At 42.8% G+C, this 116,852-nt stretch overlaps 11 protein-coding genes across 16 annotated transcripts; 4 read left to right on the top strand and 7 right to left on the bottom strand.

Annotated features, from left to right (window-relative positions):
• Positions 1-8,766: 8,766 nt before the first annotated feature.
• LOC125712022 (olfactory receptor 1-like) lies at positions 8,767-11,184 on the bottom strand. Of its 2 annotated transcripts, XM_048981615.1 has the most exons (3): positions 11,109-11,184; positions 10,922-10,970; positions 8,767-10,350 (listed from the first exon to the last, which is right to left on the bottom strand). In XM_048981615.1, exon 3 carries the CDS (start codon positions 10,312-10,314, stop codon positions 9,316-9,318), a length of 999 nt encoding a protein of 332 aa, XP_048837572.1. In that variant the 5' UTR covers positions 10,315-10,350; positions 10,922-10,970; positions 11,109-11,184; the 3' UTR covers positions 8,767-9,315. The 2 variants fall into 2 exon arrangements, with proteins under 2 accessions (XP_048837572.1, XP_048837573.1); XM_048981616.1 differs by lacking the exon at positions 11,109-11,184 and having other exon boundaries at positions 10,922-11,068.
• Positions 11,185-16,093: 4,909 nt separating this feature from the next.
• or40a1 (odorant receptor, family 40, subfamily A, member 1) lies at positions 16,094-17,913 on the top strand. Its single transcript, XM_048981624.1, has 2 exons — positions 16,094-16,180; positions 16,546-17,913. The coding sequence occupies exon 2, from the start codon at positions 16,560-16,562 to the stop codon at positions 17,547-17,549; it is 990 nt and encodes a 329-aa protein (XP_048837581.1). The 5' UTR covers positions 16,094-16,180; positions 16,546-16,559; the 3' UTR covers positions 17,550-17,913.
• Positions 17,914-29,308: 11,395 nt separating this feature from the next.
• On the bottom strand, positions 29,309-32,353 carry LOC125712034 (olfactory receptor 1-like). The gene is made up of 3 exons (XM_048981660.1): positions 32,334-32,353; positions 32,109-32,162; positions 29,309-31,450 (listed from the first exon to the last, which is right to left on the bottom strand). The coding sequence occupies exon 3, from the start codon at positions 31,419-31,421 to the stop codon at positions 30,441-30,443; it is 981 nt and encodes a 326-aa protein (XP_048837617.1). The 5' UTR covers positions 31,422-31,450; positions 32,109-32,162; positions 32,334-32,353; the 3' UTR covers positions 29,309-30,440.
• Positions 32,354-34,818: 2,465 nt separating this feature from the next.
• On the bottom strand, positions 34,819-36,745 carry LOC125712058 (olfactory receptor 52E8-like). The gene is made up of 3 exons (XM_048981686.1): positions 36,638-36,745; positions 36,418-36,466; positions 34,819-35,847 (listed from the first exon to the last, which is right to left on the bottom strand). The coding sequence occupies exon 3, from the start codon at positions 35,797-35,799 to the stop codon at positions 34,819-34,821; it is 981 nt and encodes a 326-aa protein (XP_048837643.1). The 5' UTR covers positions 35,800-35,847; positions 36,418-36,466; positions 36,638-36,745.
• A 10,787-nt stretch (positions 36,746-47,532) lies between these two features.
• Positions 47,533-48,950, bottom strand: LOC125712033 (olfactory receptor 1-like). Its single transcript, XM_048981659.1, has one exon. The coding sequence runs from the start codon at positions 48,791-48,793 to the stop codon at positions 47,810-47,812; it is 984 nt and encodes a 327-aa protein (XP_048837616.1). The 5' UTR covers positions 48,794-48,950; the 3' UTR covers positions 47,533-47,809.
• Positions 48,951-60,937: 11,987 nt separating this feature from the next.
• On the bottom strand, positions 60,938-73,729 carry LOC125712031 (olfactory receptor 24-like). 3 transcript variants are annotated; one of them, XM_048981654.1, is made up of 3 exons: positions 73,684-73,729; positions 73,368-73,422; positions 71,616-72,937 (listed from the first exon to the last, which is right to left on the bottom strand). In XM_048981654.1, exon 3 carries the CDS (start codon positions 72,898-72,900, stop codon positions 71,917-71,919), a length of 984 nt encoding a protein of 327 aa, XP_048837611.1. In that variant the 5' UTR covers positions 72,901-72,937; positions 73,368-73,422; positions 73,684-73,729; the 3' UTR covers positions 71,616-71,916. The 3 variants fall into 3 exon arrangements, 2 of the variants coding, with proteins under 2 accessions (XP_048837611.1, XP_048837612.1); XR_007383181.1 differs by lacking the exons at positions 73,368-73,422; positions 73,684-73,729 and adding an exon at positions 60,938-60,965 and having other exon boundaries at positions 71,806-73,354; XM_048981655.1 differs by lacking the exon at positions 73,368-73,422.
• On the bottom strand, positions 60,957-73,729 carry LOC125712032 (olfactory receptor 1-like). 3 transcript variants are annotated; one of them, XM_048981656.1, is made up of 3 exons: positions 73,684-73,729; positions 73,368-73,422; positions 60,957-62,097 (listed from the first exon to the last, which is right to left on the bottom strand). In XM_048981656.1, exon 3 carries the CDS (start codon positions 62,058-62,060, stop codon positions 61,077-61,079), a length of 984 nt encoding a protein of 327 aa, XP_048837613.1. In that variant the 5' UTR covers positions 62,061-62,097; positions 73,368-73,422; positions 73,684-73,729; the 3' UTR covers positions 60,957-61,076. The 3 variants fall into 3 exon arrangements, with proteins under 3 accessions (XP_048837613.1, XP_048837614.1, XP_048837615.1); XM_048981657.1 differs by lacking the exon at positions 73,368-73,422; XM_048981658.1 differs by lacking the exons at positions 73,368-73,422; positions 73,684-73,729 and adding an exon at positions 63,329-63,385.
• A 3,145-nt stretch (positions 73,730-76,874) lies between these two features.
• On the bottom strand, positions 76,875-79,893 carry LOC125712037 (olfactory receptor 52E8-like). Its single transcript, XM_048981662.1, has 2 exons — positions 79,762-79,893; positions 76,875-79,381 (listed from the first exon to the last, which is right to left on the bottom strand). Exon 2 carries the CDS (start codon positions 79,344-79,346, stop codon positions 78,369-78,371), a length of 978 nt encoding a protein of 325 aa, XP_048837619.1. The 5' UTR covers positions 79,347-79,381; positions 79,762-79,893; the 3' UTR covers positions 76,875-78,368.
• A 12,481-nt stretch (positions 79,894-92,374) lies between these two features.
• LOC125712041 (olfactory receptor 2AT4-like) lies at positions 92,375-94,178 on the top strand. Its single transcript, XM_048981667.1, has 2 exons — positions 92,375-92,399; positions 92,560-94,178. The coding sequence occupies exon 2, from the start codon at positions 92,582-92,584 to the stop codon at positions 93,542-93,544; it is 963 nt and encodes a 320-aa protein (XP_048837624.1). The 5' UTR covers positions 92,375-92,399; positions 92,560-92,581; the 3' UTR covers positions 93,545-94,178.
• Positions 94,179-102,274: 8,096 nt separating this feature from the next.
• On the top strand, positions 102,275-104,244 carry LOC125712038 (olfactory receptor 2AT4-like). Its single transcript, XM_048981663.1, has 2 exons — positions 102,275-102,340; positions 102,952-104,244. Exon 2 carries the CDS (start codon positions 102,981-102,983, stop codon positions 103,947-103,949), a length of 969 nt encoding a protein of 322 aa, XP_048837620.1. The 5' UTR covers positions 102,275-102,340; positions 102,952-102,980; the 3' UTR covers positions 103,950-104,244.
• A 7,258-nt stretch (positions 104,245-111,502) lies between these two features.
• On the top strand, positions 111,503-114,179 carry LOC125712039 (olfactory receptor 2AT4-like). Its single transcript, XM_048981664.1, has 2 exons — positions 111,503-111,572; positions 112,197-114,179. The coding sequence occupies exon 2, from the start codon at positions 112,226-112,228 to the stop codon at positions 113,192-113,194; it is 969 nt and encodes a 322-aa protein (XP_048837621.1). The 5' UTR covers positions 111,503-111,572; positions 112,197-112,225; the 3' UTR covers positions 113,195-114,179.
• Positions 114,180-116,852: the final 2,673 nt, after the last annotated feature.

The following is a 116,852-nucleotide window of genomic DNA, read 5'->3' as shown; positions in this document are numbered from 1 at the left end:
ACTGATAACACGAGTTTCAATGGTCCTTTGCTAATGAGGACTGAAATGCTGTAATAATAATAATAATAATAGTAATAATACTAAGTGGTTAGCACTCTTGCCTCACACCTCTGGGACCAGGGTTTGAATTACCGCAGTGGCACCATTATCAGGTTTCCTCTGCGTAATTTGGTTTCCCACTTCCTACTGTAGTCCACAACATGCTGAGGTTAATGTACATTATTCATGATCTGTCCTGTCTCCTCCTGATTAGGCCAGCAGAGGTCACTGCTGGCCCTCTGTAACTCTCCTAATGGGGGACTGGTTCCAGCACACTCCAGAGGTGAGGACTCTAGCCTCTGTGCCTTTCTCTACTTCAAGGAGAATCTCTACTGAAGCTGGGAGAAGAGGCTGGAGGAGAGAGGCCAGACACCAGTGCCAGGCCAGTATTTGCCGCTGTGCACACTGCAAGAAGCCACTCTGCCTGCAGCAGTCCCACAGCACTTCACTACTCAGCCCACTGGAGTGCTTCTCACGTACAGTCTCGCCAGGGTGCTCCCCGCTAGGGTGCTCCCCACCTACAGTCGCACCAGCACCTCCTGATGTCTGACTGGTGCTCCTCTCATCTCCTGGTGTCCCACCGGCACCTCTTGATGTCCCAACCAAGGCCCAGCTTGCCTGCAGTCCCAACAATGGTTGCACTCTCAGGAACCCAACTCCTGTGGTCCCTGTTCCCTAATGTCTGTCCCATCTGCTTGTGGTTATTTGACACAGTGCATGCAAGTTATACAAGAAATATTTCACAAATGCAAGGGTGATGGGAGAGCCTGAGCAGGCAGTGCGCATGTCTGCAGGGTAATTGACTGACAGATTTTCTATGTTTATTTGGTAAACCTGCCGTTTTATTCCTGAGCGCGTAATTGCCCTGTGTTTGGATCAAACTACTGACAGCTGTCCAAAACACTTGTTTTTCCCAGAAGGCAATATGTTTATGATTTCTCTGGTGAATCGACCATGTTGTTTGTTATGTTCCAGCTTTTGTTACTGACTTGGAACCAGTTCTGTCTGACCCTATTTGACCCTGAAACCAGAACCCCTCTAATAAATATCTGGCTCACTGCCAATGTTCCTGTGTCCTGCTTGTCCTCAGAGTCACAGTAGATGGACAATCAAGAATGATTATCAGGGACTTAATAGCTTAAAGCATGAATATTTATGTATGTATGTTATTAAACAAAATGTTCTTTTATTGCCTGCGGTTAAGTCTATTAACCGCAGGCAATAAAAGCAGTCAGTGAGTTGCTGCTCTGGCTCACACGTCCTGCTGTGAACTGCCCTCTCAGAGCACTCTTCTCTTCTAGATTCATCCATCCATCCATCCATTTTCCAAACCACTACTGGGTTGTGGGGGGTCCGGAGCCTATCCCAGAAGCAATGGGCACAAGGCAGGAAACAACCCTGGATGGGGGGCCAGCCCATCGCAGGGCACACTCACACACCATTCACTCAGACATGCGGCAATTTAGCAACTCCAATTAGCCTCAGCATGTCTTTGGACTGTGGGGGGAAACCGAAGTACCCGGAGGAAACCCCACAATGACATGGGGAGAACATGTAAACTCCACACACATGTGACCCAGGTGGAGACTCGAACCCGGGTCCCAGAGGTGTAAGGCAACAGTGCTAACTACTGCACCACCATGCCGCCCCCTCTTCTAGATTCAGTTCAGTCAAATTTTATTTGTATTTTCAGAACAATACATGCGGAGATAATGTAAAAGTGCTTTACATTATCCCACCCAAAGCCCCCTGTGAGCAAGCCAGAGCCGACAGTAGCAAGGAAAATCTCCCTACAATGAAAAAACCTCAGGAGGAACTAGACTCAAAGGGGGAGCCCATCCTCCAGGGCCCGGCAGAGGAAGCCAAAGTCAAATGAGCAAAATAAAACAAGTCCCAATTCACACTGTCCCAATGTTAACGTTTGAGTTTCAAAGTGGGGGAGAGGTAGGATATGGCAGGCAGGTGCATGTACTGCTTCTGACTGCAGGATGGTACAGAACAGTGGTACTGCAGCAGGGCATACAGGAGAGACCTCACACGCAGAAGGGCGAGCAGGCCGGAAAGATGCCACAGGTAGTGAAGGCGTCACAGGGCAGCAGAGTACACAGAATATATTTATATTTTGGGGTCTCCAGGCAGTGGAAGACTATTCCACAGCTGGCTCTATGCTCAGTAGTCTGCATTAGGTCTTTCTAATATAGGTACTAATAGATATCCTGCTCCTTGAGATAAAAGCAAATGAGGAGGGTTGTAAGAAACCAGCAGATTTCTAAGGTATTCTGGTACAAGGCCATTCAGTGCTTTATAAGTTAATAGCAGTATTTTGTAGTTAATCCGAGATTTAACTTAAAGCCAATGAAGAGAGCATAGAACGGCTAATATAATACATTTTTTTAATGTTTGTAAAAAAGGCCCAGTACTGATCCCTGTGTGACACCACATTTGACTTGTGGGCTTGGAAAATTCATTGTTCACGTAGACAAAATGATAATGATCAGTTAAATAAAAGCAAAACCAAGAGAGAACTGTCCCCTTAATGCCAACCACAGATTCTAGCGAGTCCAAGAGTCTATTATGTTCCACGGTATTGAATGCTGCAGTTAGATCTAGTAGCACCAACAAAGATATAAAGCCAAGCTGAGAAACCATAAGTAGATCATTCATTACTTTCATTAAGGCAGTTTCTGTGCTATGGTTTGGTCTAAAGCCAGACTGAATAATTACCATTATATTATTACCATTATTTTTCTGTAGGAAAGAAGACAGCGGATGAACAACAACTTTTTCCAGGATCTTTGAAATGCAAGAAAGATTTGAGATAGGTCTATAATTTCCTAAATTACTAGATTCAAGATTTGGTTTCCTTTGAACAGGTCTAGTAACAGCCATTTTAAAAGGTTTTGGAACATATCCAATCCTAAGATACGAGTTTAACAAGTTTAACAGGGTAGTGCTAATCAGTGGTGCAATTTCCTTGAGGAGTTTCGTAGGGATTGGCAGGAGGAAATCAAGCTCAGAAGTTCTGACTGTTATAGGAAAGAGAGATTCAAAGTGTTACTATCAGTACGAATAGGACGAGCAGAAAGTGGGTAGTTGTATGTAGCTAGCGACATTCTCTGGATAGTCTGTCTAATCGTAGTTATTTTACCATTAAAAATGTAATAAATGTAAAAAACGTTCTCTTTCAGGCTGATCTGAAAACTTCTAGTTTAATTGAGTGATCTTTGAGCTCTAGCTTGCATGAAGCCTGTGTAAGTTCACAAGTATGATCAGAACACCAAGTTTTTTTTTTATCTCTATGCTTTATTTTCTTAAGTGGAGCTACAAGATTTAGAGTGCTGTGAAGGGATTTCCCCATGTTCACAGTTACCTGTTCAAGTTCATTTTTACTTGAGGTTTCAGATGGCTGAAGGACTGTGGAAGCTGGTTGAGATATGTTGTAGATGTCTGATACTGTACTTTGGAGCTGGGGTCAATACTGGGAAGCAATACTGTATTTCAAATGTTAACAAGTAATAATCTGAAAGTAGAGGATTCTGAGGGATAATTTATACTCGTTGGTTAATTTATACCCATGGCTAAGAATCCAGAGTACGATTACAGGCATGAGTAGGCCTCACTGCATTCTGACATACAGTACACCTACTATGTGGTGATTGAGGTCGGTTGACAACGGGTAGAGGCAGCACTTGAAATCCATGATCCAGGCACAGGTCAGGTGATCAGTGTCCGTCGGCAGTGGGCAGAGGCAGCACTCAAAATCCAGGATCCAGGCACAGGTTGGGCAATTGACTGGCACCCAGGAACACTCTTCTGGACTGTACCTCACCCAGTCCACCAGGTATTGAAGCCCTTGTCCCCTTCGAGTTCTATCTCAGAGATGGGAGTGTCAATGATGTGTTTCTTACCATACAGTATTTCTTCCACAGACCCCTGCTAGATTTGTACACCCCATCATACTGAGCAACCTCTTCACCAGGAGGAAAACTCACTCATCTCATTGCAGCTCCTCGTCCATGGCTTAGTTCAAGGCATCTCGCACTGTCATTTGCAGTGAGGCAGCTGATGTCTTGTGGAACTCTCTCCATTAGATAGCACCAACTGCATCCTTTTCTGATCGCAGAGCACATCTAAGCAGTGCCGTTTTGGCCTCTAACCATGTCAGGGAGTTGTTCCCTATCACAGCTACTGCATTGGGGGACGCAAAAGGAACTCTCTGTGAGGAACCACGAAAGGTAGACGCTAGTGCAGGTCAGTTACTGTAGGTAAGCATGATTTTTATTTCCAAATGTGTCACACCATCGGTATTACTGTTATCAAAGATTTCGAGGGAGGATAAAGGTGTTTCTTGGCGATCGAGGTTGGTCGACATTGTAAATAGGCAGCATTTGAAATCTGTGATCCAGGCACAGGTTGGTGTCGGTCGGCAGTGGGCAGAAGCAGTAATTGAAATCCAGGCACAGGTCAGGCGATCAGCGTCGGTTGACGGCAGACAGAGGCAGTACTCAAAATTCAGGATCAAGGCACAGGTCAGGCTATTAGTGTTGGTCAATGATGAGGGTCTAGGCAAGGATCAGAGGGGCCATCCCCAAATTGTTCCCACAAAGTTGGGAACATGAAATTATGCAAAATGGCTTTGAATGCTGCAGCATTAAGAATTCCTTTCACTGGATCTAAGCGGCCAAGCCCCACACCATAATCCCCCCTCCAGTATTTACCTTTTGCACAATGCAGTTAGGCAAGTAGTGTTTTCAAGGCATCTCGCACTGGCAACTGCCAAACCCAGACTCTTCCATTGGGTTGCCAGACAGAAAAGTGTGATTTGTTACTCCAGAGAACATATATCCTCCGCTCTAGAGTACAGGGGTGGCGTGCTTTGCAACACTGTATCTGTCGCTTTGTATTGCAATTGGTGATGTACGGTTTGGATGCAGCCGCTCGGCCATGGAAACCCCTTCCATTAAGTTCTCTACACACTGTTCTTGAGCTAATCTGAAGGCCACATGGAGTTTGGAGGTCTGTAGCTATTAACTCTGCAGACAGTTGGCAACTTCTGCACACTCTGCACCTCAGTATGGGTTGTTCCCGCTCTGTAATTTTACGAAGCCTACTACTTCGAGGTGCTGTTGCTCCCTACTGTTTCCACTTGTCTGTGGAATATTTAGTAGCATCGAAATTTCACGAATGGACTTATTGCACTTGCAGCATCCTATCATGGTACTATGCTTAAATTCACTGACCTCTTGAGAGTGAACCATTATTTTGCAAATGTTCGTAAAAGCAGTCTGCATGCCTAAGTGCTTGATCTTATACATCTGTAGCTATAGAAGTGATTGGATCATATGATTTTCAATGATTTGGAGGGATGTCCCAATATTTTTGCCAATATAGTATAGATATTATTAACCATCTAGCCAGACAATGTGCAACAAGTCCTAACAACTTCTGCAAGGTGTCCAGCCTTGAATGTAACCTGTTGCAATAAAGGCTGAATCTGAAGATCTACACGTACCCCTGTATCGATCTAAATGTAAAATTATAAAGTGGGTTTGAAGTGCTATGCTTCTGGTCTGCTGCATGTCTACAGCGCTCTTTGTGTACTGTGCTAATAACCGGGAGCATCAGTTGAACTAGCGTTTAATATGGTGATCTGTATAAGCAGTGCTCGAAGTGGAGAAATAAAAGTGTCGCTACTGTATTGTAGTGTTGTAGTCAAGACCGCTTAAACCGAGACCAAGACATTGCCGAGACAGGAGGGTATCAAGACCAAGACACTACCGAAACTTGAGGGTACCAAAATCAAGACCAAGACACACTAAGGCGAGACCAAGACCAAGTCTGGTTAAGACCAAGACCGAATACAGGCTAGTGCTAGAACTGACATCACATTACTCAGATCAACTGTAGAGAAAAAAGGCATTGCTGCAAAGTGTCTTTACTTGTTAAATCAAATTCATGTTATCTTTTTCAATTATATTGTTCATATGTCTCTCATTTAAAATCTCCCAGATTTGTCATGGTTACGAGACCTGATGGAAAATAATATTCTCAGCAATCCTCTCCTATAACCATTTTATCAGACCCCGTCAAGGGAAAGAGATGGAATGTACCAGAAAAATGTTCATATTAAGTCTCTTATACCAGGGACAGAGGCCTCGGGTAAGCTAAGAATATGGCTATGTAATGATTCCTTGCTTTGAATTGGAGAGAATGAACCTCCAGATTGACTTGCACCTCTAAGACCGTGCTTTCTAATGAATGTAAAATACCTAATTTATTTGAATTATAATTATGCTATAGACTTTGTTGTATCCATTAATAGATAAACTGGAATTCCATCCATCCATCCATTTTCCAAACCGCTTATCCTACTGGGTCGCGAGGGGTCCGGAGCCTATCCCAGAAGCAATGGGCATGAGGCAGGGAACAACCCAGGATGGGGATGCACACCTACGGGCAATTTAGGAACTCCAGTCAGCCTCAGCATAATTTTGGACTGTGGAGGGAAAATGGAGTACCCGGAGGAAACCCCATGACGACATGGGGAGAACATGCAAACTCCACACACATGTGACCCAGGCGGAGACTCGAACCTGAGTCCCAGAGGTGTGAGGCAACAGTGCTAACCACTGCACCACCATGCCGCCCCCTAAACTGGAATTCTCCCACTGTAATCTTTACACTTCGATATCAACGTCACTAAAATTACTTACCATTTAGCACAGAACGAATGCTTGCTCAACACAAAGCCCATAGACAGATGCTATATAAAATCAATGACGATTTATTATGTCAAATAACACCACTGTAATAATTAAAAAATACACCCACACAGCAGTCTCCGTCAAGGTGGTTTGACAAAATCGGCATAAAGCAGAATGTTTCTTTTTCTGGGACGTTTTGAAAATATACTCTTTGTGTTCTGTAAAGCCAAAGTTAATTACTGCCGACTTCGCGGTCATTTTTGGACATTTCTTTGCTGACTTCGCTATGATGCGATGTGTATAATGTGTGTGGACTGTGAAGTGCTGGCAGTATCTGTTGAGAAAATGTATACAATGTAACGTTTTTAAAATAGATGCATCTGACTGGTTGCATTTGAATTGAGGCACGTAATAAATAATGATATTGCGCTGTTTTCTCTTTTTTTCCCCATCCCATCGTGACCGCTATGTCCGAGACCAAGGCAAGACCGAGACCATTAGAGTCGAGACCAAGACAAGACTGAAACCACAAAAAATCGGTCTCGAGACCAGTATCGAGACCAAGACCAGTCTCGAGGACTACAGCAGTTGACCGTGAGAACTGCGGCGGGGGTGTTGGGAACAACAGACGCTTGTCTCTGAGTAGCAGAGTACTGGCAACTTGTGAGAAGTGGTGGTTGTCATGCCCGGCTCGTCCGCTCCTCGTGTGTGCCACGCCCCCTGATTACCCACGTGTATTTCCCTGATCGTCTCCAGCTTTGTCTAGTTACTTTGATTAGTCCTGTGTATTTAAGTCCTGGTCTCCCCGGTTTCCCTTGTCCGTCATTGATGTCAGTCGATGTTCGTGCCCTCGTCTTTGATGCCTGCCTGCCTGCCTGCCTGCCGGCCGGCCGTACACCCATGACACAATGACGGACCTCAAAAAGGGAAGGAGGAAGAAGCTCCCGGAAGAGCCAATCTATCTCGGCGCCTGCTCGCTCTCCAGCCCCTGACTCCCTCAAGAGGAGGAGGAGCTCGTCCTGGGTCCCGACCTGGGACCGTACGGTCTGGGACCCTGCTCCCTGGCGAGGCTCTGGGTTCCGAGCGAGGATGAAGAGGACGAGCCCTTTGTCTTCCCGGACCCAGAGCCCCTCCTTGCGGAACAGCTGCCGCCCCCCAAGCGGTGCGATAACCAGCCCGAGCGGCTGACAACCCGTGACAGTGGTATGATAAAGATTCAAATTTAGCAGTGCTGGTACTGCTTAATTTTTATTACGTATATGGTGACTGCGTATATGATCCCGCATTTGCGCTTGTGACACCCTGGCACACGCTTCCACTTTACCCTGACCTGCAGAATTGTCGTAACGTGGAAATGGGTTGCGTTGTGAGAAAAAGTCGATAAATTTTCCTCATGGACCTGGATTGTGAGTCTCAATAAATTGAAATTCAATTGTGAGAACTGAAATTGAATTTGGAGAAGTGAATTTGTAAATACAGAGTGGCACATGTTCCAGGTAGGATAAATGCAGCTTCAAGTTATTGGAATCAGATTCATTATTCAGATTCAGTTTTTTAATGCAACAACTGCAGATTAAAACATACATTATTCATATTCAGTTTCTAGTGGCACAAATATCAGCCCATACCTAATACCCTAAAAGGACAATAGCTGTTTCTTTAATAGAAAGAAATATATTTCAATGGGTAAAGTAATAAACATTACTAATATTAAAAAATATATAAATATACGAAGTGGCATATTTGCTTACAATCACATTTTAAATTTAAGTACCCTAAGTTTAATAGTTTCATACACGTTGGATGAAAATGAATTCAGCTAATTCTGAAACAATCACATTTATGTTGCAAAAAGTGCCAGATTAAGCTTTATAAAAATAAGAATAACTATAAGGATGAATGGATTGACTCCAAATTTGGTGTATGAACAGTTTGAACTGTCCTCTATCAATTGCCAAATTTCAAAAAAAGTTACCAATCAGTTCTATGGGTGCCATAGACTCCCATGACAGAAAGTATAATAGTAATAATAGTGAAATATATCAACGGTTGTAATAGGTGCCTATCACCTATGGTGCTTTGCCCCTAACTATGCATTCCTAAAATTAAGCACTGCTGAACTGAGCGCAGGTAATGTGATTTGTGCAGATGCTGTACAAAATAAAAACAGTTTTTATAGACTAATCACACTGTAAAGAACACACAAGAAAATTTGATACTCACTGCTTAAGTACATACATATACACACATATAGTATAAAACTGTTTACATTCAGATGTTCATGTTTCATAGATTTGCATGTAACCAACTAACCCAAGGTTCCCCAATTCAGGTCCAGAAAGCCCAAAATCCAATAGAGTTTGCAGATTTCCATATTCAAACACAGCTACTAAACCTGATAATTAGCTGATTAAGATGTGTTTCATCAAGGAAATCTGCATAGTATGTTGGATTCTGGCCTTCTAGGACCAGGGCTGAGAAACCCTAAACTAACCCATCTCATTGAAACTAAAACAACAAAAACAAACTACTCCAACACAGTGAACAGAATGAATCTCCGAATGGGGAAATTTTAGAGTAATGTCGAATGTCTATCTGATGTGGCTTCTTGAACTCTGTGCTTATTTCTTCTGATAATTTTTTTTATAAAATCCTTGATCTCAGCAGTGTTCAGAGAATACACAATGGGGTTTAACATGGCAGGAATGGCATAGGAGAGTGATATATTAATTATCCTTGCATTGCGGTGGACAGAGCCGGCCATTGCAGCTATGTAAATACCCAATATTGGAAAATAATATACAGACACTAATATTAGGTGGGAAAAGCAGGTCTTTAAGGCTTTCCAGTGTCCTTCCCATGATGCAATTTTAAACAATGATAGCAAAATACATGCATAAGATAAACCAATCACAATTAAGGGTAAAAATAAATATAAGATCATGTACACTATTCCTAATATATTATTTGGTAGATTGTCATTGCAGGCCAGTCTGTATAGCGGCCCATGGTCACAGAAGTAGCTATCAATAATTGTGGATTTACAGAAAGACAGTCTGGTGATCAAAGCAACGGCAAGACACAAAAGCATAAAATTAATTCCCCATGCCACAGTGAGAATAATGCCCATTGAAGTGTTTGTGACAATGCTGTGGTATCTCAGTGGGAAGCAAATTGCAACAAACCTGTCATATGCTAGAAGCAGAAGTGTGAATGACTGCATGGAGTTAAAGAAGAATACAAAAAACATGTTAGTCAAGCAGGCCTCATAGGTTATTTGCTGTATATTTAACAGACAGACGTTAATCACATTCGGAAAAATAGCTGTGCTCTCACCCAAGTCAGCTACTGCTAAGTTAAAAATAGCCATATATTTTGGGATGTGAAGAGAACGGTCTACATAAATAATGAGTGTGACAAAAGTGTTCGCCAGGACAGTGATTATATAGATGCAACATAAGAAAATAAAGTAGTATTTTGCATGTGGAATGTTAGAAAAACCAGTGATGAAAAAAATCTGAGGATGAATAAGAGAGTTTTGAGTTGAGTTTTGGTGAATTATGTCAGACATCTTTTGTCAGGGTTGTTGTTCTTTCTCTTCTTTGACCTGCAGAATTAAAAGTATAAAAAGTATAAAATTTTTCAAAGTTTTTCATTTTCAAATATCCAACATTTACCATTCATAAGCTACAAGTATAATATAAAACACACAGTCCCTACAGCTTTATTGAAAACATTGTATTAGAAATATTGTTCACCATGCTGTACTAATACAATGTAATGATTCCTTTAAGAATCCTGCTTTTAAAAATGTTTTTAAATCATCCAGTATGATACAATTAGAACAATTTCTTAAACAAGACTGATTCGTAATTCAGCAATATATTGACTGCATAATATTGATTTTGTAATAGTGAATAAGTTTGGTTTTTCCAAAAAAGTTACAGTATTTACACAAACATTATGTTGATACTTCAGCACAAATGTAAAATATAACTGAATTCCATATTATTTATATAAATGAATTAAGTTAAAATGATTGAAACTTGCATAAAATTGCATAAAGCATAATCTTCTGTTCTGTGTTAGTACTTAGATATTTTATATATTATGGTGTGTTCTTTAAGTTGGAAATTTATATATATGAATGTTTCCCAGCATTACTGAGTTTCTGATACCTGAGCTTCTATGACCCAACTTCAAGTGCGCTCTGCTGAGAATGGAGTCCTGGAAGAAAGCATTTCAAACAAACATTAATGTTATATACCCTGTATAATGAAGTTGACATGCAGTTATTTTTAAAATCCAGTGATACTTCCATACTGCAGAGTTAAATAATTTTATATAGGCATGCAAGATACACACTAATCTCATTTAGGGTGAAGATGGAAAGATCTCTATAATAGAAAATGTGACTCTCATCCTTTCAGTCCAGGCAGACAGAGAACCTATGAATTCTTTCTGCTTATAAATCCTCTTCTGTGTTGTTCCATGACCACCTACTGTAGTCACCTGACAAGTCTCTGGGGCCAGACACCGTCAGATGTGCTCAAAAGATTCTCATATGCTTTGTAAAGCTGAGTTTAATATTGTTACTGTTTTCCCTGCACAGTTAACGCCTGGAATGAATGATATCATCATATAAACAGTAACATAATGCCATGACCCTCAGGTTATTATTATTATTGTTGTTGTCACAGTAGATCCTTGGAACTCAATTGCCTCTTAACTTGACGAACCTGGACATTGAACGGGTCTGTTAAATTTTTTTTGACATGTACATTGACCGAAATCTTGAAACTCGACCGTTCCTGCTGAAACTTATATGGGTCGAGACACATTCAACTCTACCAAATTGGACCTCGAACTGGTTGGTTGAGAAAAATCAAAAACTCAGAACACAACAAAACAGACCTGTTAAATCTTGTATAGATTGATGGGGTGAAACAAAGGCAAAAGTGTCTTCTGGGATGCTGACGCTTATGAATCGCTCTCAGTCTTGTGGTACCACTCGACTGAGCTTGATGTGCAAAATCTGTATTCCTGTGTTTGGTGTGAATTTTTTGTGCTTTATCGACAGTTCAGAACAGTTCAGAAAGTGAGCAGTGATAGCAGCAAACCAAAAGGGGGACCAGCATTCACACAACAAGGGAGGCCAGCATTCACACAACAAGGGAGGCCAGCATTCATACAACAAGGGAGGCCAGCATTCCAGCTTTTAAGGCCCTGAGATTTAGGGACCTACGGACAACAGAATGTACCTCAAGGATAGGGGCCCCCCAACCTCCTTTACATCCTTGCTCTACAAACCACAGACTCACCCAAGGAAGAAATATTAAGGCAGACTGTTTGTCCTAAAGAAAGCACTCCTTTAAGTTTGGCCCATGTATACCCTGTATATGTGTTTACTTATTATGGCTAGTCTCAATATCCATATAAGTTATGTTTGTCTGTGTCCTCAGACAATCATAGTGTTCTGTGTGCCACCCTTATAACTGTGTTTGCACAGGGTATCACCAATCCTTCTCACTTGAACCATTCATTTTCTGAAACCACTAAATCCCAACTAAATCCCAGGAACAATGGGTGCAGCTGGAAACCAACAATGGCCAGTGACAACAGGGCCAATTTAGACACACCGATCAACCTATCCTGCATGCTGGACTGTGGGAGGAAACCGGACCCTCTGGCGAAAATCCATGCAAACACAGGGGAGAGCATATGAACTCCACACAGAAAGGACTGTACAGCAATGCAACACAGATATATATTTTCAGTAAAAAAAGATTGACACCAGGAAAAGCTTTCTAATAGAGCCAAATAAATCTGCACGATTGCGATATTGGTTGGTGTGAGCATTTTTATAAATCAGTGTTGGCTTTAGAGACATCAAACCATTTCCAGTCATTTCCATATGTTAGTTGTCACAAACGTCCCATTTGGATCTGTGAAATGAGTAGAAATGCACATTGTAACTGAAATAAGTTTGAACAATTTTTAGCAAGTTTGAGGTTAAACCTCAGTTAAAACAGGTCTGCAGCAGGATAAACTTAAAAGGTACAGCGTCCCATAGTGGCAATTAGGTTACATCCGAATGACACAGAAGCTGAATTTAGAACAAATCACAGGTGAAATCTATGAGGGCACGGAGATGGAGTTTAAGAGACCATGATCTTGTTCCAAACAACAAAGGTTAGGGTTAGGGTTAAGACAGTTAAGATGATGGAAGAGGGTTAATGGTTTAAGTTCAATATATATAAATTTAAATATATATATATATATATATATATATATATATATATATGTACTGTATATATATGTACTGTATATATATATATATATATATATAAAAATCTGCTCAGATGTGAGGTGTTTTATTCACATCCTCTATGCAATAGCACACATCACAGCTTAGATGAGATGATGCAAAAACAAAGCTAAGATAATAATTGCATTTTTGTTATTTTTTCATTTGATTATCAATAGAGAGGAAAATCAAGCAGGCAATCAAGACCAGCCCCTCCTGAGATGAGTAACGTTGAGGTCCTGCATCCACCATCTTATGATGATAATGACAATCATACTTGTTAGTAAACAACTAGGCATGGATCTAAAGATGAGTATGTAATACCTGTGTCAAATCAAGATGCAGGTCTTGATTTGCATATGAATAGATTATTTAATAAGATGAATCGGATTAACAATGACTAGAGTATAGAAAAAGTGCTCCTGCTCTGTTACAACAGGTCCCACATCCACCAGGCTTGAGACAGTTTAGCTCACAATGCTCACTATTTGCTCGAGGCAGATATAGGGCACAAGCAGAGTGGTTTATATCATTTCTAAGATGCTACAGAAATAACTTTCTCACAGATAGAACTTTCCCTTAAGCTCAGGCCTGGCATAGCACCTGGCCTGCAACACAGCATCTCCTCAGACCCACAGGAAGGGGAAGACGGTTAGTTAAAACCGGGAAGAAAAGTGGCCCATTATTCCTCAGGGCCACAGCTACAGGACAGCAGAAGAAGACACTACTGGGAAAGGCCTCTAGGACCACAACAGTGATGCATGCAAGCTGTGCTAATTTCTAGGCCTTCACAATGCTCATTAACAATTAGTATCCAGAAAGTAAAAGTTTATAAATTATCCCAGTTTACTAATATTAACCTACCATTAGTTTATCTGTCAGAGTTCTTACTTTTCTAACACATAAAATTTTGGTTGTAGTGCAAAAGAGAAATAGGTGGAATATAAATATGTAAATGGGAGGCACGGTGGTCCAGTGGCCCAGTGGTCGGCGCTGCGGCCTCACAGCCAGAAGGTCCTTGTATAAATCCCGAGGTTGAGATTAGGTCCTTTCTGTGTGGAGTTTGCACGCTCTCCCTGTGCTTGCGCGGGTTTCCACAGGGGGCTCTGGTTTCCTCCCACAGTCCAAAAGCATGCAGGGTAGGTTGATTGGCGAGTCTAAATTGGCCCTGTGATTCTGTGTGTGCGCCCTGTGGAGTGTTGGCATTTGCCCAGGGTTGGTTCCTACCTGCACCCATTGTTCCCAGGATAGGCTCCCCATGCCCCCCCAGTTGGGCTTAATTGGTTATGGTGATGGATAAATATGTAAACATAAAACATACACTACCAGTCGAAAGTTTTTGCCCATCTCAGGTTTTTACCACTTTTCCATTTATTTCATAAAACATATTCTTGTTAAGCATTCGAAAGTAAACAACTATAAATGAAAAAAGTCAAACAAAACAAGTTTACTTCACAATATGGAAAGAGAATATAACAGTGCATCTCTGACATCCTATTAACTGGTTGTGTGGTGATGGCATAATCAAATTCTAGGCTGTCCTTTCAATGCACTCGTTAAGTGCTTCATCCCAGAGCAGTATTTAATGTCCCTTGTAGAAAGAATGCTTAGAATTTTCCCTGCTGTTATAACTGCTAAAGGAGGTTACTTTGATAAAGTGACATTTTCGTGATAATAAATAGTACTCAAAAAAATGAACATACTGTAAATTTATTGGATAGCAAACAATATCGAGTGTATTTCTAGTAAATTTTAAGTCAGTATGTAACTGTAGAAAATCTCTGTGTGCAAACACTTTTGATTGGTAAGTTATTTTTCTACCACAGTGTATAAATTACACTTTCAGACATGGACATTAAAACACACACAAAAGAATATAAGTAACCATATAATTGGTGGGGAAACATTCTGCAAATTGCCGTCAACACTGAGATAAAATCCTGCAGGCGCCCATGAGTTACACAATTATATAATAAATATGGGCGGTAGTGCAATGTCTTGTTATAGGGAAACTGTTTTTCATTCTTCAACCATTAGCGTTCAACATACTAATGGCCATGTTTTGTGCATGCAAATGAGTTGCTATTGGTAGAAACTAAAAGCACACCTTCTCCTCTAGAGTCCTCTTACTACTCTGCCTTAGATGCTTAATGAACCCCATAAGGAAATTGTGCCCTGCTCATCCTGAAAATGAGTCAGTCACCAGAAAACATGCAGCAAGTAAACAGCTGGCAGAGCAGAAAGCTTTGAGGAGTTTGCCCTCTATACTGTAGCTGTGACTTCCTGTCATGGACCATTTAAGTCAGAATTGATTCTTGGCCTTAGTTGCTCTCCAAAGGTTCAGCAAGCAAGTTGGTTGTCACCAGTTCATTGTCACTGATCTCAAATGTTCTTGTTGCACAATCATAATGAGCTGTGCCATTATGCATATTGTTAGCTATTTTGCTAATTGCATTCTACAGTTGTTATTCACAGACTTTAACGGTACCTGTTATAGTTTAAGTTTTATACTTAGCATCTAATAAATTTGCATTTAGTCACATGATTTAATGATGTAAGAAAAGTAAATATAATGGAGCAGGAAGGAAAGCTCAAAGGTCATATTCTATGCTGCAATTTACTATATGTCATCGTTATGAAAATTAGGTGTTTAAGTTATATGGAATAAATGTAGTCATGTCATCATGATACGATTGGAAGCTCCCAGCATATCAACTTCATATATGCATATGGAGAATCTAAATAGGATTTTCCCTTTTTAATAATTACGCATGTAAGAACTCATTAGTGAAAAAAACACTATCCACGGGACTGAGAAACACTGTGCTGAACAGATTTGTTTTAGTTACGCATGTTGTTTTTGCACAGTAATCCACCAATTAACATCTAGCACTCAACAGTACCAATTTTCAGAGATGATTAGGTATCTATTTTTTGGCTCCAAAGATGATTTTGTCCATAATGAGGCCTACCTGGTACACTGTGTGTTATTTCCCTTATTATTTGCTAACTTTAATTATACCCAGACGGTTGCTTTTTCCCATCTCCTCCCTGTTAAAAACGGGCATTTTCACCATCATTGTCACATAGCTGTTGGCCAACCTGGAAGACTGGAGCCAAGAGTTCACCGGTAAGTACAGAATCTAGTTTAACAATTGTGCCTGGTAAAATAGAAAAATATACTGCATTTTTAACTTTTAAACCAACTGACAAATGAAAGCAGAGAAGATTGTTGGACTAGAGTAAAATATTTTTATGTACATGCTAAAATTGTTAACATTATTATTATTAGTCCATTAATAATTATTAAAATTATTAGATATGAAAAACACAACAACTATTATAACTGGTTGTGGGTATATTAAATAAAGCAAAACAAACCTCTTTCAAAGTAATTTTTTTCTACTATCTTGTTAATCTTATAATTTACATTAAACATTAAAGCAGCAGGACACATAATTGTTATTCACTGTATTTCTGTCTTATTTTATTTAGGATTACAACTTTAAATGAATTCATCGCTGGTTTCCTACAATGGCACAGGTGCTTCAGACAGTGGCTTTTATATCATTACATTCCAGACTTTACAGAACAAAAACTACTTGATTTTTGCTCTGTCAATCATTTTCTTTATTACACTCATGGTTAATCTCGTCCTGTTGGCTTTTGTGTACTCAAACCCGAGCTTGCACAATGCAAAGTATGTTGCGGTGTGCAACCTAGCGGTGGTCGATATCTCCCTTAGCAGTGTTATCATACCTCAAATGGTGCCAGTCTTTGTGCTAAACCTGAGCTACGTGTCATTTGAGTTGTGCTTTTCTCAGATGTTTTTCCTGCATTTCTTTGCTGACATGGAATCTTTTTCTTTGGCTGTTTTGGCATATGATCGCCTAGTTGCTATATGCCTCCCTCTACGATATCCAGTTATAAACACCATTCAAAGAATGTGCCTCATTCTGGCTGGTGTATGGTTTCTGGTTTTTCTCCTGGAAATTTATCCTGTGAGTCTGGCCTCTAGATTGTCCTACTGTGCTTCCAGGGTTGTGCGTAGCTGTTGCTGTGAGCATGGGCCTGTATACATACTGGCCTGCGGTGACATTTCATATAATAAGAGACTAGCAACAGCAAAGTCGATGGTCGTTCTACTGTGTCCTCTGGCTTTCATCATCATCACCTACCTTATAGTGGTCATCACAGTGCTGAAGATTGCTTCTGTGGAACAGTGCTGGAAAGCCTTCAACACCTGCTTCACACACTTGCTCCTGGTTCTGACTTATTACCTGCCTGTGATTCTAGCATATCTGTTAGGAAGTGTGCGTTTGATGTTGACTCCAGATCTGCTGACTGCAATTATAACTGTGACCTCCACTTTGCCTCCCATGCTGAACCCCATCATTTACAGCCTCAAGACAGAAGAACTGAGGGTAATAATAATAAAGGTGCTTGGATGGAAAAAGGTGGCCCCTGAATTAAGCAATAAACATTCAACAATCAACTAAAACTGTTCTATGTTTTAATTTCATTGATTAAAACTGGACATTTATTTTTTAGGAATTTACTTCCATTATTCATTATTCTGTTACGTATTATTGCAAATGTGTGTAATTTACCATGTTTTTGTACCCTATTAATTAATTTCTAATTTATTAATTTTGTTTACCCCGTTCATTTTTTGTGAAAATAATTGTATACTTATTGCATGTAAATGTACTATAAAAATATGTATATATTGGAAAATAAAAAGTGTATGTAATTTGTGACAAATAGAAAGTACCAGAAAATGGAGTTTTTAAATTTTCTTTTTGATCAAGGTGTTTTTGGTAATTAACGAAGTGCACTCTAACAATAACCTGACTCAAATTAAACAGGCAGTACTCAGAGAACCAGTAAAATCAGATATCAAATATTTAGATTAAATATAAGAAAATTTAAAATAAGCATATATATAACATAAATAGGGGCGGCATGGTGGTGCCCTGGTGTGCATGTGTGAGTGAATGCTCTGTGAGTGTGCCCTGCCGATGGGCTGGCCCCCCATCCTGGGTTGTTCCCTGCCTCGTGCCCATTGCTTCCGGAATAGGCTCCGGACCCCCCGCGACCCAGTAGGAAAAAGCGGTTTGGAAAATGGATGGATGGATAACATAAATATTAATAGAAAGAGATAGTGTTGAAGGAATTCACAGGAGTATTTATTATATTCTATAGCAAAATCCATTGATGCTCAAGTACTTCATATAACACTGAATACTTTTTGCATATTATCTACACACATCCTTCTATATCCTTTACATCATCTCTAGATTACTTGTGATACCTAATACATTGTAAATTCTGTGTAAATAGATGTTTTTAGGGAAGAATGACAAGAAAAAGTATGTACAGTACAATCATTGTACTATATCTTCACCGTAGAGCTTGACGCATGGAAAATTCAAATTTTGCTTTTTGGATCTTTCTGGGTTTTTTTTCGGAATATTTTTTATCTGTGCTGGTTGAGTCTGTGGATGTGGAGCCCGTGGATATAGAGGGCCAATTGTACACCACATAATGCTCCAAAGCAAGATGGCTCACTGAGCATCTCTACAACTTTGTTCAAGTGAAAATTGTCATAAAAACATGTGAGAGAATACCTCACCTCAACCTCAATAATTTCCTTAGAATGAGGATTATTGTTTAATATAGTGTTTAATAAATATAGTATTTTGGTGAACATGATAAGAAGCAGAACAGATGGAGGATATAAAACTACAAAGTTGCAAATATGAAAATAAATGTATATGAGGAATATTAAATCTCAAAACATAAAATTACATACATAAAATTAAAATTGATATACAAGTTGTCATGCCCGGCTCGTCCGCTCCTCCTGTGTGCCACGCCCCCTGATTACCCACGTGTTTTCTCCCGATTGTACCCAGCTGTATCTAGTTAATTTGCTCAGTCCTGTGTATTTCAGTCCGTGTCTTACCTGAGTCCATTGTCTGTCATTGATGTTAGTCGGCGTTTCATGTCTCCTGCTCCCTGTGGTACTCGATTAAACCCCCTGTTTTGCCCGTATATGCCTGTCCGCCTGCTCTTTGCCCGCCTGCCCGAGCGATCGCCCGCTTTTAAACAGCGCGATCGCAGCCGAGCGTGACAGAATGACAGACCAGAAAAAGAGGAAGCAAAGAAAATGGATTGTTCCAGAGGAGACGATCAGTTTAGGTGCCTGCTCGCTCTCAAGCCCTGGGCTCCCTAGTAAGGGTCGAGAGCGAGAGCCAGTCCTAACCCCGGAGGTCGAACAACTCCAGTCCGGAGCTTGTTTTTTGTCCAGGCTCTGGGATCCTAGCGACGATAAGGAGGAGGAGCTCGTGCTACTTCCGGACATTCAGGTGTCTACGGAGGACGAGCTGCCGCCCCATGCACAGCACCAGTACCGCCCCAAAGAACTGAGTACTCGGGGCGGTATCCGCGCTGGTGGAGATGCGATCCCGCGAGTGCCCCGTTTCTTAAAGGGGACAGCGATCGCGCCTTCGCTACCCAACTGGCCAGTCCCTCCTGTCGAGGCAAACCCCTTGCCTCGATCTGAGAAAGAACTGTTGGCGCATAAGTTCTTCGCCCTCCAGGGCTTGTTATGGAGGGTGATCGCGGACCCTGCAATTCACAAGGGTCCCACAGCGGCGCATCTCACGGCAAGACTCCAGCGAGGATTCGAGTTGTTCAACCCCAGGTCGGGACCGGACGATCTCGAGCGCCTCGCAGAGGATCTACAGGAGCTACTTAATCTAAGAGAGGCTCCTGATCCCCTGCCGACGCAGCCGCTTCCGCCAACTACGGAAACCCCTTCTCTGCAGCCTGCTGTCACTAAGCAGGTCCTTCCTCTACCCGCGGACCCGGCTCCCGCGCAGGCGCCACAACCAACGCCTGCGCGGCCGTCTCCGCTGATTACTGCGGCCCGTAAGCCCGGGCCTCTACCTGCGCTGCCATCTGCGCAGCCTGCGCAGCCCCCTCCGCCTGCAGCAGCTCCAGAGGCGCCCCCTCCGCCTGCAGCAGCTCCAGAGGCGCCCCCTCCGCCTGCAGCAGCTCCAGAGGCGCCCCCTCCGCCTGCAGCAGCTCCAGTCCCTTCTGTCCTAGTCCCCGAGGAGGTCCCAGAGGACTCCATCCTAGCTCCTCCCTCTCCGGAGGTGGAGGAGCTTGAATGGGACCCCTCGGGGACCTCACTTGTGACTCCTGCGCCCTCACCCTAGCGAACTCGACCCCAGAGGGGGGTCGTAATGTCTGTGTCCCGTAAGGGGAGGGGACACAGACGCAGGGCTGGGGTCCCGCTCACCCTCCCTCGCCTGCGCTAGGGCTCGGTTGGCGCCAGCGGGTCCTGGCCCTCCGGGTCGGCGGTCGCCTGCGGCTCCCCCTCGTCGCCCTGACTCGCTCCCTTCGCCGGGTCCTCGGCGGTCGCCTGCGGGTGCCCCTGAGGCGGCTCCTCGGTCGCTTGCTGGTCCCCCACCTCTTGCGCGTAGGAGGACGTCGCCGCCTACGGTGGCTCTCCCCCTCTCCTTGCCCTCGCCCAGGTCCCTTCCGGCTCCCTTGTCCCCTTCCCTGGTTCCCCCTCCGACTCCCTGCTTCGGTCCCTCGCCCTGTCTCCTCGGCCCTTCCGAGGTCCCCTCCGGCTCCAGCCTCCCGGCCGCCTGCGGCCCCTCCGGCTGCCTCCCGTCGCCCGCAGTGGCTCCCTCGGCCGACCCTTTGCTCCCCCTCCTTCTCGCCCGGTGCCCCTGCCTTTGTCCCTCCTGTCTTGGCCCCTCCGTTTTCTGCTTGCCATTTCGTTCCGCCCGTCTCTGTTCCTTGTTCCCCGGTGTACCCGCCTAGCACCCCTGGCCCCTTTGTTCCGCCCGTTCCTTTCTGTCTCCCTTCCTGGTCTGTCTCTCCGCTTTCCCGTTCGTCTGTCAGCTCCTGTCTTACGTTCTGTCTCTTGCCGTGTTTTGTGCTTCGGTCCTGTTCCCCGTCCCGCGTTGATTCTGTTCTTGTTTTTCAGGTCCTGTTTTGCCTCGTCCCGTCCGTCGCCCCCTTCCTTGGCACGCCTGGAGAAGCGCGCCTTTGGGGGGGGGGGGGTTCTGTCATGCCCGGCTCGTCCGCTCCTCCTGTGTGCCACGCCCCCTGATTACCCACGTGTTTTCTCCCGATTGTACCCAGCTGTATCTAGTTAATTTGCTCAGTCCTGTGTATTTCAGTCCGTGTCTTACCTGAGTCCATTGTCTGTCATTGATGTTAGTCGGCGTTTCATGTCTCCTGCTCCCTGTGGTACTCGATTAAACCCCCTGTTTTGCCCGTATATGCCTGTCCGCCTGCTCTTTGCCCACCTGCCCGAGCGATCGCCCGCTTTTAAACAGCGCGATCGCAGCCGAGCGTGACACAAGTCCTTTAGTGTATTAATTCCCTTTGGAACCAAGACTTTGAAGGCACTGTCCAAAACAGGGGGGGTAAAACTGTATTGAAAGGTCTCTGAAATGAAAGGTATGTAGAAATTGCAACAACATTTTTAGAGAATGTCTTGCAATCATGTAAAAGGAACATTTGGATACAGGTTCTGACAAGGGCAGTTGTGAGCAGAAGTGGATAGTTCAGGTCCAGAAAGTAAAAATCCAGATCAAGATTTTGCTTCAACCAACCAGTAGAGTATAATGAGTCGCAGTCACATAGTACCCAACTGGTTGCTTGAAACAAAATAATGATCTTTATTTTTACTTCCTGAACTTGAAGTATCCACCTCTGTGAGCACAGCAAGGCATGGGTACACAGGGTAGCAGGATGCATTCTATAACAATAACCATTCAGAGCTTAGATGGTCCTTTGTAGAGGTAAGTCAGTACAACAGTAATTGTATATTAGCAGCCCAGTAGTAATATTGAAAATTTGGTAGGCATAGTACAGTACAGCATGAGAACAGTGTAGTGAAGTCTTGCATATTCTGGCCCTGAAAGCCCAGAGCACATCAACATAACACAAAAACATTAACAAAACGCAAAAACATAGACACAATATAAAAACATCAGGACAAAAAATTAAGCAAATTTAATGTGTTAATATTAATATGTTGTCATTTCTTAATTTGTTGCAGTTTTCAAAACAGAAGTGCTCCGGGCCACAGAGGACAGTGTTCAACCTGCTGATCAAGGTTGTATTCAGCTAGAGAATACGAGACAGACCATGAGGACTGGGCACTATAGTCATATATTTTCAAAATGAGATACAGAATGACACAGTACTGTTTATATCAATTTATTATGCATTAAAATTAGTGTTCTATTAAAGATATTGGAAAAAAATACCAAAAAGAACTCTTTGCTGGTTCTAAGCAATGTAAACGCTTTGATTGTGATGTTGCACAAAATTCCAGAATCACAGCAACAATCAAACCAGAGTGTGTTTTCAGAAAGCCCCTGTTAGCAACTTACATAGTTGGACTTGCCAGTCAAGCCGGATTTCCTTTAACCATACATGCCTCATTATTGCAGGATAATTCCCCTTGGCAACATTAACTGGAAGCCTTGCAGTTTGGCTGTTGCAACTATGGTTCCACTATGTTAGCAACTATGCTTTTGGGAAAGCATTCACAATGGACATCAATAGCTTGTACACCAACATCTCTAGGACTAAAAGCAGTACAAAAAGCCTTTTCTAAGTATCCAGTGCCAAACAGACCCGATAAACAAATTTTAGAACTATTAGAAATCAACGTCACCAGAAATGACTTTGAATTCGATGGCCAGATGTATCTCCGGGTGCAGGGTACGGCAATCGGCAAAATGTGTGCCCCAGCCTACGCCAATATTTATATAAGAGACTGGGAGGAAACTAATGCTTTTGGAAAATGTACCCCAATTCAGTTAGCGACTAACAGGAAATGTGATGAAAGGGACAGGCAAGGAATCATAGTTATACCTCACATGTGGTGAGATATGTTTTCTGTTTGTTTTAATGAACTATGACTATGTTTACATGCGATAACTCAAATAAAAATATTTACTTGTATTTTTAATGGGCCGATTATAGAGATAGTCATGCAGATGCAATAATTGTGTTATTAAAAACACATTACATTAGGTTAGTAAGTCTCATGATTATGGCAACATTGCTTTACTCTTCAACAACAAAGCTGGTGAACTATAATAACAAAGGCAGGGAGGGACCATGGAAATAGCTACAAACACACAGAAAGTGAGTGAAGAGTAAAGCAAGGGTAGGCACTTAAATACGCAGGTAATCAATTTCAAAAGGAAACAGGTGGGAACAGTTAACAATCACTAGAGATCAAGGACCACACTGACAGGTGTGGGCAATCGGAGACTAAAGGGAGATGAGAACGCTAACTAAACATTACAGCAAAAAAAAACACCGCCACAGGATTAAACCTCGAACCAAAAACACCATAAAACCAAAATATTCAGAGGTTCTTAAATATGATGTAAATATGACAATATGACACATATGTGTATAATCCATATCCTAAATTTGACTGTAATGACTTTAAAGGGGAGGGAATGAAAAACAATGCAATCAGGCTCCGGGACCAACATAGAGGAAAACTGCCTCCCTGAAATCTGCCTCATGTGAGACAATCTGGGATTGGACACAACAGATGGAGTGCTGGTTCGAACATTACTCTGAGCTGTATTCCAGAGAGAATGCTGTCATTGAAGACAACCTGGATGCCATCGAGTGTCTGTCTGTGCTTTCTGTGAGGAGCCAAACTCTTGAAGTGCCGCAAAGGAGCCATTGCTGGTGAGAAGGGGCAGTGCCACAAGAAGAGGGACGCCATTGTATAAAAACAAAGGTGACCGGAGCAATTGCAATAACTGTCGCAGCATCTCACTCCTTAGTACCGCTGCTCTGTTAAAGTTGCCCTGAAGAGGTTCCAAGTACAATCAGAAAAAGTCTACTCAGACTCGCAGTGTGGATTCTGAACCAACTTACCTGCCTTCGACATTGTCTTTTCCCTCAGACAGCTTCAGGAAAATTCTAAAACATAATCAGGCAAAACAGAACAAATTTGTCAAGGTATTAAAAACAGAACAAACATGAGGTGAAGAAGTACAAAGGCATGGTTGGGTATTAAAAATGGGTCTACTCTATAAACAGCTATTAAAAATATGTCTCAAATAAATAATGGATAAAACACACATTTCCTGTGTGTTTGTGCTGTGGTGCGTATGGAGTGACTGCCATTTTTGTTCTGCGTGACAGGTTGCTTAATCGTTGGTTTGGCTAGGGAGCTAGGACTTAGTATTGTTTGTTTTGTTTTTCATGTAGGATTAGCTTAGATTTGGATTTGTTCGGTTGTGGTGTTTTGTGTGTTGTTTTGGCCATTGTCACTCCCAAAGTCTGTTACACCTGTTGTTTGTGAAAGTGTGTATAAAATATTTAAAAAACTATTAAAAAAAGATCCCTTTGTGTCCCTTGTTCCCTTTCCTCCGCCCCTGGTTGTCCTGTTTTTCTCTTTCCCTGTTCCATGTCCTTTCTGCTCCAACCCTAGACTGGACCGTAACATAATGCAATGTGTTCATTTTGGTTTTGTCTGCAATGTCACTGGAAATATGAAGCCCTGGCATCACAGTCTTCTTGTGGACCACAGCTTTTACGATGCTGCTAGTACAATTAAGTTCCAAGCTGCTCATCCTACTGGGTCACGGGGGGTCCGGAGCCTATCCTGGAAGCAATGGGCACGAGGCAGGGAACAACCCAGGATGGGCGGCCAGCCCATCGCAGGGCACACTGACACACCAGTCACTCACACATGCACACCTACGGGCAATTTAGCAACTCCAATTAGCCTCAGCATGTTTTTGGACTGTGGGAGGAAACCGGAGTTCCCGGAAAAAACCCCACAACAACATGGGGAGAACATGCAAACTCCACATACATGTGACCCAGGCGGAGACTCAAACCTGGGTCTCAGAGATGTGAGGCGACAGTGCACCACTATGCCGCCCCCAGCTGAAATGCCAAGAATGGGAAAAGACACATCTAAAGACTGATTTTTGTGGACAGATAAGTTGAAAGTGACTCTTGGAATGTAGGGATGAGCGAGTACAGCATTATCTGTATCTGTTAACCATATGAATTATCTGTATCTGTACTTGGACTGGGCGGGGCCTAACCCAGAAGTAGGCGGGGTTTAACCTGGAAGTGGGTCGGTTGTCTTGAAATGGGCGGGGCTTTAACTGGTATGTTATTTTAAGCATGCAATTGATATGGGCTGATCAGAAATTGTTATATTTACTGCTGATTAGAAAACTATTTATTTACTATCTGCCAGGTAGGCCTCCACATCACCTGATGGTAAATGTGTCCTCATTGGAATAGCCGATTTCTTTTTCTGCAGGAAAGACAAGACTGAAGTGCTGCTGGTGGCAGGTGTCTCTTCTGTGTTTCTTGCAGGTGTAGCCACAGGGTCACAGAGCTCCATCCTAAGGAGAAATGTCCTCTTCAGTGCCTCCACATCAACATTGTTTGGAAAACAGCTGGCCTTATATCTGGGGTTATGGAGAGTGGCAAGCAGAAATGTGGATTTTGCAAAAATTGGTTCGAAACGCCATTTTAGTTCTTTGCTCAGATTGGCTGCCAGTTTCCTTGCTGCTGTGCCTAACCTTTCCCTGGACTCAGCCGCAACATCTTGGCCCAGCCCCATTGTGGCATCCTGATCGTCATCACCAGCCATGAACTGATCAGATTCATCCTCAGATTCCTCACCAGCATGCAGTGACCTGATGATGGAGCACAGGCCATATAGGAGGGGGATGACCTCAGAGATGGAGGCGCTGTGTTTTGAGAGCGCCCGTGTGACCTCCTCAGAAGGACTAAGAACAGTGAGCATGTCTGATGCTAACCCCCACTCATTTGGATAGATGATTGTTGGAGCTTTACCCATGTTAGACTCCTGTGTCATAATCTGCACAACCCTGCGCTGCTCCACCAGCCACTGGAGCATGTAGAACGTATAGTTCCACCTTGTTTTTACATCTGTTATGAGCATGTGCTGGGGAAGGTTCAACTGTGTTTGCAGCTCATGTAGTCTGTTGCTGGCTTTGCTTGAGCGATGAACATGGCCAGATATGCTCCTGGCTTTGGAGAGAAGGGATGTCCCAACCCTGTCCTTCTCCAGTGCTTTGATCACCACCAAGTGAAGCATATGAGACACGCAACGGATGTGCCCATATTCAGTCAAAGCTTTCACCATGTTTGCTACATTATCTGAAACAACAAACCTTATTGTGACAGACTGACCAAACAGACACTTCCAACTCTCTCATCTTTTCCTTAAGGCAGCACAGAATGTTGTTTGATGCATGCTCAATGTCCAGCACACCAACATTTAGCAGCCCTGCTTTCCTCTGTACTGAAGCTTCCCCTACACGTTCACACCAGTGCCCAGTAAGACAGAGATATGCATGTGCGTTGTGATTGCTGGTCCAGAGATCTGTAGTGAGGTTGATGACACCTCCTTCAGCTGCCTTAAGCGACTGGACCATCTCCCCTCTCATTGCCTCATACAGCTCAGGCACTACAGTTCGACTGAAATAGTGCCTCGAAGGTATCTTATACTTGGGCTCTAAAAAGCAAACAAGTGTCTTGAAGCCTCTCCTCTCCACCACAGAGAAAGGTTCAAGATCAGTGCAGATCATTTTACCAATCATCTCTGTAATTTGATTTGACCGGGGATGGTTTGCTGAGAATGGCTGCTTTGCTGAAAATGCAGTGAGTATTGGTGAAGAGGAAGATGAATGTGAGCCCTTAGCAGTACCCAGCTGAACACCAGTGACCCGAGAAGGAAGAGGAGGAGGAGGTAGCTGATACAATGGGCTTTCTCATGTGATGAACATATAGCAGATGGTTATGTAGAGATGTTGTGTTGTAATGTTTTGAATCTCTACCTCTGCTTAGCTTGGACTTGCAAAGCTTGCAAATGGCTTTGGAGGGATCATTTTCAGAAACAGTGAAAGAGTTCCATACTGCAGAAGTCCTCTTGGTCTTTAGTGGAGGAGGACCTCCATCCCCAGATGAAATATTGGTCTCAGTGGGGGAAAGGTGGGTGCTGCTGCCACTGTTTTCATTGTCACTGATTTGACCCTCTCTGTCCTGCAAGGTTAAGCAAACTCTGACCGGTGGTGCAGTGTCAGTTGAAGTACTCTCTGTATCACTCATTATTCTGTATCACTGATCATGAGAGAGAGGGGGTGTGTGTGTGTGTTTGTGTGTAGCTAATTAATTTGTAATATAGTTTTATACCACTACTTCCTTTTTTTTTTTTTTTTTTTATGAAATACAGCAAGAAAGTGTCAGACTTTTGCGTGAAGTAAAAAAAACTGGTTAGAGCCAGCTGACGGTTTAAAAAAGAAAAAAAAATCTCCGACAGGCAGAAACGCGCGTCGCATTCTACCAAACACCACGTCTGAACAAACCCCACGGTTACCAAAACTCTACTGGTTAATAAGTAAGTACTACAAACCAAAGTAAAAAACAAACCTGAAGCTGAAGATACCCTAAACGTTAACGGAAAAAACCCGCGAACCTGAGTGACTGACGGAGAGACAGAGAGAGAGAGAGCGCGCTGTTCTCTTCAGTGTCGCTAGATTTAGCGACTTTTCAGACCCCCTTGACGACTTTTTTTCAAAAAAGCGCCTAGTGACAAATCTAGCAACTTTTGGACAAACCTTAGCAACTTTCCAAATGTCGCCAGTACTGTCCTGTAAGCGCGAGGTCTTGCTTTCCCAGTACAGTTACTCATCTCCCTGTGTCTGCTCTGATCAGTGAGTGCTAGCTCCGGTTGAAAGGAGCAGCAAATTCCCGTGACCGCACGGCAGCTGACATAGCTGTGAATGAGCTGCGCATGTGCAAACGAATAAGGAGAATAAGGAATTCTCTTGCATAAATTATATCTATTTTCATTTTACTTGTAAATATAACTAATAATATCACAACACATATGCTGTCTTTAACTTTTGTCCAACGCAGTTAAATCCGGATTCCGGAATTATTTCATTGCAGAGGATGTAACTGCTGGTTTAATAAGTTCCGTTGTGTTGTCTGACAGAAAATATGTAACGTAATTGAAAGCAGTTTTATATTGGACACGTGAGGAAGGATTAGGGAAAACACGCAGAATGCAAATAAGACGTAATTACGTCATCAATATGCAAAGATATACATGACGTCATCTAGCGATATTTGGCGACTTTTTGAGCAGACTTTAGGTACTTTCCATTGAAAATAGTTGGCAACACTGGAACTTATCTTGTGTTCTGTGTGTGAGTGAGCAGAGCGGGACACAGCAAGACAATAAATCTGTATGTGTGTAGGGGAGGGGCGGTGTGAGTAGTCTATCACAGAACGCAGACACAGTCAGCTACCCAATGAGAATTTTTATTCAATCCGAGCACAGATATTACTCGTATGATACTCGTACTCGTCAAAAGTGCTTTATCCGTACCGGATACTCGTTTCAGCCGAGTATTGGAATGGCCAGTAGACCATGTTCTTTCGCCACCAATAAGGTGGTGGAGGAGTGATGGTGTGGACTGCAATTATCAGTGACTTAAACCTCATTGGAAAATTCTGTGAGTTGCTAAAGCATGGTCTTTTCCTAAATGGAAATCATTACACTTCTCAAAGCAGTGTCCGGGAGGCTGCCCTATTTGCTACAGCTGATATACAACGTGATCTAATCAAAAACTCAACTCAAAAACTGGTTCAAGGGGCAACAGGATCATGAAGGTCGTTAAGAAAGGGGGCTATATCTACATTTGGTAAAGTGAACTGTACAGAATGACCAAAGGTTTGTTATTCTTTATATAGACTAAATAAGTAAATCTGTATTACTGTATTTCTGTTGAAAAACCCAGTTAGTTTCAGATTGGCTAATTATTATGCATACTGTTTTTTTCTTTTTTTTGTGACAGACTGTAAAAATGTAACATTTTCTCCTAGTTTATTTGGAGAAAAAGAGAACTTATACATTCATTTTTATGACTGTTTTAGGTTTGCTGAAAATGACCTTCAGGAATAGTTCTTATCTAATCATTTTGCATGCAGTGTGCATGGCCACACAGAATATTGCACTGTTCATAAAGCTGAATGTAGCAAAACTAAACTATTACATTTATTTTATGTTTATGAAGTAGATTTTACAATACAAAGCACATGTAATTACATAAGTATATTAGAAGTCAAAACACAATTATATACAGAAATAATATATAGAAATTTTCCATCTATCTAAATATTAGTACATTAGACTAGGTTGAAGTGACATCTGCCTTGTCAGCATGCATAGCACGTGAATCCATCCATCCATTTTTCAAACCGCTTATCCACCATGTAACCCAGATGGAGACTCAAACCCGGGTCCCAGCGGTGTGAGGCAACAGTGCTAACCACTGAACCACCATGCCACCCCGAGTATGTGAATCAATTAGGCTAAAACACTCATTTTAAGACTCAAAATAATAATAATAATAATAATAATAATAATAATAATTAAAACAGTTTTAAAAAATCCTTAAAAGGAAGTTGTGTGTCCTTGCAATCCTAAGCCACGCTGCCTGAGCTCGCGCTCCTTATGTGGAAGTGGGATAGAGAAGGGTGCAAAGAGAGAGATGACCAGAATACTCCACCCTCTTCTCCTTGTACTTCTCCTGATGGACATGGAATGCATTGCATGTTTCTGGGTGGGCTGTGAAATGCTAATCTGTGGTAATTTCCTTGTCAACCAATACAGTATGTGATTAGTCCAATGTTTTCATGCACATTGCTTCGTACATACACTAGGTCAAGGGTCTCCAATAGAACTACCATTCTAACCCTAACCCTCTGGGGTCTGAGGTACCTCATCCACTTTGAGGTATTCTGAGGTATCTATAGTGCATTATAGATAAGAGCTTCATAAAACATTCATAATGCATAATTCTCAACGCTATAATGTGTTATGTCTTTTGATGAATATTTATAGCCATGTTTATAATGGTTTACAAATGCATTATTATTTATTATTAATGTGTTTAAAAATTAATAAAATTATGGCCATAATAAAGGGATACATCAAACTCACAACTAAGAGGGCAGCTGGGAACAGTGGACGACTACTTAGCTCATTAAGTCATGTGGTGACCTGGGGATCAGGTAAACAAGTAGAGTAAGAAACAGGATGGTCAGCTAACAGGTCCAGACGGGCACTGACCTCAACAGTATGTTATACAGTACAGTATGTCTTTTTTCTGGTGTAAAGCAAATTGTAGAACATAAAAGATTTTCAAAGAAGAAACAACTTTGTTCAAGAAGCAGTGGATTAAAAGATTAATATTGACATTTGATATAACCATTGACACAAGTAATTCAAATGTATGCTTTCTGAGGATATTTGACAGTCATTTAGAAAATGCAACAACGATGCTCAGTTTGCTTCTTCTGAACATCTTTCCTGCAAAGTCCTTGATCTCTACCGTGTTGAGAGAATACACAATGGGGTTTAGCATAGCAGGAATGGCATATGAGAGTGATGTAGTGATTATCCTGGTATTGAGGTGAAATGGAGTGATGACTCCAGCTACAAAAGTCATCAATAATGGACCGTAAAACACAGACACCAAAAAAAGATGAGAAAAACAGGTCTTTAGGGCTTTCAGACGTCCTTCCCAGGATGTAATTTTAGACAGCGCCAACAAAATAAATGCATAAGATAAACCAATTACAGACATTGGTAAAAATAGATGTAATACAATGTATACCTTTACTAATGTTATACTTGGAGTATTATCATTACATGCCAGTCGGTATATAGGTCCATAATTACAGAAATAGCTTTCGATCACTGTGGATTTACAGAAGGACAGTCGGGTGAGGAAAATCAGTCCAATAAGCATGAATAGAAAATTAAATAACCAACCAGCAGTGATGAGAATGGCCATTGAGCTGTTTGTTAAAATGCTGTGGTATCTTAGTGGAAAGCAAATTGCAACAAACCTGTCATATGCTAGAACAGTAAGCATGACAGACTGAACGGAGCTGAAGAAAAACACAAAAAATAAATTGATCAAGCAAGCCTCATAGGCAATCTGTTCTGTATTAAATACAAAGATGCCAAACAAATTAGAAATAAGGACAGTGCTCTCACCTAAGTCAGTTACAGCTAAGCTAAAAACAGCCATATACTTTGGGGTGTGAAGTCTGCGGTCTATGTAAATAATAAGTATAACAAAGGAATTGCCCAATAAAGTGATAGCATACACAAAGCACAAGAGAATAAAGTAGTATTTGGCATGAGGCAGGTTAGAAAAACCAGTAAACTGAAAATATTGAGGACGGATGATGGAGTTTGCAGTGGCATTTGAGAAAATTATGTCAGGCATGTTTTATCACTGTTGTTCTTCAGCCTTCTCTGACCTGGAAATGTAAAATGTTTTTTTAAGTTTCCAGGGTGTTTTCAAATATTTTCAAATATTATAATTTCATCAATAAAGAGTTTTATAGTAACAGTTTTATAATAACAAGCTATAAGAAACTGACACTGTGCTGTACTTTTGGAATTATTTTTTATTTTTTCACCCTTTCTGAATGCTCTAAAATGTTTTCACTTTTCTTAAGCATGACTGATCCCTCCAGAATAGTTAATTCAGCACCAAACTGAATAAAACACTGAAAACAACACAGTAACTGTGTAGAACACAGTGCCACATGCACAGTAAGGAAACATTCAAAACTAAAACAATAATAGCTACTTCAGTATAAAGTGAATTCTCACTTATGCTGTACAATTAAATAAATGTCACAGTATTTACACAAATATGATTTCTTATCCTGGTATTTGTATTTCAAATCTAGTTCATCGTTGTTAAAAAATGTACATTAGTTATCAATAAAAAAAAAAAAACCTCTATGAATAACTACAAAAAAGCAGAAAAAACATTATGAGTTTGTATTAAGTTATTTTGTCATTTTTTTGCTTATTAAGACTATAGTTTATGTAAATAAGAACAATAATAGTAATAATAATATAAATCTATGGATATTTCCCAAGATGACTGAGTATCTGGTACCTGAACTGAACTGCTGCAGCCAGACTTTTAAGGCCCTCTGCGGAGAATACAGTCCTGGACAAAAGAATATGCAACAAACATTAGTGTTGCAACCCCAGTATAATGAAGCTGACATGCATTTTTAAAATTCGGTGAATTTCCATGCTGCAAAGAAAAGCAATTAGTTATTAAGGAGCACAATATGTTCACTGAGAAATCATATTTAGATTGAAGATAGGAAATTACCTGCAGGATATTTATTATAGAAAATGCGACTTTCAGTTCAGCGGACAAAAGGTCCTTGCTGTGGTTTTGCTCTTTATAAATCCTCTTCTGTGATGTTCTATGACCACCTGATCACCTGATTTTGGTCTCAGGGGAGACCTTAGACACTGCCAACCATGGCCAAAAGTCTCTCACATGATATTTATAACTGTATAATCGATAAATCCAGATTTTGAGGTTTGGTTCCCCATGCTGTTCCCAAGTTAAATGGGCTTTTTTCTGGTTATTCTGTTTTCCTACCACAGTTCAGAAATATAGTTATGTGAACTAGTTCTTTTAATTGTCCCCTGTGAGTGTATGAGTCTGTATATGTGCTCTGTGATAGACTGGCATCCCAGCCAGGTTGCTGGCCTGCCTTGTTCCCTATGCTGCCATGGATTAGCTCCAGGCTCGAACATTCATTTTGAGCCTCCATCACCAAAAACAAACACGCTTGTAATTCTTGTACATGTTAAACAGAAGTTTACTAATTATTATCACCACATTATCATTCAAGTGTTTAAGAGACCAACATAATATGTACAAATAAAGTGTGAGAAGGGGGGTGGAGGAGTCAGTGTACTTGTCTGCAGCGAGAATTGAATGCATATGTTTTAAAATGTAGTATGATGTTCTCTGCGTTATATGCAACTTGAAATTCTCATCTCCTGCATCATGTCCTGTTTTACTACTTTGTCTAGTCTAATTGCTTACACTTGAAGAGCATGGTAATGGTGAGAGGAATATGAGAGCTGTAAAGCCAGATGAAGAGGAGAGCAGGAATAGGACTGTAGCAGTGAGTGAAACATGATAAAATGCTGAAATTATACTTGATGTGATGTGTCTTAATAATCATATATGTTCATTGTTTTGATTTTTATCTCAGACATAAATTTTTAGAAAAAGCTAAACATATGCTTAGCTGTCAGACCTAGCCCTTTTCTGCTGGAGATACAATTAGCCCAGAGCGACCACACATCATTGTGGAGAAAGCTGACATGTTGATTTGTCTTCATAAGAATAGTTGATTTGCATTGTTATATTCTTTTTTCCCCTTAGTTTTCATTATTTATTTAAATAGTTTTGATTTGTAATTGTTTTGTTGATCACATTGATATTCATTTTGTGTATATGAAGGGAACATTTGATTTTCCTGATAATAGCTTAAATATGCAAAGAATAAAGGTTTTTTCTTCAAATATTTGTTTTTTATTTCTCTCCAAAAATATTGCAATCGGAACTGATATCTGATAACTGGATCTGATAAGCAGAAACAGAATCAAAATCAGGTTTGATAAAACGGAAATGATACCGAAGCTTAGTCTGGAGTACCTGTGGTCCCTTTGGGAGTATCTGAGGGATGTGCATGAGCTGGCTCGGCAACACCAGGACGCAGTCTTTACCTGACAGATGTGTGTCTGTGATGCACGGAGCCGCATGCTGGACTTTGGTGCTGAGGACCCAGTGTGGCTGTACTGCACCCTTCATAAGAAGGGGTGGTCACCCAAGCTGGGCAGTCACTGGAGGAAACTGGGGGAGATCTTCAAGCACCTTTCTGATATCATCCATTGCCTGCAGCCACCCGAGTGACACAAGGCTGTGGTTCTGCACAGGGATCGTCTGGCCTGACCTGACCCCTCAGCAGCAGCTGAGTATGAGGACACCTCGAGAGAGGGAGGTACATCCAGAGCCCTGTGGACTATAGTGCACCAGCTGCGGTGGTAACACTAGCTTCTATTACATTTGCAAGACTTTCTGGTGGAGATGGGAGTCGTTTTGGGATGGCGGACCATTTAGGTGGAGACAATGTGCTGCACAAGGCTGGTTAACAGGACTTATTGTGTACTGTTCCAGCATGGCTTGCACCGCACTGTGCGTATCTGTGTGTGTGTGCACGTGCATGGAGAGAGAGAGAGAGAGAGAGAAAGAGAGAGAGAGAGAATATGGTGAGACTAAGCCATAGGTACTGTGAGTGAGCATTATCATAATGTGTAACATCATGATAATGTCAGGTAAGATGCAAAGGCAAGTTATGTAATTTCTGACATTTATATTTGGTTAATAAAATAAAAAAATATGCCTGAAGTTTACGACTTACAAGCACAAATATATAAAATCACATAATGAGTCCATTTAAATAAAACACTTTTCAAAAAACATCAGCACTGACTTTTGAAACAGATGAATCTACCGTCTGTAATCAAGAATTAACCTTAAAACCTCAGCATTAACATATTCTTTGTGAGGATATTTTTAAATGTGTCTATTTCAACAGTTATTTTTTTACTGGCAATTAGATGATTGATTTCTTTAGGGAGCTGTAGAACAAAAAACATTGTAATTTTTTTATATTAATGAAAAGTATTTTAAAGTAGAGTTTAAAATATGTGCATGTGTATAATTTTTTTTAAATATTTTTATACCTATTGATAAATGAGCATTGACATGCTTTGTGAGGATATTTTACTCATTTAGAAAATGCAGCAAAGATGCGCGGTTTGCTTCTTCTGAACATCTTTCTTGCAAAGTCCTTGATCTGTACCGTGTTGAGAGAATACACAATGGGGTTTAGCATAGCAGGAATGGCATATGAGAGTGATGTAGTGATTATCCTGGTATTGGGGTGAAATGGAGTGAAGAGTCCAGCTACAAAAGTCACCAATAATGGACCGTAAAACACAGACACCAAAAAAAGATGAGAAAAACAGGTCTTTAGGGCTTTCAGACGTTCTTCCCAGGATGTAATTTTAAATAGCGCCAACAAAATAAATGCATAAGATAAACCAATTACAGACATTGGTAAAAATAGATGGAACACTATGTATAATCTGGTTATTATGGCAGATGGAAGACGATCATTACAAGCAAGGGTTACCATGGGACCATAGTCACAGAAGTAACTATAAATCAGTGTGGATTTACAGAAGGACAGTCGCGTGAGGAAAATCAGTCCAATAAGCATGAATAGAAAATTAAATACCCAACCAACAGTGATGAGAATGGCCATTGAGGTGGTTGTTAAAATGCTGTGGTATCTCAGTGGAAAGCAAATTGCAACAAACCTGTCATATGCTAGAACAGTAAGCATGATAGACTGTACTGAGTTGAAGAAAAACACAAAAAATACATTAGTCAAGCAAGCTCCATAGGCAATCTGTTCTGTATTAAATAGAAAGATACTAAACAAATTAGAAATAAGGGCAGTGCTCTCACCTAAGTCAGCTACAGCTAAGCTAAAAATAGCAATATACTTTGGGGTGTGAAGACTACGATCTATGTAAATAATAAGCGTGACAAAGGAATTGCCCAATAAAGTGATAGCATACACAAAGCACAAGAAAATAAAGTAGTATTTGGCATGAGGCATGGTAGAAAAACCAGTGACCTGAAAATATTGAGGACGGATGATGGAATTTGCAGTGGCATTTGAGAAAATTATGTCAGACATGTTTTATCACTGTTGTTTTATAACTGTTGTTCTTCAGTCTTGTCTGATCTGAAAATTAAAATGTATTTAAACATTTACTTTAAAATATTTTGAAATTAAATAATAATAATACATTTTAAAATAAATATTATCATTATTAATATTAACTGCTTCAATTAAATATTCATAATCATTTAAAACTCTTTTTCAGTGTTTTAAAATGACTGATCCCCTCAAAAAGGCTAATTTAGGCCCATATGGAATATAGTACTGATAACCAGTAACTAGTACAACACAATACTCAAAATTATTCAAATCTGAAAGAATAATAATGTCATACCTCTGTACAGTATAAAATGCATAATTTCTGCTTGTGCTGCATGATTCTCTGTCTACTAAATGAAACATTTTTGAATTTTCATAATAGTTAGTTTCCATATCGTTTATGAAAAATACCCAAAAGTATAAATGACATTGTACTTATGTCTTTGTATGAAGATATTTTGTTACTGGTTTAACATTATGGCCTTTTTTTTAAAGTAGGAAATTTATATATATATATATATGATATACATGTACATGTTTACATATACATGATATACATATACATGTTTTCCAGCATGACTGAGTTTCTGGTACCTGAGCTGCTGTGGCCCAACTTCAAGTGCGCTCTGCTGAGAATGGAGTCCTGGGAAAAAAAGCATTTCACACAAACATTAATGTTATATTCCACATATATTGAAGCTGACATACAGTGTAAGCATTTTAAACATTTCCTTACTGAAAAGGAAAGCAATTTGTTATAAAGGTGGAAAATATGTACTGAGAAATCTCACTTAGGTTAAAGATGAAAATTTACCTTTCTGTGTATAAATTTTACTTGCAGGATCTTTACAATGGAAAATGTGGCTGCTGTTCGGTCCTCATCCTTTTAGTCTAAGCTAACAGAGGGTGAATGAACTGCTTTTGCTCTTTATAAATGCTCTTCTGTGAGGATCTGTGCCCACCTAATCATGTGACTTTGGTCTCTGGGCCATTGCCAGGCATGGCAAAACAACTTTCATATGATCTTTAAAACTAACTAATGTGTAAGTCCAGGTCTGGGGGGCTGAATCCTGTTCCTGCTGTGTTTGGAGGTGACATGTTCTCCCCAAATTACTTTGGCTTTTTCTGGTTACTCCAATTTCCTCCCACAGTCCAGAAAAATGTATATGTTTATCAGGGTTTTGCTGCAGATTCCTTGCAAACCCATATGGAAAAAGCAGTTGGAAGGTGGATAAACTTTCAGTTTAGACCCTCACTCAGCAGCCGCCAAATGACTATACTCGTCATTCCTGTGTATGTTTTGTTGGTCATTGTTTATTTATTTCAACCATCACATTATTATTTATGTGGTTAAGAGACCAGATAGCCTGTTATATTTTCAGGCATTTATTTTCAGCTGTATGCATAAATTTAGATGTAAAAATTAAAACAATTACTTGAATATTTTCTTCCTCCTTTTCTCTGACTAGGTAATAAGTATGTATTCCCAAAGTGTACGACCTTGTGTCTGTTTTTTGGAGCACTTTTTTTTTTTTTTTTTTTTTTTTTTTTTACAAAATCCTTGATCTCATTGGTGATCATAGATTACACAATGGGGTTTAACATGGAGGGAACGGTTTATGGCAGTGACGTTAATTATCTTGTCATTCTGGTGGATGGAACTAGTCAATGCAGAGATTTCCCAGTACTGGAAAATGAAAAATCAACCTTAATATTAGGTGAGAAAAGCAGATCCTTATGGCCTTAAAATGTCCCAGCCATGACGCAGTTTTAGCCAATGCACAGCAAAATAGATACATATGATAAACTACTGACAACTAATGGTAAAAAAGGTAGAATGCTATGAATAATTTGAACATTATGGAACTTAATCATTGCAAGAGAGTTTTATTATTGAACCATGACCAAAGAAGTAGCTGTCAATCACTGTGGATTTAAATTTAGAATAAGGGTAGTGCTCTCACCCAAGCCAGCTATAGCTAAAAATAGCAATATATTTTGGGGTGTGAAGACTACGATCTATGTGAATTAAAACGTAACAAAGGAATTACCCAATAAAGTGATGGCATACACAAAGCACAAGAGAATAAAGTAGTATCTGGCATGAGGCACGTTTGAAAAACCACTTATTAAAAAATATTCAGGTTGTGCAATACAGTTTGCATATCGAGGACGAACTAAGTCCCCAACACGAGGTAAGTCACCAATCACCTCCCTGTCGGATCCCAACTCAGAAGGTTGCCCATGGACCCACAAAGAGGTGCGGTCCACCAATTCTTCACCGAGGTTAGATAGAGAAGCAGCAGAGGTCAAACCCGCAGTGTCTGCCTCCGTACCCATTACAGAATCAAGGTCACTGCCCTCTACAAACGGCATATTGTCACAGACAGATCTTGCAGAGGAATCCACTATGCCAGGTAGGTCACTAGGCAGGAGCAGGAAGTTGGCATCAAGGAGCAGGTTTCTATGGACGATCTTCTCCACACCCTCTCTATTGCTGATCTTATACTGTAAATATGCAGGGTTGGATTCAAGGCCACCACTGTATACTGTGTCGGCTCCCATTCATCTGCCAATTTACTCTTGCCTCTTGCATCCTTATTCGCTACCAGTACAGCATCACCAACAGACAGACCATAGCCTCCGGCTCTCTTGTTGTATTGGCCAGCTTGATGCTTCTGCTCGACGGTCAAGTGTTTATGAGCCACAAGCATCGCCAAGTGGAGGTCTCCCATTAGGGATTTCACATAAGCATCGTAATCACACACTGAAGGGTCACTGAGCACATTCATAAAGACAAGGTCAATTGGCAGTTCGTGGGCATACGGTAAAACATTAAATAGAATGGAGCGAATCCTGCGGTTTCGTGTATGGTGCAGTTGTACACAAAGGTCATGGTCTGCACCATCTGTGGCCACCTGTGTTCTGCCTCCGGAGTTAGAGATCTTAGCACGTTGCCGAGGGTACGGTTGAACCTCTCAGCACTACCATTTCCCAAAAGGTGATAGGAAGTGGTCCGCAACTTCTTGACACCCGCCAGCCCCAAAAGTTCAGCAAGCAGCTCACTCTCAAAACTGGACTCCTGGTTGGAGTGCAGCCGCTGAGGGAAGCCATGAATACAAAAGAAGCTATCCCATAGCTTCCTTGCCACCAAAATTGTGGTCTGGTCCTGACAAGGAAAGGCGTACGCCAGCTTCACAAAATGGTCGGTAACCACCAAAATGTCGACTGACTTCCCATTATGCTCTGCCGACCACAAATCTATACATACCAACTCGAGAGGGGCAGAGGTCTTGATGCATCCGCCACAACGTTCAGCCTACCAGGGATGTGCTTGATGTCGAAGGAATATGGCGCAAATTTAGCAACCCAGCACTGCTCACGGGCATCCAGTTTGGGTTTGGTTAGGATGTATGACAAGGGATTATTGTCAGTCCAAACCGTAAAACTGTGGCCTTTGAGCCAGTGGCTAAATTTATTGCACACAGCCCACTTCAAGGCTTGAAATTCCAGGTGCTGACCACGGTAATTAGCCTGGCTGCTTGTCAACGTCTTACTAGCAAACGCGATTGGTCTGGTCCTCTCTTCCCCTTCAGCCACCTGAAACGACACTGCGCCCAGACCATCCAGTAAAGCATCAGTTGACAAAATGAATGGCAGTTCAAAATCTGGGTGTGCCAGTATAACGCTCTCCAGCAGAACCTGCTTCAAATCAGCAAAATTCTTTGCACAGGCCGGCGTCCAGTCCTGGGGGGGTTAGCCCACAAAATGTCCCAGGTTTCCTACATCCTCTGGTCCCTCTAAGTATCTGGTTCTGACCAGCAATCAGCCCAAACAGGGGCTTCACTATGGATGAACAGCCAGAGATGAAATGTTGGTATAACATAACCATTCCGAGGAAGGATCGCACCCTCCTCTGGGAAGAGGTACAGCCATCCTCCTCCATCAAGTCCCTCTCCCTGAAGTCCACAATGGCGTTCACCTTCTCCTGTTCAACAGAAACACCATCAGCACATGCCCCAAAAACCTGACAGACCTCCTAAGGAAATGGCACTTCTTTTGGGATAGTTTTAAGTTGTTTGCCCGTAAGTGCAAGAACACCACTTCCAAGCATTTCAACACTTTGCTGTCTGATGGCGCAAACACAAGAATATCATCCAAATAGCAGAGCAGACTGAAGAAGTTGAGGTCCCCAAAAATGCTAAGCATCATGCGCATGAATGACGCTGGGCTGTTGTAGAGGCCTTGAGGCAGACGGTTGTACTCATACAGCCCTAGGGGTGTCGTGAAGGCTGTGTAATGCCTGTCAGCTTCATGCAAATGGATATTATTGAACCTTGATGTGAGGCTGAAAAAGCCATTACTGCCAAGGGCTGCAAGGCAGTCAGCTTTGTGAGGCAGTGGGTGGGCATCCTTCATTGTCTTTGCATTAAGCATGTGAAAGTCAGTGTATATGCGGAGTCCCCCATCCCTCTTCCAAGCCACCACCAACGGTGAGGCAAACTCACTCACAGACTTGATGATAATGTCCCTCATCTCCATCTCGGTCAAGATCTCTCGTAACTGCTGGTAATGGGCAGGGGGCACTCGACTGTAAGGCAGTCTGAACGGCTTGTCATCAGACACCCAAATACGATGCACAAAACCTCGGGCCTCTCCACAGTCCATTTTCCCCCTGGAAAAGACATCTTGGCATGAGAGAACGAAGTCAGCTAGTTTCTGTTTCCAATCTAATGATACTTCACACCTGTCAATATCAATGTCATCCAAACTAGAATCATGCAGCCTCAGTTCTGGATCAGACACACTGGGTGGTCAGAGGCAAGCACCATCAGGGACGAGTACATTTTCACACAGGCCTTGTGTCAAACACAAATCCTCCAGCACCAGACAGGGAAACACATCTGCCAACTTTGCATTGTGCCGCAAAGTGATAGGGGTCTGAGAAGCATTAAGGATTTTCATAGGAACCCATCGATCCCCCCACAACGGTGTAACAACCCGCCCCACTAGAATGTTCTTGGGCGTGGAGCGAGAGGAGGTTGGCTCTACAATAACAGTGCTCCCAGATAACAGCGGAACATCTGGTGGCAACTTTGCCCACACATTGTGCTCACACTGTGGGAACAGTGTGACCACATGGGCCAGCTTCACTGTACACACTTTGCTGGGGATAGCTGGGCCAGACCACATTCAGCATCACAAGAATCAGAAGAAATGAGCTTCCAATATTTATCAAAAGATTCCATTGACTGAATGACAGGTCTAAGAACGTTACTGCTAACAATAATATCATCCTTCTGGCTAGAAACAACAATCATTGGTACTGAAAACTCCAAGCCATAAATTCCGATGTCTAGTTTGTAAAGTAGGTTTTGTCGTAAAGCCACCACATCCCATGAGAACCACTTAATCTGGCACAGTCTGAGGATGCATAGGCACACGAGCTGCCTCCAGACTGGACACTGCCTCTTCACTGAGAGTGCATGATATGCTGCCAGAGTCAAGCATGCCTATGAGCACATGTCTGCCGCTGAGCGTTACTGGACCATAAAATAGCTCACCAACACCTTCAAGTCTCTGTGATCTCACAAAGATAATCGACTTATCACGAGGAAGTGAGCTGGAACACAATTCATAAATGGACTTCAGGTCAATGGGTCCGGTGAGGGAGTTTATTGCTTTGCCCATACATCCCCTCTCCTGACATGAGCTGGCTAGTTTAAAGCAACCCCTGGGGATGACAATGACTCAGCCACGGGGGGTAAGGAAGAGGAGCGCGAGCACTGGTTCCTAAAGTGGTCAGGACTGAAACACTGACAGCACAACTGTTCTCGTCTACAGTGAGTGTAGGTAGAATGATCTTGTGCCCGACAGACCCTGTGCGGCCCATTAATTTAGTGCCGTGAACGCAAGGACTGGTGGGTGCTCGACACAGTGGATACTGGTAAGTCAGCTAAACACCTCCCTAAAACACTGTCAAGCATAATAGTTAACTGGCTCAACCCTACATCAGGCGGGTAGAAGCCAGACGGGACAGTTGGGTTTGGGGCCGTAGGTGGGGGCATTGCAGCAGCCTGGTGAACTTTATTCAGAAAGGAACCACTAACACTAGCACAAAAGCTGGCTGGGGAAATGCTCGATTCAGGGGCTGCTGGGCGAGCTTACAGTTACAACATGGTGAAGGTGACGGACCCACACTCTGTCCATAAGCCGACACACACTGGGGGCAACGGGTTGCCCCAACAGGAAACCTCATGCTACTCATGTGATTGTCAAACTGATCTTGCAACTCAGCAGCAGACCACTTCTCTGCAGAACATCCTCACCACCTCAACACTAGGATCATCAACACACTTCCCCCTCCTTCGCAGACCTTTGTCAACAGCATCAATGGATTTATTAAGCCTTATTCAGTAGTCCAGAGCAGACTCATCAGCTCTTGGAAGGGTACCATAAAAATCCTTCATGGGATTCTTGGAGTGGGCAGTCACTAAAGTGGCGTCTCAGGATGTCAATGACTGCTGAGGGCAGTTCGGCAGGCGCTAACCCAACCTGACTGAGAAGTGACACCCTAAAAATGGCCAACTTGCTTAGCAGGAATTCATACATCTCACTATGGGAAGTGTCTGACATCTTGGCAGCATAGCTCTCCATCATGTCTGTCCACTCATGTATGGAGAACTTGTCAGAACCTTCCCTTTAAAAAATGGAGGTGGCTCTGAATCCAGCTGCACTACCACCCTCAGCTGTGAAAGTCCAGAGCCATTAGCAGACTGGTTAGATGGGTGAGTAAAAGACTGACTACCACTGGGCTGGTGCATGGGGGACAGGTTAGCTTCAATTTTATCCCCAGTCTGTTTTGCTAGGTCAGTGATTATGCCACTTAGCGCATCAGATGATACCAACTGGATAGGGTTGGGGTGAGACTGCAAAACAGTAGTGGAAGTATTGGGCCCCATGGTGGAACCCAAGTAATGCCATTGTACCTGGATAGCACTGCTCCCCACAACAGGCACTGCTCCATCCCTCCCATCAGGATGGTGGATTCCTGCCTATACTCCGCGTTGTGTTTGTGGGTGTAGTCAGGTGTGTGGGGTACAGGAGAAAGGGATAAAGCAGTCGTTCTTGGGGTTTATTGAGCTCTGTTGGGGACAATTAGAAAGGGGTTAACCCTCATGCGTTCAGGCCCTCTCACTCTCTCTCTTCCCTTTATAAAGAGGAAAGACAGCGGGAGGGGTGATGTGTGCTGACTGAAGCTGTGCTGCAGTCACAAAATGCAATAGTCTATGCTGTAAGATATGTTGCCAATGGTGCAGCAAGGGGGAAGAAGTGGAAGAATCGGAGAAGGGAGGAAACGCAGGAAGTACTCCTTGGGGTCGTCTCTGTTTCCGCTGCCCGCTCTGCTGCATGCCGGGTGCTTGATCCAGTGGTGTTCGGGCATGCCGCTATCGCCCCACCTAAACATGCCCCACTGCCAGCATCGGCAGCACACCCCTTTTTGGGGAAGCGCTTGGCCCTTAAAGGGGCCAGGTCTATTGAGATATCCATTCTGTGGGTCCCCAAGTTCCTGAACCGGGCAGCGCCCTCTGCCAAGGCGCAAGCGCCTGCAACGCTCCTGGTGGCACCTGTGCCTGCAGCTTCGCCCTCAGTGGCTCCTGTGCCTGCAGCTTCGCCCCTAGTGATTCCTGCTACTCCACCCCCATGGTTCCTGCTGCTCTGGCTCCACCCTTCCGTGAGGTCCTGGCACCACCTCTGCCTGTTATTCCACCCATTCCTGAGGAGCCATCTCTGCCTGTTTTTCCGCCCGAGGCTCCTGAGGTGCTTGCTCCGCCCATCCCGGATCCTGAGGCGCCTGCTCTGCCCGTTCCGGCTCCTGAGGCTCCTGCTCCGCCCATCCCGGCTCCGCCCAAGGCTCCTGCTCTGTCCGTCCCGGCTCTGCCCGAGGCTCCTGCTACACCTCCGCTCGCTGCTTCGATTGAGCCTCCTGCTCCACCCATGCCTCATGCTCCGGCTCAGGCTCCACTCATGCCTGAGGTCCCAGATCAAGCACCGCCCACGCCTGAGGTCCTGATCCTGCTCCTGTGGCCCCTGTCCCCAGGGAGGTCCCTGATTGCTGCTCCTTCTCCCTTAATGGAGAAGGAGGAGGAGCTCGAATGGGACCCCTCAGGGATTTACCTTATATCCCTGTGACTTCCCCTCCACACAGAGGAGATACCAAACAGGCCCCCGCATGTCAGTTTCCCGGAAGGGGAGAGGACACCAGCGCAAGGGTCGTGTCCTGCCCGCCCTGCCCCCTGGTTTGCTCTCAGTCTCCCTGGCTGTGGCTCCTGGGACACCTGCGGGTTCTCCAGCTCCTGCTCGGCGGTCGCCTGCGAGTCTCCCTTTAGTGGGTTGTCGGTTTGCCCCCCGACCCTTCCCCTCATTTAATCCTCATCCCTTCATCCCTCCTCTCTCAGCTCCTCATCCTTCTGTGGTTCCTCCTTTCGCTCCCAGTCCTTTTGACCCTCCCGTTAATGTTTCCCCATGTGTCCCTTCCTGGTCTGCCTGTCCGCGTTTCCCATCTTGTGTCAGGTGTTGTCTTGGTTGCTTCCCCTGTGCCTGTTCTGCATGTCTGTCCTATTCCTGGTGTCTCGTTCATGGTTTTTGCTTCTGTTTTCCAGGTCCTGTATCCCTGGTCTTGTCTCGTCCATCGCTCCTGGAGTGTGTGACTTTGGGGGGGGGGGGTCTGTCACAACCTGCTCGACCGATCCTCTCGTGTGCCAGACCCCCCTCGTTAACCTCATGTGAAATCCCTATGTTATCAGCTGTTTCTTGTTTCATTAAGTCCTGTTAATTTAAGTCCAGATCAGAGTATGTATTCCCAGTTCCATCATTGACGTCTTTATGTCTGTTGTGCTCCGCTTTCTTATTAAAACCCTTTTATTTATCCCAGTCCTGTTTCCCTTGCCTGCTTCCCCGCTCCGCACTGTGTCAGTCACGACAGAAGCATGCTACTGAACGAGTGCAGTGGCTGGGAAAGGGGACTTAATTATTCTTGTGTGTGTTCGTTTTATTTTAATTTTGGGTTTCCAATTCGAAAAATATGAATGATATTTGTTCAAACAAAACACAACCAGAAGTTTTTTCAGGTGTTTTAAAATGTTCAAATAAAAGGCAGTAGAACTATTATTTTTCTGCATCTCACAATTTAGATTCTGTACCAGGCTACAGACAATTCTGCTCTTCTGCCAGCCGATCCTTCCCTGCACGTGTTACTGCTGGCATACAATCCTTTGTTGGCATTGGCACAAGCAATTTAGCATCACAGATTCTGATGTCCTGTAATGTGTCCTCATTTATGTGCAATGGACCTCCAACACGCATGGAGATGTTATACAACATGCAACAAAGAATGCCACGACCTCCTGAGGGCTGTATTGTAATATTCCACCTGACTTATCTAAATCTGACATGCATTTTCAGTAATCCAAATATCATTTCAACAACAGTACATGCTTAATTCTGATAATGAACTCGAAACGTTTTTTTTTCAATGTGTATTCTTAATGGGCTGATCAGTAGAATCGTATAAATTGGCCTTAAATATTTCCCACCATACTTTTGTTGGTGGCGGCAGTTCGTAAGATGCTGCTGCTGAACGTTTTGTTCAGAAATGGCAAGAAATCGTTTGCAAAACGGCAGGTCCAGTCACAGGAACTATGAGGATCATAATCCATCGTGGTTATCGGTCACTGTTACGCATCGCTCGTTCACATATTGTTCAATACTGACACGTGAACGTGCCATCTTTCATGTAATGTGTTTAGCCGCTAGGCTACTACCACCCCGTTAGAAGTTAAATTTATCAGAAGTTGTTTAATAAAATAATAAATTCTTAACAAATCAAACCCTTGATCTTATCTTTTTAGTAGTGAAAGTATGCTTATAAAAGGATAATTGTTTATATTATTTGGGTTAAATTAATGCACATTGTAGATATTTAAGACATTTAAGAGGCCCTTTCATTTCAGGTTTCAATAACGGCAGTGCACTCATGCACATCCAGTATTAATGCCCCTACATCACCGATATCAGTAAGTTCTGACTTTAGTGACAGCTAACAGATAGGTGGCAACATCAGTCTGCAGAGTATTTTTGTAAAATGTAACGAATACATATAGGTATACATATATTTTTTATTTATTTGTGAGTATGGTAGCTTCCTGTTGGCTAGACAATATGATTTTTCATTTGCACATGAAGACTTGCATTAATGTTTCCCCTTCATTCCATTATTATTACTGCATACTTCAGTTTTCTGTTTGTCAGATGAAAATCACATGAAAGATGGCACGTTCGCGTGTCAGTATTGACCAATATGCGAACGAGCGACGCGTAAATGTGACCGATAATCACGATCCCCCTCCCGCCCCAAAATACATTCATAGCTTCCCGATGTCACAGTGGAAGGTGTACATGATGTTGCTCCCGGCTGTGTAGCAATACCATGTAACGCAGCACGAACAACTGCCAAAACTGCACGTTCTATGGCCTCTAAGTGAGCGGAATTCGCCATGTTGTCCCGCATCAGCCCTAACCTGCGCTCTCGTTGGTACCGCCCATTTTACACAAATGGGCGTGGCTAATTTGCATATGTTCTCAACATTTAGAGTCTACATTTAACATTTATATTTAACATTTAACATTTAGATTTAACATTTAGATTTAACATTTAGATTTAAGTTTTATATTTATATTTACATTTAACATTTATATTTAACATTTATATTTATATTTAAGTTTTATATTTAACATTTAAGTTTTATATTTAACATTTATATTTACATTTAACATTTATATTTAACATTTATATTTACATTTAATATTTATATTTACATTTAACATTTATATTTAACATTTATATTTATATTTAAGTTTTATATTTAACATTTATATTTACATTTACATTTAAGTTTTATATTTAACATTTATATATATATTTACATTTAACATTTATATGTAACATTTACATTTAATATTTATATATAGACAAACCATTTATATTTACATATGATGAACAATTTTGAACATAATTTACACAGCAAAAAAACCTGATGATCCACAACACCATTGACTTCTAGCTAAATGTCAAAAAAATTGCACTAAATGTTGAAAAAGTGGCAAGTACAAAAATGTTTGCATACCCCAGTGCACAAAGAAAGGTCGATAAAGACATGATTAGCTGAGTTTGGTGTGGAAGAACTAGACTGCCCTGCATGGAACCTGACCTCAAGCACACCTTTTGGATAAACTTGGACAGAGACTGCAAGCCTGGCTTTCATGTCCAACATCAGTGCCTGACCTTACAAATGCTCTTCTGAATGAATGGGCAAAAATTCCCACATACAAACTGCAAATCTTGTGGAGAGCCTTTCCAGAAGAATGGCAGCTTCTGTAGCTGCAAAGGGGGGACCAACACGATATTGATGCCTATGGATTTGGAATGGGATGTCAGAAAAGTCAGGTAGGTGGAATTACCAGTGGTCCAAGTATGTTTGTTATGTGTCTATTGATACACTCTTTGGACAAACAGACTAGGGAATATTGTGAAAAAAAATCATCATTTTATTCAGCTAGAAAAATATTTTATTAACTTAAAATGTTTCTTTTTTTTCTAAGATTAAAAATGACTATTAAATATAATATCCATAGATTGTGATACTTTAATAGTTGTATAGGTGTAATAATACAATAGTTGCACGTACAGTATAGGTTTCATTGTTCACATCTTTATACATGCTAATTAAAGATCATATCACAAAGTTACTACAGTAATCCTTGTGTACTAAACTGGACTCTGGTTAACAGGTAATTCTGGTTAACAAATTTCCTTCTGTTTTCAGTCTCTCCCTCCTACAATTTCCCCTGGGGAAAGTCAGGCTATTTAAGCAACCATTATGTCAGTGAATTGGATACTATCAGCAAGCATAACAAAAATGTTTTGTCACTTTGCAAAGGTGGGTACTATGCCCTTATGTCTATTTCTTCTGAACATTTTTTTTACAAATTCTTTGATCTCAGCAGTGTTCAGAGAATATACAATAGGGTTCAGCATGGCAGGAACACAATATGAGAGTGATGTGTTGATTATTCTTGCACTGGAGTCAATTGGGATATAGATTCCAGCTATGTACATGCACAATAATGGAATATAAAATACAGACACTAATATTAGGTGAGAAAAACAGGTCTTTAAAGCCTTTAGACGTCCTTCCCAGGAGGCAATTTTAGTCAGCGCCAGCAAAATGCATGCATAAGACAAACTAATTACAGACATTGGTAAAATTAAATGTAAAACAATGTATAACTTTACTAATGTTATACTTGGAGTATTATCATTACATGCCAGTCGGAATATAGGTCCATGGTCACAGAAATAGCTTTCAATCACTGTGGATTTACAGAAGGACAGTTTGGTGATGAAAATCACTCCGACAATCATGTAGGTACAATTGAATATCCATCCAACAGTGACAATAATACCTATTGATGTTTTTGTGACAATGCTGTGGTATCTCAATGGAAAACAAATTGCAACAAACCTGTCATATGCTAGAACAGTAAGCATGACAGACTGAACAGAGTTAAAGAAATATACAAAAAACATATTGGCCAAGCACGCACCATAGGCAATTTGTTGTGTATTGAACATAACATTTTGTACCACGTTAGGAAAAATAGCTGTGCTCTCACCCAAGTCAGCTATAGCTAAACTAAAAATTGCCATATACTTTGGGGTGTGTAGACTATGGTCTATGTAAATAATAAATGTGACCAAGGAGTTTCCCAATACAGTCACAGCATAAACTAAACACAGGAAAAAAAAAAAATATTTGGCATGAGGCAAATTAGAAAATCCACTGATATGGAAAAAATCTGGACGCACTAAAGAGTTTGCAGTATTGTTAATGTAAATTATCCCAGACATGTTCTCTCTGTATCAGTCTTCTTCAGTCCTCACAGTCCTGGGAATTAAAACTTGTTAACATTTCTGAAAATTCAATTCTCCAGTTCCAATGCAGGCCTTCCACAATTGTATCCCAGGCACGAGATCCTGGGTGCATCCTGGCTAAATGCTAAGATTTCAATTCAGTTCTGGCTTAATTATTAGTTAGTTATTATGGTTTTGTTATGTTTGCATGAAACTCATACTTGCTTGGTGGCACTCAGACACATGAAAAATACACAAATATTACATAGATACAATTAAATTTTAATATGGGTGGTGTTTTTTCTAAAAGTACTGATATACTTAAGACAGTGTTTCCCTTTACTGTATAAAAAATTGCATAATAACTTAGTTTTTACTGGGTGTATTAATGGATATGTTAATGACATGGAAATAACCTGACAATAATTACGGATGTCATGTTGGCCAGAGTTGCGAGTTTGAGTCCTGCCCCTGCTCTGTATATATGGAGTTTGCATTGCATGCTTATCCCGTATGTACAGTGTACCCCGCTAAATTATTTTGTTTATTTGAACACAATAAATAAAAATTATATATTAAAGTAATATTTTGTTTTCTGGCAATGCAACCATGTACAGGTTAAGCCGTTACTGTACAGGAGATGAATGCAAGGATACATCCATCTATCCATTTTCCAAACCACTTATCCTTTTGGGTCGCGGGGGTCTGGAGCCTGTCCTGGAAGCAATGGGCACGAGGCAGGTAACAGCCCAGGATGGGGGGCCAGCCTATCGCAGGGCACACTCACACACTATTCACTCTCACATGCACACCTACAGTACAGACAATTTAGCAACTCCAATTAGCCTCAGCATGTTTTTGGACTGTGGGGGGAAACCGGAGTACCCGGAGGAAACCCCTCGACGACATGGGGAGAACATGCAAACTCCACACACATGTAACCCAGGCGGAGACTCAAACCCGGGTCCCAGAGGTGTGAGGCAACAGTGCTAACCACTGCACCACCATGCCGCCTCCCTGCAAGGATACCTGAATAAGTAAATGTTTTGCAGGGTTGGTTAATATAGATTACTTGTACTACTTCAGCTGCAGATCTCCAGCACTATGAATGTGCTATCAATATGACTCTACAAAAAAAATCTAATTATAATCATAGAAATTACAGTATAGCACAAGTATTAAAGACTGTAACCTATCTGTTTAAAAGTTTTTCATAGATTAATATGCTGTTAAAAACTTGAGAGTAAAAAGAATGACATGCAAAATACTCACTGGAAGTTGAAGACAAAAAATATTACTTGTAAATCTCCCTTCAAAGCTCTTCTTTACAGGTTAAGGTTAACGTTGATCAGGTGTCCTTTTATACATTATCCTCTGTGATGAAAAAACAGGGAAACAAAGATGACTGGATCTCCTGACTCACGTCACTGGCCCCCAGATGCCACAATCAAGGGATTGTCTTTAGCACATATTCTTTCAACTTCAGCTTCAACTGTATTTGTATTTTAAAACCACTATAGTTGACCAAAGTGCTTCACAGGTACAGCCAGCAATAAAACAAAGAACAATAGAGACAAACAACTACACTAAAATAAGATAAAAATAAAATAAGGTACAATAATGCTGCACTGAGATGTCTGGGTTCAACTCAAACTACAAGCCAGAGGAAACAGGTGGGTTTTAAGTAAGGACTTGAAAGTCTCTGATGTTCTGAGGTAGATGGTTCCACAGGACAGGGCCTACAGCTGAAAAGGCCCGATCCCCTCTATTTTTGAGCCTTGTCTCTACCATGAATGCAAACACAGATTTGGAGTAATCATCAGCAAGAAGTTCACCATGCCAAGGAATAAGGGGAGACAAGACAGAGAAATTAAGCAGCTAATACAGTAATGGCGGCAAAACGCAAGTGCTGGAGGAAAGCAAATCAGGCAGAGAGAGGGGGTCTAAAGGGGGGTCCACCTGTGGAAGGCAGAGCGCATCCGAAGGAGGTGAAAGAGGAAAGAGATGAAGCGAGCTAACAACTTCAAGAACCCCTTCAGGTTTGCCAGGCAGCTGCTGAAAGAGCCAAAATTATGGAAGGTCTCTAGAGAGGAGCACATTAGGTAACAGTATAACGACCTTATGAGGAATGAGCCCTTAGGCCCACCAGGCTTCCTACCTCATCTAGATCCACCGACGAGCAAGTTCAACGTTCTCCCCCCAAAGTTCAGTGAAGTCCAAGAGGCAGTGAGAAAGGCTAGATCTGCATCAGCCTCTGGTCTCAGTTGTGGAGCCTAATGTGATCAGTATGGAAAAAGCTTACCATCCCAGAGGCATGGTGGAGAGCCCCACCAGCTTATTGACCAAGCCATTGAGTTTTTCCATATGCCATACAGCATAAGGACCATCATTAAAAGATACTTCAGTGACCTGCAATTAGCCTTCTCTCTCCAGGATTTTACAGCAGCTGGAATTAGGCATTGCAATGAGGTGTTCAGTATCCCCCATTCTCTCTGTGGCTGTGTTTGAAATAATTCTCTCGGGGCAAGGCAGATGGTGGGAGGAATCAGACTGCCATCAGGTCAGAAACTTCCTCCCCTGAGAGCCTTTATGGATTGTATCACTAGCCTTCTACTAACAGCACCATGCACTTCAAGGCTGCTGAAGACAAGCTGATGTCCTGGGCAAGAATTAAAATTAAACCTGTCAAATCTTGAAGCCTCTCTCTCTCTGGAAGAGGGTAAAAAGTGATCATACCATCTTTACTGTCAGTGGGGAGAAGATCCCCTTGCTTGCTGATCATCCCATCAAAAGTCTGGGGAGACATTATACAGCAGGGCTCTCAGACAAGCAAGCAGGAAAAGCCGTGATGCACCAACTAATAGATGGCCTCTTAATGATTGACCAATCCCAGCTCCCAGGAAAACTCAAGGACTGGTGTTACCATGCCACACTATACCACAGGATAATGTGGCTGCTAAAGCTAAGCGAGATCCCAGTATCCATGGAAAGCAAGTTGGATGGGAAAGCCAACACTTTTATCCGGGAACGGCTGGGTCTGCCGTGATGCCTGTTGAAGATTGGTCACTGTCCTTGCAGTCAATCATGTTAGGCTACATGCAGGACAAGACCAGGCTGGTGCTTGAGATGAAAGAGTTTACCGACCAGGCTGTGAGGGTTGCCAATGTCCAGATCTGTACTGGCCAGAGGTGGGAAGCCCAGGCTGAAATCAACAAGGCAATAAGCAGGCTGCAGCACAAAGAAATCGTCGTCAGAGTGCAGACAGGAAGAGCTACAGAAAGGCCCCAAAGTTCTGGTTCAAGGCAACTAGGAAAGAGAGGAAGGAACTGGTTGTAGCAGAGGTGACAAATATGGAGAACGAACGTCTCAAGATCAAGTCTGTTGCTCAGGGGCGCCAGGGGGACTGGATGACATGGAAGGGTGTGATCAGTAAAACCATCAGCGTGGCAAACCTTTGGAAGATCCCGCAGGCAAGGCTTAGCTTTCTGGTAAGAGCCACGTATGATTCGCTCCCCTGCCCATGGAATCTAGAACTGTGGCTGGGCAAGAAGGAATACTGCCCTCTTTGTAACACCAGGAGCGCAGGACTCCACAACATCTTGTCAGGCTATAAGACAACACTCTCCCAAAGCCGCTACAGATGGTGGCACGACCAGGTCCTGCGAAAGCTGGCAGAGGTCTTAGAGGGGCAGAGGTAGGAAGCAAGCAGAGGGCACCCTCCACCAGCGGACTGGCACATCTGGTTTATTCATGAAGGGGAGGGCGGTGTAAATACTGTTCCATGAGCCTCTCATGATCCAGGGCTGCAATATGAGATTCGACTTAGGCAGGAAGCTTCAGTTCCCCACTGAGATCCCTTTGTGCTGTGGTCAAGCAGTACTAAAACAGTTCTCCTCACTGAGCTAACCATCCCGTGGGAAGCAGATGTGGTGACTCCATGGGAGTGGAAGAGACTGAAATATTCAGACCTTGCCGAAGAGTGCAGGGAGGTGGGATGGAGAACCACTATTTACCTGGTAGAGGTTGGCTGCCATGGTTTTGTGGGGACATCAGCTGTCTACCTCCTGAGAGATTTGGGCGTGTGTGGAGCAAGTCTTCGGAAAGCAACCAAAGACCTGGCAGAGGAGGCAGAGAAGAGTACCTTGTAACATTCGGTTGGATAAATAGAAGAATAAAGAAAAACCTAACTCATGTCACTATTTCTGGCCTCCTTCCATTGAATATGTTGGAGCTCTCATGTGTATGCATGAGCCATTCACACCTGGACACTTATTTTAGTTTTATTGTATTCATCTTATGTCTTATATGTTTATACTTTATATAATTTTTTATATATATTGTATTACAAAGACGAGAGAGAAACAGAATTTTGATTCCCTTGAACATATAGGGAATTGACAATAAAAGCCTATTTGATATGATTTGATTTTGATTTAATGTCTGCAGGTAACGTGTGCAATTCAAATCACATGATAGTGCTTATAATTGAGGCTGCTCAATTCTGGGTAAAACATCAATGAAAAATGTTTTTCACTCAGAATCTGAAGTGTAATTTTCCCTTACAATTCTTGAGTGTAGGGAACCGTCAACCGTCCACTGGCCCAGTGGCGGAATCCAATTGGACAGCCAAAGGGTTGGAATGCGTGTCGGTCCTTCCGAGCGCTCCTGCAAAGTTACTTACCCTTTTAGGTAAAACTGAATTATATCTGACTCCAATTTAATTAAAGACTTTTTATGATGTTTTAGTCATGACATTTCTGTTATTTAGATTACTCCTCGGCTGTGTAAATCCATAATCTGTATTCTTTTCAAAACATCCATTGTGGGAAGTATTAAAGTTTTTAAAATTAGGTAAAATAGGCAAAAAAGTAAACCATATCACCTTTCTTTGTTTTACCTACTGTACATCGGGGTTGTGTAGTGCCACCCTAACCTGAAGATCGCTATTCTAAATAGCCGTATTTCCACGTATTCAAATCGCATTCGCATGGTAATTCTATGAACAATGCAATGGTGAAACGTGATCCAGATACATCCCTGTCAGCGCCATAAAAGGGGGGGGGGGGATGTGGCCAGGTGTGAATGGCTCATGCACACACATGAATGTTGCAACATATTCAATGAGAGGAGCTCAGAAATAGTGAGTTAGGTTTTTCTTATTTATTTATCCAACTGAATGTTGTAACTACACCATTTAGTCATCTTCATGTAGCCAATACTTTGGTGATCATATATCTGGGATCAAAACAAACTGCCACCATTGCTTACTATGTACTTTATAATGTTTTTGCAAGTGCTCCAAACTGCAATTTGCAATATCTATACTTTGATGTCAAATTACAAACTTCACATTAATCTGACATATTTACAGTATGCATTAAAGTTTTGAGGAGTGTAATGCTAAAACAAATGTATAAGAAATAATTTATTTGCCATGAATTACGTTTATGATATTGAACGAAATGTGTGACCATGCCCTAGTCAGTGAAAGTGTGTCCCCTGCCCCTAGACCCCAGAGGGTTAATACAATGTCAGCCTAGATAACCGTTCGGGCTCAGCGACTCATATTACACTTGAGAGGCTCAGCCGACACTTGCCGTATCTGAGCTTGTGAATGCCTCAGAAGCTAAGCCGGTGTTGCCATACTGTAACTCACCGTGCGCGCGCCTCAGAGGCTGAGCCGGACTTTGCCGTAACTCAGTGTGTGCGCGCCTCAGAGGCTGAGCCGGTCTTTGCCGTAACTCACTGTGTGCGCGCCTCAGAGGCTTAGCCGGTCTTTGCCATAACTCTGTGTGTACGCCTCAGAGACTGAGCCGGTCTTTGCCGTAACAAAGCGTGTGCGCGCCTCAGAGGATGAGCCGGTCTTTGCCATAACTCACTGTGTGCGCGCCTCAGAGGCTGAGCCGGTCTTTGCCATAACTCAGCGTGTGCGCGCCTCAGAGGATGATCCGGTCTTTGCCGTAACTCTGCGTGTGCGCGCCTCAGAGGCTGAGCCGGTCTTTGCCATAACTCACTGTGTGCGCGCCTCAGAGGCTGAGCCAGTCTTTGCCGTAACTCACTGTGTGCGCGCCTCAGAGACTGAGCCAGTCTTTGCCGTAACTCACTGTGTGCGCGCCTCAGAGGTTGAGCCAGTCTTTGCCGTAACTCACTGTGTGCGCGCCTCAGAGGCTGAGCCGGTCTTTGCCATAACTCACTGTGTGCGCGCCTCAGAGGCTGAGCCAGTCTTTGCCGTAACTCACTGTGTGCGCGCCTCAGAGGTTGAGCCAGTCTTTGCCGTAACTCACTGTGTGCGCGCCTCAGAGGCTGAGCCGGTCTTTGCCATAACTCACTGTGTGCGCGCCTCAGAGACTGAGCCAGTCTTTGCCGTAACTCACTGTGTGCGTGCCTCAGAGGCTGATCCGGTCTTTGCCGTAACTCAGCGTGTGTGCGCCTCAGAGGCTGAGCCGGTCTTTGCCATAACTCAGCGTGTGCGCGCCTCAGAGACTGAGCCAGTCTTTGCCGTAACTCAGCGTGTGCGCGCCTCAGAGGCTGAGCCGGTCTTTGCCGTAACTCAGCGTGTGCGCGCCTCAGAGACTGAGCCGGTCTTTGCCGTAACTCAGCGTGTGCGCGCCTCAGAGGCTGAGCCGGTCTTTGCCGTAACTCAGCGTGTGCGCGCCTCAGAGGCTGAGCCGGTCTTTGCCGTAACTCAGCGTGTGCGCGCCTCAGAGGCTGAGCCGGTCTTTGCCGTAACTCAGCGTGTGCGCGCCTCAGAGGCTGAGCCGGTCTTTGCCGTAACTCAGCGTGTGCGCGCCTCAGAGGCTGAGCCGGTCTTTGCCGTAACTCAGCGTGTGCGCGCCTCAGAGGCTGAGCCAGACTTTGCCATAACTCTCTGTGTGTACGCCTCAGAGACTGAGCCGGTCTTTGCCGTAACTCAGCGTGTGCGCGCCTCAGAGACTGAGCCGGTCTTTGCCGTAACTCAGCGTGTGCGCGCCTCAGAGGCTGAGCCGGTCTTTGCCGTAACTCAGCGTGTGCGCGCCTCAGAGGCTGAGCCGGTCTTTGCCGTAACTCAGCGTGTGCGCGCATCAGAGGCTGAGCCGGACTTTGCCGTAACTCTCTGTGTGTACGCCTCAGAGACTGAGCCGGTCTTTGCCGTAACTCAGCGTGTGCGCGCCTCAGAGGATGAGCCGGTCTTTGCCATAACTCACTGTGTGCGCGCCTCAGAGGCTTAGCCGGTCTTTGCCATAACTCTGTGTGTACGCCTCAGAGACTGAGCCGGTCTTTGCCGTAACTCAGCGTGTGCGCGCCTCAGAGGATGAGCCGGTCTTTGCCATAACTCACTGTGTGCGCGCCTCAGAGGCTGAGCCGGTCTTTGCCATAACTCACTGTGTGCGCGCCTCAGAGACTGAGCCGGTCTTTGCCATAACTCAGTGTGGGCGCGCCTCAGAGACTGAGTCAGTCTTTGCCATAACTCAGTGTGTGCGCGCCTCAGAGGCTGAGCTGGTCTTTGCCGTATCTAAGCTTGTGCACGCCTCAGAAGCTTAGCCGGTTTTCACCGTATCTAAGCATGCCTCAGAGGTACGTTGAATCCTTTCTAAGGCAGCAATGTTGTTTTTAAGGTAAGGTGACCAAACCTGCACAAAATATTCTAGGTGGGGTCTTACTATGGAATTGTATAATCTTAGCATCACCTCCCTTGACCTAAACTGCACATATCTGCACACACAACATGCTATTGCTCATTTTATTGCTTCCCCACACTGGTGAGAGTGGGACATTGAAGCATCAACAAACACACCGAGGTCTTTCTCATAACCAGCTACCTTTATTTCAGTGAAACCCATAAAATATCTGTACTTTATATTTCTGCTCTCTGTATAAGTAAATTAAATTTCGTCTGCCAAATATCAGTCCAGTCACTAATTAAGTCAAGATCCTGTTGTAGCCTCTGTGCTGCTAGTTCAATATCTGCTACACCATCCACCTTGGTTTTGTCCGAAAATGTAACTAGTTTACTGTATGTCTTGGTGTCAATATCATTAATGAGAATTAGAATGTCCTAAAGTTGAACCCAGGGGGCGGCATGGTGGTGCAGTGGTTAGCACTGTCGCCTCACACCTCTGGGACCCGGGTTTGAGTCTCCGCCTGGGTCACATGTGTGCGGAGTTTGCATGTTCTCCCCATGTCGTCGTGGGGTTTCCTCCGGGTACTCCGGTTTCCCCCCACAGTCCAAAAACATGCTGAGGCTAATTGGAGTTGCTGAATTGCCCGTAGGTGTGCATGTGTGAGTGAATGGTGTGTGAGTGTGCCCTGCGATGGGCTGGCCCCCCATCCTGGGTTGTTCCCTGCCTCGTGCCCATTGATTCCGGGATAGGCTCCGGACCCCCCGCGACCCAATAGGATAAGCGGTTTGGAAAATGGATGGATGGATAAAGTTGAACCCTGCAGTACTGTGGTGTTATACTGACTAGGTCCTAACCTCAGGCTAAGGGCAATTTTCAGTGCTGTAGGATAATTTAAAATATGTTTATTTTATGTTGATATTTTCTAGTTTTAGTATGATGCTGAATTTTAAAGAACATTCAGATTTGGATGGCAGAGAACTTGCAAAAGAGCTGAACAACTTGTCTGAAGCTCATCAAAACCTGCTTGAGGTCCACTGTGTCCCAGGAGCAGCTTAGTGGACTTTCTATCATCACTATTAAATATATAATTGCTGGGTAGCTTTCATATCATAATGCAATTGATTACTTTAGAGCAAGGAATGCAAGAAAGGTCAGGTTTTCAAATGCAGTTGTGCAATTTTATTTGTGTTTTTTTCAGTGTAATAAATGGTATGTTCTAGGTGTGCATCCCCATCCTGGGTTGTTCCCTGCCTCGTGCCCATTGCTTCCGGGATAGGCTCTGGACCCCCGCGACCCAAAAGGATAAGCGGTTTGGAAAATGGATAGATGGATGGATGGATATTATGTTCTTTATACTGAAAGTGTGTTCTATTTGTGGATTTGTGTGATAAAAAAATTGGTGCAATTTATTTAAACTTGATTTCCTATTTTTTTCTAATTTAATTAGTATCTGTATACAAATTTTTCTAGTCTTAGTTTATTTTTGCTATATCTGCTCATTTTAACATCTTAATAAAAAGTTTTTTTTGTTGGGGGGGGGGGGGTGATATGGGGTTGTGTTCACCAGGGCACCTAGAGCTAAAACAAGCAAGAACTAGTATCGCCACTGCAGTGAATGTTTCCACATCGGTGCACCAACTAAAAATGTATGTCAAGGAGGAGCCCTGTGCAGATTCAGCAAGAGAAACAGGCTTTATTTGGGGGAGGGCAAAACTCGAGATTGGTGGTGAGGTAAACACTGGAGTAATCCAACACAGTCCAAATCGAGAGATAAAAGCTGGAGTCGGGAACCAAGTGATGGTCAGGTGATGTACATAGACGATCAGAGGGATCAGACAGGTTCACAGTGGTTGGTGGGCAGGCAAAGGTTGGGCAATGTATGTCGATGATCAGAGGGGTCAGAGAGGTACATGGTGGTCGGTGCGCAGGTAATGGTTGGGTGATGTACGTCAAAGTTTGGGGGGCCCAGATTGTCTCTGAATCTGGGGATGGAAGTGGGGTCAAGAAAACCAGGCAGGCAGACAGGAAAAAACACTCAACCTCAGGACAAACCATGAAAGTCTCATGTCAGGCGAGAACAAGATGAGAACAAGTAAACCAGACACACAGAGTAAATGGTCACAGTTGTGAAAGGGATTCTGCGGGGTGGTCCATGACATATGAACCCCCTCCCACTCAACGACCAACCACCTGACAGTTGGCCCAGACCCCCAGGATGCCAGCGATGGAAATCTGCAATGACAGAAGGGTCCAGGATAAACCTCCACAGAACCCAGGCCTGCCCCTCTGGACCATACTCCTCCCAGTCCATTAAATACTGCAAGACCCGACCCCAGCAATAAGCATCCAGCAGACAACAAACAGTGAATGCGGTCAGTCAGTCTAGGAGAAGGAGGAGGAGGCAACACAGAAGACGCCAGGGGACTAATCACATGGGGCTTGAGGAGAGAAACATAAAATGTAGGGTGGATCCATCGAATGCCGGTAGATGCAGCAGTGGGGCTGATTATCTTGGGCATGGGGAAGGGATCTATGAAACGAGGTACCAGCTTACGAGAGGAAACGCGGAGGGAAAATAGATAGAGAGTGCTAAGACAAACTGTCTGATCCACTTGGAAGTGCATTTTTGAATATGGGCATTATATTAGTATGCTTCCAAGTAGAAGGTACCACACCAGCAGATAAGGATTTCTGGAAAAGTAAAGTCAAAGGTTGGCTAATAATATCCCACATCACCCTCAGTTACGCATATATTGGTCATAGGCAACATTGTATTTGTTACTCATGTTCTCTACTGTGAATGTCATGCCTGGCTCGTACGATCCTCGTGTGTGCCACGCCCCCCTGATTATCAACGCGTGCTTCCCCAATCGTACCCAGCTGTGTCTTGTTGTTTTGATCAATCTTGTCTATTTGAGTCCATGTCTTGCCTGAGTCCTTCGTCTGTCATTGATGTTAGTTGGCGTCTGATGTTTCCCGTCCGAAGTCTGTGGCAGTGAACACCCGTGTATAATAATCATTAAACTCATGTATTATATCAATATCATTTTCAAGTATAAGGCCCTTAATATCCTGCAGATTAGTTATTTCAGCTTTTAGAGCTCTTTTGGAGTTAAAATATTGGAAGAAACTTTTATTGTCATCATTAGCCTCCAATGCAATCTTCCTTTCCACATTCCTCTTAGCGAGTCTAATGTTATTTTGTAACTCCACCTGTAGACTTACATACTCCTGCTTTTTTTAAAATTATTACTTATTTTCCATTTGTGGATCAGAGCCCTTTTCCTCCTGACTTTATTCTTAATTTCCTTAGTAAACCACCTTGGTTGTAGTTTCCTAGATTTAGTTTTGCTGGAAACAGGTATGAAGTCCTCTTGCACTTGCAACAATGTGCTTTTAAAAAATTCCCATGTCATTTCAACCATTTTGCTATTTAACTCCATCCAGTTTACAGTTTCTAGTTTCAGTCTGATACCATTAAAGTTAGCCTTCCTGTTACGATCGGGACGAGCAGAGCAGCGATCGTGCGGGCAGGCGTGCAAGGAGTAGGCTGACAGGCAGAGATCGGGGCACAACTCGGGGTTTATTGAGGGAACGGGGAGCAGGAGACATTAACTACACCAATACCACAATAACCTACAATGACGGACAGGGGAAACAGGTCAGACCAGGACTTAAGTAAGAAAAGATGAAGCATGGAAATTGGACAACGCTGGAGACAATCAGGGAAGCACACGTGGGTAATCAGGGGGCGTGGCACACACGAGGAGCCGACGAGCCGGGCATGACACTTCCTAACACTGTATACTTTTATTTTGGACTTCCACTACGATGATACCCAATAAGGAAATGGTGCGCTTGTGAAATTTGCCCTTCTTGAATTTAACAAACAACTTATTAGCAATGGTCCGGCTCATTTTGTGAAAAAATGAGAATGTCATCAAGGTAGATGAAACTGAACCTGTCAAACATGGAGCACGCTGGAATCTGGAACAGTGGAAATGTGTTCTGTGAAATGAGGAATCACACTTTTCTGTCTAGAAGTCTGATGGACGAGTCTGGGTTTGCCGGTTACCTACCAGACTGCAATGTTCTAGCTGTAAAGTTTGGTGGAGGAGGGATAATGGCACCATATTGATGCCTATGGATTTGGAATGGGATGTCAGAAAAGTCAGGTAGGTGGAATTACCAGTGGTCCAAGTATGTTTGTCGAAAGAGTGTATCAATAGACACATAACCAACAGACTAGGGAATATTGTGAAAAAAAAATCCTGCAGTCATCATCATTTTATTCAGCTAGAAAAATATTTTATTAACTTAAAATGTTTTGTTTTTTATTTTTGCTAAGATTAAAAGTGACTCAAGTATAGTATCAATAAATTATGATGCTTTAATAGTTTAATAGTTGTATAGGTGTAACTGTACAAGAGTTGCACGTACAGTGTAAATTTCATTGTTCTCATCTTTATACATGCTAATTAAAGGTCATATAGCAAAGTGACTACAGTAATCCTTGTGTACTAAATTGGACTCTGGTTTACAGGTAATTCTAGTTAACAAATTTCCTTCTGTTTTCAGTCTCTCCCTCCTACAATTTCCCCTGGGGAAAGTCAGGCTATTTAAGCAACCATTATGTCAGTGAATTGGATACTATCAGCAAGTATGACAAAAATGTTTTATCACTTTGCAAAGGTGGGTACTATGCCCATACGTCTATTTCTTCTGAACATTTTTTTTACAAATTCTTTGATCTCGGCAGTGTTCAGAGAATATACAATAGGGTTCAGCATGGCAGGAACACAATATGAGAGTGATGTGTTGATTATCCTTGCACTGGAGTCAATTGGGATATAGATTCCAGCTATGTACATGCACAATAATGGAATATAAAATACAGACACTAATATTAGGTGAGAAAAACAGGTCTTTAAAGCCTTTAGACGTCCTTCCCAGGAGGCAATTTTAGTCAGCGCCAGCAAAATGCATGCATAAGACAAACTAATCACAGACATTGGTAAAAATAGATGTAATACAATGTATACCTTTGCTAATACTGTACTTGGAGTATTATCATTACATGCCAGCCGGTATATAGGACCATGGTCACAGAAATAGCTTTCAATCACTGTGGATTTACAGAAGGATAGTTTGATGATGAAAATCATTCCGACAATCATGTAGGTAAAATTGAATATCCATCCAACAGTGACAATAATACCCATTGTTGTGTTTGTGACAATGCTGTGGTATCTCAATGGAAAGCAAATTGCAACAAACCTGTCATATGCTAGAACAGTAAGCATGAGAGATTGAACGGAGTTAAAGAAATATACAAAAAACATATTGGCCAAGCACGCACCATAGGCAATTTCTTGTGTATTGAACATAACATTTTGTACCACGTTAGGAAAAATAGCTGTGCTCTCACCCAAGTCAGCTATAGCTAAACTAAAAATTGCCATATACTTTGGGGTGTGTAGACTACGGTCTATGTAAATAATAAATGTGACCAAGGAGTTTCCCAATACAGTCACAGCGTAAACTAAACACAGGAAAAAAAAAAAATATTTGGCATGAGGCAAATTAGAAAATCCACTGATATGGAAAAAATCTGGACGCACTAAAGAGTTTGCAGTATTGTTAATGTAAATTATCCCAGACATGTTCTCTCTGTATCAGTCTTCTTCAGTCCTCACAGTCCTGGGAATTAAAACTTGTTAACATTTCTGAAAATTCAATTCTCCAGTTCCAATGCAGGCCTTCCACAATTGTATCCCAGGCACGAGATCCTGGGTGCATCCTGGCTAAATGCTAAGATTTCAATTCAGTTCTGAGCTCAATTCAGTTCTGGCTTTTGTTATGTTTGCATGAAACTCATACTTGCTTGGTGGCACTCAGACAAATGAAAAATACACAAATATTACATAGATACAATTAAATTTTAATATGGGTGGTCTTTTTTCTAAAAGTACTGATATACTTAAGACAGTGTTTCCCTTTACTGTATAAAACATTGCATAATAACTTAGTTTTTACTGGGTGTATTAATGGATATGTTAATGACATGGAAATAACCTGACAATAATTACGGATGTCATGTTGGCCAGAGTTGCGAGTTTGAGTCCTGCCCCTGCTCTGTATATATAGAGTTTGCATTGCATGCTTATCCCGTATGTACAGTGTACCCCGCTAAATTATTTTGTTTATTGGAACACAAAAGTAGTAGGGTTATATATTAAAGTAATATTTTGTTTTCTGGCAATGCAACCATGTACAGGTTAAGCCATTACTGTACAGGAGATGAATGCAAGGATACATCCATCTATCCATTTTCCAAACCACTTATCCTTTTGGGTCGCGGGTGTCCGGAGCCTATCCTGGAAGCAATGGGCACGAGGCAGGTAACAACCCAGGATGGGGGGCCAGCCTATCGCAGGGCACACTCATACACTATTCACTCTCACATGCACACCTACAGTACAGACAATTTAGCGACTCCAATTAGCCTCAGCATGTTTTTGGACTGTGGGGGGAAACCGGAGTACCCGGAGGAAACCCCTCGACGACATGGGGAGAACATGCAAACTCCACACACATGTAACCCAGGCAGAGACTCGAACCCAGGTCCCAGAGGTGTGAGGCAACAGTGCTAACCACTGCACCACCATGTCGCCTCCCTGCAAGGATACCTGAATAAGTAAATGTTTTGCAGGGTTGGTTAATATAGATTACTTGTACTACTTCAGCTGCAGATCTCCAGCACTATGAATGTGCTATCAATATGACTCTAGAAAAAAATCTAATTATAATCATATAAATTACAGTATAGCACAAGTATTAAAGACTGTAACCTATCTGTTTAAAAGTTTTTGATAGATTAATATGTTGTTAAAAACTTGAGAGTAAAATGAATGATATGCAAAATACTCACTGGAAGTCGAAGACAACAAATATTACTTGTAAATCTCCCTTCAAAGCTCTTCTTTACAGGTTAAGGTTAACGTTGATCAGGTGTCCTTTTATACATTATCCTCTGTGATGAAAAAACAGGGAAACAAAGATGACTGGATCTCCTGACTCACGTCACTGGCCCCCAGATGCCACAATCAAGGGATTGTCTTTAGCACATATTCTTTCAACTTCAGCTTCAACTGTATTTGTATTTTAAAACCACTATAGTTGACCAAAGTGCTTCACAGGTACAGCCAGCAATAAAACAAGGAACAATAGAGACAAAGAACTACACTAAAATAAGATAAAAATAAAATAAGGTACAATAATGCTGCACTGAGATGTCTGGGTTCAACTCAAACTACAAGCCAGAGGAAACAGGTGGGTTTTAAGTAAGGACTTGAAAGTCTCTGATGTTCTGAGGTAGATGGTTCCACAGGACAGGGCCTACAGCTGAAAAGGCCCGATCCCCTCTATTTTTGAGCCTTGTCCTGGGAATGTCCAGAATCATCTGATTAGAAGACCTTGGCACCAAACCTGGGCTGTGGATACTCAAAAGGTCAGATAAATAAGAAGGGGTGAGCCCATTTAATGCCTTAAAAACAAGCAATAAAATCTTTAAATCAATTCTAAAAGAGACAGGAAGCCAGTGGAGGGGGGACAAAACTGGGGTAATGTGCTCGTCACAATCAGTAGCAGTGTTCGAGAGGGGGAAGCAGGAGAAGGAGGCGTAGGTCTGGGGAATACGGGATTTAACGGGGAACGGGAGCAGGGACATGAAACAGGTAACGCACGGCAACGCTACACAGTAAGACTTCAATGACAGATCTAGGGAGACAGACTGAACTTAAATACACAGGACAAATCGAAATCACAGGAAACAGCTGGCCACAATCGGGATTGCACACGTGGTGAATGAGGGGGTGTGGCACACAGGAGGATTGGACGAGCAGGCTATCACAGTGCTCTTACTTTTTTGGCCCTGAAAGGAGCTGAGCAGCCGCATTTTGGACTAACTGTAATCTCTGAATACCAGAGTGCTCCAGGCCTGCATATTGGGAATTACTATAGTTGGCATGGATCAGTCTCTCAGGGAGATAGGGCTTGACTTTGGCCAACTGTCTGAGTCCCACTGAATCCCACTGTTACTGGGGAAAGCCAGGGAGAAGTGGAGGAAGGCCCAGAGGAAGAGGAAGGCCAGCACTGCGGGCACTAGGAAGACCCACGTAAACCCCCGTCGAAAAGGCAAAGCCAAGAGGCACTGAGGAGAAGGCTCCAATCTGGAGGAACAAGATCAAATGGTCGAAATCCAGCGAGTCAGCAGCATGGCAGAAATTGGACTTGGACCTCAGCCAGGTTCTTTAGTCCCTACAGGGTATCCCTTTGTGCTGTGGTCAAGCAGTACTAAAACAGTTCTCCTCACTGAGCTAACCATCCCGTGGGAAGCAGATGTGGTGACTCCATGGGAGTGGAAGAGACTGAAATATTCAGACCTTGCCGAAGAGTGCAGGGAGGTGGGATGGAGAACCACTATTTACCTGGTAGAGGTTGGCTGCCATGGTTTTGTGGGGACATCAGCTGTCTACCTCCTGAGAGATTTGGGCGTGTGTGGAGCAAGTCTTCGGAAAGCAACCAAAGACCTGGCAGAGGAGGCAGAGAAGAGTACCTTGTAACATTCGGTTGGATAAATAGAAGAATAAAGAAAAACCTAACACGTCACTATTTCTGGCCTCCTTCCATTGAATATGTTGGAGCTCTCATGTGTATGCATGAGCCATTCACACCTGGACACTTATTTTAGTTTTATTGTATTCATCTTATGTCTTATATGTTTATACTTTATATAATTTTTTATATATATTGTATTACAAAGATGAGAGAGAAACAGAATTTTGATTCCCTTGAACATATAGGGAATTGACAATAAAAGCCTATTTGATATGATTTGATTTTGATTTAATGTCTGCAGGTAACGTGTGCAATTCAAATCACATGATAGTGCTTATAATTGAGGCTGCTCAATTCTGGGTAAAACATCAATGAAAAATGTTTTTCACTCAGAATCTGAAGTGTAATTTTCCCTTACAATTCTTGAGTGTAGGGAACCGTCAACCGTCCACTGGCCCAGTGGCGGAATCCAATTGGACAGCCAAAGGGTTGGAATGCGTGTCGGTCCTTCCGAGCGCTCCTGCAAAGTTACTTACCCTTTTAGGTAAAACTGAATTATATCTGACTCCAATTTAATTAAAGACTTTTTATGATGTTTTAGTCATGACATTTCTGTTATTTAGATTACTCCTCGGCTGTGTAAATCCATAATCTGTATTCTTTTCAAAACATCCATTGTGGGAAGTATTAAAGTTTTTAAAATTAGGTAAAATAGGCAAAAAAGTAAACCATATCACCTTTCTTTGTTTTACCTACTGTACATCGGGGTTGTGTAGTGCCACCCTAACCTGAAGATCGCTATTCTAAATAGCCGTATTTCCACGTATTCAAATCGCATTCGCATGGTAATTCTATGAACAATGCAATGGTGAAACGTGATCCAGATACATCCCTGTCAGCGCCATAAAAGGGGGGGGGGGATGTGGCCAGGTGTGAATGGCTCATGCACACACATGAAAGTTGCTACATATTCAATGAGAGGAGCTCAGAAATAGTGAGTTAGGTTTTTCTTATTTATTTATCCAACTGAATGTTGTAACTACACCATTTAGTCATCTTCATGTAGCCAATACTTTGGTGATCAGATATCTGGGATCAAAACAAACTGCCACCATTGCTTACTATGTACTTTATAATGTTTTTGCAAGTGCTCCAAACTGCAATTTGCAATGTCTATACTTTGATGTCAAATTACAAACTTCACATTAATCTGACATATTTACAGTATGCATTAAAGTTTTGATGAGTGTAATGCTAAAACAAATGTATAAGAAATAATTTATTTGCCATGAATTACGTTTATGATATTGAATGAAATGTGTGACCATGCCCTAGTCAGTGAAAGTGTGTCCCCTGCCCCTAGACCCCAGAGGGTTAATACAATGTCAGCCTAGATAACCGTTCGGGCTCAGCGACTCATATTACACTTGAGAGGCTCAGCCGACACTTGTCGTATCTGAGCTTGTGAATGCCTCATAGGCTAAGTCGGTGTTGCCATACTGTAACTCACTGTGTGCGCGCCTCAGAGGCTGAGTCAGTCTTTGCCGTAACTCAGCGTGGGCGCGCCTCAGAGGCTGAGCCGGTCTTTGCCGTAACTCAGCGTGTGCGCGCCTCAGAGGCTGAGCCGGTCTTTGCCGTAACTCAGCGTGTGCGCGCCTCAGAGGCTGAGCCGGTCTTTGCCATAACTCTGCGTGTGCGTGCCTCAGAGGCTGAGCCGGTCTTTGCCATAACTCAGCGTGGGCGCGCCTCAGAGGCTGAGCCGGTCTTTGCCGTAAATCAGCGTGGGCGCGCCTCAGAGACTGAGCCGGTCTTTGCCATAACTCTGCGTGTGCGTGCCTCAGAGGCTGAGCCGGTCTTTGCCGTAAATCAGCGTGTGCGCGCCTCAGAGGCTGAGCCGGTCTTTGCCATAACTCAGCGTGGGCGCGCCTCAGAGGCTGAGCCGGTCTTTGCCGTAAATCAGCGTGTGCGCGCCTCAGAGGCTGAGCCGGTCTTTGCCATAACTCAGCGTGGGCGCGCCTCAGAGGCTGAGCCGGTCTTTGCCATAACTCTGCGTGTGCGTGCCTCAGAGGCTGAGCCGGTCTTTGCCGTAACTCAGCGTGTGCGCGCCTCAGAGACTGAGCCGGTCTTTGCCGTAACTCAGCGTGTGCGCGCCTCAGAGGCTGAGCCGGTCTTTGCCGTAACTCAGCGTGTGCGCGCCTCAGAGGCTGAGCCGGTCTTTGCCGTAACTCTGCGTGGGCGCGCCTCAGAGGCTGAGCCGGTCTTTGCCGTAACTCTGCGTGGGCGCGCCTCAGAGGCTGAGCCGGTCTTTGCCGTAACTCAGCGTGTGCGCGCCTCAGAGGCTGAGCCGGTCTTTGCCGTAACTCAGCGTGTGCGCGCCTCAGAGGCTGAGCCGGTCTTTGCCGTAACTCAGCGTGTGCGCGCCTCAGAGGCTGAGCCGGTCTTTGCCGTAACTCAGCGTGGGCGCGCCTCAGAGGCTGAGCCGGTCTTTGCCGTAACTCAGCGTGGGCGCGCCTCAGAGGCTGAGCCGGTCTTTGCCGTAAAAGTTTACTGTATGTCTTGTTGTCAATATCATTAATGTGAATTAGAATGTCCTAAAGTTGAACCCTGCAGTACTGCGGTGTTATACTGACTAGGTCCTAGCAATTTTCAGTGCTGTAGGATAATTTAAAATATGTTTATTTTATGTTGATATTTTCTAGTTTTGGTATGATGCTGAATTTTAAAGAACATTCAGATTTGGATGGCAGAGAACTTGCAAAAGAGCTGAACAACTTGTCTGAAGCTCATCAAAACCTGCTTGAGGTCCATTGTGTCCCAGGAGCAGCTTAGTGGACTTTCTATCATCACTATTAAATATATAATTGCTGGGTAGCTTTCATATCATAATGCAATTGATTACTTTAGAGCAAGGAATGCAAGAAAGGTCAGGTTTTCAAATGCAGTTGTGCAATTTTATTTGAGTTTTTTTCAGTGTAATAAATGGTATGTTCTAGGTGTGCATCCCCATCCTGGGTTGTTCCCTGCCTCATGCCCATTGCTTCCGGGATAGGCTCTGGACCCCCGCGACCCAAAAGGATAAGCGGTTTGGAAAATGGATAGATGGATGGATGGATATTATGTTCTTTATACTGAAAGTGTATTCTATTTGTGGATTTGTGTGATAAAAAAATTGGTGCAATTTATTTAAACTTGATTTCCTATTTTTTTCTAATTTAATTAGTATCTGTATACAAATTTTTCTAGTCTTAGTTTATTTTTGCTATATCTGCTCATTTTAACATCTTAATAAAAAGTTTTTTTTGTTGGGGGGGGGGGGTGATATGGGGTTGTGTTCACCAGGGCACCTAGAGCTAAAACAAGCAAGAACTAGTATCGCCACTGCAGTGAATGTTTCCACATCAGTGCACCAACTAAAAATGTGTGTCAAGGAGGAGCCCTGTGCAGATTCAGCAAGAGAAACAGGCTTTATTTGGGAGAGGGCAAAACTCGAGATTGGTGGTGAGGTAAACACTGGAGTAATCCAACACAGTCCAAATCGAGAGATAAAAGCTGGAGTCGGGAACCAAGTGATGGTCAGGTGATGTACATAGATGATCAGAGGGATCAGACAGGTTCACAGTGGTTGGTGGGCAGGCAAAGGTTGGGCAATGTATGTCGATGATCAGAGGGGTCAGAGAGGTACATGGTGGTCGGTGCGCAGGTAGATGGTTGGGTGATGTACGTCAAAGTTTGGGGGGCCCAGATTGTCTCTGAATCTGGGGGTGGTAGTGGGGTCAAGAAAACCAGGCAGGCAGACAGGAAAAAACACTCAACCTCAGGACAAACCATGAAAGTCTCATGTCAGGCCATGATACCAGATGAGAACAAGTAAACCAGACACACAGAGTAAATGGTCACAGTTGTGAAAGGGATTCTGCGGGGTGGTCCATGACATATGAACCCCCTCCCACTCAACGACCAACCACCTGACAGTTGGCCCAGACCCCCAGGATGCCAGCGATGGAAATCTGCAATGACAGAAGGGTCCAGGATAAACCTCCACAGAACCCAGGCCTGCCCCTCTGGACCATACTCCTCCCAGTCCATTAAATATTGCAAGACCCGACCCCGGCAATAAGCATCCAGCAGGCGACAAACAGTGAATGCGATCAGTCAGCCTAGGAGGAGGAGGCAACACAGAAGAGGCCAGGGGACTGATCACATGGGGCTTGAGGAGAGAAACATAAAATGTAGGGTGGATCCATCGAATGGCAGTAGATGCAGCAGTTGGGTTGATTATCTTGGGCATGGGGAAGGGACCTACGAAACGAGGTACCAGCTTACGAGAGGAAACGCGGAGGGAAAATAGATAGAGAGTGCTAAGACAAACTGTCTGTTCCACTTGGAAGTGCATTTTTGAATATGGGCATTATATTAGTATGCTTCCAATCAGAAGGTACCACACCAGCAGATAAGGATTTCTGGAAAAGTAAAGTCAAAAGTTGGCTAATAATATCCCACATCACCCTCAGTTATGCATATATTGGTCATAGGCAACATTGTATGTTTTACTCATGTTCTCTACTGTGAATGTCATGCCCGGCTCGTACGATCCTCGTGTGTGCCACGCCCCCCTGATTATCCACGTGTGCTTCCCCGATCGTACCCAGCTGTGTCTTGTTGTTTTTATCAATCTTGTCTATTTGAGTTCATGTCTTGCCTGAGTCCTTCGTCTGTCATTGATGTTAGTTGGCGTCTGATGTTTCCCGTCCGAAGTCCTTTGATTAAACCCCGTTTACCGCTTATTCTGCCTGCCTGTCTGCTTCCTGCTCACTCGCCTGTCCGTGCGCATTACCCGCGTACCTACCGCCCGTGACAGTGAACACCCATGTAAAATAATCATTAAACTCATGTATTATATCAATATCATTTTCAAATATAAGGCCCTTAATATCCTGCAGATTAGTTATTTCAGCTTTTGGAGCTCTTTTGGAGTTAAAATATTGGAAGAAACTTTTATTGTCATCATTAGCCTCCAATGCAATCTTCCTTTCCACATTCCTCTTAGCGAGTCTAATGTTATTTTGTAACTCAACCTGTAGACTTACATACTACTGCTTTTTTAAAAAATCATTACTTATTTTCCATTTGTGGATCAGAGCCCTTTTCCTCTTGACTTTATTCTTAATTTCCTTAGTAAACCACCTTGGTTGTAGTTTCCTAGATTTAGTTTTGCTGGAAACAGGTATGAAGTCCTCTTGCACTTGCAACAATGTGCTTTTAAAAAATTCCCATGTCATTTCAACCATTTTGCTATTTAACTCCATCCAGTTTACAGTTTCTAGTTTCAGTCTGATACCATTAAAGTTAGCCTTCCTGTTACGATTGGGGCGAGCAGAGCAGTGATCGTGCGGATAGGCGTGCAAGGAGTAGGCTGACAGGCAGAGATCGGGGCACAACTCAGGGTTTCTTGAGGGAACAGGGAGCAGGAGACATTAACCACACCAATACCACAATAACCTACAATGACGGACAGGGGAAACAGGTCAGACCAGGACTTAAGTAAGAAAAGATGAAGCATGGAAATTGGACAATGCTGGAGACAATCAGGGAAGCACACGTGGGTAATCAGGGGGCGTGGCACACACGAGGAGCCGACGAGCCGGGCATGACACTTCCTAACACTATACTTTTATTTTGGACTTCCTCTACGATGATACCCAAAAAGGAAATGGTGCGCTTGTGAAATTTGCCCTTCTTGAATTTAACAAACAACTTATTAGCAATGGTCCGGCTCAGTCTGTGAAAAAATGAGAATGTCATCAAGGTAGATGAAACTGAACCTGTCCAACATGGAGCACGCTGGAATCTGGAACAGTGGAAATGTGTTCTGTGAAATGAGGAATCACACTTTTCTGTCTAGAAGTCTGATGGACGAGTCTGGGTTTGCCGGTTACCTACCAGACTGCAATGTTCTAGCTGTAAAGTTTGGTGGAGGAGAGATAATGGTATGGGGTTGTTTTTCTGGGGTTTGGCTAGGCCCCTTAGCTCCAGTGAAAGGAACTCTTTTGCTATGCTTTTAGTTCTTTTCTATGCTTACAACTTCGTGGGAACAGTTTGGATTGACTGTGCCCCAGTGCACAATGAAAGGTCGATAAAGACATGATTAGCTGAGTTTGGTGTGGAAGAACTAGACTGCCCTGCATGGAGCCTGACCTCAAGCATATCGAACACCTTTTGGATAAACTTGGACAGAGACTGCAAGCCTGGCTTTCATGTCCAACATCAGTGCCTGACCTTACAAATGCTCTTCTGAATGAATGGGCAAAAATTCCCACAGACAAACTGTAAACCTTGTGGAGAGCCTTCCCAGAAGAATGGCAGCTTCTGTAGCTGCAAAGGGGGGACCATCACCATATTGATCAGGTAGGTGGAATTACCAGTGGTCCAAGTATGTTTGTCCAAAGAGTGTATCAATAGACACACAACCAACAGACTAGGGAATATTGTGGAAAAAAAAATCCTGCAGTCATCATCATTTTATTCAGCTAGAAAAATATTTTATTAACTTAAAATGTTTTGCTTTTTATTTTTGCTAAGATTAAAAGTGACTCAAGTATAGTATCCATAAATTATGATGCTTTAATAGTTTATTAGTTGTACAGGTGTAACTGTACAAGAGTTGCACGTACAGTGTAAATTTCATTGTTCTCATCTTTATACATGCTAATTAAAGGTCATATAGCAAAGTGACTACAGTAATCCTTGTGTACTAAATTGGACTCTGGTTTACAGGTAATTCTGGTTAACAAATTTTCAGTCTCTCCCTCCTACAATTTCCCCTGGGGAAAGTCAGGCTATTTAAGCAACCATTATGTCAGTGAATTGGATACTATCAGCAAGCATGATAAAAATGTTTTATCACTTAGCAAAGATGGGTACTATGTCGTTGTGTCTATTTCTTCTGAACATTTTTTTTACAAATTCTTTGATCTCGGCAGTGTTCAGAGAATATACAATAGGGTTCAGCATGGCAGGAACACAATATGAGAGTGACGTATTGATTATCCTTGCACTGGGGTCAATTGGGATATAGAGTGCAGCTATGTAAATGAACAATAATGGAATATAAAATACAGACACTAATATTAGGTGAGAAAAACAGGTCTTTAAAGCCTTTAGACGTCCTTCCCAGGAGGCAATTTTAGTCAGCGCCAGCAAAATACTTGCATAAGATAAACCAATTACAGACATTGGTAAAAATAGATGTAATACAATGTATACCTTTGCTAATACTTTACTTGGAGTATTATCATTACATGCCAGCCGGTATATAGGACCATGGTCACAGAAATAGCTATCGATCATTGTGGATTTACAGAAGGACAGTTTGATGATGAAAATCATTCCGACAATCATGTAGGTACAATTGAATATCCATCCAACAGTGACAATAATACCCATTGTTGTGTTTGTGACAATGCTGTGGTATCTCAATGGAAAGCAAATTGCAACAAACCTGTCATATGCTAGAACAGTAAGCATGACAGATTGAACGGAGTTAAAGAAATATACAAAAAACATATTGGCCAAGCACGCACCATAGGCAATTTGTTGTGTACTGAACATAACATTTTGTACCACATTAGGAAAAATAGCTGTGCTCTCACCCAAGTCAGCTATAGCTAAACTAAAAATTGCCATATACTTTGGGGTGTGTAGACTACGGTCTATGTAAATAATAAATGTGACCAAGGAGTTTCCCAATACAGTCACAGCGTAAACTAAACACAGGAAAAAAGAAAAATATTTGGCATGAGGCAAATTAGAAAATCCACTGATATGGAAAAAATCTGGACGCACTAAAGAGTTTGCAGTATTGTTAATGTAAATTATCCCAGACATGTTCTCTCTGTATCAGTCTTCTTCAGTCCTCACAGTCCTGGGAATTAAAACTTGTTAACATTTGTGAAAATTCAATTCTCCAGTTCAATGCAGGCTTGCCATGACTGTATCCCAGGCACAGGATCCTGGTTACATCCTGGGTGAATACTAACATATACTGTATATATGATGAGAAACTTTGAAGAGTAAAAATAGTTACACAACACATTTGTCTACTTCTAGGGGATTATCATCTCGATCTTTAGACTCAAAACACCAGTGAATATGTACTTAATAACTGCATTACGATACTGCCATTTTTTTTCTATTCTTTTGTTTATTTGAACAAAAAGGTAGTAGTACTATATTTTAAAGTAATGTTTTGTTTTCTGGTACTGCAACCATGTACAGGTTAAGCAGTTACAAGAGATGAATGCAAGGATACATGAATAAGTAAATATTTTGCAGGGTTGGTTAATATAGATTACCTGTACTACTGCAGCTGCAGATCTCCAGCACTATAAATGTGCTATCAATATGACTCTAGAAAAAAAATCTAATTATAATCATAGAAATTACAGTATAGCACAAGTATTAAAAACTGTAACCTGTTTTTGTTTTTGATAGATGAATATGTTGTTAAAAACTTGAGAGTAACTTGCTAAGTTTCTAGAAAAAAAATCTAATTATCATAGAAATTACAGTACAGCACAAATTTTAAAGGCTGTAGCCTAAATGTTTTAAAGTTTTTGATAATTAATATATTGTTAAATACTTAAAAAAAATGATGTGCATAATACTCACTGGAAGTCGAAGACAAATATTACTTGTAAATCTCTTTTTTCAGGTTAAGGTTAACGTTGATCAGTTGTACTTTTATACATTATCCACTGTGATGACAAAACAGGGAAACAAAGATGACTGGATCTCCTGATACACGTCACTGGCCCCCAGATTCTAACAGGCACAATCAAGGGACTTGTCCTTATTCTTTGTTGCCATTTACATTTTTTGGTATTTCGTATTTGCCAATTTAAATACACAAACCCTTTATTAGATGTGATCAGGGTGCTGTCAGTTACTGCACTACAGCCATGTGGCACGATTCCCAGAATGGTGACCCGGCTCACAGGATCTTCATTGCTGAGGACCCGGGCATCTGGATCAGGCCAAGGAGATGCCCATGTAACACCTGGCTGGGGCAGAAGGACGGCCATTTCTGGAGGGTTAGGGTTACCTGGGGGCTTGCCAATTAGGATCCTATGTGCTGGGTGCGGCTGAAGCAGTGCATGCTCCCCGTCCTGACCTGAACTGAGGGAATAAGTGTTTACTGAAATCTGATTTAGTGGCGTAAAATGAAATATCAGATATTGTGAGAAACATTAGTGTAAATAATTATCATGTTAAAGGGTAATTGCATATTAAGTCACAGACAACAGACTTGTAACCTACTGGTGAATGCTTCAGGCACTCCTTAACATTCATACACTCTCTTTGGTGGAGGATATGAATAGATAGAAAAAACAGAGTAAAAAAATAGATGATATACAATATCTCCAAATGAATAATCGAGGGGCAGGCAGAGGTCGTTCTCCGGAGAGATCAGTCCTACACGGAGGGACAAGACGGGGAGACGATGGGATTGGAGGAACAGGATGGATGGGGCAGCAGGGCAGGACAGAGCAAGCGGGTCAGGCAGGTAGGGCAGGCGGAACGGCAGGGCAGGACACAGCAGGCAGGATGAACAGGGAAGACAAGAGACAAATTAAACGCTCAGTACGGCACATTGGAAATGGCAACAATACGTCGCACTGGTGTTTGACTGTAATCATTTGCCCCACCACTATAATATCAGAGTACCAAGTCCAACGATGTGACTTAGGGCGTTTGAACCAGGATCTAGCGATCCGCAACCCCTGACCTTTCGCAGAGTCAAGAAACATGGAGCTGCTTTTCATGGACCCATCGGGACCGACACAGTCCTCATAGCAGGCCCTGTCAGTGCCAGTGGTCGCATTGAAGTCACCCATGACCAGAGGAGTGTCACCTTATGGGTACCCTTCAACCACCGAGCAAACTTGCAAGTAAAATGTCTCCCTCAATGTGACATAACTCACTGCAGTCAGAACATACACTGAGACAACAGACAAGACACCCTGAGTGTCATGCTCGTTGAAAAGAGTGACATCAGACACCATTGGAAGGAGCAGACCCTTTTAGCTCTCCGACGGTTTCCCGAAACCTCCCAAAGGCTTTCCCCCATCCCTTTCATAGTGCATGCAGCCTTCCTGCACGTAGCTGCAGCAAAGCTACTCCTGAGGAGAGCAGAAAAGTACAGTATTGTGCGTATTTGTATCGAGCAGTTGTGAGTTGTTTTACAGTGGCTGTAGTGCCAATCCCTCAAAAAATGTGTTTCTTTGCAAGTTGGAGGACCACTTGCAGGGCCGGATGCAGTTTAATGTCATACCCAGGACACAAACGTACATTCCCATACTGGGAATTGAGCCCGGGCCGCCTGCGTAAGAACCAGGAATCCTACCTGCTAGACTATATGGGATTCTATAATTTATTTACACCTGATTTCCTTAATTATTATTTTTTTATTTATTTAATTAGGATCTATGTACTGACTTTTCTAGTCTTGTTAATTTATTTCTGCTATATCCACTCATTTGAATGGCCATTGCTATTCCTAATTTACATTAACGATATTGAATAAATGAGTTATTGAATAAAGGTAGCTGATTATGAGAAATACCTCGGTGTGTATGTTGATGCTTCCATGTCCCAGTGTAGGGAAGCAATTAAAAAAGCAAAATGTTGGATTACATCTCTAGGTGTGTGAAGTTTAAGTCAGGGGAGGTGATGCAATGATTATACAATTCCTTGGTAAGACCCCACCTAGAATATTGTGTGCAGGGTTGGTCACCTTACCTTAAAAAGAACATTGCTGCCTTAGAAAGGGTTCAACGTAGGGCTACAAGAATGATTCCTGGTCTTAGATGAATGTCTTATTAAGAGAGGTTAGCTGAACTGAATCTGTTTAGTCTTCAGCAAAGGAGACTAAGGGGGGACATGATCCAGGTATATAAGATTCTAACAGGTCAGGATGCTGTTCAGCCAAATAGTTACTTCAATATTAGTGCAAATACAAGAACTCAAGCCCATAGATGGAAATTAGCAGGAGAACATTTTAAACAGGATTTGAGAAAGTATCGTGTAGTCAGATTATGGAATAGTCTTCCTGTTAGTGCAGTGCAAGCTAAAACCTTTAAATCAGAGTTAGATGACATTTTAACAACTGATCTATTAGTTAAGTTCTCCCCACACAAGCTTGATGGGCTGAATGGCCTCCTCTCATTTGGAGTGAATACTCATTCAGGTGAATATTTAGCTTCAAATAAAATTTTTAGTTCTTAAAAAAATTACTGAGGTCTAGACCTCAGTGACCTCATATCTGGTTATGGCCCTGATTGGGAACTCCCCAGATGAAGACATATACACTCAAGACGAACTTAAATGGACAAGCAGGCACACGACAGCACATGGAAACTATAACCAAGGTGGTCAAGTTGTGATCCAGTTGAGTGTGAGAGATTTACAAACAAACAGATGGACAATCTTGTTCTTCCCAGGGTGTTTCACGTTCATTTTTAAAGGGCCCGCTTGCTCGATATCTCTTTCCAGCAGCCCTTGTGCCCTCTGCAGCTGTCCAATAGCATTATACCGCATTGGGCAACTGGGAGATGTAGTAAATTTTAAGTAGTGCCGCTACAAAAGGACAGCACAGGAAAATTAATTTCCGCTGAGTGAAAGGAAAGAAGTATATTTGCAAATCATTTCATATAATATGTGTTGTAATATTTTGGGACTTACAGCCAAGACAGCGAAGAGGCTGAGATCAGGATCTTAAGAATTACAACTCTGCTATTTACTGAAATTCATACAATGCTTGTCATAAGATCCATGTAATATTAGTTTATTAAAGATATTACAAAAGCATTATAGTGTAACAGAAAATGCAAGCCACTGTTGCTTACATGTAACGATGATCTGTCAGTTACATTAACTTTTTTTTTTTAATTGCTGAACTGTTAGGGCATTCAGTGCACAAATCAGTTCAGTTTCATTCTGAACTGAGATCACAATTTTATTTCACAATTGTTGAGAAATATATGTATCTCATTATTATACACATTGTCAGAACAAGCAACATGATGGTTACAGAAATGGAACTGCCACATCAGCTTTGCAGAACATAAATAGCTCACTCCTAGTTTTTAACAAACATCTTTTTTCACATTGGAAGACATACATTTGAATCAGAATAGAAAATTAAAAAAAACTTTTTTTTTGGTACAAGCACAATGCTATTGTTCAAACTGGGGTTGGAAACCAGTAGGATTTCCTGAGACCAATAGAGACACTCACAGAGCAAATGTAAAGCTATAGTTCTGTGTTTTTGTGCACAAAATAGATTTATGTTTGCTCAAAATCTAAAATTGCTCAATCAAACTATAAACTTGCTCTCTCAAAATAGTGGCACAAATATAACTCCATACTTTTCAGTCATTTTATTCATGTTTTCTAAGCTTTTTTTTTAATCACCTGGGGCCTGTATCATGAAACAGGGTGTTGTTAAAGCACATGAAAATGCATATGCATTTAAAAAATGATTTATTAAAAAATTATAATGTAAAGTTCATGTTGAAATAGGCTGTAAAGAAGTGCTGTATCCAAAATAAAAAAATCTAGATAAAAAAATACAGCCTTAATAGCAGATAGTTGTTTTTGTTTTAATAGTAATGTAATTCATCCACCCATCTGTCCCTCTGCTATGCAGGACTGCATGGATATGGACGCAAGGCAGGGAAAACCCAGGAATGGAGTGGCGACCCATCGCAGGGCACACACACCATTCATGCCCATGGGCAGTTTGGCAACTGCAATTTACCTTAACATGTTTTTGGACTGTGGGAGGAAAACAAGAGGATTCCCATGACGACATGGGGAGAACATGCAAACTCCACACACATAAAGTTCGAACCCCAGCCCTAAAGGTACAAAGCAACAGTTCTAACCACTGCAACACCCCTCCCACCCCCAATGAAGCACAATTAATCAATATATCAATATCAATATATTTGTAAATAAGAAGTGAAAAAGTATATTTTCATTTTGGTATGATTTCTGATAATGTAGCAATTCTTAAAAGATACATCCCAAGTTTAACATTTTAGGTATCTTATAATGAAACTTTTCTCTTGGCTTATTTCCTTACTTATTGGTGTATGCAAATCTAAGTTTCGTAATCCCAATCTGATATATTTTACTCTACGCTCTTTCAGGCCCATATACTACATATGATTTTAATAACGATCATATTCACCAAAAAATAAAAACTAACCCTAGAAAACCAAAAAGGCAGTACTGAACCACTAACTGGCCAGGCATAAAATGGATCTGATTTCAGTTTCCCCTCCATCTGATTATTTCTGAGATGCAGTGCCAATAACACTGTGCGTCTTCCTTCTGAACATTTTCCTTACAAAGTCCTTGATCTCTGCAGTGTTCAGAGAATATACAATGGGGTTCAACATGGGGGGAATGGCGTATGATAGTGATGTATTAATTATCCTGACATCACGGTGGATGGAGGTGGCCATGGCAGCTATATAGGTACTAACTAACGGAATATAAAATATCAACACCAATATCAGGTGAGAGAAACAGGTCTTTAAAGCCTTTAGACGTCCCTCCCATGATGCAATTTTAAAAAGCGACACCAAAATACATGCATATGACAGTCCAATCAATGTCAATGGAAGAAAAATGAATGTCACTATGTTAAATATTGCCATCACTGCATTTAAAGAATTGTCATTGCAGGCCAGTTTGTACATTGGCCCATGGTCACAAAAGTAGCTATCAATTACTGTGGATTTACAGAAAGACAGTCTGGTGATCAAGGCCACTATAACCATCATAATTGTTAAATCAAACAGCCACAACACCGTGAGAATGATGGCCATTGATGTATTTGTGACGATGCTGTTATATCGCAGTGGAACGCAAATCGCTACGAATCTGTCATATGCCAGGAGAGTGAGAGTGATGGATTGCATGCAGTTGAACAAAAATACAAAAAACAAGTTGGCCAAACAGGCACCATAGGAAATTTCCTGTGTATTAAAAAGGAAGGTTTCAATCACTTTGGGAATAAGGGCGGTGCTCTCTCCCAAGTCAGCCATTGCCAAGTTAAATATTGCAAGGTACTTTGGAGTGTGAAGGTTTTGGTCTACATAGATTATTACCATGACAAATAAATTTCCCAACACTGTGGCAGTATAAATAAAACTGAGGAAAACATAGTAGTACTTAATATTGGGAATACTGGAGAAACCACTGATAATGAAGGACATGGGTCGCACAATGAAATTTAAACTTGAGTTCATGGATGATGTCATAGCAGGAACAGTATTGTGAGCTGTTGTACTCTGGCCTGAAAGAAAAAAAAGTAGCATTTTGTTATGTAAAAGAAAATGATCTCACTTATTATATATACAGAAAAAATAATCTTAGTGTGACAGTTTGCGGAAAGGCATCTCTGAATGCATAAACTCAACTTATGTAAAAGGAAAAATGCTAATAATTAAGTAAATCATTTACTTCATATGTCCAATAACCCATATAATCTGTGAATTAAGTTCTACCAGCCATGAATAATGAATAAATAAGGAACTAAGGAATAATGTTAAACTGTACTATATTACACAACACTTTTGAAGATCTGTAAACTATATGCTTTAATAATGTTTTAAACTAAATAAGATTCCATATCTATGAACCTGCTTCAGGGCTATTTTAAGTATATAATCTTACCTACTGTATGCTGCCAAAAAACCGACAATTTCCGATGATTTAATTTGTCTTTGCCTCTGCATAGGAAGCGTCTGCCTGCTTGTTCCTTCTCCTGTTAGTGGACTGAAGACTTATATACGTTTGGTTCCATGATGTTCTGTGTGTGACATCACCAAAATAAATGGTTAATTAATATCTTTCTTATGTGTGTGTGTGTGTGTGTGTGTGTGTGTGCGTGTGTAATGAATAAAAAGGAATTAATCCTCAATTGGGGAGTGTAAATGTCAGCAATGGATGTTTCAGCCAGTTTGACATCTTGAGCTCCCTGGAGGCCCTAGTAACAATCTTTGCTTATTTTAAAATGCTAATTTTATTGTTGCCATTTCACTTACATTTTTTTGGTCACACTGCTAACCTAACAGCATCCTTAACATCCTTAACACAGTTCGCCCCCCCCCCCCCCCCACTAGTCGGCGCTGTTCTGTGCTGGCACGGCAGAGAGCATGAGTACTTCAAAGGGCACCCTATATCGCATAGCTCTTCTGTGCCGGCACTGCAGAGGATGAAAATACTTTTCAGGGTGCCAACTTAGCCAGCCAATTCCTTTAAGCCTGTGGCTCTCACGATATCACATACCCTCTCATTTCTTTCAAAACTGTAAGTGTCAAGTCCCATGGTCATCTCAGGGCTGGGAGATGCAAATCTCAGGTGTTCTCATGTACCCAAACCTAATGTTGAATGAGAACAAAATAATTGACCTTTTTTAATAAGGTCGCTGACCTAGCAAATTAGATATTAGAACTTATAATTAGGCTTCAATGGATTGGTTTTGCATGGTGGTGCAGTGGTTAGTGCTGTCAAATCATACCTTTGAGACCGAGATTCGAGTCTCTGCCAGAATTCCATGTGTGTGGAGTTTGCATGTTCTCTCCATGTCATCGTAGGGTTTCCTCCAGGTACTCCGGTTTCCCCCCCACAGTCAAAAAGCATGCTGAGGTTAATAGGAGTCACTAAGTTGCCTATAGGTGTGTATGTGTGAGTAAATGGTGTGCGAGTGACTGAAGTGTGAGTGTGCCTTGCAATAGGTTGGCACCCCATCCTGGGTTGTTCCCTGCCTTGTGCCCATAGGCCCCAGGGTAGCCTCTGGACCTCCCTGGAAATATAAGTAAACTGAACTGATTGCCATTTTTGACAACATAAGTTTTGTATTGTTACATATCAGGTTATTCGATTATAATCCCGGGTTAATCAGTTCAGCTGGACCCTGAACAACCTACCTTACCATACCAAGGTATGACCTACCTTGACTGTCACTTCCTGAGCTATTTCAGTAATGACGGTTGCTACCTGCTGGATTTGGCCCATCAGGAATTATTAGCCATAATTAAATTGTTCTGTTGTTAGAAGGATCTGTCAGGGTGGTAGCATCAGGTTTTCGAAACCATGAAGAAGCTGAAGTTTTCAGAAAATACTGTATATTCTACAATTAAATCTTCTCGTGTTGTAATGGTAAACTCCAGACTTTGGATTAGCAGTATTTTGTTTGCATTTGAAAAATATTACTGCTGAGGTAACTGTGCAGTTGCAGATGCAGCAAATGTTAAACATTTGCAGACCTCGAACATTCCCATTCATTTTTATTTTACACATCTGTAAACAGGAAAATAAATTAATAAAAAAATTAAATTGAATAGTATCATAAACCGTATACCCCTCTGATATATGTCGTGTCATATATTTTCATCTGGAATAGTAATTTGCTCGTTAAGATGGCTTTTTTCCCCATTAGCATTTAATCTCTTTTCCAGTTTTCAGTGTACAGTTTTAATCTACTAATGATTGTGAATGACATCATCATCAGGGCAACTGAAGTGGAAACCAAACCAAAATAAGCTGCGGCTGGACAATGGAGGTGAGTGGGAGAGCGTGAATGACAGCCACCTCCAGCCTACCTCCCTGAGAGCATACAGGCTAACATGGCACAATGCTACAGGCCTTAAAGTACCAGCTGAGTGAGCCGTGGCAGTAGAAAGGCATAATCAACAAAAAATATAAATACACTTTGGGTTTTGGTGTGATTTTGCAGCAGTTTGAAAAAAATCCAAGATACAAAGAGGACATGCCTTTCAAATTTTGCTAAATAAAATACCTTTTTAAATGTATTGATAATCAGTCTGTTGCAAAGTTGTGGCATTACTAAACAGGAGGTCTAATTATGAGGAAAATAATTGTGCAGTTGTTTTGAGCAACACACTGGCCCAGATGCAGGACAGCACACCAATATCAGATATCACACAGAATTTGTACAGTGAAACAATATTACATAACCCATAATCAACAACCTGATCACCTCTAAGGAGATGTGTCATGCTGCTACAGGAAAATGGAGGTCATACCAGATATGAATGTGGGAATTCCTCTCAATGACCCACCATATTTTATGTGGTATTTTAAGCATAATGAATCAGTTTCACTTGTTGAATTTCCCTTTATTAATTTCTTTTCAATAAAATCTTTTAGTGTAGGTTAAGTGTTGTGTGTGTGTATTTTTGTTTAGTATATTTTGGAGATGTATGTGTTGAGATCTCAATTGTTTCTGGCACATACATATATAATTGTAATTATTATGTAAACTGTAACATTCACCCCTTACAACAGATTGAAAGGGTAGACTGAAAAACCGGTGGAGGATGGATGCATGGATGTTGTTACTATAAAAAGATTAAGAATGACTTCACATTGTCATAATGCAATTGCAGAACAGTATTGTGTCATCTCCTGTAATAAACAAACAAGAGTTTTGCCCTCAAGTGTAGAGGTGCCAAAACTGAGAAGCAAATCTGATGCTCAGGGGCTTAGGTGCTCAAGCTCTTCATTGGCCTCTATTGCTCTAATGATGTTTTGTCTGCTCATCATGGACCCTGAGGAGATGGATGTAATAATTATACCCATGAGAATGCTGCCTTTCCACACGTTGTTACTGTTATCAAATGAAGGAGTCACATGACTCTCCAATGTCAATGACACCTCATGCAGAACAGAAAAGGAAAGAGACAGATGTTTGGATAGATTTATTGACAATAATCACTTTTTATCGGAATTGGCATATCGCAAATTAAACAGTAAACATTATACTTGTAGCACAGTAGCCTCACACCTCCAGAGCTGGGGGCTCCTACCTCTGCTGTGTGTGTGAAGTTTGCATGTTCTGTGCGGCTGCAGAAACTTTGGTTTCCTTTCACAGTTTAAATATTGATAACGTGAACTGGCATCTCTGAACTGCCTTTTCAATTGCAGTGTATGGCTCAGAGGGTTGGTACCTCTTTTCGTCTGATCTGAAGGTTGTTGGTTCAAATCCTATGGCCAGCAGATTAGTTTCACAGGTCTGACACCTGCTTTCTAGGGGTAAAAGCATCTCCCACATTAATGTGATGTAAATGATTTCATGTGTATATAAATGTGTATCCTGAAATGGCATCAGATCCTGGGTGTTCTTGTGTTCTGTGCTTCCTGGGATGGACTCCAGAGTCTCTGTGACCCTGTCTGGGATACGCAGTTAGAAGATGGATCGATGAACTAAACTCTAATGAGAAAAAGACATAGATCTGAATTAATTCTAGCCTTGTTCTGCTGTCATGTAGTAGATGTGCTAGCACATCTACTAATGTAATATCTTGATATTTCATTTCTTGACACTCAAGGCTGAAACCAAAGCATGTAGCCAGTTTTCCTTCCGTAACTTATCATTAGTATATAGCAGCATTATTTGCGCAGAACAGCAGACTCCAGGACCTCCTGGGAGTAATAGAAGGGCCCAGTGGCCTAACTAGCTGGTCTTTAACAACACAAATCCCACATGTAAATAATTAGATTCTCTAACTACCCAATATCTGAACTGCCCCCAAAGCTACAACATTTGTTTATTGCATTTGAAAAAGATAATAATTTAATCATATGCAGCTCTCGGGGGTGAGAATTAATTTCTACCCATAAAGAAATTACTAATTACAAAATCCGTCCTTCTAGTCATGTGTGCTAGTCTGGGGTCTTTGTGGGGAGAGGGCTCGAACCTGTCCTAGCAGGGAGGTCTGCAACCCACCTTTTCCTGGCTCAATCTTTTTGATGACTGTATTCTTGTTCGTTAATTTAGTAAAACTGCTGTAGAGATGTGGCTGTTGTTTCTGTGATGAAGAAATCTACATTTCTGCAGAGCTATGCATAAGCTCCTTAAACACATACTGGTTTTGTCTCACTGGAAGTGGTGTTTAAGGGCTTGATTTCACTGAAATACAGCTTCAGTGAAATGGTCTGTTCTTGTTATGAGCGTAATTTACAGATTCTGTTGGCAGTCATGTAACTGGTCATCCACTATTAAATAAAGTAAGGCCTGTTAAGTAAATAAATAAAAGGCTGTGTCACTGCTCTGCACTGCACCTGCACCCGTTTCTATAATGAAAATCATCATACTTCTATGTGTAGGTTTGTTGTGTGGCTCTACTAGTCAGGAATCTGTGCTTATGACTGGATAGTTTGTGGTTTGACCAAAATACAGGCAGGGTAATAATATGACTACCAGGTCCTTGAGCAAGGGCTTTATCCAAAAATCCTTAACAGGGCTTTAATCCAAAAAACCTTAACAATGTGCTGGAAAAATGGCTGATCCTGTGATCTGACCCCAAGCTTTATTCTCAGTTTAAATTGCCTAAACTTAAACTACTTAAAACTTCAAATTACAAATTATGCCTTCATCAAATTGATGTAGTGTTGGCGCAAATGCAGGAAATGTATTTAATGACTGGAGTTCAATCCCTTGGAGTTCATTGACATCACCGTTCTGTCAAAAAAGAATAATATGACTTAGCGGTAGATTAACACAGCATTGTTGCTTCTGTTGGTCTTGTAGCTCAGGTGCAGGAAGTGCTAATTACATTCTGCTAATTAGGCATTTGTTTACTGTCAGGAGTTTGATGGACTAATTGTACCTTTGAGAATATTGTAACCTTTGTGCTTATCATTGTGAATGCACAGTCAACCGAGGTGATCTTTCTTTACTGATACACGCAAAGAAAAACACTCATATAATAAAAGAATGCAAAGACGTTATTACTGCCTTTAACCCATTAACGTATTGGTACTATTTAAGAATTCACTCAGCACTCATTCACTCAAGTAGCACAAAGACAGTTTATTGAGAAGTTCGAAAGACAAAAAGTAAAAGTACAAGAAAAATATTGAGTCCCCCCAGCAATAAATATTTCCTACAATATTTCCTATATATTGTTGATACAATGTGCCCACTGCATAATAAAAAAACTCCTCACCAATTACACAAAAACATGAGATGCTTTAAGTACTCAGAAAAAAAGAGCATTTGTCTGATCACTAAGTGTTCACCTGGTCAGGACCTGCACATGTAAGATGTACATTCACAAATGCCTTGTCAGCCATCAAACAGAGGGGTCTCAGGCCTCTTTCTGAAACATAGAGACTCCAGGTCCTGACTACTATGCATAATTACAAAAGTATTAAAAGGTACCCTATATGGACAAAAGCATTGGAACATCCGGCCATTACACCTACAGGAACTTTGACGACATCCCATTCTAAATCCATAGGCATCAATGTGGAGTTGATCCCTCTCCCCCTTTGCAGCTATGACAGCTGCTAGTTTTCTGGGAAGCCATTCCACAAAATTTCGCGGTTTGTCCGTGGGAATTTTTGCCCATTCATCGAGAAGAGCATTTGTGAGGTCAGGAATTGATGTTGAACATGAAGGTCTGACTCACAATCTCCATTCCAGTTCATCCCAAAGGTGTCTGATGTGGTTGAGGTCAGGCCAGTCAAGTTATTCCACACCAAACTCACCCAACCATGACTTTATGGACCTTTCTTTGTATACTTTGTTACGCTGCTCCAGAGTCCAGGGGCAGCATGCTTTATACCACTCAATCCAACACATTGGCATTACACCTGTGAGGCTTGCATGCAGCTGCTAGGCCTTGAAAGCCCATTCCATGGAGCTCCCCGCGCACAGTTTTTGTGCTGGGATTAGCACCAGAGGAAGTTTGGAACTCTGCAGTTATTCAGTCACTTTGACGCAGCATGTGCCTCAGCACTCTGTGACCCTGTTTTGTTACTTTACATGGTCTACCACTTTGTGGCTGAGTTTATGTTGTTCCTAAATGTGTACACTTTGCAATAATGCCACTTACAACTGACTGTATTATACCTAGCAGGGAATAAACTGACTTATTGCAAAGGTGGCATCCTATTATCAAACCCAGCAGGGCAAGGCACACCAACTAAGTGGCAATTCTATCTACCTCAGGCCTTAAATCCCCACTCGTCCTCGCACTCAGTGCAAAGTATTGTGGCCCTTCTTAGAGCCCTACCGAGCCCTCCAACCACCTTGTCTTTTGTCTCTCCCGTTCTGTTCCAGTCCTGCCTACTCCTACCCAGCCTGTGAGTACCATGCCTGTCTGATCTGCCCTATGCGGTTAATGCCAGAGGAAGAGTGGAACTCTGCAGTTATTGAGTCAAAAAAGTTTTGCCGCCTTTTATGCAGTATGCACCTCAGCATCCTCTTACTTTACCTGGTCTCTTACTTTACCTGGTCTCTCACTTTACCTGGTCTCTCACTTTACCTGGTCTCTTACTTTACGTGGTCTTTTTTGGTGTCCCTAAACGCTTCCACTTTTCAATAATAGCACTTACAGTTGACTCTGGAATATCTATCAGGGACAAAATTTCACAAACTGACTTATTGCAAAGGTTGCATCCTATGACTGTACCACACTTGAATTCACTGAGCTTTTCTCAGAACGACACATTCTTTCACCAATTTTTGTAAACCTGACTGCATGGCAAGGTGCTTGATTTTATACACCTGTGACAATAGGTCTGAATGAAACACTTGATTAAGAGGTGTTTCCCAATACTTTTGTTCATATAGTTTTTTCTCTCTTTCGTTGGTCTGTGACTACTGGAAATTCCTGCATTTCCAGTTGTATAGATCTGACAGTATAGTAAGCACTTTGGATGACTTCATCAGATGAAGGGATACAATGAGAACAACAGCCATCATTCTGAGATAAGGGAATGTAGCTTGCACATGACACAAAGACCCATGATGCAATATTTGTTGCCAACAGTGTAACTTCTAAGCAATATTCACTGGAGCTACTGTAACATTCAGTTCATAAAGTCATTGTTTTTCAACTGCTGCTGATGAAACACAGACATGCAATAAACACTAATGATGTGGAGAGAGCTTTAGTTTCCCTAAGGATAAAGATGACACTTGTGAGATGAAACAAACAATGAGGCTGTGCCTCATGCCAATTACCTCTCGATTGACTGTATTCACATCTGACAGGGTGCATGTAATAACAAACGGGCAAACGCAACATTCTCACAGGAATAATTAATCCATCTCGACAGACTTGATTGTAAACAGTCAACACATCATTAGCAGAGCTTCTTGAGAAATGTTTCACCTGAGAAGCTGACTTGCATGACAAATGGTGCCTGTAATAGATGCCATTTCCCAGTGTGCAGAAGCAAAGGTGATGAAACTGTTCGGCTGCCGCACCGTCATGAAATGAAATCTAAGGGGATAATGATACTTCACTTTTCTCTTATTTGTACTTTTAGTTTTGGTCTTTATTTTCATTTCATATTTCAATAATAATGTACTATAAAATGTATATGCAAATGTGAATTAACACCATTATTGTTACTCTGATGTCCATAAGGAACAAAAGTTATGTATTATATTAAGTGGACTATGTGTTATTTTAAGACTGATTTAGGGTGATGGTCTATGGGTTATGGTAAATGGTGGGGGGGGGGGGGGGGGGGGCGGTAGGCACATTTTGTATTTCTTGGAAGTAATAATAAGGTACTATATCAATTGTAATAATTCATTGACTCGGTTACTCAGCAATAATGTGCTGCTTTGTTTGATTCTTTGTGTGTGTTTCTGTGTGGTATGTATGCTATATGCCTAGCCAACAAACTTCAAAACAAGAAATGATTTGCAGTAGTTTGTGCAGCTAAATAAAATGATGATAAACATTTTCTACGAAGAGGAATTCTAGCCGGACTGGCTAGTACTATTCTCTCAGATCTCTAGGGCTGCAGGGTTGGACCCCATCTCTCCTACGTGTATTTATTTATTTCCCCCAGTCCAAAGAAACACAGTTAGACACAGTTAGAGGCCTCTCTAGTTTGCAAACAAAGCTGGATAATTGCATCTGTGTGTGTCCTGTTATGGGCAAACCTACCATCTAGGCTGAACCCCAACATGTGCCCTATCCCTGCTGGCCCTGACCAGAATAGCTAGCTAGAAGGACAAATGGACTCTGTAAACCGCAATTTCTTTTTCACTCCTTAGAGTGGAGAGCAGTATATGATTTAATTATTAGCTCATTATAAAATTAATAAACAAATGTTGTAGCTTTGGGGACAGTTCAGATATGGGGTAGTTAGAGAATCTAATTATTTACATGTGGGATTTGTGTTGTTAAAGACCAGCTAGTTAGGCCACTGGGCCTTTCTATTACTCTCAGGAGGTCCTGGAGTCTGCTGTTCTGTGCAAATAATGCTCCTATATACTAATGATATGTTACGGAAGGAAAATTGACTACATGCTTTGGTTTCATCCTTGAGTGTCATGAAATGAACCTTTTCATGTCAGGGTATTACCTGGTGTAAACTGCTTGTAATTTACTATATGAAAACAGAGCAAGACAATGGAAATATTTCAGATGAATTTATCTCGTCACAGCTGTCACAATACTAAAATTACGTCAGCTGTATTTTCTATACTTCCTATTGTTCTTTCTGTACGTCCCACTGTTTATTTGGTACGGAAACATGCTACTTTCATTAAAATCTACATAAATGGTTTAAACAAGCAATTTTTGCTGTTCCCTCAATTGTAAATATACTATGACATCTTGTATTTTTATCAGTGATCTGAAGAATGATCAGTTATGATTTATGAAATTTAATAATGGTCACTCTTACTTTTTGATTTCCATTTATGCATAATATTCAGGCCCTGGAATCTACTGTAAGTCTGCGAAAGACCATCTGTTTGATGGATGACAAGGCATGCTGTTCTCTCTTTTTTGAGCAGTTCCTGTATCATATTTTTGTGTAATTGGTTCGGAGTATTTTTTTTTTATCTTAAAAATAGCCAAATTGCATCAACAATATGTAAGTGTAGGATAAACATTTGAAGGGAGCACTGTATGTTACCTGGTGTGACTGGTTTGTCCTTTTGAGCCTCTCTATAAACTGTCCTTACTCTCATTTTGTGTGAATTCTTAAACAGTTCCAACACATTAATGGGTTATAGGTAGTAAGGCCTTCTTATTCTCTTACTGTATGTGTGTTTTTCTGTATGTGACAGTGTATTAGTAAACAAGGTCACTTCAACTGACTGTGCATTCAGAATGATAAGCACAAAGGTTACAATATTCTCGAAGGTACAATTAGTCCATCAAACTCCTGACAGTAAACAAATGCCTAATTAGCAGAATGTAATTAAGTACTTCCCACACCTGAGCTAGGAAACCAACAGTGAGCAACAATGCTATTTTAAACTATTGCTTAGTCACTGATGTCAGTGAACTCCAAGAGATGTACAGATATTGACACATTGACACAGATATTGTACAGTTTTTTGAATCTGCACCAACACCACATATTTCTAATGAAGGCATAATTTATAACTTTAAGTTTTATGTAGCTTAGTTTAAACTGAGAGTAAACCTTGGTGTCAGACCACAGGGTTAGCCATTTTCCAGCACTCTGTAATAGATTTTTGGGATTAAAGGCCTTGCTCAAAGGCCCAATAGTGATATTATTACCCATCCAAACATCCACCCATCCATCCATTTTCTGAAACCTGGGGTCCAGTGTCTATACTGGAAGCTACAGGTGCAAGGCAGTGATATTATTACCCTGCCTGCCATTTGGTTAAACATCAGACAACACCAGACACAAGCACAGATTCCTAGCCTGAGCCTAGCAGAGCCATACAACTTACCTTTAAATGCATGTAGACCCAAATGCACATACAGGTGTGGTGATTTTCATTATAGAAATAAGTGAAGGTGCAGTGCAGAGCAGTGAAACACCCTTAACTTTATTTAACAGTTGATGACCACTAACATGGCTGCCAACAGAATCCGTAAATTAAGGTCACGCCAAGAACAGACAATTTCACTGAAGCTGCATTTCATTGAGATTAAGCTCTCAAACACAGCTTCCAGTGGAGTAAAACCAAAACATGTTTAGTAGGTTCCATTCAAAAAATGCACTTCCCTTTGTTCCTTTATTGGCCCACCCAGCTCATTTTTATGATCACCTTTTGTTTTCTATGAGCAGGCTAAGGCATCATTAATAAAGGGCTTGTAGTTTGTTTATTTATAATAAAACTACATTTGCATCCTCCTTCTGTGTCCTAGTGCCTCATGCATCCCATTTACCAGCTAAAAAGTGATATTCCCCAATCAAATGAGATTTCAGAGGCCTGCACAGGCCTGGATATGTGCAGATATCTTCATCCCAAGAAAGCCACATTTCTATGAACTGACCACATAAGATTACTAAATAAAACAAGAACACAATCATTAAGAACATTAAACCAGGATAAGTGCTACAAACATATTTTTGTTGAAACACACTGAAGCGAGACATACTATGGAGCAGGGCTCCCCAATTCTGGTCCTGGAGGGCCAGATTGCAACACAGTTGTTTATTTTCCTGCTCAGATACACCTACTAAACCTGGTAATTGAGTGAGATGTGTTTGATTGGGGTTTAGTCTGCACATGTGCTCACATTCCTCCTGTTTTATTCAGGTCATGTTGTCCTGTCCTGCCTGTGACAGGCCTGTCCATCTTGCACTGCTACTCCAAACCAGCCATGTCATGTCAGTGTCCAGCCTCCGGCAGTGTCCCATCCAGTCCCTGTCACAGGGTGACTAGGGGCATTGCTAGTCTGCCATGGGTCATTTCTCGACTCAGTGGGACAGCTCTAGACTGGGCCACTATGGAATGGGACCATAGAGGGGAACTGGTAGACAATTATGATTGGTTGCTAATGGAGTTCAGGTCCATCTTCGACTACCCTGTTTGTGGCAATGCTGCAGAAGAGAGGTTGATACAGTTAATGCAGGGCTGGCAATCAGCTGCCAACTATTCCCTAAAAGCTTTAATATTCCTTGAATAGGTCTTCCTGGGATCCCTAGTACTGTCTGAGTCCTAGGGGAGATGTATACAAGGACTCTACACCTGCTGATGTCCCAGCAGTCGACCCCTGGCTCCACTCATCAGAGGCGATCTGCAGAATATGGCCTCAACTCCATCAGTTCCGCTATTAAGTGCTTATGGCACCAGGCTGACAAGCAGAGGCGCAACATAATGGAATATCAAAAAAGAAACCCTGTGTGCCTTTCCACCTTCGATCTCAAACTTCCATCTAAAACTGCTTCCATGGTTTGTAGGCCCATTTTGTGTAGTTTGTCGTGTCAACCCTGTTTACTTACTGGTCAAAACTCCCCTCCCGGTACCGAATCTCTCCCATGTTTCCCTCCTCAAACCAATAATCTAGGCACTCATGGCGGGTGTCTTTCCAGTGGGGGCACTCTGGAGTTAGGAAGGGCCCCAGCTCACCACATTCGGGCCTTTCCTGACTCCCAGTGCCACCAAGGTCACTTGGACTATCTAGTTGACAGTGAAGGGTATGGTAGAGGAACACAGTTGGGTTCCGGCTTGCAATGTGCTAAACCCTCAATTGGTTTACTATTGATCTGATCAGCCCACTCTGGTCATCCTCCTAAGTTTTGGTGTCTTACTGGCTGGAGGGTACTATCACGGCAGCACTCTCGCTTTGGCCCTGTGGGTGCCCAGACTACAAGCTTTGTACAAGGCTTTGTGTTTCCTCAATTCATATTTCTTTAGATACGTGGTTCAGTTTACTTAATTGGTTCATTGATTTATTAATTAGTTTAGCCCTCTGTACCTTTGTTACTTGGATCTCAAACTTCCATCTACTTGGTAAGATCCAGCTTATCAGCTCTGGGCATCAGATGGCTATGGAACAGAGTCTCTGGAAATCATTACAGAGGAAGAAAGTTCTCTTACCTACCTGCCACAGGATTTGTGACTGGTCTCTCTCCCCCTACAACAACTTTTACCTTTACCTAGGGCTGGAAAGTGTATTGTGTACCTAAAAATACAAAAAAAAATGTTTAGGCTTTGCCTAAAAATATTGAGGCTTGGTGTTTGGTCCGTATTGCCCAGTCCTACAGTACATGTGTTGTCACCCCAATGGCTCCACTGTGAAAATCTTGGGCCTGTCCATCAGATCTGTTCTGGTGTTGGGACTGGCAACACTGTGCATACATGCATTCCTTTATTAACTTTTCTTATTTATTATATACAATAGTAGTCATCATGAACACTAAGTATGATCTTACTTGCAGGCGTTTGTGTAAGAGAGGAAATTGCAAGTGTTCGTGGGAATTGTTAGATGCATTAAGTCCCTTAAGACTGGTATGACATGCCTCTTGTCATAGGATGTAGTCCTTAAATACTGCAAACAAGTCTAGCCGTGTGTGAGTGTAGTGTTTCAGCGTCTTTACAGGTAAGGGAAATCCTTAGTAACTCAAACAAATGCATTAAATACATAAAAATAGGAAATGTATTCTTAAAGTGCATTATTTTCATTTGGCTATTCGCAAAAGAAAATGGAATATATTGTGCATATTTTCTCATGCGTGTTCTCTTCCTTTCACATTTCACAGTGTGCCTCGTTTTCATCTGGACATGCCATCTTCTAATGTTACCTCCATAACAGAATTTGTTGTACTAGGGTTCCCAGGACTTCAGCCTGCGTACAATGGACCTGTCTCAGCCCTTATGTTCTTTGTCTATCTAGCCATTGTAGCAGGTAATAGTTTCATATTAATTTTGGTGTCCAAAGAGAGATGCCTCCAAAAGCCCTCTTATCTCATATACTGTAACTTGGCCATTTCGGACATTGCTTTCGCCACCACTACTCTGCCAAAAATGATTGCCCGGTATTGGGCTGAAGCTAAGACTGTGTCCTTCACTGCCTGCTTCTTGCAAATGTTCTTGGTTCATTTTTTGGGGTCTGTAAATTCAGTTTTATTAATGATAATGGCTCTTGATCGCTATGTTGCCATATGTAACCCTCTCAGATATCATGTACTCATTAAGAACTCCACCATTCTGGCCCTGTGTGGCCTAGCTTGGCTCGTATGTCTTTTCTTCATGGCTTTGCTTGTATATCAGGCCGTCTCTTTGTCCTACTGCAGCTCAAATGTCATCGTACAGTGTTACTGTGACCATATCGGTATAACCAGACTAGCGTGTGAAAATGTAAAGGAGGTTCAATTGACAGCTTTCATTGTAGCCATGACAATCTTGCTATGTCCACTTGCTTTCATAGTATTTTCTTACATCGTAATCATTATATCAGTCTTCAAAATTGCAGACTCAGAGGGACGGTACAAAACCTTCTCCACCTGCAGTCCACAGCTATTCATCATAGGCCTGTATTACATCCCCCGGTGTTTCGTTTACATCGCAAACAACATAAAGCTGACGATCAGCACTGATTTCCGTATCCTGATGATCATACTGTACAGCCTCATTCCCCCCATGGTGAACCCTCTGATATACTGCTTCAGAACCAAAGAAATCAAGGATACTTTAGTCAGGAGATGGAAAATCAGAAAGGTTGGGAGAGTAGCTGGCCATAGCTAAGACTTAGCTGTGTTGCGAGTACATAAAACTATGCAGTATCTCTATAGAATGAAAATGTAGTGAAATGGTGCTTTTACTTTTAACTCTCAGTCACAACCTTATATCTTTTGTGAAAAAATGCTTAATTTTGAATAATTTTTTGTTGTATCTTTTGTGAGTTGCTCTATTTTTTACAGTGTCTTTTACATAAGCCATAAGGACTCACCCTAACCCTAATTCCTCATTTAATAGCGTATAAAAAAGATCAATAACAAAAACTCATTCGGTGTGTGTTCAGAAAGCCTGACAGCACAGGAAAAATGTGGACAATATTTGTCATAGAAAATAAGTAATTGCCCTGAAACTATTTCTATTTGTGTTTTCTGTTCAGCAATTCATGCTTTGGATGTTAACAAGGAGCCACAGATGAAATATAAAGCACCTTCCATAAACGATTATGTAATCTCCTTTATGCTTCAAATGAAACCCCTTTGACTTAGTTCTATCTCAGTATGCAATGATGGTTGTACTCATTATAGTCAGAAAAAGGGGATCTTTAAAAACTTCGCCTCGTGATAGATAAAATCATTTGTGACCCGTTGATGTGTCTTGTACAATTGGGTGATTTATAACCATTAAATTATCTCCAAATACCATCCATAATAGATATTTATACTGGTTCTTGCTAAAAAATAGTTATGTGGTACCTTGGGCGGAGCTTAGTAGGGCTCAGTTTATGATGTCATAAGCAGGAGGGGGGGCGTATCCCGTATTCTGATTGGTCGAGGGGTTATTTCCATGTATGGTATCAGACATGTTTATGCCACGTGTTGCAGATAAGGAACCATATGCTTTGGGAGATAAGGGTTTGCCATTAAACTTTAATAGAATAAAAATACATTACATGTCCTTGAAACGTAATTAAATATAACAAAACATATAGCAGGCTGAATGTAAGCTAGCGCAGAAACGTCCAGCAGGGGTCCGGCCGCAGCCATGTGCTGTTAGGAGTAGGCACAAGCGTTGTTAGGTTGAAGAAAACATTTAACCAGCAAACTTTTAGGAGGAATCACCTTTAAGACCGACGGTAGCTGAAAGGTGAAATGAGCGAGTCCCTCAGTTCTGGTCCATGCGTCCGGTCTGTTTGAACAACACAGGTGAAATAATTTTCAGAGACGACCCCACCCTCGTGCATGCGCACTGAGAACACGCACACTCACGCAGACACACATTTAAAAATGGCGATATCAACGGGGACACATGTGGTGTCATGACCTGCTTGTCCGGTCCTCTCGTGTGACATGCCCCCTCATTAACCCCCTGTGGAATCCCTACGTTCACCAGCTGTTACGCGTTTTCTGTCTTCAGTCTTTTGTACTTAGTCCACGTTCAAGCCTGTTCCCCAGTGCGGTCATTGAAGTGTCTACGGTGTTGTGACTGACCCTGATTCCTCACTTCCTGTTAGCTCGCTCTGCACACAGTCACCACAGAATGACAGGACTCCCAGAAGATGCACCCCCCGCTTGCCGACAGCCAACGCGTCAGCTTATTACAGGAGGTGGTGTACTGGCTTAACCAGCCCAAGGTTCAGGAAGATCCCATGGCGCTAATGCTAGCCAGCCAGAGAGGGACTCTCCTTACTGAGATGTCTCCGTCTGGGAACATGTACCTCATAGGCGACATACACAAAAACCTCCATCGGCTGGTGCAACATGTTACTTAGAGAAGAGCCTAGGTAGTCACGCTGCGCAGTGCAGAGGTTACGGAACCGCCGTCTGTAAGAGGCGTAAGAAAAAAGAGGAAGCAAAAGGAGAGAGGACTAGAGGAAGCACCGGCAACCTTCCTGGGGGCGACTTCTCTCACCTATGCCTCTCTCACCACCATGTGTTGGGAGGAACCCCTCCTGAAACTGAACTTGGTGGGGTTCATTCTGGAGATCACCGCAACATCGTGCATGCAGGTACCCCAAGCACGCATCGCCTCCATTGTGCAGCCGCCACTAGCCGCTTACCCATTTCAAAAAGCCCACCTTGCCAATAAAAGGGCCAGAGCTGTGTGAGATGCTATCTCGCAGATCCCGAGGGCTCCTAAAGGGACAAAGCCTGTTCTGCCGGTGCCTGACGTGCCTGTTCTGCCCATGCGGCCAGGCCGCTCGCGCCTGACACTCCGGCCCTGGTTCCACCCACATCTCCTCTGCCTCTGCCTCCTGCTCTGCCCACGTCTAAAGTCCCTGCTCCCATGACCGTAGTCCCTGTCTCCGAGGAGGTCCCAGACTGCCCAACCACCGCTCCTTTCCCCTTGGGGGAGGAGGAGCTTGAATGGGACCCCTTGGGGATTTCTCTAATGGCCCCAATGGACCCTTCACTCCAGCGTGGTCGATCCCGGTCAGGTCCCCACCTGTTGGTGTCCTGAAAGGGGAGAGGACATGGGCACCCGCCCTGGATCACCCTCACTCACCTTGGTTGGGGCTCGGGGGATGCCTGCGTGTCCCTTGGCTCCTGCTTGTCAGTCGCCTGCAGGTCCTGCTCCGACGCCTTGTCGGCCATCCTCGGTCCCGCCTCAGACGCCTCGTCGGTCGCCTGCGGGTTTCACTGCTTTGACTCCTCGGTCGGCCAGTTTCTATCGCATCTGTCCTACGTTACATGTCTCCCTGATCAAACCTGTTCGGTATGGTCCGGCACTACCGTCCACGGCAACTGCATGACCTCCTCCATCTCTGCATGTCGACACCCCTGTGTATCAGGTGAAAGGCCTCCTAGATTCCAGGTGTCAACGCAACGTATTGCAATACTTTGTAAATTGGGAGGGATACGGTCCGGAGCAGCGCTCCTGGGTCCCAGCCCGCAACGTGTTGGACCCAGTCATGATCGCCGCGTTTCACCATGATCACCTGGACAAGCCCGCTCCTTGTCTGCGGGGCTGACCTCGGAAAATGCCAGTCACTTTCTTCACCAGCCTTACACAGCATCCATAATTCACTTGATGACATAGAAAAAACTTTTGGTCAAAATAATAGCAACAAATTTTACAATAGCAACATCTATACCAGCAATTATAAAATACAGTAAAAAGAAAATGCTACATACCTCCAGCATGGCATTTTCATCTTTGCATTGTAAGTTCTATCGTTGATATATGTCGGGTTGTTTGAAGCTTCGGGTGTTTCTTGTCTGTATTTTGTGCTGGCCAGTTGGGCTGGGTGGAGCTCCCCCCCCCCTCTGTGGGCGGTTTACATGTAGTGGATACATTCACACGCAGGGTGGCACTAGTGAGCCATTGTCACGTCTCTTCATTCAGCCCTCTCATGTGCCACGCCCATCTCGTTACCCTTGTGTGTATTCCCAACGTACCAGCTGTTCTGCATGTATTCTGATGTCATGTCTTGTATTTAAGTCAGTGTTCAGTCTGTCTTTCAAGATCTGTCATTGATGTTTGTCCTGTGCTGCTCCTCGCTTTTGTTAATAAACCCCATTTTGTGATCGTCTCCTGAACCTGCTTCCCCGATTCTCGCTCCGAACACGACAGCCGTCTTTACCATCAGACGAGCTATGGCCAATTTTTAAAAATATGCCTTTGATACTATTTCTTATTAACGTATTAAATAATCATGTACATCTTCTTTAAAATTTTGGCCTAAAATTTGCTGAACACATTTTTACCATTTGAAAATAGCATATTTGTTGAAAATAACACATTGAGAAACACGACAAAATTTTTTGCCACTTACATTTATTGATATATTTATTGATCCAAGGCATTATTCTACCATAGTTTAAAATGTTTTTGATGTATGTTGCTAAATGTCGCTCACTAGTTTCTACAGCTATTAAATGTAATTAAATAATGCTGTCCAACTCATTTAAAATAAACTAACAAAATACAACTAAATTGTTTTATTCCTTAAATCTTATTGGTTTAAAAATTTATAGTAATGTGTCATACATCTTACAAGTTATGTTTTATTCCATTTGATTAACTAAATGTAGATAAATTTATCTGAAAATCCAGTTCTGTATGCTTATTTTAACAAGGATTGGCCGTGTTATTCCTTAATTCTTGTTGTCGAAATGCTTAGGATGTTTTATTTTAAATAACACATTAGCCAAAAAAGAAAGCGTTTCATTACTTAAAAAATGTTATGGTTAAATGGGCTTATTTGGAATAACATGGGCCACATGTGTCCCCATTGACATCACCATTTTGAAATGTGTGTCTGTGTGAGTGTGCGTGTTTTCAGTGTGCATGGGGCCGTCTCTGAAAATCATTTCCCCCGTGTTGTTCAAACAGACCAGATGCATGGACCAGAACTGTGGGACTCGCTCATTTCGCATTTCAGCTACCGTTGGACTTAAAGGTGATTCCTCCTAAAAGTTTGCTGGTTAAATTGTCATGATCCATATGACGGGCGAGTGAGCAAGGTGCGGGGAAGCAGGACCAGGGAGACAGAAATCCACAGGACAGGGTTTATTGGGACAGACTCGAGACCACAAACATTAATGACAGACCTGGGGAATAGACGTGGACTAAATACACCAGACAAACCGAAATCACAGGAAACAGCTGGGCATAATTGGGGAAGCACATATGGATGATCAGGGTGTGTGGCACACACGAGGACTGGACATGCAGGTCATGACAGAACCCCCCCCCCAAGGCACGCACTCTGGGTGTGCCCCAAGGATGAAACCGGGGCACCAGACCTGGAACACAAGAGCAAAACCATCAACAAGACCGGGAACAGCACGGACAGACAAAACAAGCACAACGGCAGAAGCCAGGACAGGACCTGACACAGAACAGGGAATGCAGATAAGGAAGGGAGACATAGGGGGAACAGCAACAGAAAGGGCCAGGAGTGAACATGAGAAGCACAGAGGGACAAGCAGCAGAGACAGGAGGGAGAAAGGGACCAGGAGGGAACATAGAAGACACAGGGGAACAAGGAGCAGAGACAGGAGGCCAAACAGGAAAGGTTGGGGGACAAAGGCGAGTCCGAGGGAGCGACGGCGGGCAATGGGCAGCAGCAGGAAGGGCTTCAGGAGGTAGCAGGCGACGGCGTAGCCACAGCAGGCAAAGACGACATCCACCGATGCAACAGAGTGGGGGGACCTACAGGCGACTGAGGAGTGGAAGCGGGGGGATCCGCAGGCAACTGACGAGACGACAGAGGCAGGACTGAGGCTGGGCGACAACGCGTCGGAGGGGGACCCACAAGCAACCGCCGGAGCCACAGGACCCGAAGGCACCCCCTGAGCCCCAGCCAAGGCGAGAGAGGGCGAGCCAGGGGGCAGGGCGAGTGGGACCCTGGCCCTGCGCCTGTGTCCTCTACCCTTTCGGGACACAGAAAGGCAGGGTCGACCTCGTTGGAGTGAGGGCAAAGGAGTCATTAGGGAGGTCCCCAAGGGGTCCCACTCAAGCTCCTCCTCTCCCTCCATCAAGGGCTGGAACCGGGGGGACTGGAGCAGTATCGGGGACTGGGACTGGCAGAGCCTCAGGGGCCGGAGTCACAGATGCGGACGGAGCTGCAGGCGGAGGCTGAGGAGCCTTGGGCAGAGCAGGGACCGGCGGAGGCAGAGGGGCCTCGGGTGGAGCCACAGGCATGGGCTGCACCGGGGCCTCGAGCGGTGCAGCAGCCAGAGGCGGGACCTCGGACAGAGCCGCAGCCGGAGACGGCGGAGCAGGAGCCTCAGGAACCAGTGTAGCAGGGTTAGGAGGAGCGGGTGGAGCAAGGATGGGCGGTGCAGCAGGCGGAGGCAGTGCTGGGATCTTGGACAGTGCCGCAGCCGGCGCAACGTGCGTAGCAGCGAGTGGTACCCTAGGCGGAGGCGGCACTGGGACCTTGGGCGGAGGCAGGGCCATAGCAGGCGCCTCAGGGACAGGTGAAGCAGCAGGCGCAGGAGGTGCCTCGGGCGGTGCAGCGGAAGCAGTGCCTCGGGCGGTGCAGCAGCCGCAGCAGGGAGCTCTGGCAGTGCAGAGAGCAAAGCAGTAGCTGGAGACGGGGCAATGGCAGGTGCTATGGGCGGAGCAGGAAGGGGCATCGCAGAAAGCACAGGCAGGGCAGGCTGTACGTGCAGGGCAGGCACGTCAGGTGAGACAGGGACGTCAGGCGCCGGCAGGACAGGCAGATCAGGCACGGGCTCCAAGGTGGAAGCCTCATAAATAGGCATTGCCCCAATAAGAACCCACAGGATTCGCGGAATAGCGTCTCAAACCGCCCTGGCCCCTTTCAGAGCCAGGCGCATTCCCTGGAAGGGGGAAGCTACCCGTGAAGGCAACTTGGAGGCAGTGGGGAAGTCTGGAGTGATCAGGGAGCCCTCCAAATCACTGGTAAGGAGAGAAGTGGGGAAGAGAGCAAGCCCCCAGTATAATCGTTGGGGCTACCACTGGCTTCTATTTCGGCTTCCTCCTCTTCTTTTTCCGGCTTGCAGTGGTGGAGGGAGGTTGCGCTGTTTCTTCAGGGATGGAAGGTGGTACAGCAGACTCTGCGAAACACAACGTGACTGACTGGGCTCTTCGCTTGGTGATCCGCTGCATCAGCAGCCGGAGATTTCCGCGTACCTCCCACAATGGGTACGCGTCTCCGGGTGGGGCTGCTTCACTTAAGAAGTCTCCGCTCCGGCTGACCAAATCCCGGACTACGGAATCCTCCTGTATCTCCAGTTGATTTAGCCAGTATAGCACCTCCTGGAGTAGATCAAGACGCTGGTCCTCAGCCCGCCACGGTGCTTCTTTTGGGAGGTCTGTCATTCTGTGATGATCCATGTGACGGGCGAACAAGCAGGGTGCGGGGAAGCAGGATCAGGGAGACGGAAATTCACAGGACAGGGTTTATTGGGACAGACTGGAGACCACACGGTACAATATCTTTTAACTAACTCCACCACGTTCTGCCGCTCTGTCAACTTTAGTGCTGATGCCACTAATTAAACCACCAAATAATATAACTTTTCTTTTCTTGATTTCTGTTAACATGACCTCCAAACTCACTAAAATACTTATTTTTCCCACGTGGTTTATCCATTGTTGTTTAAGAAAAACAGAACAAAGCGGGAATTTATACAGATTTACATATGCAAATATGCATAATCATGGGCGGGTCGGGGGGGTGGCTGTGGGCTCGTTCACGTACGTAAAATTTCGCGCACATTGGAATTTATAAAGGAAATGTGCGTCAATCTGTGCTTACGCAAAGTTTTATGCATCTGGATTTTTTCTTGCTTACGCACATTCCTAGTTTTGTCCGTACGCCATGTTTTAGTGTGAATTCTATGCATGTCGTTATACATGAGGCCCCAGGGGAATACAGACTTCGACGTGGACTAAATACACCAGACAGGCCAAAATCATAGGGAACAGCTGGGCACAATCGGGGAAGCACACGTGGATGATCAGGGGGGCGTTGCACACATGAGGACTGGACACGCAGGTCATGACATAAATGCTTTCTTCAACCTAACAATGAAATAAAACACTGGTAAATACTGCTAAAGTTTTTCTTCTCCTTTAAACATATTGGTTAAATATAATGAGTTTAAGTACTTTCTTCTTTTAAAATACGCAAAGGGTCGGGACGCTTGTGCCTACTCCTAACAGCACCTGGCTGCGGCCGGACCCCCGCTGGATGTGTATGCGCTAGCTTACATTCATCCTGCTATATGTTTTATTATTCCTTAAAACATAATCAAAAATAACGCATTAAAAAATACATGGTATCTATTTTTATTCTATTGAAGCTTAATGGCAAACCTTTATCTCCCAAACCATATGGCCCCTTATCCGCAACATGCAGCATGTCTGCACTGTTTAATTCCCCTATTAATGCATTAGTATAGTTCAGCCAGACACTCTGGAGGGAGGTAACAATACAGAGATGCTTAGGGTTCCAGATCTTGCAGAAAATTCTGCAAAGTGTTGAGGTACCCAGTCATGGGGTAGAAGAATGAAATTTGCAGTGGGATTCATACTGATACTGATGTGACAGGTATGCAAGTATAGATATGTTAGCATATATGTCACCATAATTACCATTCATTCATTATCGGAAGGTATGGCAGTGCTGGAAAAATGGATTTAATTCATGTGGTCCTTTGTTTTGTAGTTTATCCAAGTATTTCATTAAATAACCCCTTGTTGTCTCTTGGGACCGCAAGTGGATTGTCACCTCATTTCTGCCTGCACCGTGCCAGACCAAAACATTATTTGGCCACAAGTATAATAAAGGTGTATAGGAATCCTTTGGTTTTCATGAGACAAAATATTCAGGTGACAGTGAAGCTTGGGGTCAGAGCGTAGGGTGAACCATTTATCCAGTGCCATGGAGCAGTGTTCTGGGTTAAATTCCACACTCCAGTTGGCCACAGAATTTGAACCAGAGACCTTTTAATCAGACCCACACACCACCCATACTGGATAACCAATGTTGAAGATGACAATTTTTTCAATGTTTATCATGTGAACAAGCAAAACTAACAAAAAGCTTGAATTAATTTGATATGGGTTTTAACAACTGCTTGTGACAAGCTATGTATTTATTGTAAATGAATAAACCCTAGTACTTTTTACACTGTACATTATATTGAAAAGTCTGTGAGAAATTGTGGTCTTTACAAAGTCATCATTACAGGTGAAATTATTTACACTTCAGGGAATCCTCATATGCCCCATATCCCATAAGAGGTGTCAATAATTACGTAAGCCAATAACAGGAATGTTTTGTTGTATAATACAAAGCATTTAAATACTGGGCACTATGCAGAGAGCTCTGCAGACTCATTTGTGTGTGTGATCCATAACTACAACGGCTCTGCGTTTCTGCAGGTAAGGGAATATTTGATTCCCCCAAAATGGGACTGAGGTTTGTATAGATCATGGCCTGACCATAAATATAAATTTACATCTACTCTAGTAATACTAGCTTGTATCCTTGTGCTGGATCTGCACTTAAGTGGTTTTTGTAAATTTTTGTTTCTGTGATACAAATATATGAGCAAAATACAATGTAATGTCTGATATATATGTATATATTTATATAATGCTAAAATTGAGTATTTATGTAGAGAATACATTATGCCAAACTGCTAAGTAAGCAATCAATGAAAGTTTCTTAAACATTAAGGTTACATAGTTAGCTGTTCATTTCACCAGAAATCATAAAATTGCCAGACAGTATAATGTGACCATTAGTTGACTAAGAGGCTTAATTAACTGCAGTATTATATTTCTATTACATTTTTTACGTGTTATTATATTTGTTTCTATTTTAACTACTTTGTACTTCTAACAGCATTAACTTAATGATTCTTCTTATAGAATATTTTTTTCAGTACCAGATTTTATTTAAAAAAAATGTTTGCATCTTGAATCTAAAATCCCTGAAAGACAATGTTTCAACATTTTAATACTGTTTTTTTTTTTTATCCCATTGACAGTTTTCAGCGAATACTGGTTTCAGTTGGTCATGTCGTACCAGTATTCCAATGCGACCAAGGTCACAGAGTTTATACTCACTGGGTTTCCAGGACTTCAACCCAGTCATTTTGGACTCATATCTGTGGTTTTACTGTTTGTTTATCTGGCCATTGTAGGAGGCAATAGCTTTATTTTTACTGTTATTGTCATAGAGAGAAGTCTCCAAAAACCCACTTATCTCCTGTATTGTAACCTGGCAGTGTCAGACCTAATCTTTGCCACCACCACCCTGCCCAAAGTTATTTCCCGGTACCTGGCAGAGGACAAGATCATCTCTTTCCCTGCCTGTTTCTTACAGATGTTCATTATACACTTATTAGGACACTGCAATTCACTGCTGATGATGATAATGGCTCTTGATCGTTATGTTGCCATATGCAGCCCCCTCAGATACCAAACGCTTATTACAAATTCCACCATTTTGTCCCTGTGCAGCATATCCTGGCTTTTTTCATTTTTGTGGATGGTCATCATACTTATTCGCTCAGTCACTTTGCCATACTGCAACTCTAACATCATTGTACAGTGCTACTGTGACCATTTTCATATAACCAACCTAGCATGTGAGAATGTATATAATGTTCAAATGACAGCTTTCGTTGAAGCCATGATTATATTGTTAGGTCCACTTGCATTTATAATATTTTCTTACATCTCAATCATTATCTCAGTTTTAAAAATTGCAGACTCAGAGGGACGGCACAAAACCTTCTCCACCTGCAGTCCACAGCTATTCATCATAGGCCTCTATTACCTCCCCCGGTGTTTTGTTTATATCGCAAACACCATAAACCTGAAGATCAGCACAGATGTGCGCATCCTGATGATCATGCTGTACAGCCTCTTTCCCCCCATTGTGAACCCTCTGATATACTGCTTGAAGACAAAAGAAATCAAGGATACTTTGGTCAGAAGGTTAAAAATCAGAAAGGTTGGGACTGTAGCTGGCCATACCTAAGATAAGGTAATTAGCTATATTGTAAGTTTATACAGTAAGTAAATGCAACATAATATAAAAATAAAGTGCAATGTTTTTTTCTTCAGGTGTTTGTTAATTATTAAGTTCACTAATCCAGTACCTTTCATGGAAAGATGCATAAATTTTGATTATTTTCAGCTGCAGTGTAGTGTTTGGTAGTGGTTCGTTTTGTCTTTTATTTGAATTTTTACCTGTATCATGTTCTATCAAACCTGAGAATTTTTTTCTTGTTCAGTGCAAAACAGAAGAGCAAAGAAAATTCAACTTGAGTTTCTACAGGTTAAAAATAAATAAACATTCACGGCGAAAACCCATTCTGTGTGTTCATAAAACTAGATGCAAGAGAAATGTGGGCAGTAACTGTAGTAGGAAATAGCCATGCAACTTTATTTCTCTCTGTAGTACAATCACTTTGAATGCATTTCTGTTAACCCTAGTATTCCTGAAGTGCGTGAAATCTCATAGGCTCCAATCAAGGAGCCCCCCCCCTTACTCCCCACACAAACGCCCCACCCCCTCATCAGTGTCACTTAGCACCTTTTGTTTTGCAAATGCAACCAGAAGTCATGTCATATACTCAAATCTACATTCAAAAGTTCATCTAACAGTGTATTCTAAGAAATCGTATAACACACAGTTTGATATATCGTACATTGAAATACAGTGGAATCTCCATATCTATCCGCCCATTCGGCAACTGTGGTCTCAGTTATCTGAAAATATTTGATATAATAAAATACTACCAATCTGTGTAAATTTATTACTGAATTGAAGAACTTACATGACAAATTAAGTGTGCCATTATAATTACCCTGACGTCACATAAGCACGATATATGCATTATAAATGTGTCACAAAAGTAAGAACGAAATAATGATAATTTGAACTAACATGTTTTAGAATGTATAAAGTTGAAATTCATCAGCCATTATAAAAAATGCCACAGTGCACTTTGCACATAAGAACTTCATGGCTGTGTTCTTAGGCAAAATTGTGAGTGAGCCTTGGTTGAGAAGCAAACCCACACATAAATGATCTCAGGATGCTTTATTATTAGCATGACACAGGACTGATGGCAGCGCTCACCTTTTCACCTCTGACAATCTTTTTTTTCTAGTCAGTCTGTCCCTGATATTTTTCTTGGACAGAGGTGGCTTCTTTGCTGCTCTTTTTGGCACCATGCCATGCTCCAAAAGTCTTCATCTCACTGTGCATGCAGATGCACTCACAGGACCACATGCAAAACACCCCAACATTTATATTCCTTGAAGAGTAGCTGCTAATTGATTACTGATGAGTTGCATCTGGAATGGGTGGAGTGATGTCTTTAACTTTACCATCGTGTGAGGGTCGGCACCGACTCATTTGTAAGTTTAAAATGCATAAAAGCACCACATAAATTTGTGTAATGAACCAATTGATGTTGTTTTCAAATACTCATTTTTATGCTATTCGGTTAGCACTACTTTTTACTCATCTATTGAGCTTCAAATTGTTAAATTTGAATGGGATAAACCATTATATTACATTTTAATCTATCGACCTTCTGATGCAGCAGGCCAATTCCTTGCAGAATTTCAAGACTTTTTGTCCATAATTGTCAAACTGGACAGAGTAATACTGTTCACGTAGATGACACCTCATGCAGTGTGTGGTCTGAACCTTACTGACTTTTAATTTCACTCAACATGTCACCGGCCTGGGGCGGCATGGTGGTGCAGTGGTTAGCACTGTTGTCCCACACCTCTGGGACCTGGGTTCGAGTCTCTGCCTGTGTTGCATGTGTGTGGAGTTTGCATGTTCTCCCCATGTCGTCGTGGGGTTTCCTCCGGGTACTCCGGTTTCCCCCCACAGTCCAAAAACATGCTGAGGCTAATTGGACTTGCTAAATTGCCCGTAGGAATGCATGTGAGAGTGAATGGTGTGTGAGTGTGCCCTACGATGGGCTGGCCCCCCATCCTGGGTTGTTCCCTGCCTCGTGCCCATTGTTTCCAGGATAGGCTCCAGACCCCCCACGACCCAGTAGGATAAGCGGTTTGGAAAATGGATGGATGGATGGATGTCACCGGCCCCACCGGATCTGGTTTTTTCACACGGGATCATTTGCCATCTGCTTGCCGCCTTGTGATGTTACTTTTAACAGTTCCTGGAGAAATTATTACAATCTCCACAGTTCTAGCATTTCCTGTCTCCTCCATGTCCTGCAGGTGGACCACCCCATCCTCTGCCTTGGGATCTCTCTGGATTATCTGTCACAAACCTGCAATTCATGTTCCTTTTCTTTTCTTTCTCTCTTTATTTTTTCTGTCTCCTTCAGATTCTCTCAATGTTCTGGGTGAAAGCTTTCAGACTGGTCATGTTCTTTCCCCTCCAGTCAGGGCAAACTTGCTTCAGGGGCTCTCGGATCTCGGGCCGCATTCCTTCCACATAGAAGGCAGCCATCATTCTTCCCTGCTGTTTCACTCCTACACCCGAGTGCTGTTTATCAGGCTCTACAACCAGAGCTCCCAATCATACATGTCTTTATCATCTTGCTGAGCTGCATAAAGGCGAGACCAGTCTACAGCTGTGGGAAAACGAGACTAAAGAGCATTCTCCAGAGTGTTCATCTGCTGGGCCCATCTAGCACCGTCTAATCTCTGTATCCCAGTGTCCCAGGATACTCCCAGAGCAGCCCATGCAGGCCCCAACTTCTTCTTTAACACCTGACTCAGTTCCTAAGCACTAGGCTGGTATACTCCATCCATGTCCTTCACTGCTGCGTAGGACTGAGTTTCCCCACAGTTTCATGGGTTGGGCAGAGCCTCTGCCACCTCCTTGATTTCACCAGCCTCCCAGTTCCATTGCACCACCATGATAGGGCCTCCTTCAAGTTGGAGATTCGGGACCTCCACCAGAGGAAACTGATGTTTTCCCTCCTTCTGCCCATTACGCTGCAGACAGCATGAGCAACCTTTACTGTCCCGGCCTTTGGGTACTTCTTCCTCATCATTGCCTTGGTCATCTTCCTCATTCTCCTCGTCGTGGGAAGACTCTTCCTGCTTTACAGAAGGCTGCGACATTTATCCCCTGGCAGCAGGGGCAGAGGGCTCAGCTCTCCCCAGAGGAGAAGGGACATAGGCAGGAGGACGAGGTGCAGGCGGTGGAGGATGGGATACTTCAGGCAGGACTTCAAGTCTTATTACTAACCTCCCTCCATACTTTTTCAACCACTTCCTGTTTCTTCTTGGTCCTTGGTTGTATATCACATTAGACTTTGTCACAGACCTTCCACCCTTCCCAGGGAAATACTGTGATCATCACAGTTCTGGACAGGTTTTCGAAGATGTGCCTTTTAATTTCTTTGCCAATGTTTCGAAAAATGAGCAAGATATTGTGTATTACTAAGGGCTCCGGTTTGTTTCTCACATCTTTAAACCTCTGGAGTCAACGGCATCTTCGGCGATGCCGCGTATCTTTCTCATGTATTTCAGTTCATAACTTGCTGAAATTGTAAAAACGCTAAATCCGTAATCTGTTTTCCATTCAAAATGTCTAATCTATTATCGGAAGTATTAAAGTTTTTAAAATTAGGTTAAATAGGCAAAAAAGTAAACCATGTCCCCTTTCTTTATTTTACCTGCATTGGGGATGCACAGCCCTCACCTGTAGAATGCTATTTGCATTATAAATAGCTGCATTAACGCGTATTCAAATTGCATTTGCATGGTAATTTGTTGAAACGTGATCCAAATACATCCCCAACAGTACCATAAAAGGGGGGGGGGGGATGTGGCCAGGTGTGAATGGCTCATGCATACACATGAAAGTTACTACATATTCATATTTACAATGTACACTAAGATTAAGATGAGTTTAATGCCAAAACAAATGTATAAGAAATAATTTATTTGCCATGAATTAAGTTTATGATATTGAATGAAATGTGTGACCATGCTCCAGTCAGTGAAAGTGTGTTCCATACCCCTAAACCCCAGAAGGTTAAAGTCTTGAAACTAAATATCTCCATAACTCTCCATTAGTTACCACCCTTAATTGAATGGCACGGCAGAGCAAACTAACTACGAGATCTGCAAGAGCCTCCACCTACTGTGTTGAGACAGTCTTGTGGAATGGGCTGTATCGAGTCCTGTGGGCAGAATACGCCAAGAACGCCAAAGGTAACCCAGTAACCCCCTTTCAATGTATGCTAGGCTTTCAACCACCCTTGTTTCCATGGGATTCGCCACCCTGCAATGTGCCAGTTGTGGAAGAATGGTACCGCAACAGCAGGAGCATATGGACCCGAGGTCGGTGATGTCATACCTGGCTCGTACGATCCTCGTGTGTGCCACGCCCCCCTGATTATCCACGTGTGCTTCCCTGATCGTACCCAGCTGTGTCTGATTATGTTTGCCCAGTCTTGTGTATTTCAGTCCATGTCTTGTGCTGGTTCCTGGTCCGTCATTTATGTTTGTCGATATCAGTACCTGCCCGTGTTCCGTCTTGCCCTTGCCCTCAAATAAATCCCCATTTTCCCCGATTTTCGCCTGCTTGCCTGCTCCTTGCCTGCCTGTTCGCCTTACCCGCTACCCACATCGTAACAGAGTGACGAACCCACTCAACGAGGCGCAGCAGCAGACCGAGAGCCAACATCTCGGTCTGCTGCGGGAGGCATACTACTGGCTCTCTCAGCCCGACATCCAGGAGGACACCGTCGCGATGGATCTGGCCACCCAAAGCAGCAATTTCCTGCTGGCAATGTCCCCATCGGGAGGCAGGTACTGCCTGGGAGAAGTGCGCGCCAACCTCTACCAGCATGTTCAATGGATGACTCCCCGACCGAGCCGAACGTCGCCACCACTGCTAAGCTGCCCGTGCAGGCAGCTTTCCCCGTCCGGGGAGAGCGCCCAGCCGCCGCGGAGCTTCCGGCCCGAGCAGCTGGCCAACAAGGGGGCCAGTGCGGTGCGGGACGCTATCCCGCGTGTTCCTACGGCTCCAGCGCCCGAGCAGCCGCCCTTGCCTGCGGCTACAGCGCCCGAGCAGCCGCCTCCGCTGCCGCCTGCGCAGCCCTTGCCTGCAGCTCCCGCGCCCACACCCGAGGCACGCCCTCTGCCTTCAGCCCCCGCGCCCACGCCCGAGGCACGCCCTCTGCCTGCAGCCCCCGCGCCCACGCCCGAGGCACACCCTCTGCCTGCAGCTCCCGCGCCCACACCCGAGGCGCTCCCTCCGCCACAAGTGACTATGGCCCCAGTGGCTTCCGTTCCTGGCCCCACTCCAGTCCCTTCTGCCCCAGACCCGATCCTAATGACTCCTCTGTCCTCGCCCCGGCCAAGGGTCCTTATGTCTATGTCCCGTAAGGGGAGAGGACACAGACACAGGGCTGGGGTCCCACCCGCCCTACCGCCTGGCTCACCCTCTCTCGCCTGCACTGGGGCTCGGTCGGCGCCTGCGGGTCCTGGCCCTCCGGGTCAGCTGTTGCCTGTGGGTCCCCTCCACAGCCTCGTCGCCCTGCCTTGCTCCCTTCTCCGGCTTCTTGTCGGTCGCCTGCGGGCTCCCTGGACGCGGCTCCTCCGTCGCCTGCGGTTCACCCCACTCCAGCGCGTCGGAGGACGTCGCCGCCTGCTGCAGCTCCCCCCCTCTCCTTGCCCTCGCTGGGGTCCCCTCCAGCTCCCTCGTCCCCTTCCCTGGGTCTCCCTCCACCTCCCTCCTCGGCCCCTCCGTCAGTCCCTCGCCCTGCCTCCTCTGCCTCTCCGAGGTCCCCTCCTGCTCTGGCCTCCCGGCCGCCTGCGGCCCCTCGGACGGCCGCCCGTCACCCGCTGGTGCTCACTCGAGCTCCCCTTTATTCCCCCTCCTTCTCTCCCTGGTCTCCCATCTTTGTCCCTCCTGTTTCCGTTCCTCGTCCCTTTGTTCCTCCCGTGCCTGCTCCTCGTCCTCCTGTTTTCCCTCCGTTCACTCCTGGTCCTTTTGTTCCACCTGTTCCCTCTCTGTCCCCATTCCTGGTCTGTCTGTCCACCTTTCCCGTCCTGTGTCAGGTCCTGTCTTGATTTCTTCCCCTGTGCCAGTTCTGTCTGTCCGTCCTGTTCCCTGTCCCTCGTTGACGTATTTTTTTTCTTGTTTCTCAGAACCTGGTCCCCTCGTCCCGTCCGTCGCCTTCCCTGAGGCGCGCCCGGAGAGCGCGCCTTTGGGGGGGGGGTTCTGTCATACCTGGCTCGTACGATCCTCGTGTGTGCCACGCCCCCCTGATTATCCATGTGTGCTTCCCTGATCGTACCCAGCTGTGTCTGATTACGTTTGCCCAGTCTTGTGCTGGTTCCTGGTCCGTCATTGATGTTTGTCGATGTCAGTGCCTGCCCGTGTTCCGTCCTGCCCTTGCCCTCGAATAAATACCCGTTTTCCCCGATTTTCGCCTGTTTGCCTGCTCCCTGCCTGCCTGTTCTCCTTACCCGCTACCCGCATCGTGACAGGTGACAGCTGGAAGCACAGGCTGAAAGACAGAAGGTTCATGTCGATCGTCAGATATGTGAAGCCCCCACATACTAGCCCTGCCAATGAGTGTGGTTGACCACCTGAGTCCGCCATCCTGTGGCCAGTTTATAGGACCATTCAACCATGTAGTGGTTGTTGCAACACGCTGCATCAGTGCATGGTCCCCAACCTGACCTCACCTGACCTTACAGTCTTCCTCATTGTACATGGGGGCAAAATAAACTTGGGTCCTCTTCCAGACAGGTTTGTAACTGTTTCAGTTGATGTCCACTTTTTTTATTATTGGCCTAACAGTAGAAATGGGCTTTTGAGTAGCTATTTTTATACCCTTTCCCTGACTTATGAATGTTAACACACTTGTCCCTCATTTGGTTTGTGTTCCCTTATCTTTCCCATGTTGATGGATGACTAAGGTAATTTAGTTTGTGTCATCTCATATTTTTACCCCAGTTAATCAGAAAGTCATGGGTTACAGCTTGAAGGTTCCTATATACACCCCAATCAACTGAAAGATGTATAATTTACTTGGGATACATGCTTCAGTTACATTCTGTTCACTGTAATTTCCCAGGGGTGTCAATAATTGTTTTTGTTAAAAAAAAAAAAAAAAACTTGATTTGTTTTTCTTTGATTAAATTTAATTTCAAAGGTTGGATTTTTTTCATTTTTTGAATGTGATGTGAAGCTACTTCACCAAAAGGTGGACTGTGTGTAACCCTTTTTACAAATCTTTTACAAGGGGTGCCAATAATTGTGGGGAACACTCTATATATGTCACAGAATTTTTTTGAACAGGTTATGAATCAAATTCTTCTGATGAGCTGTGCTATGTATTTTTTTCAAATGAATAAATGCCAGTAATTTTTACACAGTACATTAAATTGAAAAATATGACAGAAAGTGTAGTTTTTACATGTCTTTACAAAATCACTGAAATTATTGACACTTAAGGGAATCCTCGCGTGCCCTATTTCCCTTTAGGTGGAAGTGTCCCTTAGGTGTTAATAATTATGTAACAACAGGAATGCTTTTTGATGCAACACGAAGTATTTAAAAACCAAGTACAAAACAGAGAGCCTTGCAGACTCACTTGTGTGTGTGATCCATAACTGTAGTGCTTCTGTGTTTCTGCAGGTAAGGGCATTGTTTGATTCCTACCCAAATGCGGTTGAGGTTTGTGTACATCATGGTAAATTAAAACCACTAATTTATGTCTGGTCTAATAATACTAGATTGTATCCTTTTGCTTGACCTGCAGTCAATTAAGGTGTGTAAAGTTTTGTTTGTAGTATGTGTAAATTATACAATGTGACAATTCCTTACAATATATACATGTCTGATATTGGTGTACATGTGTATAATACTAAAATGGTGTATTTATGTAGAGGACACTTCATACCAAATTACTAGACAGACAATGAAAATTCATTAAACGTATTACGAATTAAAGATAATTTGTTAAAATTGTTCATTTAAACAGAATCCATAGAATGACCAGAGCATGTAATGAGGTCTTTAGTTGATACTGTATGATTTCGTCTTAACAAACAATGAGGATTAATGCTCCTTTTGGGCAATAATTAAGTTAAAATCATTGCTGTTACAAATACAAATATCTATTTTATTTTTATGTAACTTATTTTGTACTATGTTTATACTATAACAATTATACTGCAAAACTTGGCTAAGAGTGTTTGCATTGTTAAACCCTGAAAGTTTGCATATTTTGATATGTTTTTTTTTTAATTCCTTTAACAGTTTTCAGGGGACACTACTTTCAGCTGATCATGTCGTATCAGTACTTCAATGCAACAAAGGTCACACAATTCATAATAATTGGGTTTCCAGGACTTCAGCCCAGTTATTTTGGACTCATATCTGTGGTTTTACTGTTTGTTTATCTGGCCATTGTAGGAGGCAACAGCTTTATTTTTACTGTTATTGTCATAGAGAGAAGTCTCCAAAAACCCACTTATCTCCTGTATTGTAACCTGGCAGTGTCAGACCTAATCTTTGCCACCACCACCCTGCCCAAAGTTATTTCCCGGTACCTGGCAGAGGACAAGATCATCTCTTTCTCTGCCTGTTTCTTACAGATGTTCATTATCCATTTATTAGGGGGCTTCAATTCATTACTGATGATGATAATGGCTCTTGATCGTTATGTTGCCATATGCAACCCCCTCAGATACCAAACACTTATTAAAAATTCCACCATTCTGATCCTATGTGGCATATGCTGGCTCATATCCTTGATCTGGATGACTAACAGTCTTATTCACTCAATCTCCTTGCCCTACTGTAGCTCTAATGTCATTGTACAGTGTTATTGTGACCATATTTCAGTAACCAGCCTAGCATGTGAGAATGCAAAGGAGGTTCAAGTCATAAACTTTTCTTTTGCCATCTTAGTATGGCTGGCTGCACTTATTTTTATAATATTTTCTTACATTTCCATCATTTTGTCAGTAATGAAAACCGCATCCTCAGATGGAAGATACAAGATTTTGTCCACCTGCAGTCCACAGCTCTTCATCATATGTCTCTATTACATTCCCCGGTGTTTTGTTTACATCGCAAACACCATAAATCTCAACTTCAGTGCAGATGTGCGCATCCTGATGATCATGCTGTACAGCCTCTTTCCCCCCATTGTGAACCCTCTGATATACTGCTTGAAGACAAAAGAAATCAAGGATACTTTGGTCAGAAGGTTTAAAATCAGAAAGTTTGGGACTGCAGCTGACAATCGTTAAGCTATTATGCAGAACATTATGTAGTGGAATATGTACTGTGATGTAGTGCAGTAATGTTCCTTGTTTTATGGAAAACATGTCCAATTATAAAAGTGCAGCGTTGTTGTTAAAATATTAATATCTATATACTCAGTTATTTACCAGTGAGAGTGGAGGGAGGTTTGGTTGATCTCTTGTTGCCATGGTGATGGTTCCCCCACCCTGAACAGAAGAGCAGCCCAGCCAGTGAAACCCAACAGGCCTGTGTTAGCTCAAATAGCCAATAGGGTTTCAGGGTCAGCAGTTGGAATAAACGGGACTGTAAATTAGCTGCTGGTTGCCTGTGGTTTCAGAGTTTCATACCTTCATTTTGCTTTTCTGTGTTACAGGAGCCTTGCTGTTTTGTGATTACCTCAGGTGTTTTTGTTTGTTGAAATTTTGCTATAATGTCCTTATAGCTGCTATAATGTCCTTATAGAACTTGCCTCATACTCCCAAGTACTATTCATTTATAAACATAGATGCTTCCAAAATGTATCTTTGCATTCCATAAGGAATAATTGCTTTTTGTTCTGCAAAATGTTATTTGAACTGTAGTTTAACCAATAAAGCCATCAACCCAAAAAATATATATGGAAACAAACCAGACTGGAGCCTCTCATGTAGAAACATTGAAAATAGTTACACAAAGGTCTGTAATTTTTGTCTGTTCTTTGAAAAATGTATGAGTAGTTGAAATGAGATCTGAGTCATTTGCCATTAAATGAAAATGTTTATTTTCAGTTACTCAAAATGTTACTTTGTTTTGAGGATTTTTAACCTGTTTCTTTAACATGGAAAAAATGCCCTGTGGTGTCACTCAAATAAGTATAATGCAGGAAATATAAGCATAAAAATAACTGACTGATGTTTCCCATTTTTTGACAGAGGCCTGTTTTCCTTAATGAAGCTCTTTTATATCACACAGGACGCAAGAAATTAATTGCATTGCATTTGATGAATCATTATATACCTTCTAAGGGCAAATGTAATACATCACTAGGGAGGTGAGTTAGGTCACCATCTCTATGCTCAGAAAGATCCTGAGATTGAGAAATCCCTTAACCCCCACCCCCCCGATTGCTCCTGGGATTTTCTGTCTCTGCTTTCGGGAATGTGGTTGCACAATGAAACATATAAAGAGTGTCATTGCAATATGTGTTACGGCCATCCCACTTTAGATATCATTTTATAACATTTATAATGCTAGACGAAACGGCAAAGGCATACAATTTCATTTTATTAATTGAAAATTGCTTGTAACAACACAAACCCTTTACTCCAAACAGCCCCTTTTTCAGCAAACTGAATACTACCTAATGTGTTGCTGCCACCTGCAAGACTGGATGTGAAACAAGACGACAACAACAGTTTAAAGGGGCGGTTCACCTCAAAATCAAAAACATGTTTCAGTTATGCTGTAGGGCTATTTATCCAGCTAGATTGTTTTGCTGAGAGTTGCCTACTTTGGAAGATATCCGCTGTAGAAATGTCTTCTTGCAAATATAATGGAACTGAATAGCATTCTTTATGTGGTGATTAAAGTGCCAAAATATACATTTGAAAAATTTAACAGCAATGCCTCTTAAAAGAAATCATGACCCAGTTGCTTAAGATAATCCACAGACTTTGTAGTGAGAAGTTTCATGTAGGAACTATTTTCTTTCTAGCAAACTCCACATATGAACCATAGCACCGCACAGAAGACACAATCACATTGTCAGGAGCACAAACGCCCCAACTTCTGCATATGTGGGTCGAGGGCAGGGGTAGCTAAGGGGGCAGATGGCCTATCCATATTCCTGGAAGCATTGTCAGAGTTGTAGCATCTATGTGTTCCTCTCAGCTTTGTCGAGTTTCTAATACTGTCCTGATGAGTAAATTGAGGTATAGCTAACATTCGTCTTGTTCACATTAGGACAACACGTTACTCTTTACCCTGAAACTGCCCTAGGGTTCCACAAATGACTTGCCAGGAGTGCTTCTTGTGTGTAAAAATGAAAAATTTAAAATCCCTCTGGTCCTCTTCAGATCAGGGATCCTTAAATTCACAAAATTACAAAAATCCAAGGCACTGGATATATAAAACGCCTTTATTGTCACGTGGGTATGAGCTAAAAATGCCTGTGTATCATCTTTTGATGAAGGCCATTTTGTCTGAAACGCGTAGGCATTTTTAGATCATAGGCATGGGGGAAGAAATTTTTTGAGTCTAATTGTGAAGGCCTGAATGTTACGGTACCTTTTCAAAGGTGGTAGGAGAGTGAAATGATAGTGAGGGGCAGGTGGGGTCATCCACAATGGCAGCTTCGCGGATGCAGCATGTGGTGTGAATGTCCATGGTGGAGGGGAGAGAAACTCTGACTATCTTCTTAGTTGTCTGCACTATCCCAGTCTGTCATGCAGCTGCTCAGGACGCTCTGAATAGCGTAAAATGTTGTGAGGGTAGGTGATAGAAAATGGGTTATTCTCAGCTTTGGTAGAAAGTAGAGTTGGGGGGATGACAAAGCAGATGCTGACGGGACCTCAGCGGACAACAAGGTGGGCACTGGCTGGACACCAGTCAATGAAGAAGCAGGCATCGGCTAGACATTCGGTGAGAGGATCTGGTAGGACTTCAAGGGATGAGGTGGGATCCAGTGGGACCTCGAGGGATGAGGCAAGTGCTGGCAGGAACTCAGGGAGCAGTGAAGCAAGTGCTTTCTGGATATCTGGGGACAGGGTTGGATCTGACACAACAACAGGAAGCAAGCAGGGTGAAGCCTGGGCATGTGGGGATGAGCAAAGCACAGAAGGGAACCCTGGCAGCGGGTGGGGCAGAGGTGGGATGCCTGAAGGCAGATGGGGCAGAGCTGGGACAATTGGAGGCAAAACAAGGCTGAGTCGGGACAGTGGAAGGCAAAACATCGCAGAGGAACTTGGAGCACGGGTAAAGCAGCGCTTGCAGAGCAGCAGCCTCTCCTAGGCTGAATATTAGTGGAAAGTGGCAGAGATCTCGCCTGGGCCGGGCACGGCAGTGAGGCTCTTTACAGTATAATAGCCAATTAGCAGCTTGCTGAGTCGTGACATTCTGTTGTGACAAGTGGGATGAAGGACGTTAGTTGAAGCAAACAGTTGAAGTTCCTATTCATTAGGAACTGATAAGAAACAAACAAGATCTCATGGGATCAAATACTAAGGAGAATCAAACACAGGAGCAACAACTTTAATATCAGGAATGGGGAAGACAGGAGTGGGAAGTACCTTAATACAAAGATTAACAAGGGAGCAGAACAAGAGGCAGCTGGAGTGCAATATACAAGGGCAGGAATGAGAGGTAAGACAAATGTATTTGAGTCAAGTTAGTGAGAAACAAGAGGAATAGATAGGCAGGGTATGACAGCAATGCTCAGTTAAATTGTTTCACAATATTGCATAATAGAAAAGACCACCTAAATGAATGAGTATTTATGGCAGTACCTAGAATCCTAGAGACTATTAAACAATCATAGTCTCTGTTATACTGACAAACACAGAGCAGGGCAGACTTATGAGTTTACAGTAGGAACTATTAACTTAATGGATGGTGTTAATGTTAAGATGACCATAAATGTGATCATGTCCGAGAAACGAGAGGGAGCCAAAATAGATAAATTCAAAT

This window comes from Brienomyrus brachyistius, chromosome 17, assembly GCF_023856365.1.
Source record: "Brienomyrus brachyistius isolate T26 chromosome 17, BBRACH_0.4, whole genome shotgun sequence".
In the NCBI taxonomy this organism is placed as follows: Eukaryota; Metazoa; Chordata; class Actinopteri; order Osteoglossiformes; family Mormyridae; genus Brienomyrus; species Brienomyrus brachyistius.
Note: the sequence above shows the minus strand (reverse complement) of the source record. Positions and strands in the feature narration are given on the sequence as shown.

Bases quoted from the DNA above. Each gene is read 5' to 3' on its own strand.
- or40a1 (XM_048981624.1), top strand. From the start codon at position 16,560: ATGAATTCATCGCTGGTTTCCTACAATGGCACAGGTGCTTCAGACAGT.
- LOC125712038 (XM_048981663.1), top strand. From the start codon at position 102,981: ATGTCGTACCAGTATTCCAATGCGACCAAGGTCACAGAGTTTATACTC.
- LOC125712041 (XM_048981667.1), top strand. From the start codon at position 92,582: ATGCCATCTTCTAATGTTACCTCCATAACAGAATTTGTTGTACTAGGG.
- LOC125712037 (XM_048981662.1), bottom strand. From the start codon at position 79,346: ATGACATCATCCATGAACTCAAGTTTAAATTTCATTGTGCGACCCATG.
- LOC125712033 (XM_048981659.1), bottom strand. From the start codon at position 48,793: ATGTCTGGGATAATTTACATTAACAATACTGCAAACTCTTTAGTGCGT.
- LOC125712034 (XM_048981660.1), bottom strand. From the start codon at position 31,421: ATGCCTGACATAATTTTCTCAAATGCCACTGCAAACTCCATCATCCGT.
- LOC125712032 (XM_048981656.1), bottom strand. From the start codon at position 62,060: ATGTCTGGGATAATTTACATTAACAATACTGCAAACTCTTTAGTGCGT.
- LOC125712022 (XM_048981615.1), bottom strand. From the start codon at position 10,314: ATGTCTGACATAATTCACCAAAACTCAACTCAAAACTCTCTTATTCAT.
- LOC125712031 (XM_048981654.1), bottom strand. From the start codon at position 72,900: ATGTCTGGGATAATTTACATTAACAATACTGCAAACTCTTTAGTGCGT.
- LOC125712058 (XM_048981686.1), bottom strand. From the start codon at position 35,799: ATGTCTGACATAATTTTCTCAAATGCCACTGCAAATTCCATCATCCGT.
- LOC125712039 (XM_048981664.1), top strand. From the start codon at position 112,226: ATGTCGTATCAGTACTTCAATGCAACAAAGGTCACACAATTCATAATA.